The 134,456-nt window shown below is 36.9% G+C and overlaps 8 protein-coding genes, 2 non-coding genes and 4 pseudogenes across 13 annotated transcripts; 8 read left to right on the top strand and 6 right to left on the bottom strand.

Moving 5' to 3' along the window:
• The first annotated feature begins 26,744 nt into the window (after positions 1-26,744).
• Positions 26,745-27,819, top strand: LOC143589344 (SNW/SKI-interacting protein pseudogene; annotated as a pseudogene).
• A 9,680-nt stretch (positions 27,820-37,499) lies between these two features.
• Positions 37,500-38,275, top strand: LOC143589339 (glutaredoxin-C1-like). The gene has a single exon (XM_077070131.1). It carries the CDS (start codon positions 37,710-37,712, stop codon positions 38,118-38,120), a length of 411 nt encoding a protein of 136 aa, XP_076926246.1. The 5' UTR covers positions 37,500-37,709; the 3' UTR covers positions 38,121-38,275.
• A 4,029-nt stretch (positions 38,276-42,304) lies between these two features.
• LOC143589343 (auxin-induced protein X10A-like) lies at positions 42,305-42,688 on the top strand. The gene has a single exon (XM_077070134.1). It carries the CDS (start codon positions 42,305-42,307, stop codon positions 42,686-42,688), a length of 384 nt encoding a protein of 127 aa, XP_076926249.1.
• A 6,012-nt stretch (positions 42,689-48,700) lies between these two features.
• LOC143589338 (photosynthetic NDH subunit of lumenal location 5, chloroplastic-like) lies at positions 48,701-61,608 on the top strand. Of its 2 annotated transcripts, XM_077070130.1 has the most exons (8): positions 48,701-48,788; positions 48,876-49,061; positions 50,072-50,222; positions 50,316-50,404; positions 50,572-50,626; positions 51,041-51,126; positions 51,217-51,377; positions 61,535-61,608. In XM_077070130.1, exons 1-7 carry the CDS (start codon positions 48,765-48,767, stop codon positions 51,367-51,369), a joined length of 744 nt encoding a protein of 247 aa, XP_076926245.1. In that variant the 5' UTR covers positions 48,701-48,764; the 3' UTR covers positions 51,370-51,377; positions 61,535-61,608. The 2 variants fall into 2 exon arrangements, with proteins under 2 accessions (XP_076926245.1, XP_076926244.1); XM_077070129.1 differs by lacking the exon at positions 61,535-61,608 and having other exon boundaries at positions 48,702-48,788; positions 51,217-51,575.
• LOC143589337 (subtilisin-like protease pseudogene) lies at positions 52,201-54,541 on the bottom strand (annotated as a pseudogene).
• Positions 61,609-61,873: 265 nt separating the features above from the next.
• On the bottom strand, positions 61,874-64,369 carry LOC143589336 (subtilisin-like protease pseudogene; annotated as a pseudogene).
• A 1,758-nt stretch (positions 64,370-66,127) lies between these two features.
• Positions 66,128-69,328, bottom strand: LOC143589335 (ubiquitin-conjugating enzyme E2 27-like). Of its 2 annotated transcripts, none has more exons than XM_077070127.1 (5): positions 68,997-69,328; positions 66,733-66,781; positions 66,483-66,642; positions 66,311-66,400; positions 66,128-66,235 (listed from the first exon to the last, which is right to left on the bottom strand). In XM_077070127.1, the coding sequence occupies exons 1-5, from the start codon at positions 69,172-69,174 to the stop codon at positions 66,134-66,136; spliced, it is 579 nt and encodes a 192-aa protein (XP_076926242.1). In that variant the 5' UTR covers positions 69,175-69,328; the 3' UTR covers positions 66,128-66,133. The 2 variants fall into 2 exon arrangements, with proteins under 2 accessions (XP_076926242.1, XP_076926243.1); XM_077070128.1 differs by having other exon boundaries at positions 66,128-66,216; positions 68,997-69,307.
• A 2,182-nt stretch (positions 69,329-71,510) lies between these two features.
• Positions 71,511-75,102, bottom strand: LOC143589334 (tubulin-folding cofactor A-like). 2 transcript variants are annotated; one of them, XM_077070125.1, is made up of 4 exons: positions 75,013-75,102; positions 72,551-72,729; positions 72,213-72,299; positions 71,511-71,810 (listed from the first exon to the last, which is right to left on the bottom strand). In XM_077070125.1, exons 2-4 carry the CDS (start codon positions 72,701-72,703, stop codon positions 71,709-71,711), a joined length of 342 nt encoding a protein of 113 aa, XP_076926240.1. In that variant the 5' UTR covers positions 72,704-72,729; positions 75,013-75,102; the 3' UTR covers positions 71,511-71,708. The 2 variants fall into 2 exon arrangements, with proteins under 2 accessions (XP_076926240.1, XP_076926239.1); XM_077070124.1 differs by lacking the exon at positions 75,013-75,102 and having other exon boundaries at positions 72,551-72,768.
• Positions 75,103-75,643: 541 nt separating this feature from the next.
• LOC143589328 (GSH-induced LITAF domain protein-like) lies at positions 75,644-83,261 on the bottom strand. The gene is made up of 3 exons (XM_077070120.1): positions 82,908-83,261; positions 76,039-76,165; positions 75,644-75,953 (listed from the first exon to the last, which is right to left on the bottom strand). The coding sequence occupies exons 1-3, from the start codon at positions 83,174-83,176 to the stop codon at positions 75,870-75,872; spliced, it is 480 nt and encodes a 159-aa protein (XP_076926235.1). The 5' UTR covers positions 83,177-83,261; the 3' UTR covers positions 75,644-75,869.
• A 9,857-nt stretch (positions 83,262-93,118) lies between these two features.
• On the top strand, positions 93,119-95,054 carry LOC143589333 (uncharacterized; annotated as a pseudogene).
• Positions 95,055-99,448: 4,394 nt separating this feature from the next.
• Positions 99,449-100,857, top strand: LOC143589342 (uncharacterized). The gene is made up of 4 exons (XM_077070133.1): positions 99,449-99,640; positions 99,727-99,955; positions 100,185-100,236; positions 100,329-100,857. Exons 1-4 carry the CDS (start codon positions 99,449-99,451, stop codon positions 100,855-100,857), a joined length of 1,002 nt encoding a protein of 333 aa, XP_076926248.1.
• An 18,883-nt stretch (positions 100,858-119,740) lies between these two features.
• LOC143589331 (protein TIFY 9-like) lies at positions 119,741-120,962 on the top strand. The gene is made up of 4 exons (XM_077070123.1): positions 119,741-119,927; positions 120,012-120,350; positions 120,454-120,511; positions 120,758-120,962. The coding sequence occupies exons 1-4, from the start codon at positions 119,858-119,860 to the stop codon at positions 120,810-120,812; spliced, it is 522 nt and encodes a 173-aa protein (XP_076926238.1). The 5' UTR covers positions 119,741-119,857; the 3' UTR covers positions 120,813-120,962.
• A 7,286-nt stretch (positions 120,963-128,248) lies between these two features.
• TRNAI-UAU (transfer RNA isoleucine (anticodon UAU)) lies at positions 128,249-128,337 on the top strand. The gene is given in 2 exon segments: positions 128,249-128,286; positions 128,302-128,337. It is a non-coding gene; the product is annotated as a tRNA-Ile (tRNA).
• A 68-nt stretch (positions 128,338-128,405) lies between these two features.
• TRNAE-CUC (transfer RNA glutamic acid (anticodon CUC)) lies at positions 128,406-128,478 on the bottom strand. The gene has a single exon. It is a non-coding gene; the product is annotated as a tRNA-Glu (tRNA).
• Positions 128,479-134,456: the final 5,978 nt, after the last annotated feature.

Raw genomic sequence — 134,456 nt, 5'->3', positions numbered from 1 at the left:
TAAACTTGGGAGGCTCTACCGGGTCAACAGGCGTTTCCACCATCCTAACCATTCTTTGCATTGCGCCTGCACCCGAGTGTTTATACTTTATAAACTTTGAAGAATCTCGAGATTGACTTGCTAGCATGATGCCCGCAAGAGCTTTAGTTATTATTAATGAAACCTTAATTAGATACCCTAATACGATGAGATGATGATATTTCGATTATGGAAATCGTGCGTAGTGTTTGTGGATAATGATATGGATCACTAATAATATTGTAGGTATTTATATACAGAATAACATGCTTGTTCAACAAGTAAATACTATAACCGACTAATTGGCTTTAATTGAATATAACCGACTTGGTTTTAAACTTTAATGGCATGGGACTATTTTGGGTTTAAATAATTACATTTTCTTTCAAACAATATTGATGATAAATGATCATATACTCTTTAAACAAAATGTGAAAAAAGATTGGCGTCATGCGAACCCGACACCATAAGGTAGACGCCAAAGCTATTTGCATACACCATACACCATTAACAAAGTTGATGATAATAAAACCCCGCATTATTAGACCCAATAAGTACTACTCGACATACCGCAATAAAAGAACCCATTGGCGGATGGAAGTTATGTTGAGGGGGGTAAGTCACCCACTCAACCTTCAATAGTTTTATGTATTGTATAAATTTTGTAGTGTTAATTTGTTACAAAATATAATTAGTCCCCTTTTAGTGTTGTTAAAAAAATAATTAGCCCCCTTTTACCTTCTCCCAACTGGATGAACAATGTTGTATCTGGTTTTTTATTTGTGAGATTTGATTTCTTTTAAAGTAAATATTGATTTAAGTTTATATTTTTTAATTTATTCAGTTATATAAAAATGATAATGATTGAATTCATTATTGGAACAATTATTATAAATGAGACTCCGGACCTAGTCTAGCTAATTTAAATAATCCTTATTGGGATTCAGTTGATGGGAAAAGAATTTTGAATTATCATCGAGATAGATAAGCGATACGGAGAAAGTATTGTCTTAATGGACTCTGCCAAGCACGTAAGCATAACTTCTCAAAATGAAAGATGGGGAGTAACCACGTTGGTTGAAAGATGCTCCGTCGCGTTTGAAGATTGTAAAAACAAATTTGCATTATCTTTACATTTTTACATGGTTTATTTTTTACCCCCACTAAGTTAATGTTCTAGATCCGCCACTGAAAGAACCGCAAGTGTTCCATGAGAGTGTGATGATTGTGGTAAGTCAACGGTCAACCTTGCTCGTTATTGCTCAACAATTGACTGATTTTAGTAGTAAAGTAATGATTTTGGGATTATGGTCTGTTTCGGTTACAAGCCAAACAGAAGAACTCAACCCAAAAGACTAGTCTGATAGGTGAGGGAACCCATTTGGCTTATAAACCGCACATCAGTTGCCCATACAACCGATGTGGGACAAGTCCCATACAACCATTAAAATCAACGACGAAATCTTTTTATCAAGAATCTCTTTCAAAAATCAATTCTTTAATCAACACAAAAAAAAATTGAAATTACGTCATGAAGGATAGAAAGTCGGCGTTGGATGTCGAATTAATTGCCATACAGATGTGAGGAAATTTAGTATTCGGTAAAGAAATAAATTAAACAAAAAAAAGTTTAATCAGGACTCACGCCTCTTATTTGCAATGTTAAAACATGTCAAGAATTTTAATTTTCTTCCTATAAGCATCAGTTTGCTATAAGTTTTTTCCACCGTCAATGATGAACTTCCAGGAAGAAGTTTGAATAAATGAGGTTAATTAGGGGTAATTTTATCATTTTGGTTTTTAGCAATTCAATTTCCTTTTATAAAATTACCAACCAAACATGTCTAAAATTTGAGATGGAATTAATTCCAATTCCTTTAAATTAACAAAAACATTCAAATTTCTTCATAAACATTATGCGAACCAAACGGCCCCTTAGGGTATTCACATCAGCCGCTATTTCTAAAATTATAATTTAACTATAAATCACATCTCTGATATCTCTAGTCGACAACATCTCCTGACCACCACTTCACCTCGCATGTATGTATTTTAATAAGCTTTGAATCTTGACATTGTGTTTGGACATTTACAATCTTTTCAAGAGCTTTTATTGTTTCCTTGAGAAAATTTGATGAAAGAGAAAGAGAAGGCGTGGATAGACTTATTGATAAACACGTTAGTAAATGAAACCTTAGGCTGACACGTGTCCCAAATGAATGTGGGGGTGACACGTGTCAGAACATTTTTTCTTTTGTTATATATAGAGATGTTTGATGGATTTTTCTTTTTTTTTTCTTTTTCTTTTTGAAAGTGTATACTGATTGATTATATGTGTTTTGGGGATTTAGATGTCAAACATAGATGGTATGGTAATTATTTTAATCATTTATACTACTTTGATAGGCCTGGCGGGTTTGCTTTGGTGACTCAAGTTCAGTCAGAAATTTGTTTTTTAGTACTAGTCAAAGCATGCTGGTTAAAATAGATTTCTCAAGTTTGGCCCGCCGCCAAGTTGAATGGACCAATTCTGGAGTGTTATTCAAGAATAAATAGTAGGGGCGTTCACGGTCCGGTCTTGATGTATTTAAAAGTTTGCATTCTAAGTGCAAATTCTTAACTTAGAAGTGTTTAGTTTATATTTTGCACTTTAATTTAAATCTTACAGTCTTAAATTTATGGTTTATAAATTTACCAAAGATTTATGTTTGCTTCCTATAATCTGACTTTTGGTTTGACCTGCAGTTGCCACTTTTGATTAAAAATGAATTTATATTTGATGAAACCACTTTGGATTAACTGTTGTCAGAAAACACTTGCCCTCATCATTTGAGTTTTATTGGAGAGCCTATTGACTATAAAGGTGAAATTAGTAAGTTTATCTTTTTCTACTATTGAGAACGGCTGACAATATGGGTGGGTCGGTTGTGTCTTGTCACAAGTTGAAGCGGGTTTTAAGTCATAACCGGCCGGCTGACAATATGGGTGGGTCGGTTGTGTCAAACTGGTTTTGAGTCATAACCGGCCGATTAAAGCACGTATCAAGATGCTTTCCCCTCTTTGTGTGAGAAATAGAGCAAATAAATTGTCGTGAGATATGGATTTTTTTTATTTTGCAATTTAAGTTATTTTTATCTAACAATACTTTTTAACTATAAACCATTCAGTAACTAGGCTAACGCACAAAAATGTTGGTGGAAATCGCCTTCTTGGACTGTTGGAATCGCCTTCTTAGTCGTCAAAATGGAGTTAGGGTTTCATATGATGAAAAAGATGATATAAACTAAAAATCCCGTCTGCACCTCCCGTCGCGGTACGTGACGGGGTCTTCCATGGTCAATCGCGTACCACGATTGACCAAAAGTCAACATATTTTAATCTCCCATCGCGGTACGCTATGGGGCCCTCAGCAAGCCCATCGTGTACCGCGATGGGACTCTGTTACAGCAAACTCCAATCATTTCATTGGTTTGCAGCTGGACATCCCGGGTATTCATTCCGTGTCACAACAGGTCCATATAAAGTACTTTAACGCCTATGACCTGAAATCCATTAATACATGCATGGTGGATACGCCGCTGGTACATCCTATATATAAGTACCTTTATCGTGTTTCTCATTTGTAGCGTTTTTCGAGTCATGCTAGGATTTGACGTTATTCTTTTGCTTAAAATTTGTTCATGCAATTATCTTACTAAAGACAATATTCGTTAATAATTATTTTTTTTCTTTAAGTTTATTTTAATTTCGGGACGAAATTTATAAAAAGTTGGGGATACTGTGACATTCGTCAAACTTGAGTCTCGATTTATATTCGTTTTGTAAACTTTCATATTGTAAACCCGACACAATACTTTTAAAAGCTTATATAATTATTGTATAACATTATTATATACCTCGACCATAAAACGATGTTTGTCATATTATAGTGTCGTTAAGAAAACATAGAGGGTTTAAAATGATTTTCGTAAACTAGTTATAAGCTTTAGAAGCCTTTTAACTCGTTTTAAACATGATTAAAACTTGAGGGGCCTTTTGTGAAAAATATGCATACATATATAAACCAAACTAAACCTAACCCTACCATATTATTCAAACAAACTACCAGCCGCCACCCCACCTTTGTAGCCGTTTTCTGGCGGCCGGAATCAATTCCGGTGACGCCAACCTCAGACGCACCACCACCGACCTCCGACGCACCATCACAAACCCTAACTCTAACTCATCTAACCCAGCCGCCACAACCTAGCTCTGCTCCAGCAGCCCCTCTCTCCCTCCGCTCATTTTCCGGCGAGCAAACCACCACAAAACCCCCACCATCATTCCTTCCCCTCTGTTTCGCTTTTTCCGGCAACCGGTACCCCTTCCCGTCGGTTTCGTTTTTCCGGAGACCGGAATTCCGGCCGCCGTGGTCTCTCTCCGCCTCCGTTCTCTCTCTCCCCGTCTCTCTCTTTATCGCTCTCTATCTCACCGTCTATCTCTATATCTCCCGGCTCTCCCTATCTCTCTCCGTCTCTCTCTCCGTCACTCCGTCTCTTTCCCGTCACTCTCTCTCTCGTTCTCTTTCTCTCTCTCTCTGGCAGCAGCTCGTCTCCGGCGGCCCTTTCCTCACCTCCGACTTCGAATAAGCTTTCAAGTTGGATTCGTTCGTTTCGTTCGCAAGCTTTCTACATTTCGATCATTTATTATCTCTCGATTCGTCAATCGAGGTGAGTACATTTCATTCCCGTTTTCCCTTTTGTGTTTTGGGGGTAAAATGCATACTTATTCAAAACAAGAATGATTTATTATACACTTTTCTCAAACCACAAACTTTAGGGTATATGATACTTGGAATACTTACTTTTTTGTGTGTTATATGCCTCATATGCTTTACGTTCGCGAGTGTTTATTTTTATGTTTTTGTTGAGCCTCGTTAAGTATGATCATACGCTCCCCTAACTACTTAGCCTTGTGCTAGTAGAATAGGGCCTCATTATCCGAGTATGTCGGTTGTTACCGAGTAGAAAGGATCCTCATTTACATATGTTTTATATGCCACGATTGATGCTTTTATTTATAGTCTCATATACCTTTGTGGATTTCGCTCATATTATATATACTCAACTATGAAATTGCTCACCAACATACGTGTTGACAAAATATTATTTTATGCATTGTTACAGGTTTGACTTTTATCGACTTGAGGACTTGTCGGAAAACGTTACCAAGACTATTAGGATTTAGTAAAACGAACAATATATTTGTTTACTTGATTGTTCAATTTGTTTGTATGACCAAGATGTGTTGTTTATTGATTTGTGACATAAATGAGTTGATTAAATATTTTCACTTTAATAGTGTCTTGTGTATTTGTCCAATCACGTTGCACCCCGACATGTTCCGCCTTTGGTCGGGGTGTGACAGATTGGTATCAGAGCCACAAGACTATAGGATAGGTGGTTAGACGTAACGACCTAGTATAGTCTTTACTTTAGGGTCCTTATACATGTTTGCCTATACATGTTTACCCTACTTGATTGTTCAATACACTTGTTTATTTATATACTTATTTATTTCATCAAATTGTATATATACACAAATACTCGAAACTACTAAGGTATCCTTACCTTACTTTTGTTTAATTTTATTTATACACATAAACACACTTTATAGTACTCCATTGTATCATTGCCTTAATACGCAAAAACGTTAGTTTTTATTGTGTTTTATGGATCACGAGCTTAACTTGGATCCCGTTGTTTCAAATATCCTTAAAGATCGTCTTATATGAGATGACCACTTTAAGTAGTCTAATGCGAGCGTTCCGCCCGCCATCCTAATTTTCGGTGTTAAGACAATAGAACTACGGTGCTTTCGTGGACTAGTGTTTTGGCATGACGCTGTATTTTAATTTATTATTTTTGCTACACGTTTAGACTCCAACATGGTATTTTTGTAATAAAGGTTTTTAGTGTCGGAATATCAAGTCATGGTGGTTCATGCACGATTTTTCCGCATTTAAATCTTAAAACATTATTATTACATTTCGAGAATTTAAACCATTTTCCCTTTATTTTGTTATAAATCCTTATCACAAGCTTACATTTATAAATGTTATATTTTTTTTATTTATTGTTATTAATTCTTTTATATCTCGATTTTATATAGTAAAGTTTTACACCAATTTTCTCATTTTGATATCACAATGATTTTATTACAAGTTTCGTTCATTATGATCTATTTGATATAAGTTAAAAATATATGTTTGTATATATAAAGCTAGTTCGATCTATTCATAATGATTTTTTAATATGCTATTTATTTTCATTAAGTTTATTTACATACAAAATCTTTATTATATAAATTTCATCATATTAAGAAAGTTTTATAATAAATTTCACCTTAAATTTTCAAGTAAATTTTCCTATTGTATAAACTTTAAATTGTCTTTAAAGTCCTTGTATAAAAATTTTATAAAATTTTATTTTTATAACTATTCTGTTAATTTTGGACGATCACTTCATAATTTTAATTATTTAAACTTCTCACGACATTTTTAATTATACTACGTTATATAATACACGTGGTAAAAAAAATTCGCTACCCAAATTTATTTTCATAACAACTTTCATCATGCAATATTTGGTTCGTTATAAATTTTCGCAAATAAAAATTTAAATCATACGATTTTTCGCGTTTTAAAATTTTTATGATAGTTTTGTCATGATCTTCCAAGAAAGTCACAAACTTATAGCTTGTAATCTTCTTGGAACTCTCATGCAAAACTTCATATAAATTTTACTTTAAAGATAAAAATAGTTTGCTCGGGATATCTCGATTTATAATGCCGGTCATTTTAACTTACTATAATATTTTTGTTACACCATATTAAATAATGAACTTGGTAAAAGAAAATTTTTATTTCGCAACTTTGTATTCACAAAAACGACATTCATCATTTAATATTGAGACCTCATAACCAATTTTGACGTTCAATTTACGTATCTTAAATTCCTCATAAGTAAAAAAAAAATTCTAATTATATAATATATATATATTAACTTGTAATTTTAATTATCAAAATTTTCATGGACATTTCAAACATCATTTATAAATTATGATATTTTCAATTTAATACCTACTACTAATCGAAAATCTCCCTATACACAACCACAAGTTCTCAAACACCTGTATCCCACCTCAAACTACCGCCTTAAATCAAACCACCCTCCCACTTCAAAAATTTCCCGAGCACTTAAACCTTTCCTCAATATGAACGAAACCTAACACATCAACGTTATATCCTCACCTACCCAAGCCCCATGCAAAATCCAAGATGTACAACACTAACCCAACAAAATGCCTTAAATACCGACACTCCCACGCCACGAAAACCTATCAAACTCACTATTCTAATACTTCAAAGACACCGAAAAACACACTCACAAATGCCTTGAACATATACAAACCAAAGTTTACCCACTATGACTCAAAACCCTTTGACCCACGCTACGTCGAGTCACAAACCATATCGCCACACCGTTCCCATCCAACATGGAATTTGATATCAAATAGCAACCTAAACGCTCTTTACAAAATACATGTATAACCAAACCTCCACCCAAACTAGCCAAGATCAAACTATCCAACTTATCAACTTAACCCGAGCTCAAATAAGCAAAAACCTCACCCATTAGCCCAACCACTACTCACACAAATCATCCAAGCCTAACTCACTCAAAAGACCTAGACTCAACAAACCTCATTGACTCAACTCAAGAAAAAAACTCAACTATCCAAACGGACCTAAACACTCACACTTACCACAAAAAAAAAAAAAATCCAAACCATTCACCATACGAAGCTTAAAACCTCTCCCTACACATGCAAGCTTCGTTTTTCTCAGATTTTTTTTATTTATATATATACAACTAATGTATTTATAACAGCCTCATGTGTTTAAATAATCACTTTTAAATTATAAACTCTAAAAATATATATATGGTATTGTCATGACAACAAAATTTTAATATGAGGAATTGTTTTCAAAAAGATTATTAAACGATTATATGCGTGATTTCAAGGTTTTAAATATTGTCACTTAAGGTGATAAATCTCTTAGTAATTTTTTTAAATACGAGGTTTCATTTTGATTGTTGAATGCGAGATTTATTCAATAACAAATTTCAACTCTCATCATTTTGCAAAAACTCAATGATCATGACTCTACAAATCTTTGGGGACATGTTTATAAATATTTTACATTGTTACACAAATTTTGTCCAATAACGACTTATGCGAATTATAACATCTTATTAACGCAAGCATCAATTCTTCATAAATTATTTTCATCACAACCGCTTTATGCATACAAATTCCTTTTAACAAATTTGACTTACAAGATTTACACTTGATAATGATCAAAACGTTTCTCTAGCGACGCGATACAGCGATATATTGATATTATTATATTCATTTTCTTGGAAACAATAAAACGACTTTACTTGAGATTTCATTTTCGATGTTATTCTTATATTTTCAATGAGTATATAAAACGCGATTTACATATTTAGTCATTAATTCGAGTCACACAATTATTGCGATTTTTCTTCATTGATAAGATGTTTCGACGACAATATTATGCACATGAGATTTCATTTTGGTGTTTTGATTTTGACCGAATTCAAGTTATTCTATGACAATTTGTGTGATACTTTTGAAACCTCAAGTTCGCTAAAAAAAAATTTTTGTTTATTTTTCAAACGATATTTCATAAATTTTGTTAGTCATATTTGAGCATTTATGCTTTTCAAGCAAGACAAGATTCTATGCATTATTTTACATCATTTCATCTAATCCATTAACGACCTATGTGTGGCTGTCTACAAATTTTGGCGCTATTAGAAACCGTTATTATAATGACGATTATATAAATAGTTTCACAATAGTCGTCGTATTCATGTTTTATCACATTTCATTGATTGTTTTGGTTGTTAATCAAATACTATTTTATTTATATTGATACACGTATGCGTCACCCCAAAGAAACTCACCTCATTCTCGTGATTTCACGCAATCGTATTCTAAATAACTTATAACCCCAAGATTTTTATTATTTTTTTTTCACGTGTGAAACTCATCGTACGACGTTATTGCAAGTTGTATAATCGTTTATCCCAACCTTATGTGATCATTTATTGGACTTTTCATTCCTATTTATCGGGTTTCATCTTATCAATTTTATTTAGTACCTCGATTTATAGACTTTGGTAATTATCTTGATGACTTCTGACTTCGAATCTTATTCCATATTGTTTACCCTAAATTTTATTTATTTTTATTTATTTGATCATGTTTACTTAATTTAAGCCGAATTGTTATTTTCGCCTTGGTTTATATTCTAAGACTTTAAACTGTTTCATTTATGTATCCCATTTTCCTACTTATTAAAAAGTCAATCCCGAAATTCTCAACCGCTAGTACTGTTTTGTCAATATTGGAAAAATTCAACAAATTTATTTACACTTCTATTATTTAAAGATTTCAAAATAAATATGTCTCTTAAACCACACAATGGAAGGAACCATGTGGAGCATACGACGATCGAAATAATTATGGGTGCACACTTAATTATCGAAATCCCATATGGAAGCCGTAGTAAGTACGCTTGTGTGCGATAACTCAGACCCGAGAATGATAGCGGAAAAACGATGGAAATGCGAATCGTGATAAAGGCATGGTGGATACGCCGTTGGTACATTCTATATATAAGTGCCTTTATCGTGTTTCTCATTTGTAGCGTTTTTCGAGTCATGCTAGGATTTGACGTTATTCTTTTGCTTAAAATTTGTTCATGCAATTATCTTACTAAAAACAATATTCGTTAATAATTATTTTTTTTTCTTTAAGTTTATTTTAATTTCGGGACGAAATTTCTAAAAAGTTGGGGATACTGTGACATTCGTCAAACTTGAGTCTCGATGTATATTCGTTTTGTAAACTTTCATATTGTAAACCCGACACAATACTTTTAAAAGCTTATATAATTATTGTATAACATTATTATATACCTCGACCATAAAACGATGTTTGTCATATTATAGTGTCGTTAAGAAAACATAGAGGGTTTAAAATGATTTTCGTAAACTAGTTATAAGCTTTAGAAACCTTTTAACTCGTTTTAAACATGATTGAAACTTGAGGGGACTTTTGTGAAAAATATGCATACATATATAAACCAAACTAAACCTAACCCTACCATATTATTCAAACAAACTACCAGCCGCCACCCCACCTTTGTAGCCGTTTTCCGGCGGCCGGAATCAATTCCGGTGACGCCAACCTCAGATGCACCACCACCGACCTCCGACGCACCATCACAAACCCTAACTCTAACTCATCTAACCCAGCCGCCAAAACCTAGGTCTGCTCCAGCAGCCCCTCTCTCCCTCCGCTCGTTTTCCGGTGAGCAAACCACCACAAAACCCCCACCATCATCCCTTCCCCTCTGTTTCGCTTTTTCCGGCAACCGGTACCCCTTCCCGTCGGTTTTCATTTTTCCGGAGACCGGAATTCCGGCCGCCGTGGTCTCTCTCCGCCTCCGTTCTCTCTCTCCCCGTCTCTCTCTTTATCGCTCTCTATCTCACCGTCTATCTCTATCTCTCTCGGCTCTCCCTATCTCTCTCCGTCACTCCGTCTCTCTCCCGTCACTCTCTCTCTCGTTCTCTTTCTCTCTCTCTCTCTGGCAGCAGCTCGTCTCCGGCGGCCCTTTCCTTACCTCCGACTTCGAATAAGCTTTCAAGTTGGATTCGTTCGTTTCGTTCGCAAGCTTTCTACATTTCGATCATTTATTATCTCTCGATTCGTCAATCGAGGTGAGTACATTTCATCCCCGTTTTCCCTTTTGTGTTTTGGGGGTAACATGCATACTTATTCAAAACAAAAATGATTTATTATACACTTTTCTCAAACCACAAACTTTAGGGTATATGATACTTGGAATACTTGCTCTTTTGTGTGTTATATGCCTCATATGCTTTACGTGCGCGAGTGTTTATTTTTATGTTTTTGTTGAGCCTCGTTAAGTATGATCATACGCTCCCCTAAATACTTAACCTTGTGCTAGTAGAATAGGGCCTCATTATCCGAGTATGTCGGTTGTTACCGAGAAGAAAGGATACTCATTTACATATGTTTTATATGCCACGATTGATGCTTTTATTTATAGTCTCATATACCTTTGTGGATTTCGCTCATATTATATATACTCAACTATGAAATTGCTCACCAACATACGTTTTGACAAAATATTATTTTATGCATTGTTGCAGATTTGACTTTTATCGACTTGAGGACTTGTCGGAAAACGTTACCAAGACTATTAGGATATTAGTAAAACGAACAATATATTTGTTTACTTGATTGTTCAATTTGTTTGTATGACCAAGATGTGTTGTTTATTGATTTATGACATAAATGAGTTGATTAAATATTTTCACTTTAATAGTGTCTTATGTATTTGTCCAATCACGTTGCACCCCAGCATGTTCCGCCTTTGGTCGGGGTGTGACATTAATCAACACAAAAAAAAATTGAAATTACGTCATGAAGGATAGAAAGTCGGCGTTGGATGTCGAATTAATTGCCATACAGATGTGAGGAAATTTAGTATTCGGTAAAGAAATAAATTAAACAAAAAAAAGTTTAATCAGGACTCACGCCTCTTATTTGCAATGTTAAAACATGTCAAGAATTTTAATTTTCTTCCTATAAGCATCAGTTTGCTATAAGTTTTTTCCACCGTCAATGATGAACTTCCAGGAAGAAGTTTGAATAAATGAGGTTAATTAGGGGTAATTTTATCATTTTGGTTTTTAGCAATTCAATTTCCTTTTATAAAATTACCAACCAAACATGTTTAAAATTTGAGATGGAATTAATTCCAATTCCTTTAAATTAACAAAAACATTCAAATTTCTTCATAAACATTATGCGAACCAAACGGCCCCTTAGGGTATTCACATCTCATCCGCTATTTCTAAAATTATAATTTAACTATAAATCACATCTTTGATATCTCTAGTCGACAACATCATCTGACCACCACTTCACCTCGCATGTATGTATTTTAATAAGCTTTGAATCTTGACATTGTGTTTGGACATTTACAATCTTTTCAAGAGCTTTTATTGTTTCCTTGAGAAGATTTGATGAAAGAGAAAGAGAAGGCGTGGATAGACTTATTGATAAACACGTTAGTAAATGAAACCTTAGGCTGACACGTGTCCCAAATGAATGTGGGGGTGACACGTGTCAGAACCTTTTTTCTTTTGTTATATATAGAGATGTTTGATGGATTTTTCTTTTTTTTTCTTTTTCTTTTTTGAAAGTGTATACTGATTGATTATATGTGTTTTGGGGATTTAGATGTCAAACATAGATGGTATGGTAATTATTTTAATCATTTATACTACTTTGATAGGCCTGGCGGGTTTGCTTTGGTGACTCAAGTTCAGTCAGAAATTTGTTTTTTAGTACTAGTCAAAGCATGCTGGTTAAAATAGATTTCTCAAGTTTGGCCCGTCGCCAAGTCGAATGGACCAATTCCGGAGTGTTATTCAAGCATTAAATAGTAGGGGTGTTCACGGTCCGGTCTTGATATATTTAAAAGTTTGCATTCAAGTGAAAATTCTTAACTTAGAAGTGTTTAGTTTATATTTTGCACTTTAAATTAACAAAAACATTCAAATTTCTTCATAAACGTTATGCGAACCAAACGGCCCCTTATGGTATTCACATCTCATCCTCTATTTCTAACATTATAATTTAACTATAAATCACATCTCTGATATCTCCTGACCACCACTTCACCTCGCATGTATGTATTTTAATAAGCTTTGAATCTTGACATTGCGTTTGGACATTTACAATCTTTTCAAGAGCTTTTATTGTTTCTTGTGTGGTTTCTTCAATATCTTATTGTTTGTGATCATCTTCGTATCCTTCTATATCATCTTTTACGATCTTTTCAAAAGCTTCTTTTGTTTGTTGCGTGGGTTCTTCACTATCTTATCGTTTGTGATCATATTCATATTTTCTACATCATCCTTTATTACCTTATCAAAAGCTTATTTTGTTTGTTGTGTGGTTTCTTCAATCTCTTTTTGTTTCTCATAATCTTGTATTCTTTTACATCATCTTTCATAATCTTGATAAAATTTGTCATCTCTTTAAATTTGGTATTCAAATCTTTCATAATCTTGATAAAATTTGCCATCTCTTTAAATTTGGTATTCAAATTATTATCATAACGAGTATTGATATACAAGATATTGACCTAATTATTAGATGACCACCAACCATGATTCTTTCAGATTCACCCTTGTTTTTCTCGATACGGTGATTCGTTATTCTAGCAAAGAGGTGTGGCGGAGATGATGATGGATGTGACGGCGAGAAAGGATGTATAAACCAGTTTGGGGTTCTTGGTCGTTTCCTAGCGAGTGGTGGAGGCAATAAGGGCTCTTTCTAAAAACCTCTCTCATCTTATTCCCAATTTTTATCTTTATAGAACTCAAAAACCTTTTTTTTTGCTAAAATCCGCGCTTTTATAGCCTCACCATAATTTGATGAAGAATGAATAATAGCTTTTCAAGTATAAAAAATTACTGTAACATTTATAAATTTTTTAAAAAATATATAGAGTTAGGATAGAGAATGGTGGTTTGGATGTAATCTGTTTTTAGAAGATTGTTTTACAAATGTGGAAGGGCATTATGGATGGGTTGTGAATGCTTTTACGCTCTGTACCCGAGTTTACATAATGAAATAATAGAAGAGAAGTGAACGGAAAGAAAGTGAAAGGAATAGAAGATAAAGGGATGGAAGTTTTGGGGCTAAATTCCATCCTTTCAAATTGAAAAGGGAAAGAAGATAAGAGGAGAGTAGAAAAAATGAATGGAAAAAGAAAATGAGTCTTTCTATATCCTTCTTTCTTAAGTATAAGTAAGAGAATCACTTGAGAATTGATAACTTTGGGAAACAAGCCCTAATTTTACACATGGACCGATACAAGTTGTTGGGCCCAACTGCTTTGAACTTGCTTGGACAAAACGAGACTTTACAGCCAATTTTGCTTGTTACTTTGTTTTTAATTTGATTATTATTGAAAAGAGGAAAAGAAATTGAAAAGAAAAATAGTTATTAATTATTATTTATTAGGTCTACCATCATTTGGTGTATTATGTGCTCTACTATTCTTGAAAGTTAAATGTAAAATGTTTAAGGTTTAGTTTAAAACCATAAAAGTTATCAGTTTGGTTCACTGCTAATATTTTTTTTTTAAGTTTTTAGTTTATCGGTTTTAAAAATTTTAACCCCGGTAAATGGTTTGATTCACATTCAATATATATATATATATATATATATATATATATATACATACTAGTTTTTATCCCCCGTATTACGGGGGTTGTTTTATATTGTTTGTTCTAATATTTATTTATTTTTTGAATTTATATTTTTTTATTGTATAAAAGTTAATAATATACTTATGGTTTGATGATAAATTGTTTAACAAATAAATGAGATGTTATAACCCGGTTTAAAAGATATATGGTTTTGATGAGACTCAAGTCCCGTTTATTTTTTTTACTATAAAATTGGTTTTTTAATTATAAATAATATTTATGAAAGTTAATAAATATACTTATGGTTTGATGATATCCAAGACCCGTTTAATTTTTTTACTATCAAATTGGTTTTTTTAATTTAAATAATATATATATCTTTTTTAAAATAAATAAAATATCAATTTTTATTATATCCTATTTTATAGGATTTTTACATCAATAATTTGGTGAGAATAATTTTTAATTTAATGAGATGATATAATTCGTTTAAGAAATATCTGGGTTTGTAAGACCCACACCCATGAATCCGGGTTAAATGCATGAGAAGCCTCCATTTAAAAATCAAGCAAATCTGGTGACTCCAAAAAAATGGGGGCGACCATATCGCGACACGTAGGATTTTTATGTTTTCGTTTATATATATATATATATATATATATATATATAGAAGAGGATTCATATAAAAACAATTGTTTTGTGAGAAGTGTGAGAATGTTTTAAAATAAAGCAAACCATCTAAATAGGAAACTATACCATATAAATAGGAAACTATATGGTTTTTAAAAACTACTAATCTCAACTGCTAGATCTTAGATCCAAAGGTCTAGATCTCTTCTTATTCTTCTCACAAAATTATTGTTTTTTACATTAACCCTGCCATATATATATATATATATATATATGTTCAAGTTTAAGAAAAAAATTAAATTATTGCAAGAAATGAGAGAAATAAATATGAGTCACTAGTTTTATTTTAAGTTTGAAATATTTAAAAATAAATAAAAAAGATGTAAATGAAACAATAAATGCACTCCCTCTCTCCAATTAATACAACTAATATAACCATAATAAATATCTCTAATTAATATATCTTACTCATTTAACTATAATAATTAAAAAGATAAAAACATTACTTTAGTTTTATTTTTATTTACGCATTCTTCATTTTATTCAACATAAATACAATTTATTCATATAATACTATTCCTTTATATTAAAAAAATAATTTCCGCTCAATATATTAGCATATATCAACGTTTTAAGTTCAATAAATATACAACCTACACAAAGTTATATAACCTACACTTGTTTTGAGCAATAAAAACGTACAATATACAAAAAGAATATAACTTACATATGTAATTCGACATCAACAGTTATATAAACTACACAAAGATACACATACCCTACACATGCGTAGGTCATATGTTTTTCGTATGTAAGCTATATGTGTTTTTATTCTTAGAACAAGTGTAGGTTATATGTTTTTGTGTAGGTTGTATATTTTTTATTGACATTTAATACAATCATGTGTAAGATAGTTTTTTGTATTATTCATCATAATGTAACTACGTGTTGATGGATATTGATATGTTGAATTTAAAGAAATTGGTTTTGTAAAGAAATTAATGTATGAATAAATTGTATTTGTGTAAGATAAAATTTTCGTGTGTAGGTTATATGTTTTCGTGTGCGTGTGTATATTGATGATGAATTTTGTGTGTAGGTTAAATGTTTTTCGTGTGTAGGTTATATGTTGTCTTATTCTTAGAACAAGTGTAGATTATACGATTTTGTGTAGGTTGTATGTTTTTTGTTGATATCTAATGCAAACACATGTAAAATTGTTTTTTGGTATTATTCATCATAGTGTAAGTATGTGTTGATGGATATTAATATATTGAGTTGGAAGAAATTAGTTTTGGATAGAAAGAATTTTTAATGTATGAATAAATTATACTTGTGTAGGATAAAAGTTCAAGAAACAAAAAGTAAGTTATAAAAATAAATGAATTCTTAATATTTTCTAATTATAATAATTTAATTAGTTATATTAATTAAATAAATAAGTATTATGATTTATTAGTTATATTAATTGAAGAAAGAGAATAATTAATAGTTTCTTTATTTAGCTTTAAAAAATTAAAACTTAAAACAAAATTAGTGGTTCATATTCATTTCTTACATTTCTTGCAATAATATCATTTCTCTCTTGAACCATTCCCTATGTATATATATATATATATATATATATATATATATATATATATATCAATTTTTTTAAATATAGTACATTAAATATATTTTGTTATTTTTTGGCGATTTTAATGAAAAAATAACCAAGTTAATGACCACTTAGGATACAAAACCAGTCTCTTTTGTCTAGAAATGAGACCAATACTGGTATCGGGCCGATACAAAATTTCTGTAAAAATAGATACTGAATATTGTAAGAGTTTTACAGTATTGGTGCTGATACTAGTACTCGGTACCAAATGTTTTATCTCTATATGGTATTAGGGCTGTCCAAACTGCTCGTCGCTCGCCGCTCATTCATCGTTCGATTTCGGCTCGGTTTGCAAGTGAGCCGTTCGGCTCGGTTCGGTTTAAAAGCAATCCAAGCACGAGCAAAGCCTCGCTCGGTTTGGTTCGGTTCGTTTTGCTCGAATTAATTTTTATATATTAGTTTTATATATAAACTCTATGTATATATATAAAAGTATACTATTTTTTTAAGTTTTTAAAATTTCTCTCTTTTGTGTTGAATTCAAAGTTCAAATTTAAACCATAGTCACTCGTTTTATATATATGTTTTATTGTTAACTATGAGTTTTATACATTTTAAAGGTGAAAGTTTAGCCAATTTAGAGTTGAAGGTCTTGAATTAATGATATTTTGAAGTTTTAGAAATTTAAAATTGGAAACTTTGTACGAAATCAAGCAAATCCAAACCGAACCAAGCCGCTCGGTTTCAAAACCAAACCAAGTTCAAGCGTAAAGATTTCGCTCGTTTCTTTAAATTCAATCCGCTCGGTTCGGCTCGCTTTCAAACCAAACCAAGTATGAGCATGCCGCGTTCGGTTCGGTTCGGTTCGTGAACAGCCCTACTCAAGATGGTATGGGTGTCGTATGGATGCCAAAATTTCGGGAAACTGGGTATCGAATAATGTACTTTATTCAGTGATCCCATATTCCATGTCGCTATCCAGGTGATCTCTGTTGGTATGATTTTGAGGGGTCCACGCGATAATTGCCGTTACATGTCTTTTTCGAAACCGCGTTTTGTCTTTATATGTGATCCCTCTCACGCGATAATTGCCGTTACATGTCTTTTTTGAAACCACGTTTTGTCTTTATATGTGATCCCTCTCGTTGTTGGACTGTTATTTCGAGGTATTATATCTATATCTATAACTAATAACTATTAGTTTATGAACGTTGAGCTCTAATACTATACATATAAATGCAACTTTAGAAGTTTGATTTTTTAGAGTTTTGTGATATAAGTTTTAAATATTTTTCTTTTGGCCCACAGCTTTATTTAAAACTTTGATTCACTTAACCTTTTGCCACAAAAGTAAAACTTAAATAATTTATAATGGCAGGTGGAGAAAATAAGGAAGGAAAAAAATGGTTTCAAAACTATTGTTAGAGCTTTTTGTCAGAAACTATTATTTTCAGAAGTCATGGAATATTAAAATTAATGTTTTCAATATTAACTAAGACGGACCGGTTGAATTAATCTGAAAAACAATGTCTTAAAACTATTTACCAAAAAAAAAAAGGATTGAAACTTTAGGCAGCTGAGTTTTACGTTACCCTTGTAGGTTGTAGCGTAAATCATAAATTTCAATTTAAAATATATAGTGTTAAGCGCCAAGATCTCCATAGGACAGTTCGCTATAGGCGCCTTATTGGGCTCACTTGGGGCGTGGAGGGTGCGGAACACCGCTGAGGGGCACGGTTTAGGGGGGTGCCGAAGGTGGGGCGGAACACCGCTGAGGGGCACGGCTCAAAGGTGATGGGCTAATTTGCTCTCAAATAACAATGACCTTAACAACCCTTTCTTTGCCAACCAACATCGACCCGTAATGCCTCCAACCCATGCAACCGTTTACCACCGATATGTTCTTTCGACAACCAATATCGTATATGTCTTCGCAAGTACCCGAAACCCAAACACCCGAAACACAAATACCCGAAACCCAAGTATCCGAACCGCAAGTTCATCGTAAACAAAATAATAAAAAGAAACATGTTGCGGTCAAACAACTAACGAAAAAGCCGAAAGACAAAAGTGGGAAACGGGTGAAAAAATGGCATTGGCGCGTGTGTGGATTGACTCATCCGAATACTCAATTGAAGGTAAATTATAAAAATATTTATATGTATTTAATGTTTTATTTTTTTGTTGACTAATACTAAGTTTTTATTTGTATCGAAGGTGACGACAAACATACCACTGAGTTTTGGGAAGAAATATGTAATAAGTTCTTTGCTACAATGTGTCAGGTTTCTACCGCGGGGAGGATTCCGTCTCCAACAAAGGGAAGGCAATGCGCAAAAAAATGACCAATCTCTCCCACATTTACACCCGTGTTTGAAACAATGAGAGAAAAAACGGCATGAGCGATGCCAACGTGATGGAGTGTTGCTTAAAACAATACAAGACCCTTTTTATTGTGCCTGCACCCGAGTGTTTATACTTTATAAACTTTGAAGAATGTTGGGATTGTGCAACATGACTAGCTAGCATAATGTTTACAAGAGCTTTAGTTGTTTCTGTTTGGTTTTCTCAATCATATCCTTTTGTTTTAAAGAATCTTGATATTCATCTAATTTCAGAATCTTGGGAATAAGATCTCGGTGCTGTGAATAAACAACCCTTGTAGCGTTTTCGTCTTGTTTCACGATAGCATCAAATGCTAAATTGCCACGCTCATTGACACCAACCGCTAGTGTTGTTCTTTTCCCAGGCAGTAGCGGGTCCTTGGATCTTTCTGGCAACGGTACCGGATTGGTTTTAACAGCAACACCTCCACCATATCTTTGCTTAAACCATGGATCACTTGAGTGATCATACCAGATCGCTGCAGACGACGATTTCGCATGTGGAAAAACATCCTTCAAAGCAGCAGACATATCTTGGGAATAAGATCTCGGTGCTGTGAATAAACAATCCTTGTAGCGTTTTCGTCTTGTTTCACGATAGCATCAAATGTTAAATTGCCACGCTCACCGAGATATTCATCTAATTTCGTCTTGTTTTGATGAATCTTGATATTCATCTAATTTCAGAATCTTGGGAATGAGATCTCAGTGCTGTGAATAAACAATCCTTGTAGCGTTTTCGTCTTGTTTCACGATAGCATCAAATGCTAAATTGCCACGCTCATCGACACCAACCGCCAGTGTTGTTCTTTTCCCAGGCAGCAGCGGGTCCTTGGATCTTTCTGGCAATGCTACCGTATTGGTTTTAATAGCAACACCGCCACCATATCTTTGCTTAAACCATGGATCACTTGAGTGATCATACCATATCGCTGCAGACGACGATTTCGCATGCGGAAAAACATCCTTCAAAGTAGCAGACATATCTTGATATTATTTTAATTGACTGGGGGTATTTATACGATCTCTACAAGTGCCTTGCCTTGCACGCCAAGGCAAGTAACTTCATAAGCAAGTTATTAAAACTGTTATTAATTTATAGATTATAGATAATTCATATATTATAGATATAGATGCAAGGTAAGGGACCAAAATTCATTTAATCCCCTTTCAAGATAAATTTATATTAGTCGACTCGTATACTTTCTTTGATCAAAATCTCTAAAATATCGGTTTGAAATTCAGAAAAACACTTAACGACGCTAAGTGTTTTTTAACGGAGGTTCATTGAGAGAAAAAATAGTTGAAAGGTTGGACCATTGGCAAGGATTTTTAAATGTAAGATTATCATCGACCAATACACAAAATGTGGGATTATCCACAGGATCGGCCAAAGAGGTGCGGGAGCCGCACCCTCGGCCGGGGCACAACTTTTTATATGTTTTTATATATCTATACTAGCTTATATCCCGTGTTACACACGGGTTGAAAAAAAATTATTTTAACACATTAATACTAATAAATATAATATATGAAAATTTAAAAATCAAAATAACATATAACCAAGTAACTTAAATGTGGACACAATTAAAGATAAATAATAAGTGCATAAAGTTATGTTTTAAAGTGTTACAAAATGTTCAAATGAGAGTCAACTTCTAGTGTGAACAATACAGATTTTTGTCGGTCATACTCACAAATGAAACAATGCTAAATTGGCATTAGAAGTGATCATAATGTTTTCCCATAAAAGTTTACAAACTTGACAATTCACATTACTAAAAAGGGACTTAAAAAAGAGCGTCTTTCGGGAACCCGTGATTCAATACAACTTTAGCAATTGACTTATTCCTAATATCAGGATTTAACATCATCTGTATTTAATCAGGATAAAAATAAATAACAATAACATAATCTTGACGTGACAAATAAGCACCAAAATTCATTAAAAAAAAGAGAGAATTTTTTTTTAACAAAGTGGACTTCTTACTATTGAATAAAGAAATTTTTTTTAATTAAAGTAGAAACATAGATATTACATCAACATAGCAGGTAGGCGGACAACAAGCTGCGCCGCCACCCCTTTCTGAATTGCAGACCATAACACGTTAAAGCTTTCCCTCATAGCTTATTACCTACTAGTTTGAGCCCCGTGTATTACACGGGAAATTGATAAAAATTTTAAAATTTGAACGTTAATCAAAATACGACAACACAATTATCATATATTGTTAATAAAATTACAATTTATATTAAAATTATAGGAATTACTAAAGAAACATTACGTAAATATTTACTAATAAGAAAAATTTTCCTGTACACTACGTTTGCGGTTGTGTCGGTCAATATACCTAGTTTATCAATATCGAAATTTTTAGTCAATACCTGCTGTAAATCTTGACAAAGCGACGTATTGATGTCCGTGTGAAAACACGGGTTCTTTCAAGTACAAGCTAACCATAAATAATAAAACAAGATTATGTATTAAATCTTAATCTTAAATATATATAAGCGAAACCTCCTTAAATTCTCTCAAGCCACCAGATTGCTGATGGTTGGTTAATTTGTATATGTTTTAGTTAGTTTATTGCTTAGTTTTAACTGTTTATTCTAGAACTATCGATACTTCATACGTGTATTAATGGATTTCAGTTCATAGGCATTAAAGTACTTTATATGGACCTGTTGTGACACGGAATGAATACCCGGGATGTCCAGCATGCAAACCAATGAAATGATTGGAGTTTGTTGTAACAGAGTCCCATTGCGGTACGCGATGGGCTTGCTGAGGGCCCATCGCGGTACGCGATGGGAGATTAAAATATGTTGACTTTTGGTCAATCGCGGTACGCGATTGACCATGGAAGACCCCGTCACGTACCGCGACGGGAGGTGCAGACGGGATTTTTAGTTTATATCATCTTTTTCATCATATGAAACACTAACTCCATTTTGACGACCAAGAGGCGATTCCAACAGTCCAAGAAGGCGATTTCCACCATCATAGCTCGTGCCAAGACCCTCCACATGATTCATATTACCCGTATCGAAGATTTGATGATGTCTAGGCTCGGCTAATCTCCTAGAATCGTACCCGGGATGTATAGTTTGTAACCTTTTACAGTTTCTCTCATGTGATTAAGAATATTTGTGTATTATTATTGATGATTGATTTATGATTATTGATGTTTGGTATTTCTGTGTGTTCAGTCGGTTTAGGTTTACGTTGGTCTGAACGATAATTAGTCATATAACTGTTTGGTTAGATTGAATACGATAAAACATACAATTGCCCTTAACTGAGTTACACTGGCAAGGATTGTTTGATAACCAGTGCCGTGTGTAAAGTAATTGTTGATGTCTAAGGTTTTGTCTGATTGATCAGTTTTCAGTTGATCGTTAATAATTAATTTGTTAGGTTGCATGAGATACTGTTGGTTGCTTACTTGAATTCCCGGGTGTGATTTGCTTTGTTAACTGATTACAACTCGTTTATTTGTTCGTTGCTTAGTTCTCTAAATTTACTAAAATTGCTTGTGTGATCAGCACTAAAAACCAGTCACTTCATAATTAGAAATCTGTTACACGAATACATTGACCACATACTCCTTGTGATACGATACCCTACTTGCTCTAACTATTTAGAATAATTAGGTTTTTGATTGAATAAAACGACGGTCATCAATTACTTTATTTGTAAATGAATGTTTCTCATGCATTCAAACCGAATTCACGGGTATGGGTATCACCAAACCCAGATAGCATTTTAAACAGGTTATAACATCTCATTATATTATAAATTAATCTCATCAAATTATTTGATATGAAAATCCTCTAAAATAGAGATATATTAAAAATTAGTATCCGTTTTTTTAAGATATTATTTATAATTAAGAAACAATTTTATAGTAAAAAAATGGGTCATGGGTCTCACCAAACCGATATAGCTTTTAACCAGGTTATAACATCTCATTTATTTATGAACTCTTTCATCATAAAATTCTAAGTATATTAATAACTTCCTTACAATAAATAATATTAAAATCCAAAAAAATATATTAATATTAGAAATGAATAATATAAAACAACCCCATATTACAGAGAATAAAGCTAGTTATATATATATATATATATATATTTATATATATATGATAGCTAAGAAAAGAACTTCATGATTCTAGCTTTCCAAAATAAACCAAAAGAATAAATTTAAATGGTTAGTATATGGATAAACAAATTTATAAGAGCGTAGTCAATGTATATAATGAAAATTTTAAATGAAGAAAGTATTTTAATTGTCTTTTATTTTATATTCCTGAAAATATTAAAAAAAATAATAATAAAGCAATCTTCCGACCACTTTTATCTCATTTGGCATGTTCTTTTTCTATAGCTAAATTGTTTCATTTTATTACGTTAAAATATAAAAAAAGGAAAAAAGAAATACATAAATAAACATTAACGCACTTGCTTTATACATACATAAGAATAAAGCTATTTTGGGTTGGGTAATGATCCACATGAGATTCAAATAATAAAATGGGTTTAAAAAAGTGAGGATGATTGAGAGAGTAACAAGTGACACATGGTGGTTTTCTTTTATTAGAGTAGTAGATGTTTTTTTATACCGGACTTTAAAACCTGTAGATAATCATTTTTGTGCGTTAGCCTAGTTACTGAATGGTTTATAGTTAAAAGGTATTGTTAGATAAAAATAACTTAAATTGCAAAATAAAAAAAAAATCCATATCTCATGACAATTTATTTGCTCTATGTCTCACACAAAGAGGAGAAAGCATCTTGATACGTGCTTTAAATCGGCCGGTTATGACTCAAAACCAGTTTGACACAACCGACCCACCCATATTGTCAGCCGGTCGGTTATGACTTAAAACCCGCTTCAACTTGTGACAAGACACAACCGACCCACCCATATTGTCAGCCGTTCTCAATAGTAGAAAAAGATAAACTTACTAATTTCACCTTTATAGTCAATAGGCTCTCCAATAAAACACAAATGATGAGGGCAAGTGTTTTCTGACAACAGTTAATCCAAAGTGGTTTCATCAAATATAAAATCATTTTTAATCAAAAGTGGCAACTGCAAGTCAAACCAAAAGTCAGATTATAAGAAGCAAACATAAATCTTTGGTAAATTTATAAACCATAAATTTAAGACTGTAAGATTTAAATTAAAGTGCAAAATATAAACTAAACACTTAAAGTTAAGAATTTGCACTTAGAATGCAAACTTTTAAATATATCAAGACCGGACCGTGAACGCCCCTACTATTTAATGCTTGAATAACACTCCGGAATTGGTCCATTCGACTTGGCGGCGGGCCAAACTTGAGAAATCTATTTTAACCAGCATGCTTTGACTAGTACTAAAAAACAAATTTCTGACTGAACTTGAGTCACCAAAGCAAACCCGCCAGGCCTATCAAAGTAATATAAATGATTAAAATAATTACCATACCATCTATGTTTGACATCTAAATCCCCAAAACACATATAATCAATCAGTATACACTTTCAAAAAAGAAAAATCCATCAAACATCTCTATATATAACCAAAAAAAAAAGGTTCTGACACGTGTCACCCCCACGCTCATTTGGGACACGTGTCAGCCTAAGGTTTCATTTACTAACGTGTTTATCAATAAGTCTATCCACGCCTTCTCTTTCTCTTTCATCAAATCTTCTCAAGGAAACAATAAAAGCTCTTGAAAAGATTGTAAATGTCCAAACACAATGTCAAGATTCAAAGCTTATTAAAATACATACATGCGAGGTGAAGTGGTGGTCAGATGATGTTGTCGACTAGAGATATCAGAGATGTGATTTATAGTTAAATTATAATTTTAGAAATAGCGGATGAGATGTGAATACCCTAAGGGGCCGTTTGGTTCGCATAATGTTTATGAAGAAATTTGAATGTTTTTGTTAATTTAAAGGAATTGGAATTAATTCCATCTCAAATTTTAAACATGTTTGGTTGGTAATTTTATAAAAGGAAATTGAATTGCTAAAAACCAAAATGATAAAATTACCCCTAATTAACCTCATTTATTCAAACTTCTTCCTGGAAGTTCATCATTGACGGTGGAAAAAACTTATAGCAAACTGATGCTTATAGGAAGAAAATTAAAATTCTTGACATGTTTTAACATTGCAAATAAGAGGCGTGAGTCCTGATTAAACTTTTTTTTGTTTAATTTATTTCTTTACCGAATACTAAATTTCCTCACATCTGTATGGCAATTAATTCGACATCCAACGCCGACTTTCTATCCTTCATGACGTAATTTCAATTTTTTTTTGTGTTGATTAAAGAATTGATTTTTGAAAGAGATTCTTGATAAAAAGATTTCGGCGTTGATTTTAATGGTTGTATGGGACTTGTCCCACATCGGTTGTATGGGCAACTGATGTGCGGTTTATAAGCCAAATGGGTTCCCTCACCTATCAGACTAGTCTTTTGGGTTGAGTTCTTCTGTTTGGCTTGTAACCGAAACAGACCATAATCCCAAAATCATTACTTTACTACTAAAATCAGTCAATTGTTGAGCAATAACGAGCAAGGTTGACCGTTGACTTACCACAATCATCACACTCTCATGGAACACTTGCGGTTCTTTCAGTGGCGGATCTAGAACATTAACTTAGTGGGGGTAAAAAATAAACCATGTAAAAATGTAAAGATAATGCAAATTTGTTTTTACAATCTTCAAACGCGACGGAGCATCTTTCAACCAACGTGGTTACTCCCCATCTTTCATTTTGAGAAGTTATGCTTACGTGCTTGGCAGAGTCCATTAAGACAATACTTTCTCCGTATCGCTTATCTATCTTGATGATAATTCAAAATTCTTTTCCCATCAACTGAATCCCAATAAGGATTATTTAAATAAGCTAGACTAGGTCCGGAGTCTCATTTATAATAATTGTTCCAATAATGAATTCAATCATTATCATTTTTATATAACTGAATAAATTAAAAAATATAAACTTAAATCAATATTTACTTTAAAAGAAATCAAATCTCACAAATAAAAAACTAGATACAACATTGTTCATCCAGTTGGGAGAAGGTAAAAGGGGGCTAATTATTTTTTTAACAACACTAAAAGGGGACTAATTATATTTTGTAACAAATTAACACTACAAAATTTATACAATACATAAAACTATTGAAGGTTAAGTGGGTGACTTACCCCCTCAACATAACTTCCATCCGCCAATGGGTTCTTTTATTGCGGTATGTCTAGGAGTACTTATTGGGTCTAATAATGCGGGGTTTTATTATCATCAACTTTGTTAATGGTGTATGGTGTATGCAAATAGCTTTGGCGTCTACCTTATGGTGTCGGGTTCGCATGACGCCAATCTTTTTTCACATTTTGTTTAAAGAGTATATGATCATTTATCATCAATATTGTTTGAAAGAAAATGTAATTATTTAAACCCAAAATAGTCCCATGCCATTAAAGTTTAAAACCAAGTCGGTTATATTCAATTAAAGCCAATTAGTCGGTTATAGTATTTACTTGTTGAACAAGCATGTTATTCTGTATATAAATACCTACAATATTATTAGTGATCCATATCATTATCCACAAACACTACGCACGATTTCCATAATCGAAATATCATCATCTCATCGTATTAGGGTATCTAATTAAGGTTTCATTAATAATAACTAAAGCTCTTGCGGGCATCATGCTAGCAAGTCAATCTCGAGATTCTTCAAAGTTTATAAAGTATAAACACTCGGGTGCAGGCGCAATGCAAAGAATGGTTAGGATGGTGGAAACGCCTGTTGACCCGGTAGAGCCTCCCAAGTTTAAACACAAGCGCGTCCCCAGAGGCAACCACTCCCCGCCTGTGCCGGTCATGCACTCCCCGCCACGACCGGTGACGGTTCAAGACCAAAAAGATTGGAAAGTCCCGCCTTGCGTTTCCAACTGGAAAAACCCTCAAGGGTACACGATCCCACTCGATAAACGCTTAGCTGCTGCAGATGGTGCAGGCAGGGGGCTTCAAAAAGTCCAAGTTAATGACGGGTTTGCACGGTTTTCAGAAGCTTTATACGTAGCTGAACGGCATGCCCGCGAAGAACTTTGTATAAGGTCCAAAGTGCTAGAGGAGATGATGTTGAAAGAAAAAGATAAGAAAGAGCAAGAGTTACGTGCGTTGGCTCAAAAAGCACGGTCTGAAAGAAATAATCATGAGATGAAAGAGGTGAAACAAGAGCGGGTCCAAAGAGAGAAAATCCGGGAAGAAAGACGTAAAGAACGGGAGAGGGAAAGGCGGCTGGAGGCTAAAGATGGACCCGCCAAGGGGAAAAAGCGTAAGATCACCCGAGAATGGGACCGTGTCATCAGTGAAAAAGTGGCTTTGGGTATGGCCTCTTTGGCTGCCGGTGCAGGCTGCGAAGTTATGTATGACCAGCGCGTGTTCAATCAAGAAAAGGGTATGGACTCCGGGTTTGGTTATGCAACCGATGATCGGTACAGTGTGTATGACAAGGGCTTGTTTACCGCCCAGCCTACTACTTTGTCCGCTTTATACAGACCAGTCAAGGATAGCACTATCGCTGACGACGAGATCAAGTATGATGAGAATAAGACTGGCCGCTTCACAGGTGCTGCTGCTGCGGTTGAGTTTGAGAGGGAAGATGCTGATCCGTTTGGTCTGGACCAGTTTATAACACGGGTTAAGGGATCAAGAAACCGACCGGGAGCGAGTGGATTAAGTGTTGGTTGCTAGTTTTGAATTGTTTTGTTTTGATGTTGGTTGAATGTATATTCAAGACAGACTTGTTACTTTTAAATAATATTGTATCAATTAATAAACTGCTTCTCCATACTCGATTTTGTGCTTATTTTGTTTCTGATTTATTTTAATTGTTTTTATTGTTTATGGGAATGTTTTAATTCTCTGCAGTCTCTAGCATTGTTAGTTTTGACCTCCAGTTGTGGTTTATTTTGATTGATCATGGAACTAAATTAAGTTAATATCTATATCTATACTACATATAAAAGATTTAGGATGGACAAAATTGTCTTTTGCTTATTTTCAGACGTTGTTAAACTTTTAAGAAAGAGACGCCGCTATATTTAATACGTTCATTCTCAGGCGTCTTTCCACTTGCTCTCCGGCGTCCTTCCGCCTACGTTAGTTTAAGTCTCCTGCCGGGGAAACGTTCCCTCTCCTTCTCCTTCAATTGGTGTCTGTTTCATGTTCAATTACGCATTTAAACTCTTTCATCCCCCCATCCAATTGGGAACACCTACATAAATTAATAGTGGGTCATTTTAATGATTTTCTGGAAGCCGACAATAATGGGTCAGTTATGGTTAACAAGGTTTCCATACCCACCAAAACCAAACCGAACCGACTATATGTACTTTTTTTACTATTATTGATTAGATGTAACTCTTAAGTGATATACATTATCCAATATAGTAATACATACAAATGTGTCATAACAATTTATTCCATGGCCAAAAAATTTCAAGCCAAACCTTTTAAACCGAAATAAAGTCCAATTATATTGTTTTGAGCTATTTGTTAACTAGGTCCAAATTCAGGGTTAACCGGCCCAGAACTGACCCGCCATAACCGAGTGGTTATGGTTTTGAGCCAAAACCGACCCATGCGCACCCATACCGGCACTTACAACAACATCGCCCTCCTCGCCCATTGCAACAGCAGATCGTACAGCTACTCTTCTAATATCATGAAGGAAGAGTCGGTGACCGTTTGCAAGTGGCGGATGGTAATCGTCTGCTTGATGCTTGAAGTAATCTTGCATTGTCATCCCTATGCCCGCCAACATTTTTTATTATATTACATCTGTTGTATTTCAATCTTCATACCTGTGATAATAATCCTTTTTGGATCGAGTTCGCGAACGTTATCGAGAAGTCTTGATAGCCCAGCCCAGCCCAGCAGGGGTATTTGCGTACGTTTGCTCCTCGTCTATCAACTCGCATCTACCGGGGACCACATCGACCTCTTCAATCCCTCTAACAATATCTTCCAACAGCCACAGCTGCAAGAATATTGTAGTAAATATTTTGCCTCCCGAGTAACCCAGATGAATTCTCCAAAATACCCTTGTCCCTTGGGCGTATCTACCAAAACTTGGGTCTCAAACAAAGAAAGATCAAACTGCAACGGGTGCACATCGGCTTTCTTTCTTATCCTCCAACGCAAACGTGACTACCAAACAACTTAAGTTGAGCATTTTTCTGACCTGTGGATGTCCAAATGGTCCCTACTTAGGCTCGTGAAAACCGCGATATCGAAATCAACCTCATCACATTTTCCCGATTCAAGCTCGTGAGAAGAAGCTTCCGCCCGTTATGGACCATTTTTGCCATCAACTTTTGGCGGGAAACTGCATCATCAGGGACCGTCCGTGTTTATTGTTTCCAATTGGTTTTCTCCATGAGCAACATTAGTTATCATCAGTGGCGGATCTACTATGGTGGCATCCTGTGAAAAAAAATATATTTAGTACTAATACGTGTTAAAATCATTTCCGACTCCTGTGAAATTTTGACACCTACCCCTGTAAACTTCTGGGATAGTAAGATGAAAAGAAAAAAAATGCATATGGATTTGCCGGAAAATTTCCTGTGAACATGCGACTTATGCTGGCAGAGTGTGAACTAAAAGAGGAACAAGAGGGTTAATATTTAAAAGTGAGTATTAAAGAAAATGGAGAGTATGTAAAAGGTAGGTCTAGTATACACGGTAAATGTCAGAGTGACCATTATTCGTTTTTTCTTTTTCTTTTTTTATACAGCCATCAAAATTTAGATAGATAAACAAACTTTCTCTTTTTCCTATATTCAATACTAGCTTATGTGTCCGATACATGAGTTGAAAAAATTATTGTTAAAACATATTAATATATAATAATCTATGAATTATAAAAAAACAAATTAACATGAAACCAAGTAGGAACCGGAACCAGGTAGGAACTGATATCATAAATAAATGGTAGAACAAGGGTAGGGATTTCTAGTTACAATCAATTCAAAGCAAGGTACTCCGGAACCGGGTTTTTTTCACCTCTACCAAGTACATTTATTTGTAGTCTTGACAAAACATACAACAACCAAATAAGATGAATAAGTAATAACTTTATAAATAATGTAAATAAGCATCAAACATTAACAATTTAAACATATATTAATAATGTAAATAAGCATCAAACATTAACAATTTATACATATTCATAACGTTTAGTTGGCCAAAATATAGATAGAACATATTTGTGACAACATTAAACCATAGATAGTCTAATTATACATGCCCCAAAACAACAAATAAATGTAAAATCCACTAACAAAATATACAAAGAAAACTGTAGACAGAAGGTGAATTGGGCTAGCAACCTATTGTTCATTATAGTTGTACAAAAACATTATAAGTTAGCAACTATTAATTTATTGCCCAACAAACTCATTTTGCCGCTTAAAGAGCAAAGATACAATAGCTTAGCTCACCGCCACTGGACTAAGACTTTTATAAGCAAACTGATTCTTGAGAGGTTTGTAAAAATATTCGTCTCTGACCGGGTTTTCCAAATAATAACAATAGTCTTTCAACAACAAATAGCATACAAAGATCGACCTTGAAGAGTAATTGGTTCCAAATATTTTTGGTGCAGGTGGCTTGCTTTCAGCTACCTGTTGGAAAAAAGGCATTAGATTATTTGGGGTTTTGAGAGGATCTTCACAAATATAGGAGGCTAGTGGAATTTACCTTCGCATCCTCATCCAAACAAAATGCCATTGTTGTATAAGCAACATACCAGACCAGTTAGCTCATGTCTTGTGCATCCAAGTATATATTTGGACTTTATCTTTAGGCTACTTGCTTTTGACTGCAAAGTCTACCCGAGTGTCCACCGTCCACCAACCTGTTTTGATTTTTTAAATCAAAAGCACTTCAAAATCATTATTAAAAGAGCAGTAACCATAATACCTTTTTCATTTTACACCAATAATAATCTTGAATAGGTTTTAAGAGGGAAAAATAAGTTCCACTGTGTAACATTCTTACCTTAGTAAAACTTATGGGCCCCTGTAAGGGAGTGGGCCTTGGGCTTGAGCCCTCCCTGCCCTCCCCATGGGCCGGGCCTGCTTAGTATCCTTTTCTCATTCTTATTTTATTTTATGGTGACTTGCGTTCAAAAAAGTAAGCAAACGATTTAGGCTTCTTGAAAAACACAAGGACTGTGTTTTCTGAGCAAAGGGCTTCGATAAAAAGGAATATTACTTTCAAGTAAAACTTTTTAGGTAATACACATTCATTTAATATTGGATTTTTCTAAAAGACAAAAACTATGAACCTAACTTTATTAACAAAATATAAAAGAAAAGGCAGCACTTAGGAATCCAGACGAGTACTTATATTCGAAAGTGGGCGAAATGGGCCACAGGCAGTTTGGGTTGACCTTCTAAGTGCGTACATCTTTTTGTCTGAGTTTTTGAACATTTTTATATATAAATGATGCATTAGTAGAATGATTACTCTGTAGAACTACGGGCTGTTTAGCCTACTTTGATTATGCTCTCAACGCTAAGTTGTCAGTAACAGGTTGCAAGAAAAGTGTTAGTTATGTGCATCATAAGGAAATTCATTTAAACGAAACTAAGAAACAATGTGTTATATGAATACTAATTGGTTTTCTAATATATATATATATATAATGGTTTACAATTGCACATTTAGTATACACAGATTGAAGTTTTTTACCTGCATGTTAACCTATATGTTTTTTAGGCTTTAATTGTAAAACTTCTTATTATGATTCTTGTGCTTAGTTGGTTACTTATATTGTGTGGGATTTTCATTTAGTACTCTTTCATTTGTTAGGTTACCAAAAACATCATGTTATTAGCATGAGCAGCAGATACAATTTTTTGGCAGCCTACTGATACAACTACGAAGCGTGACCACTCTAAAACGAAGGTGACAAAAGATTGAAACAATCAGTATACACTTTTGTTATTCTTATCTCTATGGCTTATGTTTAAAACCGATGTGTAAATTTTGATGTTATATAAAGTATGTTTTATATGATCATGCTTAGTGCTTTATACATGTGTATAACTTATTGCTTTATAAATACTGCAACTAAACCAAAATATATATTAATTTAATTTAATACTTTAATTACTATTAGACGTCGTTAAACAAATCACTCATACTTTGTATGTTAACGTGTGATGTGTTTTGTACAGAGAGAACATGATGATTAACCATTTGTTGTATATCCTGAATGATAGTGTAACACTAACACGACCTCACGTCGCATCACTCGGGTAAAAAAAAATTTATTTACTTAAATTTCAAATTTGCTATTATTATATTTATTATCACATGTTTTACAACCCGTATGTCACACAGGTATATAGGCTAGTATATACATATACAAAAAAGGGTACATATGTTAAATTATTATTAATTTTTCTTGTGTATGAAAGACACCTAATTTAAATAAAGCTGACACGTTTCACGACTTAATTGATCTAAATATCTAACTTCTAAAACGTTTTAAGATTGAAAGTTAATTCTTGTAGCTTGAGCTTGACTCAACTTAAACTGTGCCGATCTCAAATAATATTAGAGTTGGTTTAACTAGCTCATTAGTTAGTCAATTCGATTAGACCTTGGTTGATGACCCAAGAATAAATAACGTGTTTCTATTACAAGTTTACAACATAAAATTTCTTTGAACAAATACTATTGATAGTGTTGCAAAAATCCCGACTAGTCACCGATTAATCCCTGATTAATCGCTAGTCCCCACTTCACTGATTAATTTCGGGCTAGTCGGCCAATTAATCGGTCAATGGTAAAATCCGGCCAAAATCGGCGGATTCCGGTCAAATTAGGCCAAAATTGGTGGCTTCCGGCAAGATTCCGACAAAAACAACGGTTTCTGGTGTGATTCCGACCAAAATCAGCCGTTTTCCGTGGGAGATTTCAGCAAAAACCTATGGTTTCAAGCGAAATTCCAACTAAAATACGTTTGTGTATGTATAAAACTGAAAACCACACATAAAAATGTGTGCGTGTATATATAAAACTGAAAATTACACATTAAAGTCCGATCCGATTAATCCCGATTAATCTCAACTAATCCTGATTAATCGCTAGTCCCCACCCCACTGCCCGACTAGCGACTATCAATTTTTACAAGACTGACTATTGGACACTGGGACATTGTCTAGGCCCGAACCCAATAGACTTATAGTTAAAGAAGGCCAATATAAGTCACCAAAGTCCAACCAAGACTAGACCTCACCGACCCAAGCCTACATATGGTGCTAAAGTTAAGGACGGTGGGTGACTGGCTGGGCAAGAGTGCGTTTACGCCGCCTGATGGTCGCGAAACACCACATATGCTGCACACATGTCGTCACTTTAGGTGAACAGTCAACACACTCTGCACCTTTTTTATTCCTTCTTATATCCACCAGATTTATACCATCTCTCCTTAAAAAACAATTTTCAAAAAAGATTTTATAAAATTTGTTATTAATCAGTTTATAAATACAAATATGTTACCCGTGTATTTTGAATTAATTAAACTAGTTACGTTGTTTTTTTAATCCTATGCACATTAATTAACATATCTCGTACACAACAATATTGATGGTTCATGTGTATAGACTAGAGTATATACTAGTATATTATTTGACATGAAAATTCACTTGATATTAACCAATTAAGATTATTAAAAATACTTAAACTTTGATATAATGCGATGTGTTCCAATTTTATGAATATATTGATATACATTGGAGTTATGAGATCGCGAATATGATGACATGCGGCAACTTTTTTTTCTTAACATTGAAAAGAAAATTAATCAACACAAAAATATGATAAACCAGGTTACTATCATCTATGTATAGCTGCTATCTTTACATTTTACATCTTGCAACTTGGGTTGACACCAGGGGCATAGCCACTAACACCCCAGGGGTGTCCTTCGTCCCCTGTGAAAATATTTTTTAGTGTTAATATGCCGAAAAATTCCCGACCGACCCGTCTAAAATTTTGGCACCGACCCCTGTGAAACTTTGAAGCCGTACCATGTATAATTTCGAGACGACCCCATGAGATTTTGAGACTAACCCTAACAAAAAATACAATGACAATTTTATAAATATAATTACATAAACGTTATATAAACAATTTTTTCTATTAAATTTGAATTTAATATTAACAAGTCCATTAGTCCAATATCCAATCCAATTTTTAAGCCCAAAACCCAATTCAAACCCTACTCAATTTTTAGTCCAAAACCCAAAATCCCATTCTAACTTCTAAAATTTATCTTTTTGACCGCCTCTACTGCCTCACTTCGTCCTTTCGATGGATGATGACTACATTAACATACTAACGCCAAGAAAAAAAACAAACATGAAAAATCGCCAATATTATGAATATGATTGCTTCAATGCGGTTCTAGATTTGCAAATCCAAGAGTTTGGGGATCGTTTTAACGAGGTAACATCCGACTTACTTGTTTCGTTGAGTTGTTTGACTCCTTGTGATAATTTTCGGGCATTTTCTATTCCAAAAATATTACGATTAGTCGAGTTGTACCCATACGATTTTGATGAAAGTGATAAAAGAAGACTCTCGGTTGAACTCGCGACATACATCGATAATTTGAAAGGAGATAAACGATTAAAAACTTGAATGGTTTAGCAAGTCTTGTTCAATTGATGGTTCAAACAAAGAAACACCATTCCTTTGCATTAGTATATCGTTTATTAAAGTTGGTTGGCTCTCGTATTACCCGTCGCAACCGCAACCGTTGAAAGATTATTTTCGGCTATGAAGTATGTGAAGTCCGATTTGCGTAATCAAATGGATTATGAAAATTTAAGCGACAACTGTATTTGTTATATTGAGAAAGACTTGCTTGTCAATGTTAAAGTATATGATGTAATGGTTAGATTTCAAAAAATGAAAACTCTTAGAGAACAACTTTAATATATTTGTTTTCTAATATTTTGTTTGGTAATCTTTTTTTTATATATATGACCCGACTCGACCCGATTCGACCCGACCCGACAGTTGTATTAGTGTCGACCATAAAAATTTCCGACCCCTGTGAGAAAATTTTCTGAATCCACCACTGGTTGACACTGCTTCAAAGTTTAAACCAAGCAACTCAACACATGCTGACATGCATGGTGACCGGTGAGAATGTGAGATCATAGCGTATGACACCAAGTTCTATATGAATTTCTTAATATGATCACAATCATCTTTATTTACATTTTATATATATTTCTTTCTACCTTAAACTATTAAAGTGATAAATCTCATAAGAGTATCAATATATGAATAATTTTTAATTTAAACTCATTATACTTAAAAGCAAGAATATATCTTTCAAAATTGCATGCAATCAACCAAGTTTGATTCAAGTTTAATATACTAATTACCAAATTAACACATAATTAAATGAAGAAATATAGTACTTATTTTATGAAAAATAATAGGGAAAATTCCCAAAATAGCCCATTTATAGTTAGTGTTTCCAAGTTTATCCCTCAAAATTCAAGTTTTCAATTTTATCCTTTTGGTATCTCGTCGTCGACGACATGATATCGAACATCGACGATGCGTTACCGAAACAAATAGGATGATGACACGTGGCTGGAATCTGGCCGGAATAGGTCGCCGCGACATGTTATATAACATGACTCCGGGACCCTACGTTAGTGTTAACATGACGCCAGGACCCTATGTTAGTGATAACGCTAAAACGGCATGTTAGGTTATATAACATGACGTCGGGACCCTACATTAGTGATAACGCATCGCTGTTACCCTTAGTTAGCAACATAACGCATCGTCAACCCTATGTTATACCCAACAAACCTATGTTTCGGTAACGCATCGTCGGTGTTCGCTATCATTTCGTCGGTGTTCGATATCATGTCGTCGGTGATGAGATACCAAAGGGACAAAATTGAAAACTTGAATTATGGGGGATAAACTTGGAAACACTAAGTATAAGTATAAATGAGTTATTTTATGAATTCCCAAAATAATAACCTCATGAACAAGGAAAATAAAAGGAACAGAAAATGAGGCCTTACACATGCAAAATAGTACACATAAAAGTTGAGCCTTCGACAGCAATGACATACGGGGCCTCATGCATATCTAATATTTGTATCTATACTGTTGTACGTATATATTTGTAACATGCGTGTGCTTGTCTCTTAAACGTGCAAAAAATAACGGAGCCGCCAACATGGTACAGTCTAAACTAGTTTGCCTCCTTGATATCATACAATCAAACATTTGTGAATATTCATAAACTTTACCCCTATAATCTTGTTTGCTTGTCCCTCTTCCTCCTACATAAATTTCAAACCCTAACATACCCCTATCATTTTATCATATTCTAATGTGTCAACATTGACACTTTACTCTTAAATTACACATTTTCTTTTATGATAACATGACTTGAACTCCCATCTTTTAGAAAGAAAATAAACAAATTTTTTTATATTAGAATTAATATTTATTATATTTTATATTGAAGATGAAATGAAAAGATGTTTTATCGATTATTTGGTACAATATTTAGATGCAAGTATATAATGGAAGACTACGATAAAAAAAATTATTTGTTTGGTAATTCGGTCTTATACTTGGTAATAAAAATTCTGTTATAAACCCAATAGTAGCCCTTATATATGGTCTCATGTTATTAAAATTTGTTCACATGATGCCTTTTACCCAAAATAAGATCTTAAGTTCTACTTAAGTTTTAAGTACTCCATTGCATATCTAACAGATTCACATCATTTTCTTTTATCTTCAAATCTAAAATTACACTAAATATTACTATATTTTCTTTTTCTTTTTCAATTAAATATTATATTTTTTTTTCATGCCTTTATCATTATATATCATCTCTTATCTACTTACAACCACTTTAAACAAATATTAAAAACTTAATTGGGTAAAATAGTAATTTTTACAAATATATAGAAAATCATTAATTTTTACAAATACATTATAAAACCCCTCTCACATAAAATGAGAGATAAAATGTGAATACTCTAATGATCCTATAATTATAATAATTTGAAGTTTCTAATAAAAATCAACACAATATCAATTGTTTTTCTAATTTGTTTTGACGCGGGTAAACACGTTTAAATAGCATGAGCTTACAAGAATCACATAATCAAATACAATAATTATACACTCATTTCAAACTCGTAGAAAACTAATCCTTACCCAAATACACTCATGTTTTAAAACATTATTAACATTGATATTAGAGTAGCTAAAAAGTAGTCTTTGAACAATTAAAAATTAAAAATTAAAAATAAGAAATACAATGTTCAAAAGATGTGATTTGACAACAAGGGTAGAAGCTTGTTACACAACACATGTCACATGAAACATCCCTAGGATTAAAGAATTATTTTGATTCTTGTATTGAAGCACGACATTTATGTCCCCCACCACCTTTTGTGATCTCTACAAACATGCTAGTCAATCCCTATATAAACACCACCACCATCAACACATATACTCCCATATTATCATAATCATATACTCATCATTTCTTAACAAGTAAAACAATAACAATAATAATAAAACACCACAATGCAATATCAAGCAGCATCTGCCACGGGTTACTACTACAACTGCATACCGGTAACTCGACACCACTACTACCCCACGGTGCAAGCAGTTGATCCACTAGAGAGAATAGCAAAGCTAGTGTCACAAAATGCGGTTGTAATATTCAGTTTAAGCACATGCTGCATGTGCTATGCCGTCAAGAGTCTCTTTAGCGGCATGGGTGTGAGCCCGACTGTTTACGAACTCGATGAGGATCCGGTTAGAGGTAGAGAGATTGAGAGGGCTTTGGTTAGACTTATGGGCAACTCTGCGGTGGTTCCGGTGGTGTTTATTGGTGGTGAGTTGGTGGGGTCGATGGATAGAGTGATGGGTTCACATATTAATGGGACATTGGTTCCACTTCTTAAGAAGGCTGGAGCTCTTTGGCTTTGAGTGATTAGTTTATGGATATGTTTGATTAGTAATGGTTATTGATTACTTGATAATTATGTAATGCGGATTTTAGAAAAGAAATGATATATTTTGATTGGATTTAAGAACTATGGTGAAAATTTTATGGTTGCATAATGTGACAATGTCACTATTAAAAGTAGATGTTACTAAAATGTCACCGACATTGGTTGCTCTAACATTAACGTTAATCAGGGGCAGCCCAAAGGGGGGTAAGGTGGTTGACCACCTCGAGCCTCTCTAGGCCCGAAATTTTTTTAAAAATATATTTTTTTTATGTAAACAAATATGTAATTTAAATGTTTAAACTAAATTTACCAAACTACTAGTTTGGTGTAGGGGCCGGGAAAATGTGTATGGCTCTTAATTTGAAGGTTGAGAGTTTTAGTTTCACCTTAAACAAAAATTCATTTAATCTCATTGTCAATAAGTTCTGAGCCATACTATTATATTAATTGCTATGACAATCACCAAGTAACCGTGTGTGTTAACCGGTCAAAGAAAAACGAAGCAGCTATACCAATACTAGACAAGTAACACGGGTGTTCTTTGAGCCTAATAGTAGACATTAGAAAAAATGAATGATGCTCCTTGTTCACTCATGGATAATATAAAGGATCCTTGGTACTAACATATGTAATAAAATCTATTATGTCGGGCGGTTCACAAGACATGGCCGACATGCCATCTCTATGAGGGGAGGTTCGTTGAAAGGAGTAGAAATCGTTGCGGTTCATGGGGGCCAATAAACCAGTGCAAATGTGGAAGAGAAAGGGCATATGAGCCTCCATAATTGATGCTTTTAGGCTTTAGAATATAAACTTTTAAGCGTTAGTCCATTGGCTTAAGGGATGACCGGATGATAATGAGATTTATGGGCACGAGTTTATGAGCCTTATGTTACGGATCCATCTTTTGAGGCCAAGTGTGGCAACCTGAGTTACCCATTGTCAGCTAGTCTATTTCACTTATGATCAGGGTACACTTGTTTTGTGCTACCTTCTTCAGGTGAGCGACAACAACTCGTAACCAATGATGCGTCGTTGTGCAAGTACAACAAGGCATGTTCACATTCTTTCCCGCTGAGGGGTGTGCCCGATAAAGTCTGGTACTAGCTAGCAAACCCAAACGTTCAAGCACAATCTTAGCATAACGATAATCAAACAGTTGGTCCGTGACACTATCCCACCACCATAACCATGCACGTCCACGTGCATTTGTCTCAAATTCGTGTCGAGCACAACGAGAACAATGTTGGCAACACACATAAATAACACTATACCTTGAGGAGATGGGCGTAACATGTCTTGTGACTAATTGCGTTCTGAACTCTTTGTAAACACGTTTAAGAAACCCCCCCAAAATGCTAATTTATGTTAACTAGTTGAAAACAATAAATCTAGAATTCGGGAACTTTTAGTTCAAAAACAACAATTCTTACAGATGGATTACTGACTAATAATAGAACATGTCCAACAATCTATACTTTATCACCACATTTAGTTTTGATCAAGGAATTTTTGGCCTTTTGGATGATGATAAATTGTTGTTTCGTTCATATTCTAGTGTGTGTTGAATTCATTTCTACTGGTATTATTTGATAAATTGTTGTTTTCGTTCATTTTCTAGCGTGGAGGTTTACTTTTAGTTTGTTGTTTGGCTGAAGGTTGAAAAAACGTCTAGGATTGTCTGGTCTTCATGGCTGCAACAAAGGATTACAAGGCCGTCGTCACTATGGCATCCATGACACTTGGGAAACGGATTATTGCTGAGTTGGTCTTTACTGGTACTACTGAAAGAATGAAAAGTTTTCTCCGAAAGCAATAGAGAGATTGACTAAAATATTAAATGCTTACATTATTCTTCCTACTTTATTAGTTCTCCCTCGCTACTTGACTGAGTTTTCTACTATTATTTAAATCTACAATCAAATCGCCATATCAACATAATATTTTATCGTAAACAAAGTTGTTTGATGTGACTTTCATTCAATATGCTTTTTTTTGTTCGAAAGAGGGGACCGACCCTAGTAAACTTTATTAAACATGAATAAAATCTACAAAACAAAGGTAACCTTAACTCAAAATACCTAAGAAAAGCCACCCAAAAATAAACCTCAAAAGACAAAGCACTTGGGCTATGAAAACAACCCGCCGTTAGATGTTTATTTTGGGCCCTAAACAATTGATCAAAGTGACCAAGAAGTTGTATTTTAAGAAGAAAAAAATACTATTTTATGCCGAAAAAAATAAGGTGAATTTGATGACTATTATGAGTTATGTTTAATGTTCTCTAGCTAAACGAAAAGTAAATAGTCATAGACACTATTATAGAAATTCATGTTTACAAATTACAATACAAGATATAAAATATACTACATGAAATCACGTGTGAACATTTTAAATGATCAAACATTGCTATATCCACCATACTTTGGTGTTTCCTTCGTCTTCTTTTGCAAATAACATGGTTGGAAGTAGGGTGTCTAAGGTTTAAGCGACCCGTGCTTTTTGGAGATTTGTATGTTACGTATATTACCAAAATTTAATTTTTATCTCAAACGTTTTCAGACACTAGAGCATATAAATAACTTGTGACTAATAAAAACAAAGTTTTATCAAATAGCTTATAGCATAACGGTATAAAGGTGTGCAATAAATGTGTTCATAAACGTGTTCATCTTAAAGTGGGTGATGGTTTTCAATCTCATGGTTGACATTGATGTAGATTTAGGAACTTGTTTTAGAAAGTGTGTGTTGGCGATTTTAGTAAAATCATGTCATTTTAGCAAATTGGGACGCACTTAAGACCAAAAGGGAAAATATAATATAGATTCGTCTAATATAGATGTAATATAGAGGTGTGGAGTGCATGGTTGATCAGGACTGTTTCTGGTTTCTAATGTTAGTACACCATGATAATTCAAGTTGCAACGGGGTTTCAGGGGGCAGCGCCTTTGGTTAGAAGGAACCTAAGGACGGTAGCTTCTAGTGGGTCTTAGGGGCAAAGTTCTAAAAGTTGCTCCAGAACTATAAAGTTGTTTAAAGTTTCTTAATGTTGCTTAAAATTCTCTGGTACCAAAAATGATATACTCTTTAAAATTGGACTTGTTATTTAGTACCAAAAGTGATGAACATAACTAATAGTGGTCTTTGGGGAAAGGTTGATGATCAAAACTAACTTTGTTCTTTAGAATCAAAGTTGTTGATAAGAATCAAAGAAAGTTGTTTTGACTGGAGCGCTAATACATGACGTTTCATGAAGAGTTGTAATGGTATTAGCATTTGTTAAACCCCATTATACATAAGCTATTTGGCTTGATTCCATCATATAATTTTACATAAAAGAACCTATCGTTTTTTGAGATACTTTTCGTCTTATCTGATTATGTGTGTTAGACGAAATACTTTAATTTGAAAACGAATGTGTGATTCAAAAACATATTGCGTTAGAAAAAAAAAACATTAAAATGTTTTGAGTTATCCATACTAAACAATTAATCAGACCCACTTTGAGCATTTCTTTAATTCGTCTTTTAAAAAAAAAATTATACTCTCAATTAAAGTAACTTATGCTATTGATTTTTCTAGTTTTAGCTTCATTATTTTTCCTTCGAAATTCTACCATGCAAGTCATGTTTAAATTGCTAACAAGTATACATGGTCTTAAAATGTATAGAAACGATTTTTTTAAACATGATTACATCGGTTTAGTCAAACATTACAACTAAACAACTTTTTAGATATTTAATAGATATTTATATTTAAAGCCATGAAATAAAGTGTCATATATTGAGAGGTACATCCACAATCCATCTCTCGGAACATCTTTTTCTTTCCTCCCTTTTTATCAACAAAAATCGTTGGTTGATTTAGCCCTCCTCACTCACTATTGCTCTAGACTTTCTCCAGTATTCTTTTCCACTCGAGTCAACGACGAATTCCTTGATGAATATTCACGAAAGTTGGAACGATAAGAAGAAGGACTAGTAAAACGAGACCTTATAATGGAGATTATGCTATATCTGTCTTACGATAGAGGTTAACACATGTCTCGTTCTCTCTTTTAGCTGATCCCTTGTATATTTCGTTATATGTTATATATTTGTGTTTGATACACGTGTTAAGAGTTGTTTGTTTGAGCTTGACTTTTATATGATAACAAAAATGGATGTGGTTAAAGACAAAGACAAGAAAGGGCTTGTTTATAAAGCATGGGAACGTTGCAAATTGCTTCGTGGCATAGGAGCAAAGAAACGAGCTCTTGTCCAACGAAGTGTATCATGGCCTCGAGTAGATGCAAACAAAGGAAAACCGCTTAATATTGCTCCTAAGGGTTGTTTCTCGGTCTATGTTGGGCCTCAAAGGCAAAGGTTTGTGATTAAAGCCGAGCATGCAAATCATCCGTTCTTCAAAGTGTTTCTTATTGAAGCCGAATGTGAATACGGGTATGAACACGAGGGCCCACTCGAGCTTCCTTGTGATGTTGATGATTTTGTAAAGGTTTTGCTACAAATGGATGATTGCTACAAGGGTATGTGTTCTCATTGATGTATCTTGAAGATCAATAATGATGCTATCCTCTTCTAGCTTAAATTTATGTGTATAATAATACTATAACTAATAGTCTTGTGTGTTTATTTGAAAAAAAAATAGCCTTTTGTTTTTATTTTGATTGGCCTTTTCTTGTTGTATATCGAATTTTGTGTTGGTTGTATGTGATTTAAGAAACATTTTAAGAATATTTTTAGTTTCACGTGAGTTTGTTTTTAAAACAATTGAAAACCATGATTGTACGGGCAATATTTTTTATATAAGCTATAAGCAGAGGCAGACCTAGTAGGAAACTAAAGGGGGTTGTCGCCCACCTTATATTTTATTTTTTAATGTTATTTGTATGTGAAAATCCTGATCGTCCCCCTTAAAATTAGTGTTAGATCACGATGTCGCCCCCCAAGAAAATAATTCCTGGGTCCGCCCACTGGATATAAGCTCAAACTAAAATCATGTATGTTTAACACTGCACTCGAACTATTTGATAAAAGCTCAACTCTTTAATTGAATTTGAACAAACATGACCGCGAAGTCTTGATTGTTAAATATAATATCAAAGTCACTGTTCATTTGTATAGTTGTACTGCTGTACGCATATATATACTTAAGAGGTTTGTTAGGGAACCTCTGCGTCAGTAAGTGTTGAACCAGTAAGAGATATGGCTAGGTAAGAGACTTTGAGCCAATAAGGAGTCTGAGGGCCCGTTTGTTTTTTTTAGAGATTTAAGTCTGAATCTGAATACCACATCTGAATGTTAAGAAGTGGTTTAAATGTCTGAAATCTGATTCATTAAGAGGTGGAGGCTAGAGACGAACCTCTAGTCGTCGGAGATGGAGCCTAGTCTCCGGGTTAGAAGTTAATGGAGGCCGGAGACAAACGTATTTTTTTTGGGTTAAGAGGTTTTCAGACCCACTAAAAGCTCTTACTGGTTCATATGCTATTAAGACGCTGAATCTCTTAATGCCAGAAAAAAAACAAACAGCCCCACATCTGATTACATCTGACCGAATCAGACGTTTTCCTCTATCCAGAGAAAAGAGGCAAAAACAAACAGGGCCTGACTTTGCTTGGCCTCCAATATTATTTTTAAACTTAGTGGTTAAGAGATTTGCTAAGCAATTCATAAGTGTCATTCTGGTGAATTAAACACATATTAATGAGATTATGCTGATTGATTTAGAGGTGACGTATTAATGAAATAAATAAAAGGTTACCAAACATTCCCTTATACATTTGCTAGATTTATCGTACTAGTTACGCATTTGAAGATCTCGTAGGGCCCAAATATACTCAAACTGTTATTTAAGTTCCAAATTAAGGGGCATTGTGGTCTTGAAACAACTGAACCTGTGCATTATTGCCTTGAATAAAAGTTGAAATGGGCCACTCGAGAAATCAAATCAGAAAATTATGGTATGATTCCAAATTTTCGGCTGTGCAAATTGTTGTCCTTTCTGTCATATTTTTTACATGACCTTTCGATCACAAATTAAAAATGGCTCCGTCTATTAGGACACCCTATTTTTTCTATTTTGACACCTGATATGGTCTATATTGATCAATAATTCAATATGATGCATATTGGTCTATCAAACAGAAAAAAAACTGGCCATTGTCAGTTCTGTCCGGTGGCTTCGCCAATATGTACCATATTGGTGGATATCGAACATGTGAACCACAGTGTGATAATTTTTTGTCAATGTTGAAGTTGCTTATATGATGAGAAGTACTATACGCTCTTACAGGAAAGATGCAATATGATGCATATACCACTTATATGTAGGGGTGTTAAAAAAAATCCGAATCTATATTCGAAATATCCGAATCTGAAGTATCCGAAAATTCGGATATCCGAATCTTAGATATCGAATTTTCGGATTCGGATTCGGATAGTGATTTTGAACATTTTCGGATAGTTCGGATATCCGAACTATCTAAACTTTAAATTTGATTATTTATTATCTATAAATCAATACCCCAAATCCCTTTTAAGTCATGCCGGTTGTTCACAGTTTCAACAGATTTTGCTTTGAAAAGCTTCTCAATCTTGCTCAGCCTTTCGTTGGTTCCTCTCTTCCTCAAGAGTGTTTGTTTTAATTTAGTGATTTTGGAAGAAAGAGTGTTACGTTTGTTGTTACTGTGTAAATCAAACTAATCTATTTCCAATTTATTGGCGAAACTCCAAGAAACCAAATCGGCAGTTCTAATTCATTAAGCCATGGAATTCATTTATGATGGTAGGTTCAAACTAATTTCCTTGGCCCCAATACTTGCCCAGATCTGCAGGAAAAATCTTATTTTGTTTTGTTTTTAAATTTTGGATATCCGCTTGAGTATCCTTCAGATATCCGAAATTTTGGATACGGATTCGGATAGTGAAATCCACTATTCGAAATTTTCGGATATCCGAAACTCCGGGTATCCGGTTTCGAACACCCCTACTTGTATGGACACTTAATATGCCAAATATTACCCATTATGACCTATATAGTTTTATAATTATTATTTTTATTTTTTAATATTAATTTTTATTTGAACGATGGGAATATGCAATATGAAGAGGGTGATTCTTATATGCATATAATCAATATAGTTTCTTTTTATACTTTTTTAAATATAAATTTTATTAAAGGGAATAGACAATATGATGCATATGATCTTTATATGGACAACCGATATGCATCTTATTGCCCAATATGATCCATACAGTTTTTTATTTTAATTTTCTTTTTAAATATCCATTTTATTTTAACTATATGAAAAAGCCAATATGATGCATATAATCCTTATATGGAGACTTGATATGCATCATATTGACAAATATGAACAATATATAGAATTTTTTTTAAATACCAATTTTATTAAAAAGAAAAGGGTGTTACATATAAGCCTTGTATGATCCATCCTTTTTAGCAAAACATTTCTTGTTGCTCCTTAAGATGTTTTGTTCAATGTGGAACCTGCAAAGATACTTGTACACGTTCGGGAAACACGTTCATGAGTGCTAGGTCCCTGTGTTATAATGACACATGGTTCCATACACTCTTCCAACATAGACTTGATCATCTCCAAGACCCATATGTAGTTTTCTTCCTTTTCTTCCGAAACAAATGCATGAGCGACAACTTTTCATACAACCACGCAACACATCAACGTGTTAAGGATACCAAGGCAACTACGGATGCGGTTGCGGGTGAGGCGGCAGCGACATATCATGATCAATCGGAATGTCATCATGAGCCCCGCCTGCACTCGGAAGTACTTTGTGATAAACCGAGATCACTACCGGCAATGGCATGGGAACTAAAATTCGGTGGTCCCTAGAGCAAAAATGAAGGGGCTCGCTGAACATGCATGTACAACACATGCTCAGCACCGATTTTCAATCAAACATTCAAACCTCTTCGCCTTGATCTGTGAAGACAACTTTGAGTCCCCCCCCCCTCTCCGGAAAGAGAGCCAAAGAGTGGGGATAATGGTGACGTACCCCCCCCCCCCCTCCGCCGTACAACGGCTCTCGCCGATGCCGGTGAAAGGCGCTCGCAAAGTAATCTGCCAAACACCTCTAGAGGATGCACGACCTCCAGTGGAGGAGACAGTTTAAGAAAAAACATATCACAGTCGTGCATAACTAACGACTAAAGTCTTGTGGTGCAATGGATGTAGTAATGTGGTTGTGTAAGTATCGATATAGGAGTTCTGTAATGGCGCTGACCTTCTCAGTGAATTTACCATAATGAGTCTCAAACAATCACCATCCAAAAACTAACGAGGGTCTGTCTATGTGGATCATATAGTCCAATGTGATGCATATCAAAGGTGCATATAAGGTTGATATGCATCAGCCTCTTCCTTATATGAAACCAAATATATATAATTGATAGTTATATAAAAAAAGCCCCCTATATGCATCATATTGCCCAATACGATGAATAGCAATAGTCCATTTAAGGTTTATATGTATCATATTGCCTCGCCATTTGGTTAAATCCAACATTGTCCAATTGATGGCCATATGGTCCATATTGACCATATAGCCTAAGCCGCCAAATCAACTCTGATATTTGCTAGTTTTATCTGTTTGGTATGGACCAACATGCTCCATACTGACAAATATGAAGCATATGAAGATGTCTAAATAAATAGAAGGGTGTGCCAATATCATGACCTTTAAAAATATCTTTTGTGTAACACTTAACTCCTCGTCTTGTGTTTAGTTATTTAGATTTGTTGTTTATGTTTTATGTTAACACCTCAATTCACCGCCTTTCTCATGCAAATCACTCTACCAAAAATTTAAGTGTTGGTCTTTGATTCTATAAACAGTATTTGTGTATAGATGCCACAATGCATGTCACCCTGTTCAAAACTTCAAATAACTATCCCTCTGTTTATTGAGCTCTATGCTATTATTAGCGTCTCATTTCAGGAGTCGGGTTATCAATTCAAGTACTAGAATCGAACCACATAAACTTAAGAATATTATGAATCAAGAAGATGTCTGACCAAGAATAGTTGATTATTATATAATTGGGTTAAACTATTTATTAGATTATTATAAACTACTTAGATTTCAAAAAAAAAAAAAATTAAAATATGTAAGTTTGGTTGGGTAATTATTTACCGTCGGCTTTTTTTGTTTTGATAATGTTATATTAGTTCGGTTTTTCTCGGATATTTCGGTCTTTATGATTTCATTTACACGGTACACCCCTACAAAAAAAAAATATAAAAAATAGTTAATTCAGTCACATAAACTAGTGTAAATAGCAAAAATGTTGGTGTAAATAGATTCACCCACATATTTAACCTACTTTCGTAATTTTAACCAAGCAACCAAGTCTTTCATAGTTTCCTTGAGCTGTCGATGTTATTAGCATAACGGCTATAAAATCGACCCTAATGGCCATATAGTCGTTACCCAACGACCAGTATTCAAAAGTAGGCCTGTGCAACGATTCAGAACCGCGAGAACCGAACCGGAAACGAAAATGAGTGAAAAATTGAACCGTAACCGGAACCTATTATAGTAAACAGGTTCGGTTCCAAAACCGCTAAAGCCGGTTCTCGCTAATCGGTTATGGCTAGAATCGGTTGGATCATTTATTTATCAAATGAGTTATGCAAACTTTGCAAATTGCAAAACAAATTTGTACAATTGTATGTCTTCTTTTACAATAAAACTAATTTAGATTACAACATGAACATCCGTTATATATTTTATTAAAACCTAAGTGTTGAAATTAAATAAATCATTAGCAACGATAGATTAATGGAAGATCATATCATTTTATATTAAATTACCTTGATTGTTTAAATCAAAATTGATCATGGTTGCTAGTTTTTGAACGTAAAGAAAGAAGATTTGAATTAAAAAATTATTAAATGGATGCTGGTTAATAAGTTACTCCATAAAAAATGGGGATTGGTAAATTTATTTAAAACGTTTTGAATATTCCGATTCTTCAGTTCCAAGTCTAGAACCGCCGGTTTTACCCGGAACCGAACCCGAAACCGTTTAATGCAAATTCTGAGAACCGAGAACCGAACAGGTACACACATTAGCGGTTCTGAGGCACCGGTTCGGTTCTGGTTCCTCGGTTCTGACGGTTCCGAACCATTTTTTGCTCACCCCTACTCAAAAGAAGGAAAATAACAAAAAAACTCATGTAGGAACAGGGTACAACCAGGTTGTGTCCGGAAATGGTCCGAATAGAAACCAGGTACTACTTGATGATTGGGAAAGCAGAAACGAGTATGAATCTACATGTTTTTTAAGGAATTGGCGCTGCCAAGTTTTTTTTACAAGTCTACTGTACCCCACACCTATGGGTACAAAAGAGCCGAGCTACTCGAGAGCTCGTGAAAAAGCTCAATCGAGCCCGAGCCATCCAGATAAATATTTTGAAAACCCAAGGGTCTCACAAGTAAACATCCAAAAACTCAACCGCTTATTCTGTAAATTGATTGGCGAATATACCAATAAACCATCCACTAGTCATCTCCGTCAATATCCATCCGCCTACTCAAAACCCTCACAATTATCCACAATAATAACAATAACAATAAACCATGGCTCTCTCATTTACATCTCTAGTAAGCTTCTTCATATTTTGTGAATTGTATAATATTATTAATTCAACCAATTTTGTTGCTTTAATTTGATTCATTTTCGTCTTTCAGTCAAATGCTGTTTCACTCTCACTTCCACGTACTTCATCACCGGTCAAACCTTCGTGTTTGACCACTAATAACCTCGCTAAATCCACGTCATCGAGCTTTCTATCAGGCTCGCTTCGGATGACGTCATCATCAAACCCTAGCTTTCAGCTTAAGCCACTTGGCTTTTCTGTTAGGGCTAGTGCTCAGGTATATGGCTAGTTTATATGCATTTGTGGAATTAGACTAGTAATGAATCTGTTTGTGGTTGCTTTATTAATGAATTATTATACATTAAGTTGTTTGTAACGTTATCGGTATATTTAAGGTTGTAGATAGTGATTTGCATATTAGAATTTGGTAAGCATTGGGAAAAAAGAGTTCAATTGGTGCAATATACGTTGTGTCTGTGTACAGTTTTGTAGAACTCGCTAGGCGCTAGTTGGACGGTGGGATACTGACTAGCGATGGATAGGGATTGATCGAATTGGAATTTTAGAGTGAACTGCGTTAGTTCAAATATGCGGTTTTAGTCCAATTTGTTCAAATTTTTGTCCCTGTGGTTTCATTTCACTTGAAATTAAACCCGAATTCACTAATCCCGTTAAGTCTGGTCGTTAAACCCATCAGTGTGCCCTTCACGTGAGGGGCAGTTTTGTCCTTTTTTACCCCAAATAGACCCCATCCCCTCACGTGAGGGGCTTGCGAATTAGGATTGGGGTTTATTTGGGGGAAAAAAGGACAAAACTGCACCTCACGTGAGGGGTACGTTGATGGGTTTAATGACCAGACTTAACGGGGTTAATGAATTTGGGTTTAATTGCAAGTGAAATGAAACCATAGGGACGAAAATCGCAAATTTGAAACTAGTGGACTAAAACCGCAGATTTGAACAAACCATAGTTTACTTAGAATTTTATATGTAAATTTTCAAAGTTGTATATAAGATTATGTATACACATACAAAATTTTATATGCATAATTTTTCAAACTTATTAATTGGATTAGTAAGTATTGTTTTCACAAATACTTAAAGATTTTGACCGAAATTTGACAGATTTTGAACGATTTGGACCGACTTTGACCGAAAACTGATTTGTTGGTTCGATTAGGTGAATAGTGATTAATTGGTGACCAATCGTGATTTTTACAACACTGTCTTTGTGTATGTCAAATTATTTATATTAGCTTATAATCATGTGTTTTTATTCTAAATTCAGGAAGTAGCTACACAGGCTAAAGTAACCAGCAAAGTTTTCTTTGAAATAAGTATTGGAAACCCTGTAGGGAAATCTGTAGGAAGAATTGTGATTGGGCTCTTTGGTGATGATGTGCCTCAAACGGCTGAAAATTTCCGTGCTTTGTGTACAGGTTTCTTTCATATAATTTGTTTGTTGGTTTTTTTAGTTAACTCTAGATAGACATTTGAAGTGAACTTATGGGTTATGCGTTTACTTTTTTCAGGAGAGAAAGGTTTTGGTTACAAGGGTTCTGCATTTCATCGTGTCATCAAGGATTTCATGATTCAAGGAGGGGACTTTGACAAGGGAAATGTATGACTTGCTGACCTTGTCTTACTGCAAAATCAAGATACCGTCTTAATTTATACATCTTAATTGTTTTTAAAATATCTTAATTTATATATCGTCTACACATATTTAAACATGGTATATACTTGCACATTGTCCCAGTGTATTTAGCCATGATCTTTATTATGCAGGGCACTGGTGGCAAGAGCATATATGGCAGGACATTTAAGGACGAAAACTTTAACCGTGAGTTAGTCTATACTTTACTAGGATTTCTGTGATCAAATCGAGTCCATTGACACTGTCTTTTTAGAAAGCAAATAAACTAAACACATTTTGGGAAAGCCATGTAGGTGAAACTTGTACTGGATGATTTTTGTCCATCTAGCTTTTATTTATATAGTAACTGCATATGTATAAAAAAGTAGGCAACTTGGGTAAAATTTTTCAGATAGCGTTCTTATTTAAGATAGAGCAAATAATCAATGCTTGTTTTTTATTAATTTAAGGTACCCCAACTTAAAAAAATATTGATATGAGGTAATTTAAGCGATTATCGGTTTTATGGTAGTTGGTAGGGTTCGATTCAGTTGTCTTGTTCCCGGGCTCTTTTTAATATTTGTCACATACTCGCATCCTATATATGCTCAAACGTTGCAGTAATTCATACTGGACCTGGAATTGTTAGCATGGCTAATGCAGGACCCAATACTAATGGAAGTCAATTCTTCATATGTACAGTCAAGGTAACCACTATCTACTTGAAATTATCTGATAACATGATCACAGTTTTAAAGCGTTTATCTAATTGGTGATAATTGTGATGTGGTGATCAGACACCATGGTTGGATCAGAGGCATGTTGTGTTTGGCCAAGTTCTCGAGGGCATGGATGTAGTCAAGCTGATTGAGTCACAAGACACAGACAGAGGTGACCGCCCGACAAAGAGAGTTGTTATCAGTGATTGTGGCGAGCTTCCATTGGTCTAGCCAACTAAGTCCGGTCGTTTGTGAGTGTATGAGTTATTGTAGCTTTTTTGAGCATAGTTAGGACATGAAGAGGTGGCCGGGCATTGAGGCTCGGTTCATTTGACAACCGAGATTTGGTGCGGAAAGCACCCATTCACTGTCTATTGGTACTGTTTCATAAACAGGTTTTCTTTATTGAAATAATGAGTGGCTTGTTTCGGTTTTAAGGTGTCTTTGGATTGACGCATAAATGTCTATTTTACGAAGCAGTTTTTATAAATGGCTGTTTGACTAAATTTTGAAACAATCAAACTGTTGGAACATTTAAAGGACAACTTATCTGTCTGCGCCGATTAATTTAATGTTTTACCAGCTTCACGCCTTAGTTCTTTAAACAACAATTTAAAAATAAAATAAAATTGTACAAATGAATTTCTTTGAATCCCAGGTTGAGTGCAGCTGTGGGATATGTATAATGTAAATGAAAAAAAAAGGTTGAGTGCAGCTGGGATATGTATAATGTAAATTAAAAAAAAAGTCATGATCGGAAAACAAAAAATTAAAATAGTTTAGATGGCTGTTTCGTTTTACATAGCCAGTTTTAGGTTCCAAACCGAAGCAAACTGCCAAAACTGAATCTTTTGAGTCTCAAACTGGCCAAGCATGCTGACTTGGTTCGGTTCGAATGGCTTCATGATTTATATGATTTATCAACAGTATTATCTGAATCAGTGAACTAATCTATTTCCTATGTTGAAAACCTAGGAACTTGTTTTTTAACATATAAATTAAACATCAGTATCGAAAAATCGTAATGCTATGGAAAAGTCATAGGTTTCTTTAATCTTTTTGTATCCCATATTGTATCACATCATATTACTTATATGTATAAAAAGGCTACAATCGGAAGACCTCTTTATTCAAACTTGAAAGAAAATGGTGTCCTTACGGTGTATTTACCAGATACCCAAGTCATATGTCCTTGGCCATATGTACCTTTCACCTCATCCTTGATGTTTCGAGTAAACGTTACTTTGTAGGTTACCTTTTGGTTAGCCCCTGTGAAGCTGAGCTGTTGAGAATGGCTGCCAATCACACCAATACTTATACCCTGCGGGACAGAAATATCCCTGATGGTGTAACTCGAGTTTGCCATGCCAACATTAGTAACCGTCCTTGTGTATGTCTTGCTATCACCTCTTTTCAGAGACACCGCAAAAGAAGGATAATTCAGCTGGGCCTCGGGTATGCTTATTGAGCAGTTAACCGACTTTTTAACGATGACTTGAATTCGTTCAGGCGTATAGCCTAATCCACAAAGATACGGAATGTAGTCGTCTGGTTGGATATCAAAAACAAGCCCTGGCTCGTGGGCTTTCTGTGGGTTCACGTGACCTGACCCGATGGCAAACACGTCTGCAGGGAGCCCTCTTTCGTCTATAATTGCATGACCGTTTCTCCTCGACTCGCGGTCGTCATGATTGCAGACTTAATAGCATCAGGAGACCATTCTGGGTGGGCAGCTTTCAGAAGTGCTGCTATGCCTGCAAGATGAGGACACGCCATTGATGTGCCCCAATCGACGTTAAATGTTGCTGTGGTTCCCGTCTGGTTGTCGACCGACTTATACCAAGCTGCTAGAATGTCAACACCCGGTCCAACAATGTCAGGCTTCAGGATTCCGGGACTTGCAAAGCTAGGCCCCCTTGAAGTGAAATAGGGTACCTCTGGATCAGTTTTCGTCCCGTGCACTGTCCCACGGAATAGGATAGTTGCAATTGGGGACGAAGTCGAATTTATATACTTTTTAATCTCGACCCCTTCCTTGTAACCGACATAGGACGCGGGTAGAACATGAGCCTCCGCCGCTATACTCTCACCCCATGTAATATTATTAGCAAGAACTATGGCAACTCCTCCGGCATCCTTCACTATCTGGCCCTTTTCAATATTTTCGTTATACTCGTTTTTACCCACGTCACACAGGACTACCTTCCCTTTAACATCAATATGGTCCAATGATCCTTTCTTGCACCGTCGTGCAGGCTCATCAACGGGGTAAACAAGAGGCTGAAGCTTATGATCAAAATCTTTTGGTTGGTATAACGACTCACCATCAAGTACCTTATTGTTTCCCAGAAGAACACTGGTCCTTATTCTTCTATCAATGGTACTAGCCCCAACTGTAAGGTACCATGGGGCCTCATTTGCTAACGATTGTTCCCAAGGCCCATCGTTACCTGCCGAGATACTCACGAAGATACCTTTCTGTATGGCAATGAATGAGGTGATTGCGAGAGGATCATCGGGTAATTCATGTTTAGTGCTGTTACCAAGTGAAAGTGACATCACGTCAACACCGTCTTCAATGGCTGCATCCATACCTGCTAAGATCGCACTCATTTCGCAGCCGTTGATTTTGTGGGAACATGCATTATACATGGCTACATGGGCTAGTGGTTCCATCCCGGTCGCGGTGCCTTTTGCCATGCCAAATACATCTGCATTGTGTACTGAGTTCCCTGCTGCAGTACTTGCAGTGTGTGTCCCGTGGCCCATGCCATCTATAGGAGAACTTCCCTTATAAAAGTTCCGCATCCCGATCAGTTTATTATTACATCCCGAAACCTCACATCTACCCTTCCATGTTGATGGTGGAGCAGGGACGCCGTTGTCGTTAAATGAAGGGTGTCCGGGAGTAATCCCAGTGTCTATAAGACCAATAATTATTCCCTTTCCTTTGTTCGAGTCTTTCCACAAACCGGAATCTTGGCGTAAGCCAAGAAACTGAGATGAGCGTGTTGTTAGTAGCTGATACACGGCTTCAGGCTTCACAGATACAACTCCAGTAGAATTCTTGATTGCCTTTGCTTGATCTATGGACAATCTAGCAGCAAATCCCGTAATCACATGACGGTACATGAAAACCATCTCTGGCTTCTCGTTTGAGTGGGAGGGTATTTTGGACAAAAACGAGTTGTACCATTCTTCAATCTCGTGCGGCTGAGAAAAGGCTCCGTCTTGACGTAAAGCTAAGTGAACAATGTAGGTTTTGAGGTCATCGGCTTTGGTTGGAAATGCATTGAAAATGGTGGTGCAGGTGAAAAGAAGCACGAAACCAATTGTTGGTGACATTTTCAATATATGGTAAGAGGATTTTGAGCTGATCATATGTGTATCTCAAGAGCTACTCCTGATGTGGGATTAATATATCATTGAGGGGGCGATCTGGTGGTCGATTAAGACATTGGTTACTGATATGATACGCAGTTACGCACATTAGAGTGTATTGGATATATGTATTATGCTCACTCAATCGCATTGAAACAGTAAGTTAATTTGTACAGTTCCTATATAGGATATATGCTTGCATTGGTTGATCCATTTCTACAAGTTTTCTTCATTATAAGACAAGTTTCCGTGCATAGTGCTATAGACTCGGAATATTGGTTAATTTATCATTAACTGCAATTCTAGACTCCTACATTTCTTGTTAGTTGCGCTAATTCTTCTTTCTGAATTTAGATAAGAATATACTCAAGTTTTTCATATCGGCTAAAAATGGCAGTGTCCATTCTGTAAACAAGTGTGAGATCACTTTGTGGGCCGACCTCGAGTGTTTTATGGCAGCGGACACATATGGATATTTCCATTGGTGAAGGGTTTCTTTGTTTATCAGAAAACAAAATGGGCTAAAAACTTGGTAATATAGTAGATGGCTGAACTGTATATTATTTGTATAATTTGGAGTTAAATTAGTTTGCTGAACTCTTATTAACTGCAAGAATCTTTTGGTGGTGCATTGCTATTTATTGCATTGTGACAACTTTCTTGCTTCAAGTTTTCGATGTACATGATGACAAACTAAGCTATGTTTCTTTGTTATATTGCAGTGTGTATCTTCTTCTCCCATCTCGTACTCTCATATTTCTGAATTCCCATCCCCTTCTCGTATCTTTGTCTTGTATTACTTTCGGTTCTATATTGTAAGCATTCACAAAATTTATAAAAAAAACAATTAAGATTCTTTCCCTATTTGTTGTTGATTGAGTTGTGTTAATATAACTTCACAACACATTTAAACTGTCTAAACCGTTTAAACCATGCAAAATTAGCTAGGTTAAAAAGGTTATGAGTGAACCAATTTGGTGGCGGCCAAAAATCAACAGCACCATATACTAAAAAAAATATTTTTTTTTCTCTTTAATATAAAATACATTAATTTATTCACTAATACTAACCTAAAAATTATAATACATATAAATATATTGTTGGGCTTTAGTGTCAACTTGTAATTTTAGTAGGTTCGTTCAATGGTTCGGAACTGCGAGAACTGATCCGAAATCCAAACCGGAAATAATTGAAAAATAGAACCGGAACCAAACTTATTATAGTAAACCGGATCGGTTCTAGAAACGGTAAAGGCGATTCTTGTTAATCGGTTCTATGTTAGAACCTATTTGGTCATTTATTTATAAAATGCGTTGTGCAAACTTAGCAAATTGCAAAACAAGTTTATATAATTGTTTGTCGTCTTTCACGATAAAATTAATTTATATTAAAACATGAACATCCGTTTTAGTTTTTACTAAAACTTGATTTTTGAAGTTAGATAAATCATTAGTGGCGATAGAGTAAAGGAAGATTAAATCGTTTTATATTGTATTACCTTGAAAGCTTGAATTAAAATTTATCTTTGCTGCTAGGTATTAAACGCAAAGAAAGAAATTTGAATCAATGAATAATTGAATGGATTCGGCCTTATCTGAATGACTATGTGGGCTTGTAATTAATTGTTCCAATTCCAACAATAAGAAATCAGTCTTATCCGTAGTACCAGGGATCGGACCCGAATAAAAAACCCGGAACCGGGTTTTTATAATCCGATCCTACCCGTGGGGTACGGATAGGGTATGTATTTAAGTACCAAAATCCATAACCCTATTTGTACCCGAAAACCGGATCCGGTTCCATACCCGAATTCATCACCAAGTAAGCGCATAATTTGCAACAAAATTCCTTGTTTATGTCCGTTCGTTTATTAAACAAACTTCCTGCTGAACAGTTTGCCAAAGTATGGTTCGTTTACAGCCTAGATATTGAATATTTTCAGGTGTCTTACATTTACAGATTTGAAATTTATAAACATTCAGAAAAAAACAAGTCCAGCTATTATGTCTGTCTGCATGTTCAAGGGAATTGTATGACTTATTGATCATGTCTTGTATATCCCAACTTATATATTGTCTATACATATTTAAGCATGACATATACTTACACATTGTCCTGGTGTATTTAGCCATGATCTTTATTGCGTTTATTAATACACCTGCGTTATATTACGCAGGGCACTGGTGGCAAGAGCATATATGGGCAGACATTTAAGGACGTGAACTTTAATCATGAGTTAGTCTATCCACTATTTCGTAATCTAATCGAGTCAACTGACATTGTCTTTTTAGAAAGCAAATAAACTAAACTTATTCTGAGATCATGTTCATATTTGTCACATACTCACATCCTGATATATGCTCAAACTTTGCAGTAACTCATACTGGACCCGGAATTGTTAGCATGGCTAATTCAGGACCTAATACTAATGGAAGTTAGTAAAAGCAATAGAATTCTCTCTTCCTCTATTGATAAAACAATGTCCCTATATATAGGGAAGAATACAATCTAAAAATAAGGAAAAGATATCTACAAGAAAATACAATGATTATCTCTAAATAAGTAATTATAATCTATTCCTAAATTAATGCATAATCGGCTTGGCTAAGACACCCCCTCAGTTTGAGCAGGAGGAGGACAGACGCTCAAGCTGGACCGAAATGATTGGAATAGTTCACGAGATAATCCCTTAGTAAAAATATCCGCATACTGCATAGACGATGGGACATGTAGAACTTTAATGTGTCCAAGACGAACCTTTTCTCGTACGAAGTGTATATCAATCTCTATGTGTTTAGTCCGTTGGTGTTGAACCGGATTATTGGACAAATAAACTGCGGAAATATTGTCACAAAACACTACCGATGCTCGCGTTAAAGGTCTGTGCAGTTCGAACAACAGATTTCGAATCCAAGTCGTTTCTGCAACTGCATTAGCAACACCTTTGTACTCGGCCTCTGCACTGGATCGCGAGACAGTCGGCTGGCGTTTAGCAGACCATGAGATAAGATTGTCACCGAGGAAAACACAATAACCCGACGTGGAGCGTCGTGAATCTGGGCAACCGCCCCAATCAGCATCCGAATAAGCAACCAATTCATGAGAGGCCGAACGTAGGATCCGTATACCGTAGTTAGTCGTACCTTGCAAGTAACGGATGATCCGTTTCAGGAAGGCAAAATGAGGATCTCGAGGCTCATGCATGAAGAGACACACCTGCTGAACTGCATAAGACAAATCTGGACGAGTAAAAGTTAAATATTGCAAAGCACCCGCCAGACTTCGATATAATGTTGGATCCGAGAAGAGGGCCCCATCAGTAGCACTCAATTTGGCAGAAAGATCAACCGGTGTAGAGCAAGGTTTACACGAGGTCATAGAAGCTCGGGCTATGATGTCCTTAGCATATTGATCCTGTGACAAGAAAAGACCGTTCTTCTGCTGAGTAACCTTTATCCCCAAAAAATGATGCAACCGACCCAAATCAGTCATGGCAAACTCCCGGGAGAGCGTGCTAATAATGTTGTGTAAGAGACGATCATTAGATGCCGTGAGAACAATATCATCAACATATAACAATAAATATGCAATATTGGATGGGTCATGTTGATAAACAAATAAGGACTGATCACTTGTGCTGCTACTAAACCCCTTGGAGGTGATAAAATTAGCAAAACGAGTGTACCATGCCCTGGGTGCCTGTTTAAGACCATAGAGTGACTTCTTCAAACGACAAACATGGTTAGGAAAGCGTTGATCATAAAAATCTGGTGGTTGATGCATAAATACCGTCTCATGTAGTTCCCCGTGTAAAAAGGCATTCTTAACATCAAGTTGATGAATAGACCAAGCCCGTGATACAGCAAGAGACAAAACCGTGCGAATGGTGGCCGGTTTGACCACAGGACTAAATGTCTCGTCACAATCGATACCAACTGTTTGTGAATTTCCATTAACCACCAACCTAGCCTTATAACGTTCCAATGAACCGTCTGATTTAAATTTATGCCTAAATAACCACATGCAACGGATAACGGGATGGTCACGCGGGCGGGGAACAAGCTCCCATGTTTCATTATCCTAAATTAACTGGGTAACAGGCCGATGAAATGTGAAGCCTGGTGGGATAGCGTCGTCCAAAAAATTGTAGGAGGTGGGATGATGAGGGAGTGTAAAAGGGAAGACGTGCTCATCAAAAGTCACATGTCGGGAGATGTGCACCTTGCCTGTGGTAGGATCCAAGCAACGGTATCCACGAAAGTCAAGTGGATACCCAAGAAAGATACATCGGATGGACCGATGGTGAAGTTTATGAGGCTGGGTAGCAGATGTGTTAGGGTAACACGCACATCCGAATACTCGTAAGTGTTCGTAATCTGGATGACGAAGGTAAAGGGCAAAGGTTGGTGTGTAAAAATTTAGGCGTTTTGTGGGTAAGATATTGTGAAGGTAAGTGGCAGTGTGAAGGGCTTCAACCCAAAAGGAAGGAGGTAGATTCGCATGATTTAAGAGAGGTCGAATAATGTCATTGAGACGGCGAATCATACGTTCGGCCCTTCCATTCTGAGAGGAGGTTTGGGGGCAAGAAAAACGAAATAGCAAACCGTTTTGTTGGGCGAAGGTTTTAAATGCTAAATTGTCAAATTCACCCCCTAAGTCGCATTGAAAAGTTTTTATTTTGCGGTGAAATTGGGTAAGGATTAATTGATGGAATTTTGCGAAAGTCGGAAAGGTTTCGGATTTATATTTTAGGGGGTAAACCCACACAAAATGTGAGAAATTGTCAATGAGCACCATGTAATATTTATATCCTGTTTTACTCGTGATTGGCGAAGTCCATAAATCGCAGTGAATGATATCAAATGGAGCAAAAGTAAATGTATTAGACGAATAAAAAGGCAATCTTTTACTATTCGAAATTTGACAAGAATGGCAAAGATTATGACTTTTGTCCTTATTACATTGAAAATTAAAATTGCGATTTAAAATATCGAGAACTTGCGCCCCAGGATGTCCCAAACGATCATGCCAAGGTAGGTGGTGGGAAGTAATGAAGGTGGCTTGAGGCGGCAGTTGTGGTGGCGTGAACGTATAAAGAGTCCCGGTGCTATTGTGGCGAGATAGTGTCTTCTTAGTTTTGAGGTCCTTCAAAGAAAAACCAAACGGGTCAAATTCGACAGACACTTGATTATCACGAGTAAAACGTCTAACGGAAATAAGATTTTTAATTATTTGAGGGCTATAAAGGATTTGTGGGAGGATATAAGTTCGGTTTGGTAAAGGGTGAAAGCCCGTACCAGATCCTTTAATTGGTAAAAACATGCCATTACCTACCAAAATATTACGACACAAAGGATAAGAGTCAGGGATAACAATTTTACCTGGGTCCCTAGTGACGTGGGACTCAGCACCAGTATCCATAACATCCGAGTTCCAAGCCATAGTGGGACTGTTGACCTGCATATTAGCCATGGCAGCACTCAAGTCGGTTGGGCAGAGGGGGTTGTAAGCTGGCTGGTTGAAACCAGGCGGTGCAAAGTTAGCCGGGGAGTAACCGGCATACTGAACCTGTGGAGCGGAGGTCGGGTCAGACTGTTTATTGCCTGACCACTGCTGCTGGGTCGGGTAGGGACATGGTGGAGGTGTCCACCAAGCCCATGGGGGATAAGATGTCGGCTGCTGATAACCGGTCCATGGGAACTGTTGCTGTGGGCGTCCCCTGCCCCTGCCCCGGCGGTTTGAAGCTCCACCCCGTCCTCTGCTGCCTCGCCGATTGGTGGAAGGATAGGATGGTTCGGGTGGCTGATTATTGTTGGAAGAACCGCCCGAAGCCGGTACTGTGGTGGCAGCCAAAACAGTGTTCTGCGAGCCCTTCTGTGCCTCGATCCGGATGACTTCATCGTTAAGCATGGCAATGGCCTGGTCCCAATCAACACCCTGCTGATTAATGAGAGATGCAGTGGTGTTAAATTCGACCGGGAGGCCGCGAACAAGCTGAAGAACAAGGCGGGAGTCAGACACAGGCTGATCAACATCTGCCAATTGGTTTGCTAAATCTGACAGCTGTTGACAGTAGTCGTCAACCGATGAACAAGCAGTCAGATTGAGATTACAAAATCTTGTCTCAAGCGCCGCAGCGCGAGCCTTTTTGTTGCTCAAGAAAATCTTCTCGAGCTTCGTCCAAGCCGCTCTAGCAACCGTCGTATCCATAAGACGTTTCAGAAGATCATCTGAAACGGTGCTGTAGATCCACTGAAGGACCAAGGCATCGAGTTCTTTCCATTGGTCGTAATCGGGTGATGTAGCGGGTGGAGGAGCTGAGTCATCGATGTGGTTGGATACCTTATAAGCAACAGCTTGAAGGCGGAAAAGTTTTACCCATGCCGAATAAGTAACCTTCGTTCCGTCCAAAGTCCGGATCTTGGATTGAATATTCGACACAGAGTAGGCAGGATGAAAGGAGGTGAGTTTGGTCGATGATTCAGCGATGTCTTCTTTCGTCATGGTGACGAGGCCGGACGTATCCGGCGGGTAGGAGGTCGGGATCGGAAAAAAAAAAAAAAAGAAAGGCAAAGATATCAAGAGCCGATTATGGCTCTGACACCATAAAAGCAATAGAATTCTCTCTTCCTCTATTGATAAAACAATGTCCCTATATATAGGGAAGAATACAATCTAAAAATAAGGAAAAGATATCTACAAGAAAATACAATGATTATCTCTAAATAAGTAATTATAATCTATTCCTAAATTAATGCATAATCGGCTTGGCTAAGAGTTAGTTCTTTATATGTACAGTCAAGGTAACCACTATCTACTTGAGATTATCTGATAACATGATCACAGTTTTAAAGCGTTTATCTAATTAGTGATAATTGTGGTGTGGTGAGCAGACACCATGGTTGGATCAGAGGCATGTTGTGTTTGGCCAAGTTCTCGAGGGCATGGATGTACCCCGACGAAGAGAGTTGTTATCAGTGATTGCGGTAAGCTTCCATTGGTCTAGCCAACTAAGTCCGGTCGTTTGTGAGTGTACGAGTTATTGTAGTTTTTTTAGCAGAGTAGTTAGGACATTAAGCGGGGGGTGGGGGGGGGGGGGGTCGACCATTGAGGCTCAAGTCATTTGACTACGGAGATTTAATTTCATAAACAGGTTTTCTTTATTGAAATAATGAGTGGTTTATTGAGGCATAAATGTTCATTTATACAATCTTCATGAGCTCGGTAAATATAACTAATTTTTTTTAAAAGATTGTATAAATAAATTTCTTATAATCATAGGTTAAGTTCTCTATCCCACAGCTTGTTTGAAAACATATAAAATAAACGTCAACAATCGAACAAACATATACGTTTACATAATAGATTAGAAATGTGAAAGCATTCTTTGATCTTTATTGTATCACGTATCGTATCACATCATGTTACTTGTATGTATAAAAATGCTACAATCGGAAGACCTCTTTATTCAAACATGAAAGAAAATGGTGTCCTTACGGTGTATTTACCAGATACCCAAGTCATATGTCCTTGGCCATATGTACCTTTCACCTCATCCTTAATGTCTCGAGTAAACGTTACTTTGTAGGTTACCTGTTGGTTAGCCTCTGTGAAGCTGAGCTGTTGAGGATGGCTGCCAATCACATCAATACTTATACCCTGCGGGACAGAAATATCCCTAATGGTATAACTCGAGTTTGCCATACCAACATTAGTAACCGTCCTTGTGTATGTCTTGCTATCACCTCTTTTCAGAGACACCGCAAAAGAAGGATAGTTCAGCTGGGCCTCGGGTATGCTTATTGAACAGTTAACTGACTTTTTAACGATGACTTGAATTCGACCAGGCGTATAGCCTAATCCACAAAGATATGGAATGTAGTCGTCAGGTTGGATATCAAAAACAAGCCCTGGCTTGTGGGCTTTCTGTGGGTTCACATGACCTGACCCGATGGCAAACACATCTGCAGGGAGCCCTCTTTCGTCAACAATAGCATGTCCGTTTTGTCCCACTTGACTCGCAGTCGTCATGATTGCAGACTTGATAGAAGCAGGGGACCAGTCTGGATGGGCCGCTTTGAGCAATGCTGCTACGCCTGCAAGATGAGGACACGCCATTGATGTGCCACCTATGATGTTAAATGTTGCTTTGGTTCCCGTCTGGTGGTCGACAGACTCGTTCCAAGCTGCAAGAATGTCAACACCTGGTCCAATAATGTCGGGCTTCAGGATTCCAGGAGTTGCAAAGCTAGGCCCCCTTGAACTGAAACGGGACACCTCTGGATCGGTTTTCGTCCCACACACGGTCCCACGGAACAGGATAGTCGCAACCGGGGACGAAGTCGAATTTAAATACTTTTTAATCTCGACCCCTTCCTCATAACCGATATAGGATGCGGGTAGAACATGAGCCTGTGCAATTATACTCTCACCCCAGGTTATATTATTAGCAATAACCATGGCAACTCCTCCGGCATCCTTCACTACCTTGCCTTTTTCACTAATGCCAGCCCAAAAAATTTCGTTTTTACTCACGTCACACAGTACTACCTTCCCTTTAACATCAATGTGGTCCAATGATCCTTACTTGCACCCTCGTGCAACTTCATCAATGGGGTAAACAAGAGGCCGAAGCTTATGATCAAAATCTTTCGGTTGGTATAACGACTCGCCATCAAGTACCTTATTGTTTCCCAAAAGAACACTGGTCCTTATTCTTCTGTCAATGGTACTAGCCCCTACTGTAAGGTACCATGGGGCCTCATTTGCTAATGATTGTTCCCCAGGCCCATCGTTACCTGCTGAGAAACTCACGAATATACCTTTCTGTATGGCACTGAATGAGGCTATTGCGAGAGCGTCATGGGGTAATTTATCTTTACGGTTGTAACCTAGTGAAATTGACATCACGTTAACGCCATCTTCAATGGCTGCATCCATGCCTGCTAAGATTGCGCTCAACGGACATACTTCCAGTTCCTTGTGGGAACATACTTTATACATGGCTACATGTGCTTGTGGTGCCATCCCGGTCGCGGTGCCTTTTGCCATGCCAAATACATTTGCATTGTCTACTGAATTCCCTGCTGCAATACTTGCAGTGTGTGTGCCATGGCCCATGTCATCTATCAGAGGACTTTCGCTAAGAAAGTTTCGTATTCCGATCAGTTTATTATTACATCCCGGTACCTCACATCTACCCTTCCATGATGACGGCGGAGCGGGGACGCCATTGTCATTAAACGAAGGGTGTCCGGGAGTAATCCCAGTGTCTATAAGACCAATGATTATTCCCTTTCCTTTGTTTGAGTCTTTCCACAAACCAGAATCTTGGCATAAGCCAAGAAACTGTGATGAACGGGTCGTTAGTAACTGATACACAACTTCAGGATTCACAGATACAACTCCAGTAAAATTCTTGATTGCCTTTGCTTGATCTGTGGACAATCTAGCAGCAAATCCCGTAATCACATGGCGGTACATGAAAACCATCTCTGGCTTCTCGTTTGAGTGGGAGGGTATTTTGGACAAAAACGAGTTGTACCATTCTTCAATCTCGTGCGGCTGAGAAAAGGCTCCGTCTTGACGTAAAGCTAAGTGAACAATGTAGGTTTTGAGGTCATTGGCTTTGGTTGGAAATGCATTGAAAATGGTGGTGCAAGTGAGAAGTAACACTAAACCAATTCTTGGTGACATTTTCGATATATGATGGAAGATTTTGAGCTCAGGATATGTCTATTTATATATAATTGATGGGGTGATCAAGTGGTCGACTAAGACACTCGCTACTGATACGATACGCACATAAGATTGAATATTATCCTTAATCGCCTAGAAATAGAAAATTAGTTTGTACAGTGTATTTATGTTTACATTAGTTTATCCATTACTACAAGTTATCTACATTCTAAGACACATATTCATGCATAGTGCTACAGACTAGGAATATTGATTAATTTATCATTAACTGCAATTTTTTACTAATACATTTCTTGTTAGTTTCTATAATTTTCGTTTCTGGTTTAGCTAAGAATATGCTCAGGTTTTGCTTATCGATTAAAAACGGCAGTGGCCATTCTGTAAACGCACATGAGATCACATTGTGGGCCAGCCTCGAGTGTTTTGTGGCATCAATTAATCATGGCCTGACTGTACATGATTTGTATAAGTAGAAGGTTAAAATTAGCTTGTTGAACTCTTCTTAACTGCAAGAATCTTTTGGTGGTGCATTGCTATTTATTGCATTGTGACAACTTTCTTGCTTCAAGTTTTGGATAACTAAGTACATGATGACAAACTAGGCATTTACCCTTCTTTCTTAAAAAAAAAAAAAACTTTTTTTTCTTCAAGTCGAGAATATGATCCATTATGGTCCGATAGGACTCGTATAATCCATTATCGACCACCATGATCTACTATGATCAATACAATCTGATCTAACATGGTTCATTAAGAGCTATAAAGACCATTAGTTGGGGCCAATGATGTTCATTTAGGGCCTATGAAGGTCGGTTAGAGTTTTTGACAGTTAATTTGAGTTGTTGATGGCCAATTAGGGTCATTCATGGTCAATGTGGCTCAATTGGGGTCATTGATGGTCCACAATAGTTAAAACGGGTCGTTGATGCTCAAGTGGTAGAATAAGACTTTGGCTACTGATACGAGGCTAAATGTGTGATCAATACAGCAATATGACATAAGGTTTTCTAAATCTACAAGTTTGTTTGATTTCTTCAGCGAATGCACATGAACACATAACTCATTTGTTCAGATCATTTAAGTTCGTGAACATTCATTTACGTTTATTCAATTACGTTCATGAATGACCATTCTTTTCAATTTGTTTATATTCGTTCATTACGCTCATCAATGAGCTTAGTTTGCGTTCGTTTAAGAATTTATTCGTGTTAGTTTACCTTTGTTTAACACTCATTTATGCTTGTTATCACATCTGTTTTAGTTCTTTCGTTTATGTTTGTATATATATTTTATTTAAATACTTTAGGCAGATTAGAATTTGGTCAAGCTTTAGTAACTTCATAGACCCTGCACCTTAACATTTACTCAGTTTATTTTAGCTCAGTTATGATCATTCATGAAACATTTGTCTACATTGTTAGCAGACAAACAAAAACTAACACAAACACGAATGCTTTATAACAAATAAACACCACCAAGAACCCCCCCCCCCCCCCCCAACAAACTTTTTTTGCCCCATCAATTGCTTGACTAAAGTCAAAACAAACACGAACACGTTTCGTTAATTTGCAGGCCTTACCGGAATTGAAAGCGGTCACTAAGTACTAATAGACTGCTATGGAAAAAAAGGGAGCCTTCATCAGGTTTTGTGGCTGTTTAAACTTTCAGTAATTTGGAAAAAAAAATCAATATGAAAACAACTTGACCAAAATTATAAAACTTGTCAATATAAGAATCGACAAACATTTCCAAATATACGCGAATACATCATGACAATGAATCCATTCCGCGTTAAAAGTTTCAATTCATCCATACCTAGAGATTATCTGTCCCTCTAATAAGATAACAGAGAGAACTGACTATACATAAATAATAATAATAATAATAATAATAATAATAATAATAATAAATACTTCTATTTGGGACACAACCTTTCAAGTGCCATTTTTTCATCACCACCAAAAGCTTCTAGTGTCTTCTTTACTAACCCTTCTGCACCTGCAGTCAAATTCATAAGCTGCTATCGAATATATATATTGTTTACAAGTTTTTAACATAAGTATGTTACCTATTATGCATCAATATTTAATACCTTCCCATTGTACCCACTGGATGAAGCCTTGGCAAAGTCCTCTGTCCAACGCCGAGCTGTAGCAACATAGGTAGCATAATCACTAAGATACTGCACGAAAAGAAAATGTAATTACAGTCCGGTCGAAAGTAAAAAAAAAAGTTTAAAAAAAATTAACAGGGTAATGTGAAACCTGTTTGGCAACAACGGCGTCTTGGGGATCGTTTGGTTCTGGGGTTGATAACAGAGCTTGTAAGGAGATCAGAGCGGTTTTCAGGTTTAGAGCTGGACTCCAGTTGTTCTTTAGGATATCAAGACATATAGCTCCAGTTTGGCTACTGATATTTGGATGCCTTGAATTTAAACAAAGTTTACATATTAGAATGTAAGTTTTAAAGTTCTTTTTATCATTTTATTATCAAATAGAGTTATAATGTGCTTACCAAACTTTTGTAGTAAACTTCATTTTAGGAGGCACAAAGGGATACCCATCTGCAAAACATCAAAATTGGACATTTTTGAACTAATGTTATCTCAAAACCTAATATGAACAAAGACAGTAACATCGATACATCTTGGACCTCTTAAAAGAACAGTTTAGATTGATACTTTATGTTAAAAGAACAGTTTAGATTGATACTTTATGTCTTTCTAAAGCATTACTTAACTTGACTGAGTTTACTCTAAACAAACCTTTGCCAAACATACCCATGGTCTCCTTAAACTCTTTTAACAATTAAAACTTAATTGTCAAATAAAATGACAAAGCTTGCCAAATTCGAGACTGGCCATTATCACAGGATGTAACATATAAATATCTTCCCTCTGACCAAATTCGAGACCCCAATGTCGAGAAAATATTTATGGTATTACTACCATTTTTGGTTTCAATCAATTAAAAAACCTCACTTTTAATACATACAAAATTCTCCTTAATGAGTTACAAGCGGAAGCAGCCTACAAAATTGGAGCAGTATTTTGATGTGTGTGACTGTGTGAAATTTTATTCTCTATTCAATTTTGATCTTTTATCACCAACTAATGCTACACATGTAATGCTGTTATGACCATGATCATGGCTAAACATTATTAGTAGCTTAATTCCGTTAGTTGACCTAGTTCTTACTATCAACTAGTGTTTTACCCGGCGCAAAGATAGCGTGTCGGGGTAGGTCGGATTTGTTTATGTACCCATCGCTTTGCAGTGGTGCACTAATGTGGGTCCGGTTGCTTAACATATAAAAAATTAAAGTATTTAAAAAGACATTTATTCGGTAGAAAAAACCCGAGCCATAGACATAAAACGTTAACGAATATAATTATTACTACTGGGTATACCTAATAACAAAGCAAATACACACGTAATACTAACTGAAGTTAAAAAAAAGTCCACCCCTGCTTGAAAACGGACTCTAGCCTGCGACAATTCCCACAAGCGTCTTAACAAATAGAACCTCAACCACCATACCAACACATTATATTGGTTAACCTCCCAAATAATTTATCTAAAACCTAAAACAGAAAGCTAACATTTGTGGCACCGACCACCAATTTTACTCTATATAGATAATGTGCCTATAAATCTTAACTTCTCATTTGACCAGTTTTACCTTCTCTTCCCAAATTTCACCAGGGTGCACAACTTTTTGCTTATTAAGTAATTAAATCCAACTACTTAAACCATAATTTTCATCATCTACTAAGGAACATAATCTGTTTGTGCTACTCTGTGGTTGAGCCCTTGCATATAAGCACACATGCTCAACCAAGAAGCTAAAGCAATTTAACACATATAATCAAGTGATCAGACGAAGTTATGATCATAACCAGTGAAACTAGAACCTAGTCACCTACACGTCCGATTAAGGTTCACAAAATTAGTTGTTTTACAACAAATTCAATCAACAGTTACAGGTCATAAATTGAAGCAACAAATCAACAGTCAACCTCAAACACACCATCACGCATCGACAAATAGCATAATCCGTATAAAATCACACAAATCTGTAGAAACAGATACAAATTAATGCCGACACCGAATGTAAGTTCATTTATAAACCATTCTTAAATTTCATATACAATTTCACACATGCTCAACTAATAAGCTAGAGCTATACGACAGAGTAATCAGATAAAGTTATCATCATATAAGTTCGATCAACAGTTTCAGGCAGTGTTGTAGAAATCGCTAGGCCCTAGCCTGGCGGTGGGGTCTGGATTAATAATCAAATACAAATGATATTTATCGTGAGAAGTGTACAAATAAAATTAACTAGAGTAATTATGTTAACAATAGAGTAATAATTGGGAGGGGGAGGGCAGTATTTGACACGTGGCGCTACGTCAGCAGGGGCCAATGTGGAGGGCGATTTTCACCCAAAATCGCCGGCTTGTCGCCTCACTACGCTTAACCTTATGACTATAACTTTTAACTAGAGTAATTATTACACTATTTTGTTTTCTATAACATAATTACTCTAGTTCAAAACTGTAATTTGTAATTACTCTAGTTATTTGCATGTTTGGTTAATTTTATTTGCACCGGATCCCACTCCTATACACATATATACGAAATTTTATATATAAAACTTTCAATTTTGACTGATCTCGGCAAATAGCGATTAATCGGTGAGGTACGGACTAGCTCCTAGCCTCAATTACGCAATCACATAACAATCAACAGCATAATAATAATAATATGTAGTACCTGGCAAAGTTATATCAACACCGAATAATCCGCCTTCGTAGGGAGTGGAAAGAGGGCCAGGGATGGTGGCGGTGAGGCGGCGAATGTCTTTCTCGTCAGGCGTTAAAGTCATTCCGACGATGCTTCGATCTTTGTTGAAATGCGTTAATTCTCTCTGGATCCGAGTTGCGTCACCCATGAAAACCCTAACAGCTTTTGATACTGTATGTGTATGGTATGGCTGCTGTGGGTTTTGTAAATGTTATGAACCCTATAAATAATGTATATATGGGTTAATCAGCCAACTCATTGGGTTTCGCTAATTGTATTTTACCCCAAGGGTGTTTGTATTTGAGAATGACACGTATGACGTAGGCGTATTTGTATGAAGTTAAGTCATCTTTCATATGAGTATTATATATTTATGGTGTTCCCGATGAAACTATACCGTCTGTCATGCCGCAACAAGAGCAGAGCTTTTTGGCGTAACACATGCTGAAACGGAGACTCGTGTGAGCTCAGAATTCAAACTGATAATCTCGCAACATCTATCTCAAATTCTTTATTATTAATTTACAAACCCAAAATGATACAAGTGAAAATCGAACTTTGGTATTCAATATAAAACTCAAGCATTTCTACTACTAGGCAACAAGTGGGAAATTATATGATATTATTATATAATTTATATTATAAAGAATACTTTTTTTAAAAAGTTTAATTTCATAAAAATAAAAGAAAGAACACCTTAAAAGAAGCGGGTTTAAAAGTATAAAGAAAAAACATAATAACAACCGAACCAAGCCTACAAAACATGCATATTACAAAGAAAAATTAATACAAATTTACATCATTTTTTCCCTACTCAAGGTTGCCCATTTGCTTAGATGTTTCACAATTCACACATAAGAATAGCATGACCTTAATGTCATTTTTCACTTTGATCATTGGAAAAAGGCTTCTTGTTGAAGATCATATCATTTATAAAATTCCGCTTTATCAAACATTTAATCCCCGATATAGCTAGAATGGCTTGACATTCCTCTGAATTACTTTTGTTTTTTCTTGAGAACTCAATAATTTCTCATACTGAATCAACTTGTCCAAAATTTGGTAGATGCTGAATATGCCAGCAGTTATATTAGATAAATTAAAATATATAAGATGATTTTTTTTGGTAGAAAATAGAAATTATAAAATGCAAAACAAGTGATTAAATGGATAAAGTTATAAAATACTTGATTAGATCCGATATGAACCCTTTAGAGCATCTGTTATGAAAGCGCACAAAAGGCAGCATCTAAAAGAGGCATCCCATTGAAGGGGTTGTCTGATTTGGGATAGACCTTCACTCATATGGAATTGTCGGTGAAAGGGGGCAATGATGCTAGGGTGTGACACTGAAGATAAAATCAACAACATAAGGATATTTCAAGAGTTAATTCTCTCATATTTTTAAAACGTAAATATTTTCATACGACGTTATTTTTTTTAAATTACTTCATAAGTCCGAACACTTTATATAACTTTTTATAAAACCGAACACTTTGTAACTATAATTTGAGTATAGTATTGTTGTATTCTTTCCCGATATTGTGTTATTCATAACGTTGTTGTTTTACGGTTATAGCAAAAACTATGTTACTTATCATTTATAATGTTCAATTTTAATAGTTATAATTGTGTTGGTGCCATTATAATGGGAAATCAATAGAATTTTTGCTATAAGGGTGGAGAGTATCCCTCTTTCTTATCCCACGACAATCCCTCCCCAATATCAACGACAAATCACATTTTTCTCATCCTATCATGTTCATCTCAAAACCATGAAAATGTATATCTTTTTTATACCACTCATCCTTAAACCATTTTCCAAATACTTAATTTATATAAATATAAATGCAATATTAAAGTTACTATTTTAATTTTTAATTAAGTAATATATAAACATAATTTTTAATATCAAATAATAACATATAGATTAATAAATGCAAGAGATGGTAGTAATATAGAACTCAAAGATGGTAAAGAATAGTGGTTTAGTATGGGCTTGTGAGAATATGCTGAAGGCTACAGAATATGCTAATTAAACACAAGTGCACATCTGTAAATAATGCTATTATCAATTGTAACAATAAATTTTGAAAAAGGTTCCTTTAAGACCATACGTAGTGGAAAAACCCCGAACCGTTTTGTACACAACGCTGGAAGAGTTTTTCAAAGGCCATAACGCCCCCAAAAGGCCCCGGGGCGGTGTTCCCAAGCGTTTTGGAGAAAAACACCCCATAGACAATGCCCACTACGTTTTGTCGCATTAATATATTATACATACTTGTATATTTTTTTGCTCTGACAAAAATATGAGATACATGGGTTTTGACCTGTTCCGGATTGAACCAGCCGATTTTCACAACCATAAGATTATCCAATTGCAACCTAGTTATGTCTGAAAACCAGCAACATATCTGTGTTATTATAGGCATCGCTAATCGCTTATTTGTATGATACACGGTTTCCACCACATCTAACAGGCAATTTCGTTATGCAAACAGCAAAAAGTTAATATCACAACTTTTAAACATTGCAAATTTCTCCACGCACCCGACCATAGACAAGTAAAGATGTCGGGAGCAAAAAGTAAATACGGGTCAACAAAACAAATACAGAATAAGAATCTGAGCATAGTACTAGGATTTGTAAAGCATAAAAGACATGCTATATTTTGGGCACATACTAAGATTCGGTTGATTCAAATAACTTCTCGATGTCAGCAACAGTGCTTTCAGCTTCGGTGACTTCTGGTCCTTCCTTTTGGTTTGCTTCTTCCAGCTCAGCCTGAAATCGCACGGCTTATCTCATATTTATCCCGTTAATATAAACATAAATAACAATAGTGGCAAATTTAACCTGCTTAGTTACAAATGGGCCAATTTGGGTTATGTTTTAGTGTTTTATCATTAATGGGTCAAAATCAGAAAAGGTAGCTTAAAAGGCGACTGGTTAAAAGTCACCCGAAGTATACCTTCAATGCATACGAGTATACGACCTCTTAAATCACCTTGTTTCATAACATTAGATTACTAATTTACAATTGTAATAATATAGTTTTATTATCATACTTGACATATATATTATTTACTTTCAAAATGACTCACATACCACTATTCCTATTAGGTAGTGAGTATTTACCATACATTCATACCAAAATAAATTTAAATAAAAAAATAAACCACATACCAATATTCCTTTTAGGTCAGCGAGCGAGGACTCAAGGCGTTTGCAACAATCAGGAATCATCATCCTTGATTCAGCCAGCACATTTTCCTATTCAAATAAACAAAAAATATATCTTTAATAAATAAAACATCTCAATTACAACTTCAGCTAATCATCGTTGTTGCAAGCACACCAAATGAACAAACATTCATAATAAAAAAAACAGGAACAAAGCTGCAATTATTATTACCCCAGTGACTCTTTTACACCACCGAAACAAAAAAGGCCATAATACAGACAGCATAGTTTAAACACATTTTAGGAGTTTATTTAATGAGCAAGATGCATATGAAATTTACCTGTTGCTTAAGATCATAAGGATCAGCACCCTTTTCCTTCATGTCAGCTGTCTTGGCCGCTTCCCTCTCAACCTCTTTCTCATAAGAGTGAAGCTCCTTCACTATGCGTTTGCATGATGCTGTCTTGATTTTCAGATTTCTAATTGTTGCCATATTTCCTACTGGCAAATGTTGCCTACCTGAAAAAAAAGTAAATACAAAACATTCACTTTAAGTAGAAAACTACATAAACACTTGTACCTATGCTTTAACTATGATACATTAGACGGTTCTTCTCTCCTACTATAGCAGTAAGTAGGGGTGTTCAAAACCGGATATCCGGACCTTTCGGATAGTGGATTTCACTATCCGAATCCGAATCCGGAAATTCGGATATCCGGACGGATAGTGAATCAGATATCCGAGAAAAAAACAAAAACAAAACCTACTTTAAAAAGAAACAACATCTCAAGAATTTAAGTTTTCCATCCAACAAAGTAAACACAAATTGCTCAAAGTACAAACAAACAATCAAATAACACACAATTGACGAGGGTTGTGGTGATGACGGTGAGACGAGGGCTGTGGTGTATGGGCGGCGTGCGGGACGCCGGAGAATGGTGAGAGTGTGAGAAGACGGGGAGGTGGAGGCGAGCTGCTGCGTCGTTGCCTGCTGGGCTGAATTGATCTGATGTTGTGAGAGAGTTGGTGTTTGGTCTTTGACTTCTAGCATAAGTGGAAGAAAAGAAAAAAACACAGATGGAGGCTGGGTAACTTTAAATTAGGAATTAGGGTTTGAGTTGGATATAAAATAAAATAAAAAACATATATAATTTAATATATCGGATAGTTCGGATATCCGAACTATCCGAAATATCTCAGAATAGCTATCCGAATCCGAATTTCCGGATATCCAGTTTTCGGATATCCGAACTTTCGAATATTTCGGATTCGGTTTCGAATTCGGATATTTTTGAACGCCCCTAATACCTATGCTTTAACTGTGATACATAAGGCGGTTCCTCTCTCTTACTACATCAGTAAGCGCAAGTGTTTATGTTACACAAGAAACAAAACGAGTGATCACTGCAGAAAGATGGTGATGGAACCAATAAAAGTCGACGACAACAAAGATCCTTTGATATATGTTCAATTCTCTTACACATACAAGGTGTCAACCATTAAATAAATAAAAAAAGGATAAGTTGATTTCCCACAAACAAGATTGAGAGTAGCCACCATTGAATTAAGGGAGGGTGTTGAAGATGTAATTCAAAATCAAAATACGAGTTGTTTGAAGTATTAGTTCAGGTTGTTACGAGAGAACCATTGCGTCAAGAAAGAAGGGCGGGTCATGACATGGTGAATTATAGGTCAAGCGGAATTGCAAGTCTTTATGGATGTCCCGTAATTTACGTGGTAGTTTGTTAGCTATTTTTGGTTTGGTTTCCGATTCATGTGTAACTGTTATATAATTTTAAGCCATCATCAATAAGAACGTATATAGTAAACCAAAATGTAGTCGTTTGTGTGTCTTCTGATCCTCATATCTCTAACAATTTGTGGCTATGATACCACAATGTTGGAGCTATGAGGATCTCGATGCACACAAACGAGTACATTTTGGTTTACTAAATATACATCTCATTGATAATGAGCTACCACTTATATAAAATTACACATGAATAGGAAAACAAAACCAAAAAAATAGAAACAAGACTAACAAGCTACTATGTAGATTGTGGAACACCCCTGAAGACTTGCAACTGACCCATAATTTCTCATGACTCGGCCTTCTTTCTAGACTTAACAGTTCTCTCATAAGTCATAGCACCCGCAACAAATACTTCAAACAATTCGCATTTTAACAATTTGAATTATTACATCTTCAACAGTTCTCTCGTTTCTCTACTTAAAATCGGTTAAACTTATCTGATGAACGCGCCCTGCATCTCAAATCATTTAGTTTTGTAGTTTCAACATCTAACGCTCGTATACAACTTAACATGTGTCTATTCTTCTAATGCATATAACAATTTCTTCTCGATTCCGAAGTATCAAAATACAAAAAAACAATTCTCCATAATTTCGGCTCATTCAAATGTTTTCCAAGGTAGCTACGACACTCGTCCCGCATATTAGTTTGAAAGAGAACTAATCACAGGTGTGAGTTACTGAAATCTATATAACAGCACACAGTATACATCAGCAGGCAATTCTTCAGCTATAAGTTCATATCAGGTGAAACTACTAACTAATTAATATTATAATAAGCTGTCATACATTTGTGAATAGCTTACAAATAATGAAGGTCAGATCAATTAGAATGGTACGCGTTTGAGATCAATAGATATCAGAAAACCTAATTTTGACGGACACGGGGCATAATAATAATAATAAAGCAATTTCAACATTATGCAGCATAATCATATAATGTTTGTTATAGGCGTAAACTAAATGATCGGAGACTGGAGGATATGTACCTGCAAAGATGAATTGTGTGATGTTTGGCTGCAAATACCAGATGGCTGGTAGTGCTCTCGGTATACAAATAAATAAGGGCTAAAATGCTCAAGTACCTACTCGTTTTTAATTGTAGTGAAAATAAATGAATTAAAATGTTTGAGATCTGACTTTAAAAAATGATTATTGTTTTTTTTTTAAGTTAAAATGTGTTTGGAAATCTCGAAAATCTTTTTTATTTTAGTTTTTTGAAATGGTTAAAAAGCAGTATTCAAAAGCCTTAAATTCTGACTTTTTAAAATGGCTTTGAAGCGGTTATTATTAGGAAATTTGCAGTTTATGATAATCGCACTTATGGTTGTTCACAAGCCAAGCCGAACTGAGCAAAGGCTTACTCGTTTCTTGGCTCGTTTACAACCGAAACGAACCGAACAATTTAAATTCAAACCAAGTGAGAATTGAAACGATACTTCAATTTGGTAAATTCTAATCGACAAAAATCTAGTTGTTTGGATGTATTAAGAGAAAAAACAGTGGGACCTTTTAATTTGCATGTATACATTTAAGTTATCTTTGATTACTTAACGAGTTTATCAAAGATTTGTGTTACAAGTTATTTCTTCCTTCAAATATCATAACGGATAGATCATAAATCAAATTATGGAGAGTATTCGCTTCATACAAATATACACAGCCACAAGAAAGCTATACAGTATGCAAGTTCTAATAATGCTAAGCATGTTCATTCTTGCAGAATGCCAGAACCCACATGCTATAACATACAACATCTATCAACATCATGTCTTTATGTTCAAACACTTGCCTTCACTCAAAGTTATAATACAATAAAAAGTTCAACATCAATGTCATTCCATGATTATGCAGGCAACGCAAAACTCGGCTCAGACCATCTTGGTGGATCCATCACCAAACACGCATCATTTTTCTCAAAATCAGCAAGCTGCATTAAAACATTTATTATAATTCATTCTTTGAATGAAAATGCAGAAAATTTTAGCTAAAAGAAAGTCAAAAGGAGCGCATACCTTCTCGTTACAGTGGGGGCAATAGTGATACTTGTGCCAAAGGCAATCCATTGAAGGACAAAGAAAGCATACTCCAAGCATAAATGGCATCATGCAACCAACAGCAGCAGCGAGACTTGGTTTTGATCTATAAGACGTGATTCAATATATGATCAATCAAACTTTGCACTAGTGAATTATGTTTAGTAACATTTGGTTCCCATTATTTTCATGATTACAAATTACAACCCATTAAAGAAGAGATCTTTTATCATGTTTAAAAACGATTAAAATGTTAAAACACCCTACAACAGCGCTTCTTGAGGGAAAAAAAAGACATTTGTTAATGAAACCAAGTCAATATTTCACAAGTCGCAAAAGTAGATACAACATGATTCACACAACATTTATTGTAATCATAGTTATCAAATACGTTAGGTGCAAAGGCCTCGCCTAGGGCCTAGGCGCAAAAAAAACAAGGGTCTGAGGAAAAATAAGCGCACTTAAATAAAAAGTTAAATATTTATTATGTGTATGTAAAATAATACTATTCTTCAAAAAAAAAGAAAAAAAAAAGCTATTATGTAACATTTTATATCATCTAATTAGTACCAAAAGTTCTAAATAGACAAAGATTCAAATGTAATTCCACAATTTGAATAACAAAATGTATCAATATAATGCCTTTGACTTCTCCTAGGTCTAAGCTTCAATGGCACCCCTTGCGTTTCTTACTCGGCTTTTATGTTATTATGTGCTTGGCATAGACAATGCCGAAGCGGTCACCTAGGTTTTAGAAGCGCATTTATTGAGCCTCATCTGAAAAATGGTCCTAGGCGCAAGAAACGAGGGCTTTTAATAACTATGATTGTAATACGTTTTTTGCATTATTATGTGATGTAGTGGCCGATATATGAGTAGAAGTAGTCAAGTAGATATGCGGCTAAAATTTCGTGTATGTCATGGCTATGTGCGTCAAATTATTCCGAGATAACACACTCACAAATAGGGGTGTTCAAAAAAATCCGGATCCGAAACCGAACCCGAAATATCCGAAAATCCGTATCCGAATTATCCGAAATTTCGGATATCCGAATTTTCGGATACCCGAAAACCGGATAATCTGAATTTTTGGATTCGGATGTCAATTTCTAAAGAAATCGGATAATTGGATTATCCGATACCCGAAAACTAAAAAAAAGTTAAAAATAATTAATATATTATAAGTTATAACTTAAGTTTAGGGTTTTCCATCTGTTATAAATTCTCCATTTTCACGTCGCACCCTCCCATCACCTGCAAAACACCTTCCCCGCTGCTCTTCGTCGCTACTTTGCTATATCACTTTGCTTTCGAATTATCCATGTAACTTTCTTGTTAACAGTTAATGAAAATTATGATTTGGCTTATTAGTTTTGGAATTTATCTTAGAATTTGTTTGGATGTTTTTGGCTGTTTAAATTGTTTAAGTTTGAATTTATCCATGAAATTTTTGAATTTTTTTTTATCTCAATGTTGGAAACTTGAACATAGGTTTAATTTTTATTATATGCATAAACAATTTTTTTTTGGATAATCCATTTCAATAATCGAATCCGTATCCGAAATTTCGGATAGTGAATATTGATATCCAAATCCGTATCCGAAATTTCGGATATCCGAAAACCGAAATTCAGTAAGCAGCTAGAGTTTTATAATATTGTTAGTTTCAGTATCCACAAATATTACATATACACATATTACATCTAGGCACCAACAAAGCGGCCCCTGAAATCCCGTTAATGCCTAGCAAGTTCTACAACATTTATTAAACAGAGAAAAAGAAAGAAGGTTAATTTGATCATAAGAACTAGAAATTCTTTTATTGAACTCCAAAACCAACGCTTATAAGATCATGTTAAGTAAAAAAAAAAAACATTTTGCATAACATATCAATTAGAAACTAGGGTTCTACAGATTTGTTAATTACAATATTCAAATCATATCACAGATTATGTACTGAGAAATATAATTACCTAAAAAGGATTCACTTTTATGTATATAAAGAAATAATAATAACAGGAGTTGTTGATTAATAACTGAGTACACACCAGAGTTCATGGAAGACAGACATGACCGCAGATAGAAATGACTTGCAGATCTTCATAGTAAATTGAACATATAGCTTTGCCGTCGAATGAATCCATAATCATCATCGTTCTATAAAACAAAACCCTAATTCTCGCTTGATTGATTTTACATTGAGTTGAGTCGGTTTTATGTGTGTATGTGTTAGGGTTTGAAGTGTAACTGATGGAAGATTTAGGTAATCGGTAATTGATCGAAGAGGCTATAATAATAATAAAAACCCTTATTTATTATAATAATATGCTGAATCAATCAGCCTCATACATACATGATAGATTTCACACCAAATCATCTCAACATCAACATAATAAAACCCCACAAGAAAAGAAAATAAAAAAGTAAAACATAATGACCTCACCGGTCACCTTTAGTCCTTCGCCATCACCTTGTTCTTCACATCCCCACACACCACCACGTTGTCAGTTCAGCGCAATAACATCGTCACCGGCCCAGCATAACTGGAACTTCAGATCACTCATTACTCCACTGCGACCTTCCACCGGAGCTAACACCAGCTTGCATGTGAAATGGGCACTCGACCGCCTGGTTGGACCAGGTAGGGAATAGGCCTTTTGCTCGGTCACAAACTTGCCATGGAGGTTAACCCACATTCCGCTGCTGACTTTCCTTAGTGTCAGCACGGCGGTCTGTTGCTTGGTCAAAGCTATCTGAGGGCCGGAGAGTTGGATTCTGAGGGACTGAGTTTGCCCAAGACGGAAGGTGACGTGGCTGGAACTGGCCACCGTCACCTCCTTTGTGCCGTTAAGCCGCATGTCGACGGTGGCTAGTTCCAGCCACCGTCACCTCCTTTGTTTTGAACTGTTGCATTCTAATGTATGGGGTCCTTGCCCTATCAAATCTACGTTGGGTTTTGAATATTTTATTACCTTTATTGATGACTATTCTCGCACTACTTGGGTTTATTTGTTGAAATCTCGTAGTGAGGTATTTTCCATATTTCGAGAATTTAATGCTTATGTTCAAAACCAATTTAACACCACCATTAAAACTTTACAATCTGATAATGCTAAAGAATATTTTTCCACCGACTTTTCTTCATACTTAAAAACCAACGGCACTATTCATGAATCATCGTGTGCTTATACATCTCAACAAAATGGTGTGTCCGAACGCAAAAATCGTCACATATTGGATGTTGCTCGCACAATCATGATCCAATCACGTGTTCCTCATCGTTTTTGGGGAGATGCCGTTCTCACTGCCACATATCTGATTAACCGCAAGCCCTCAACCGTTCTTCAGGGTAAAACACCGTTTTCTGTACTATTTCCCAACGATGATCCATTTCCTCTCGCACCTAAAGTATTTGGTTGTGTCGCCTATGTTCATGACCATAGTCCGAAAACCATCAAACTTGATCCCCGAGCCATTCGTTGTGTCTTTCTTGGTTACTCACGGGTTCAAAAAGGGTATCGATGCTATAGCCCATCACTTCACCGATACTTTACTAGTGCCGATGTCACTTTTCACGAGTCTCTTTACTTTCCCGAGTGTTCCACTCCTGTTTCTGACCCGTTTCCCGACCTCGATATACCCACATCTCCCTTCCTCCCCACCATTCCTGTGTCGATTCCCTCTACCGATCCAATCTCTGCTGATTCTGACCCACCGACAGAACCTCCGCCACTGCTTTTCACATATGCTAGGCGAGGTAAGGGTCAAATATCAGAGACACTTGATTCACATTCAGGCCACAACCCCGAAATACCCTCAGATCCTCCGTCTGCATCCGAACAATCTACACCTCTTACTGATACATCCTTACACGATCTGACACCTTTACCAGAAGCTACCCCTGATACACCCATTTATGATCCTCCTGGTGCACCACTACCCGATATACCTATTTCTTTTCGCAAAGAACCCAGGAAATGCACTCGTTACCCAATTCAGGACTATGTTGCCTACACCCACCTATCTCCTGAATCTCATGCGTACACCACTACTCTTGATTCCTACCCGATTCCCAAAAATGTGACGAGCGCTCTAGCTCACCCTGGATGGCGAAAGGCTATGGAAGACGAAATTGGGGCTCTAAAATCCAATCATACATGGGATCTTGAAACACTTCCTAAAGGGAAGCGTATTGTTGGTTGTCGTTGGGTGCTTACGGTTAAACTACACCCGGACGGCTCCTTACACCGCTTGAAGGCTCGGTTGGTCGCAAAAGGGTATTCCCGGGCATATGGCATTGATTATGATGAAACCTTCTCGCCAGTTGCTAAAATGCCATCTGTCCGTATTTGTATTGCTCTTGCTGCCATTAATCATTGGCCGCTCCACCAGCTTGATGTCAAGAACGCCTTTCTTAATGGTGTTCTTGAGGAGGAGGTATATATGGAGCAGTCACCAAGGTTCGTTGTTGAAGAGGAGACCTCGAAAGTTTGCAGACTACGTCGTTCTCTATATGGTCTTAAACAGTCTCCCAGGGCATGGTTTGGTCGATTCTCTAGTGTTATGGGACAGTTTGGGATGACTCGGAGTGCCTACGATCACTCTGTCTTTTTTAGACACCAGAAAGGAAAGAGGATTATCGTAGTTGTTTATGTGGATGACATTATAATCACAGGTGATGACGAGGTCGGGATCACCGAACTCAAGCAGTTTCTTCAGTCTCAGTTTCAGGTCAGCGACTTTGGTCGATTGAGGTATTTCCTTGGCATAGAAGTTTCTCGCTCTCCACAAGGAATACTTCTCTCCCAACGAAAGTATGTCCTTGATATGTTGACTGAATGTGGCTTACTGGGTTGTAAACCTGTTGATACCCCAATGCTTCCTACAAAGAAACTCCTCCCAAAGGAAGGAGATCCAATGAAAGATCCTGAGCGATACAGACGGTTGGTTGGTAAACTTAATTATTTAACCGTCACACGACCGGATATCTCCTTTACTGTTAGTGTTCTGAGCCAATTTATGGCTGCGCCATACACCGGTCACTGGGATGCTGCCATTCGTGTCTTAAGATATCTTAAGACCTCACCTGGGTTGGGTATATTATACTCTGATCAGGGTCATTGTCGTGTGGGTGCCTTCACAGAAGAAGGAGATGGTCGGATATCAGGGTTCTCAGATGCAGATTGGGCAGGTTGTCCGATTTCTCGACGATCTACCACCGGATATTGTGTGTTTGTTGGAGGAAATCTTGTATCATGGAAGAGTAAGAAGCAACACACGGTTTCCCGGTCGAGTGCCGAATCGGAGTATAGAGCCATGGCAGATGTAACATCAGAGATGACATGGGTACGTCGTCTTCACATAGAACTCGGGGTTGTTTCTAATGACTTGATGCGGTTATACTGTGATAGTCAATCAGCCATTCACATAGCCAAGAATCAAGTATTTCATGAGAGGACAAAACATATTGAGGTCGACTGCCACCTTATCAGAGATCGAGTAGTAGGCACACAAACTGATCCTCCATCCATTCAACCAGTTCATGTGACAACAAATTTTCAGCTAGCAGACATTCTAACTAAACCGCTCCGGAAAGCTCATATAGATTTTATTTGTAACAAGTTGGGCATGATTAACATCTATGCTCCAACTTGAGGAGGAGTGTTAGTTGTATTTAGTTATAATTAGGGTTTTAGCCCATGTAGTTGGTTAAAGCCCATGGGCCTTTTATGGGTTGAAAGCTAGGGTTTGTTTGTGTATAAATAGATGTAGTTGTCTTTGTATTATTCACACCTTCAAGTAATAAACATTACTTTCACTACAACCATCTTCTTTACACTAGGCATTAACCGGGATTTCAGGGGCCGCTTTGTTGGTGCCTAGATGTAATCTGTGTATATGTAATATTAGTGGATACTGAAACTAACAATATTATAAAACTGTTTTTTTGCGCCTTGCACCTAGGCCCCAGGCGAGGCCTTTGCACCTAACGCATTTGATAACTATGATTACAATAAATGTTGTGTGAATCATGTTGCATCTACTTTTGCGACTCGTGAAATCCATGTTGTATGTACTCTAAACCTATCTCATGGCTATAAATGTGATATCCAGTACCCATAATGCATCCTTTTAACCTAGGGATAAGATTGGTATCATACCGATACCGAAAATACAAAACTTTCTGAAAAAGTGTGTACTAGGGGTGTGCAAGAAACCGAAAAACCCGATCTGAAACCGGAAAAACCGAAAAAACTGAACCGAAACAAAAACCGACAGTTAGGATTTATGTTTTTGTAAAACCGCACTAACGGTTCGGTTTTAGTTTTGCATGTAAAAAAACCGAACCGAACCGAACCGAATTCCTAAATTTTTATTTTTTATATTTTATATTGAGTAATTTGAAAGACTTTAATAAATATGTACCTCCAATATTTTTGATCAAATGTATAATACTATAATAGGCTATTATTTTACAATTAACAAAATTATTTATACCTAAATTTATTATTTTTTGCCAACTTTTTTTTCGGGGCTAAAATTTTAAAGCTCAAATGGCAAAAACCGTAAAAACCGAATCGAAACCAAAACCGAAAAAACCGAAACCGAACGGTTTCAAAAACTCTAAAAACCGAAGTTTTGGTTTTCGGTTTGGTTTTAGCCAAAAACCGCACCGAACCGTACCACGCCACACCCCTAGTGGGTACCTAATATAAGATAAAACCCCAGTCGGATAACCTAATTCTCGCCCAATTGCAAATCAATTACACCAATCCGACAAGAAGACTATAAAATTCACAAATTTTCTATATAAAAACAAATCAATTGAATAATAATAATAATAATACCTGACGGTGGTGAGACCAGAGCTACCGCAAAACGCACAGTTAACCGGAGCAGGGGTATCTCGGTAAATAGTTTGTTGAATAGGAATACCTTTGGGATCTCCAAAGACGGCGTTAGGTGGGATTTGACCGGACTGATAAGGGTTATGTCCAACGTAGTATTGCGGCTGTGGTTGTTGTGGTGCGTACATAGACGGCTGCTGCTGGTAGTTGGGGTTGTACGGAATCCCCATCACGGGCTCATCGGGCTTCTTCTCCGTCGTTGATGACATCACTCCGATTGATTAATTGACTGATTGATTGATTAAAGTTTACACAACGCGTTTTTTAGGGTTTATTGAAATGAAATGATGGGAATTTGGGTGTACGGATTGGATTTTATATGAATGTCGGCGATGAAGAAAGTCGTGAATGACGGGTTTTCACAAGTCAAGTCTAAAGAAATTTCAAGAAAAACAAAAATAATAATCAAAAGGTTCTCGAATATATAATTAACAAAGGACATGGGTGGGTTAATAAAGAAAAACTTGGATCTTTATAATCTCCGGTTCATTCATTGGAGTGGTCGGGTTTTATTATCATTGGGTCATTTTCTCTTAAAGTGTAGATAACTTGGATGCGCTTAAAGGCTCCGTACAGCTGGTTTAGGCCAGCTGACAGTGATCTTTTGTCATTGGGTCACTCGTATGGAGTACCTAGACATTTTATATTCGTTTGGTCGTTCAAAAAAACCATGAAATTCTTTTCTTTGGAATTTAACATTATACGATCTAGAACATTTAATAAGATGATGTCTTGAAGCAAAAATAAATAGAATTCTAAAAAAGGTGGTCTTTGAAAGAAGGAATATCCCGGTAGAGATAGCGGTTATTCTTAGTGTTCTTAGTTGTTTATAAAAGTTTACAGTTCAAAAAAAGAATAAGATCATGAAATGTTGTATTTAGTTCTTGTGGAAGTGAAGGTTGTCTGGGTCGGGCTTCGGTTTTGCATGATTTGGGTCTCGTCTTTCATAGTTATTACATAAACTCCAAAACAAAGGAAACTGGAAACTAATGAAAAGGGATCAAAGATCGTGGTCTTTGAATTACCCTCCAATGGTCAAGTTAATATGGGTATATATTTATTGTATAAGAACGTATGTATGTGTGCATATGTATATAGAGAGAATAGAGAAGAGTAGTGGAGTGGATTGATCTTCCTTGTTTAGAAGAGGGTGTGGGCTATACTTGGGGCCAATGGGCTACGTCGTGTTTGGGATCTAGTCAAAGTTTCTTATAATTTATATCTATATCTATACTAATATATAAAGCATGAGTGAATGATCTCTTAAATTTTAAAAAGGTACCAAATTCAATGTTTTATGTATAACACACAATGCATTAAAAATATACAAATTAAGGGTAATAAAGTCTTTTCATTCCTTTACAATATACTTATAACTTTGGTCCTTCAACTTCAATACTTTTTTTGTAAATTTAGATAATAGTACACATATGCCCCTTAATTCAAAACCAACCACCCTTCGATTTTTTAACAGCCATATCTTTTCACACGTTAATATTTTTCATAAAATAACTACATCATAAAAACAAGTATTATATTCTCTTTAATTTGAGTATGGTATTGCTATAGTTTTTTAGTTTTAAAAAGTTAACATGTTGCGCGATTACCGTGTAGAACTGGTAACACGTCGAGTCGGGTGAGCTTGAGTCATTTGTAAAAGTGGATTAGGGTCAAAACAAGTCGATACCAGAAAAATGGTTAATTTGGTTCAGGTTCGAGTAGATAGGGTCAGGTCAGACCGATGTCGAGTCGGAACAGGTTTAGGGTTTGCTTCTTGATTTTCGTCACCGGTTACGCAGATGTCGTTGTTTACATGTACGGGGGCCGATAAACACGTGTTCAGCACCACATAACGCACATAACCAAATCTTGGTAAGCGCTCAACATAGCGCCCTGCACCGGTAAACGTTATGAATTACACGCGTGGTGTTGGTTAAGCATGTTTTAATGTCAGTAACGTGCATTCTGGGCCGGTTATGCGTGTTCAATCTTCGATTACACGCAACTGACTTTGCACGAGTTACGCGTCAAATTTCGGGCTACGTGCACACTGTCATTAGATGACGTATGTACTGACACATACTATACGTTCAATGTCGAGTTCGTGCACGCCCCGCTGCATTGCGCGGGCACTCAGCTAGTAATACCATAATGTGTGTGTTTTCAACCCTTTAACATTTCAAAATGTATAAACGTCTCGGACATTCTTGTGTTTGGATGGACAGGGTGAACACGTTTGCTTGTGTAATCCTTACGTCCTGTTCTTGAGTTTTTTTAAATGAAGGAAAGGAAAGAAAAACTAATGATAGTTAAAAATGGGCGTTCTTGAGTTTTTTTTAGGATGAAAAGGAAAGGAGTAGGAGGAGTTAGAAGGGATTAAATTGATGTTTTTTCCCAATAAGTTATCATCCCAAAAATGGGATGATTACTAAGGATAACATAGTTATCCTTTCTTTTCCTCTAATTTCCTTCAAACTCAAGAACACACCTAATTAAAAAAAAATTCCTTCCCTTCTCTTCCCTTTCTTATCCTTCCCTCTTTTTTCCTTCGTTAAAAAACTCAGGAAGACCGTGTATATGATGAGAATCAACATGTCTTCATTCATTTTGTCTTTGATACATCTGAGTCCCTACACCCGAATGTGCTACATTTTTAAAAATAGTTCAGCGGGTAATGCACGTTAACTTAGTGAGTTATTGATACTTGGTTTTTAGTATGATCAATTTTGATATTCAAAAGTGGGTGAATGCTGCTTGTTGCCCGTTTATCTGTCTCTCTTGTCTAGTATTATGTGAAGGGGCAATTTAATAGGATATTAATCAAGTTTTAAAAATATTTTATTAGGTCACTCAATTTTAGGAAGTGTCTTAATTAGGTCACTCGAGTTTTATGTTTTATTAAATTAAAAATTTTAACATGTTTTTTTAGCCTTTTTCTTTTTTATTTCTCATAAGAAATTTGTTTATCTTTATTTTGATGTTAACCTTGACTGGTGACGTGGATTTTTTATTTTTTATTTTTGAATTTTAACATAATTAACGTTTTTTTTTAATTAAACTACATTTCGGCATCCACATTTTATCATCCATTTCTTTCTTGACACACAAAAAAATTGGTGAGACTCGATTTGAAGATTTAATGGTCCGATTTGAAGAAAATATGTATGAGTGTCTGAATTGAAACACTTTTGAACTTAGTTACTATTTTATGAAATATTTTCTATCGTGAAATCAAAATTTCAATATGATTTTACTTCACATTTCTTGTATTTGTTCATTTCTTGTATTTGTTACGTAAACTATATAAATTATTTCAGAAAAATATAAAGAAGTTTTAGTCACCTCATAGTTGAGATGTCAATAAACATAACTTGTAGATGCATCTAGCTCACCTTAATTTGTTTTATGTGATAACAAATGGAATTCCTAATTCAGTATTCTCTTCTTTTATAGCCATGACCCGTACATATACGTTTAGATTAAATATATTAATTATGTACAAACTTTTTAATAGTAAGTTAAGATATTGAAAAGAAAATATGTATACTAAAATAAATTAAAGAAAAGTAGGCTTCTTTTTCCATACTGTTAGGCTACGTGTAGTGAAGGGGCTACAATTGGGGGTGAATTGTGACACGTGACGCCCAGCCAGCATGAAATGAAAATTTGTTTTTGGGGTGTAATGGTGTAGGGGCTACAAGTTGGGCCCACAATGTCTTTTTTTATTAGTTTCTTTTTATAATTAAACTAATTAAATAAAAACCAATTTATTTAAATAATTAAATAAAAATGCATTAAAATTAAAATGAAATAAAAAAAACATAACTAAAAAAAATACATAACTTAAAATATTAAAAAACATAACTAAAGAAAAAAATTAAAAAAAAACATAACTAAAAAAGAAACTAATATCCGTAATATTCGCGCATTTTTTCACGTCGGCGTTGAAACAATAATGCGGCATCCTCGTGAAACCCCTCCACATCGAGGGATTCGTAGTCGTCTTTCATTTGTTTTAATTCGAATGTCTGGTTCAGCTTTTCTTGTTGTTTGTTGGATGCTCGAAGGTCGGCTCCAATTACGGTGGCATTTGTTTCCGAACGACCGGCCAACTCGTTTATTTCAACGGGCTCCGTAATGAATCGTGTTGACGACGAACCTTCCCCCTTATTTTTCCTTGATCTCCCGCGTGGTTGAGGCAACTCCTCTACCTCATCGTCGTCGGGTATATTAAAATCTTCGGCCAAATTAACCATGTCGTCCAGAAAGAAGCTACGAGCATCGGAGAGTGTGTTTGGTGTGCTCAGATTTGTCGACGACGATGTCTTCGACCTTTTTGAGGGTCGGGATGAGCCGGCTCGTCGGGCGACGGGAACGGTTGGTGCCCGGCCCATTTCGCGCAACCGCGTAGTTTTTTCCAACAATTCAAATACTTGAACGGTTTCCCGGGGCGCTCAAAAGTTTGTCCCTGAGCTCGAAAGTCGCTCAAGGCTTGAGTTATAATGTCGCCGTTGTTATGCCCGCTACGCCAGCCGGGCCCCTGCAACCGATTAAATATGCCGGCAATTTTTTGACAATCGGCGTTAAGCCCCTTCCAGTGGGCTTGAACCGCTTCTTTTCCCCGGTAGTCTTCGGGTTTATTGGTTATCTCGAGCCAAGCTTCAAATATTTTCTTCCAAAACACCCCGGTGACTTGAAAGTTAGCTACAAATTAAAATTATTTGTCACAATTAGTATACATTTTAATAAACACTAAATACTTTTTTAATAAATACTTAATATTAAAAAACCTATTGAAGTTGGGATCCTCCGAAATGACGATCCAAGCCCTTGCAAGGGCCATCTCCTCCTCCTCGCTCCAATGCTTGTATGGATCACGTTGCGCCATCGACTCCCCCGGTTGTTTTTTTTTTTGTGTTTACGGGTTGGCTTTTTGCTTGAACCGGAGGCCCATGACGTTTGCGTATCCGGTACCGTCACCGGCTCCGACTCCGGTGGTGTAGACCCGAACACCGGCATTGTGTTTTGGGGGCTGAGATAGTTGGCGTACATGTTTAGGTTCGGGTCGGAAAATTGATACGGATAGCTCGGTTGGTTCAGGTTCCTCGGGTTCCATTGTAAGTTTGGTTGGTTCGGTTGGTTCGATTGCGAGCCATACGTTTGACCAAAACCAGGGAATTGGTAGTTCGGTTGGCTCGATTGCGAACCGTACGCTTGACCGAAACCAGAGAATTGGTAGTTCGGTTGGTTCGGGTTGTTTCTAGGATTCATTTTGTTTATTTTTTGTAAGAATGTGGGTAAGATTTGTGTATAAAATGGATATAAAATGGAGAAGAAGGGTGTATGTTTATATATATATATATATATATATATATATATATATATATATATATTGTTTAATTTTTTTTTTTAAATTTGACCGTTTCACAACGGTCATTTAATTATAATATTATTATTTTTCTTCTCCATCGGCGACAAGTTAATCCTGCCCCCCGCCCCTTTTCGCCCAATTATTGCCGCGGGGGGGGGGGGGGGTGTTCTTCCCCTTTATCGCCCCAATCCGGCGCCCACTACACTTGGTCTTAGAGTGTTAGAAAGAAAATTACGTAAATGAATACACACCTTGAGAGAAAGCTTTTTCATATGTATAAGGCTCAGTTCCCCTTTTTATTGTTAGATCCATCGAGTTCCCTTGCAAAGAGTATTTTATGGGTTAATAAGTAATAACTTAATACTAATAGAAACGACACAATTAAAGGAGAGAATTTTTGTGATTTTGTGTTCCATTTTATTAATTTGAGCATGAAACACAAGACCATTGTTTGGGAGTAACAACTGGCTTAGTGGCTTGAGGACAAAAACTACCCACATCTTGAAACCAGCCCAACCATTTTTAATTTGTATCTAATCAAGCAGTTAGCCCAATTCTAGAACTTTTATAAGCCCTTAAAGCATGTTACCTAAGTGAAATTATTCCATCATGTACAATTTATAGCGAAGGGTATTTGATGATAGAAATATAAATTGGTAACAACTTTCAATGTTATTTTAATAACAAGAATCAAGAGATCACCTGTAAACCAACTAACATGCAATCACCAACAACCAAAAGAACATTTAGCGCCCGTTGCTTTTTCGAAAACTTGCTCCTATGTCGATCATAAGCCCTAGACACAGTCTTTGCAGATGGATTCACCAACTTGGAATGACAGACACTGCATTCTATCATCCCTTGTTTCATCATCCAAATCCTCCCCGCTTCACTCACTTCCTCTAAATATCAAATCTACAACATCAATTCACAATCAATACAAATCAGCACAAATTAACAATCCATAACATAAATTAACAATTATAAATATTCCGAACTGCTAAAATATAAAAATTAAAAAAAATTATAATAATAATATTAATAATAATTTGTGAATAAATCAGCATAAATTAATAATCTATAACCTAAATTAACAACTATAAATCTTCTAAACTGCTGAAAAAAAATGATAATGATAGTAATAATAATTTGTGAATAAATCAGCATACATTAATAATCCATAACCTAAATTAACAGCTATAAATCTTCTAAACTACTGGAAAAAAATTTGTTAATAATCTAATAATAATAATAATAATAATTTGTGAATAAATCAACAAAAATTAATAATCCAGAACCTAAGCGCAGTATGCATCTATTAATCACCTGAACTGTAAAATCAATTCTGATTGATAACAACATCACAAGTAAGTGAAGTAATGGAGTATAATATATGCAAAAACCTAATTCAATCAAATCTTAACACATAACCGTAACGAATTACAAACCAAACGATAAACTAAGCTCATCCGATATCAGATCTTACAAACTGACATTAACAAAACCTAAATTGTGAGATCAATGAAGAAGTAAATGAATTGTGAAATTAAAAGTGAATTAGACCTTGATGATAATGATTAGTCTGAGATCTGGCAGCTTAACAGGGATTGAAGTGTAAGCGGTTGAAGAATAAGGCGCGAAATAAACCCTAGAAGATGATGTTACAATAATAATAATATTATTGATGTGGAGAATATGGTGAGAGGTTGCTGTTGTTGTTGTGTAGATCGATTTGAATTGAATTGAATAGTTTGGTTTTTTTGCTTTAGAATTACAACACTATTATTATCAGCACGGTTGACGCGTTGCTGTGATCTACGAAAACGTCACCGACAAATATATACAGCTTATATGTATGTTTGTAATGTAATTGTGTAATGATGGAATTTGTATTTTTAGTCAAATTATTGTCTTGACTTGTAATGTAGTAATGACGTAATGTGCACATGTTTTAAATTATATAGTGGTTTTGAATACTGCCATTAAATAATTGATGAGATGATTAGAATTTAGAAGTACATTCGTTTCATTCTAATATGAATTAGGTAGCAAACCACCGCATTGTGGCGGCGGATACGAATTCAGTTGGTATCGGTTAGGTTCGTATTGTTATAGACATTAAACTCAAAACACAAATTAGTGAATACTCGTAAAACATTTTTAAAATAACGTTTATTCTATCGGTAAAACACGGTTGTTGTAGCGCCGAGTCAACACGGATTTTGTCAGTATCAGCTACGTTTGTGCTACGTTTGTTATGGTTCAGAACTAAACCTAAAAAATAGTTCCGTCAAGTTAACATATTTAGAACAAAAATACCGACACGAATTCGATCGTGTCAGTTAGGTTAATTACAGGTACAAGAACCAAAGATAAAAGGTAAATTCATCATATTATGATAGTTAAAAACAATAATCAATAAAACATACCATATAGAACTAAAAAATAAACCTAAATACAACACACACAATGTATCCTAATTGACATTAATAACAACAAAATAATATAAAAATGAAACTTTCTGCCTTGGAGGCTCGAACTCAGGAAGAAGGCAGAACCCAGGTGGTTTGAAAAGGTAGTCATACTATAGAGGTAGGGTACCAAAAAGACCAAATACCCTTAAGTGATACCCGCGGGTTAATCAAAAGCCCCCTCATAAGACACCCGCGGGACATATAAATCATCCGCATAATCATTTGAGAAAGAAACACCCTCATAGCACATGCGGAAGCGCCAAAGCACCCTCAGAAGTCATCCGCGCAAAGGAACATCCTTCCGCATAAATGACCACAAGGTAATGCTCCGGGACAGCTGTTAATAACCTATTACCTTCGAGAAGATTTGCCTAGATGCTTTCTTGGGCAATACGTGATCCTCTGGCCAATCAGCTAATGACACCTAGCAAGGCCGTTACAACCATGCACATGGTTAATATTCTCCCTTTAACCAATACTTGGGAGACACGTGTCTAGGCTGTCATGCATGCACATGCAACGTATGAACTAAACCTATCGTATGAAGGCACGTGTCCAAACGATTAGAGGGCATCTTCTAAAAGGACAGCTGACCCAATCACCTTCTCACACCCTTTGGCTATAAATACCTTCTCAATCATCATAAGGTATTCATTCACTCCCACTGTACTCTCTCAATTTACTTAAGTGCTTATCTTCTACAGAACAGTACTTATTCTCACGCCGGAGGATGGTTACGGGAAGACCCCCCCCCTCTTGTCATTCCCGTAACGAGCTCACGGTATCTGTTTTGCAGGTGCTTGTCATTGGACTTTAGGCAATTGGGTTCATATCGTGTTAGCAGTTAACCGTATCCTACCTTGTTGACTCATTGGATCTAAGACCCATACCCGGGGAGTAGATCCGTGTTTCTTCACATACCCATTGAACCAAGTAAGCAGAGGATGTTAACTTTAAAAGTAATTTTATAAAAGGTCCTAATAATAGCCTTAAAAGAATATCTATAAAGGTGCATTTGTGGCACCGACTTTTTGATTTTAATCTATATAGATAATAGATTGTCACTTTTCTTATTTGCAGTTCTCTCACGTCATGTTATAGTTACAAAATAACTAATTAAGTTTCTTATTTGTTTATTATGCTATATAACTTTAAGCATTTTCAAAATATTGAAAATTTAGGTTTTTATTAATGTTTTAAAAACCGGTATTTTACTTGTACCGGATTCGGCTAAAAAAATGGTACAACCAGTTGAACCGGGTATACCTGGAGGTTCAACCGGTTATATCTTATAATTTCCTATAAATGCAACTTCAATTCTAAAAATAACTCAAAAGTAAATGATCTCATAACAAAAAATAATTTAAAAGTTAATCAATATTAAAAAAAAATAATACAAAAGCACTCAATTTTAAAAAAATAGTTCTAAAGTTAACATGTTTGAATGTTAATTGTTGGGTTTAAAGTAATTTTGGAAAAATATGGGCTGTAAATATAAAAAAATTATCGTACTTAAAACCAATATGCCGGTAAAAACCGGTATTTTAGATAAAAACCGCCGATACGATAAACTGACCAAAAATACCTGGCTTAAAATACCGGCCTGCTATGTGAAATCCGATTTAACCGGTTCAACTGGCCGATTTAAATCGGTTTTTAAAACACTGGTTTTTATAGTATAAAACATGATACAAACGACCTAAATAAAACAATTAATAAACTTATGTTTGACAATCGAGCCAAGCCTCGTATATTGTTTAGAACAAAAATATATAATGCATACTAATAATAATACTACCTCCGTCCCATTAAAAGTGTCATATTTTGAATTTTCAAAGTTTTTATTTATAAACTTTGACCGTAATTATATACTTTTTGTGTTATATAAAACTTGATAAAAATTATACCGATAAAAACATTTTTTAAAACATACTCAAATCATATAACTTTCATCAAGTGTTATCTAACGCAAACAAAATTATTTAAGGTCAAAGTTTATAAATAAAGACGTTGAAAATTCTAAACATGACACTTTTAATGGGACGGAGGGAGTATAATACAACCAAATATATATTAGTCATTGTATATATAATTATCTTAATCGTGCTGCCCAAGCATATCCTATAATAACAAAGCTTAAATATAGAACTAAATATTATTCTTATTCGTGTTGCCAAGTCATATTCCGTATAGTTCGACATGCGTGATGCCCAAGGATCAAAACTCCTATATAAACACAAACACAACATGCATAAAATTAAACAAAAACCAAAACACCTTACAATACAAAACATATATATAACAATATGGCTCCCACATCCACCTCCCTCCTTGGCCCACCGGAGATCCACCGTCCCCACCGTCTCACCACCGTCTCACCACCATCCACCACCACCACCCACCCATTCATGGACGCCATGATCTCCAACTTCAACACCACTAGAGTAACCCAAACTCCACCCATGGGCTACACCGAAAACATGTCACCAACCTTTCTATCCACCGGCAACCCATGCCTTGATTTCTTCTTCCACATTGTCCCCGACTCACCACCCGAAACCGTCACACACCACTTACAACAAGCGTGGCAACACGAGCCCTTGACAACCCTAAAACTAATATGCAACCTAAGAGGCGTCCGAGGCACGGGTAAATCAGATAAAGAAGGGTTTTATACATCCGCATTATGGCTCCATAAAAACCACCCCAAAACCATGGCTTCTAACCTCTCGTCCTTGGCCGAATTCGGCTACTTTAAGGACTTGCCCGAGTTACTATACCGTCTCCTTCAAGGACCTGAAGTTCGTAAAATAGCTAAAGCTGAGCATTTGAAAAACAAAAAACACAGGTCTTTGCAAAGTCGTAAGACCATGTATAGGCGCTTTAATCACTCAAGAAAAAGCTCTAAGCAAATCCGAGCTGCGAGAAAGAGTGTGCCTAGAGAGCAAAGGCTTTCGGCCGAGTTAAAGAGAGTGGAAATGGAAAAGATGAATGCTAGTAACAAAAGAAAAGATAAAAGGATTATTATGGCTATAAAAGCCTTAGAACGATACAACCGTGACCCAGATTACAAGTTGTTACATGATTGTGTGTCGAATTTGTTCGCTGAGTGCTTGCGGTCGGATATCAAGTTATTAAGTTATGGGGACTCTAGGAGAATCAGCCTGGCTGCTAAATGGTGTCCATCTTTGGATTCATCATTCGATAGAGCGACTTTGTTATGCGAAAGCATAGCGAAGAAAGTGTACCCTTGTGAAGTGTATAACGAATACGAGGGTATAAAAGAAGCTTGTTATGCGTACCGGGTTAGGGATCGTTTAAGGAAGGAAGTGCTGGTGCCGCTAAGGAAGGCCCTGGAGCTACCCGAGGTTTACATCGGGCGGAATCAATGGAATTTGATACCGTACGGTAGAGTGGCTTCGCTATGAAGCTTTATAAGGAGAAGTTTTTGAAGCATGATAGGTTAAGGTTTGAAGAGTATTTGGAGAGTGTAAAGTGTGGTAAAGCGAAAGTGGCTGCGGGTGCACTTCTTCCACACGAGATTGTAAACAGTTTGGAGGACGACGATGGTGGTCAGGTGGCCGAGCTTCAATGGAAGCGAATGGTGGATGATATGTTAAAGAAAGGGAAGTTAAACAATTGTTTAGCGATCTGTGGTGTATCGGGTAGTATGTCCGGGACTCCAATGGATGTTTGTGTGGCTCTGGGAGTACTGGTTTCCGAATTAAGCGAGGAGCCATGGAAAGGGAAGGTTATTACTTTTAGTGCAAACCCGAAGCTGCATTATGTTCAAGGGGACGATTTGAGATCAAAGATCGAATTTGTGAGACGAATGGAATGGGGGATGAACACTAATTTTCAAAAAGTGTTTGATTTGATACTTGAAGTGGCGACAAAAGTGAGGTTGAGTGAAGATAAAATGATCAAGAGGGTGTTTGTGTTTAGTGACATGGAGTTTGACCAAGCGTCGGTGCGCCCGTGGGGACTGATTATAAGGTGATCAAGAGGAAGTTTGTGGAGAGAGGGTATGGAGGGGCGGTTCCGGAGATGGTGTTTTGGAATTTGAGGGACTCGTTTGCGACGCCGGTGGCTGGGAAGGAGAATGGGGTGGCGCTGGTTAGCGGGTTTTCGAAGAATTTGATGACATTGTTTATGGAAGATGGAGGGAGTATGAGCCCTGAGGGTGTCATGGAGAGTGCCATTTCTGGTGAGGAGTATAAGAAACTGGTGGTGGTTGATTAATATTAATGTAAATTTCGTGTTATTTATATGTAATTTTAACTTTCTAATGCAAGAATTACATGCATCTTTTAACAAGTCTTTAGTCTTTACAATATTGTCATAGCTAAATAAACACAACTGAACTATCATAGACCTTGTCAAGGCTTCATTTTAACAGTGGCCCAACTTAGTTAACTAGTTTTTTTATACGTGGGCTTGGAGAAAGTTCCACATACTGGGCTGCCAAGAACCCAATAAACTTAATGGATTAAATTAGCAATTTAAGTCCATATTAACATCTAAACTACTATTAACCAATGTTGTAATTAAATAATTACTAGTTATGATTGAAATATCTAGTCATATAAATAATTTTTTAAGTATGTGTTTTAATGTAATTATATTTGACATAGTCACCATCTATTACTCTAGTTAATACATGTGTACAAGTGTAAAACTTTATCCTATTCAAAATAAATGATTTCATACTTACTCTTGTCATGATTCAAAATTATGTTCATAATATAGGTATATCCTTTATAAAAATTACTCTAGTTATACAAATAATTATGCTAGTTATACAAATACATACACAAAACTTTATTATAATCAAAATAAGTCATTAATAAATACTCTAGTTATGTGAATTATGAAGTAATTGAATTTAGACAATTGATATTACACAATAGCCACCGCGTGAATTCATAATCTCAATCACTTTGTATGTTTTGCATGTTAAGTTTTTTCTTTAATGGCTAACTAACGTACTCTTAAATCATATATACCTGTACCCTGTTGAATCTGAACCATCCACCTACAAAATAGAAGGAAGGCACCGCCACCTCTCTAGGATTTGTATGTGTGTATGTGCGTGCGCTCGTGTGTCGACGAAATAATGAAATAACATTAAAAGTTGACAAGGTGCCAGAATTACATATTTACAATAATTCCAATTAGACTTGTACAACTTAGAAAGACAAGTATCTCTTATTTTGGCATTCACGTTAGAATTTTCATCTTTAATTCTTCATCTCAATCTTTATAATGTAACAACAAATCATCATTCTCTAAATTTATCTTTATATTTTGTTAACATGCCCCTTCAAATGCGTTAGTCACCTCTTTTTCACTCATAAACACTTACTTTTATTACTTTTTTTTAAATACTAGCCAACATTTATAAAGAATGAATAGTGATCTCTTTATTTGGATACTCAATGTTTATAAAACTCTAGATTTTTTAGATAGAGATAAAAGATGAATATTCTGGTCACGATACAAAATAAAGAGTCTAATTTTAAAGGGGACAAAGATGGAAATGCTACTCTTATTGCCCTTTTAGTTGTGGTTTTAAAAACTTTGACGTGATAAAAGTTGGTTTTTATATAATTATGATTTCATATGGAACATAACACTCAAAATTGATATCCTAGTGGTCTTTAAAGTTTTTTGTTTGGGTGACTAAATGATAATTTCTGAACATTTGGATGATTAATACATAGATTACTCTTAGGCATGTAAATAAACTGAAAGAACACGAATAAGGGCATGTTTGTGTTCATTCATTTAACTTTAAACAAACATGAAATCAAACAAATATTTGTATTAATGTTCGTTTGTTTAAAAAATGAGCATGTTCGGGTTCGTTTATGTTCCTTTGTTTAACATATAAAAGAAACTGTTCACGATCATATTTTGATAATTATAAACGACTATAAATGAAATATATATGAACAAACGTAATTAAACACAAACAAACATAAACTAACATAAATGAACACATGCAAACATTAAACAAAAACCGAACATAAATGAACAAACAAAATATATGTTCATATTCTTTTGTTTATTAAATATCCACAAATTTTATGCTCGTGTTTGTTCGTTTATTAAATAAATTAACATAAACTAATTTTCCGTCGAACTGTTCATGAACAGTTCATCGGACGTTTGAATCGTTTACAAGCCTAATTACTTCCATGTAAGAGGATCTTAAATTTCTTTTTTCAAAATGAGCCTTTTATAAAGTTATAAGAGCATTCACATCCCATCCCCTAAATTTATGTGAGGAAAGTATGTCAATTATAGGGTGAGGTTTTAGTGGTTGTGAGTGTAAATTATAGGGTGGAGAGAAAAATGTAGTGATTTTTTTGTAAATTTGGGGAAACTTTTGGGGAACATTGTTTGCCCCTATTTATTTTTTAATATTTGTTGGATTGGTTGTGAGTAGAGGAGAAAGAAAACTGCAATGATAAAGGTATAAAAAATATTATTTAATTGAACATGAGAGAGAAAAGTAGTGTTTATTAGTGTAATTATAGGGATAAGGATGAGGAATGTGATGAGAATGCTCTAATATACATGTAACATAGAATATATACCACGAGTCGTTTATAATATTAGACCGAGTAAACTGCGGTTTTCGTCCCTGTGGTTTGTCCAAATTTGCGATTTTAGTCCAATAGTTTCTGATTGTCTTTTTTTCGTCCCTGTGGTTTCATTTTGCTTTCAATTATATCCTAACCAACTTACCCCGTTAAATCCACCTGGTTATGTCCATCATCTTGAGGGGCAGTTGGTAATTGTACTCCCAAAAGAAACACCAACCAACCCTAAATCCCTGATTAAAAAACCATCCAGTTGTCTTTTTCAATTGTTTTGTTCGACACCACGATTCCAAACCCTAGAAGAACAATGAACCACAATTCCAAACTCTAGACGAACAAACAACGATGATTCACCACTAATATTTGATCATGGCGCTTAGTCTCTAGTGGCTTCGATCTCCACATGAAAAGTTTGACCCCGATGAATAATATCGTAAGTACCGATCTCTGTTTAACTGGTTTCTTTAAACTTTTTCCCATGATTGTCTGGATCAACAATAGTTATTAAATCTTTACTGATATTGTTTATTAAACAGGGGGTCACCCAAAGGTTTTCTCCATGAAGTTTAACTATGGTGGGAGATTCACAAAGCCTCCATGCAGAACCTATGTTAACGGAAAGGTAGGGTTTTTTGATATGGTTGACTCTTTCGAGTTTGGGTTCCACGAACTAGAATCTATGACAGATTGCTTAGATCTTCATGTAGGAGATGAAATACTTTATTACTATTTTAAGGTTTCAAACAGTGATCTTGATTATGGTTTAAGGGCTTTAACAAATGACACTGATTTTGATGAGTTGTTTAAGTATGTTGAGGAGTTTAAGGTTATTGAGGTATACACTGAGCTTGGATGCCAGGAAATAGGCACTACAGAAACTATCAATGAAAGTCAAGTAAGCCAAGTAGATAATGAGGTTAGGACTAAGGATCACATTGATGAAGATGAAAATGGGGATGGTGAGGGTGGTGACGAAGATAACACTAGGGATGGTGAGAGTGGTGACGAAGATAACAATGGGGATGGCGAGAGTAGCGATGAAGATGATTCTGAGGATTCTGATTTCTTTGTTGACAGTGATAATAGCTGTGATGATTTAGAAGTAGACATGAATGAATTTAGACCTGTGGTGGATATACCTGTTAATGAAGAACATCAACACTTCGCTAGTGAAGATCATAACAGTGATTTTGAAGTTGACATAGATGATTTTGATAGCATGGATGAAGATGAAACACCTTTAAGCAAGGCTAGGAAGAAGAATAGAAAGGGCAAAGATCCAGTGTTTGCACCTTTTTATGTTGGACAACAGTTTTCAAATATGGATGAAGTTAGGGATCTAGTAAAGAAGTTTTGCATTGAGAGTAGAAGGCAACTTTACTTTAAAAGGAATGATAAAGAAAGAGTAAGGGTGTTATGTGCTGGAGTTACACATGTTGTTGGTGGGTCCAAAGAGGTAGTTGTGAAGAGTAAAGTTGGTGGGTCTCAAAAGGTGGATAAGTAAAAAAAAACAATGAAAGAACCAATGGAAGAGAAACTGATTCCCACTTGTCCTTTTGTCTTACATATCTCCAACCACAATAAATTATCCTCTTGGGTTGTGAAGACCTTTACTAATGAGCATACATGCCTTAATATAAGAAATGTCAAGTTGTGTACTGTGAGTTGGATTGCTAAAGAAGCTGAACAAATTGTTGCTTCGAACTACAACATACCAGTTAAAGCACTACAAGATCAATTCCAGAGGAAATATCAAATACAACTCTCAGAGACTAAAGTTTTCCGGGCGAGGGCCATGGCTAGGCAGAAGATTGATGGTAATTTCACTACTCAGTATGCACTTCTAAAGGACTATTGTAAGGAGCTAGTTAGAGCTAATCCGGGAACCTCTGTGGAGATTGAGGTAGAGAAAGAGTTTAACCCATCTAGTTTAACAAGGCAGTTCAAGAGGGTTTACATTTGTTTAGCTCCATTGAGGGAAGGGTTAAAGCTTGTGGTAGGAACCTATTGGGATTGGATGGCTACTTCATGAAAGGGCCTTTTCCTGGACAGATTCTAACTGCAGTGGGAGTAGACTCAAATAATTGCATATATCCCGTGGCATATGCTTTAGTCGAAGCTGAAACAACTGAATCATGGACTTGGTTCTTGGAGTGCCTAGGTCGTGATCTTGATCTTTATGCAAATTCCAATTTCACTTACATTAGTGATCGACAAAAGGTACATCCAAGTTTTAACTGTTCACGTATTGTGTTTACTATTTTTGTCATCACTTATTGTGTTTACTTGGGTTTATTATTAATCAGGGTATTATACCAGCTTTAAAGAAGACATATCCAAGTGCTGAACACAGATTTTGCTTGAGACACATTCATGAGAATATGAAGTCTAAGTGGAGGGGTCATGTGTTTAAAGATCTACTTTGGAAGTGTGCTACAGCAACTACTATTCCACAGTTTGAGAAGGCAATGACAGAAGTGAGGGTCCAAGATCAGGCTTTACATGATTGGCTACGTGATATCCACCAAAGCACTGGTCTAAAGCATACTTTAGTGGTACGATTCTTTAAAATTAAAAATATTACGTGTTCAGTGGTACGATTCTGGTTATTTTTTCGGGTTTCGGGTCGTTCGGGTCGGGTTATTCGGGTTTTGGGTTAAATGATTCTGGTAAATTAGGATCGGTATTCGGGTTAAAAAAGTTAAAATCTAAACTTATATTGAAAAACACACCCCTAATTATGTTATATATTGTGTCTTTGCAGGAAGGTCAACAAGTGATGTTCTCTTAAATAATCTATGCGAGGTGTACAACAGGCAACTGGTTGGCGGAAGAGACAAGCCCATTATAACCTGCGTGGAGTTTATTAGGGAATATTTGATGAAGAGAATTGTTTTAGTTCGTAAAGCATTTCCAAGTGTGACGGTCCTCTGACTCCGAAAGCAACAACACTGTTTGAAGGAATTAAAAAAGATGCATTATTGTACAAAGTCATATGGAATGGGATGAACAAGTACCAAGTAAGTGGGCCTTCACAAGATCAATGTGTAGTCGATGTTGACAAGAAGACTTGCTCATGCGGAATGTGGGAGTTGATTGCCATGCCATGCAAGCATGCAGTGGCAGTCAATTATAATATGGCCCAAAATGGCATGGATGTTGACATTCCAGAGGCTTGGATCTCTAAAGTCTACTTGCTTGATACATGGAAGAAGGTGTACGATCATACCATTGACCCAATCAACGGTGTTCAAATGTGGACGCCTTCAGAATGCCCAACAACTCTTAAGCCTCCAAAGCACCACAAACAAATTGGAAGGCCAAAGAAGAAACGAAAGAAAATTGCTGAGGAGTTGAGCGAACTTGCTAGGGAAGGGAAAATGCCAAGGTCTAGTAACACGGTCACGTGCAGGAATTGCAAAACACAGGGGGCATAATATAAGGTCTTGTACCGCGCCAAAGTTTTCATCACATCCTGAAAAGAAAAAGGGCACAGCCAAAGGGGGAAAAAGTTGTCACAAGTGGAAGGTTCAAAAAAGAAGGGCATCACCAAAGGGAAAGAAAAAGTGTCACAGGTGGGAGGTTCAAAAAAGAAAGGCACCACCAAAGGTCTTTGATTGAATGGTGTTTGTGTTGATTGTCTTTTGAAACTGTTAATATGTTTGATGGTTATCATGTTTTGGCATGTTTGACTTTTTAGTCGAACTTGCAATACTTTCCCAAACATAATCTAGTATTTATGTTTGATGGTTATCATGTTTTGTATATCAAGGCTTTGACTCTAGATGTTGCATGTTAGTTTTTATGTAATGAATGCTATGTTTTGGTTGAAGTATGGATGTTTTAGTATGCTTGTGATTATATGGTTGTTATTTGTTGGTATGTTTGACTTTATTGACAAATATGAGTTTTTCAAGGTAATTGTCTTTTTAAAATTCAGATTTTGACAAGTTGCATATTTTAGTATCTGATTGTCTTTTTAAAATCCAAGTACTTGTCTTTAGCATTTCCAAGTGATATCATGCTAACAGGTCACTGCAGTAAATATCTTTAATTAACAAGATAAGGTGTCAAATGACCTCTATTATTTGCTTAAAAAACGAAGAGCTGGTACATAAAATATTAGGTAAACTTTTCATACCCTAAACTAGTTGCAAGAATCCATTGAATTATACATTCTAGTGTCGGTAATTGACAAAAATGGTGGTCTTTGACCAACTCAGTTTTGACAAACAATGTTTCGTTTGTAACCTATTGTTATAATGCATAAGGTAATTAGGGGGTGCAAACGAGCCGAGCCAAGCCCAAGCTCGACTAGGCACAAGCTCGGCTCGTTTAACTTATACATAGCTCGAGCTCGAGCTTGGCTCGTTTCGAGCTCTATTAAACGAGCTTATTTTTAGGCTCGCGAGCTGGCTCGAGCTCGTAAGTAAAGCTCGGGCTCGGGCTCGTTTATTGAATGAGCTTGTTTTTAGGCTTGATCTCGGCTCATTTGCACCCCTAACGTTAATAAACCAAACTTATCGTATGGTAGCCAAAATACGAAATTTCATTAATAGTGATCATCAACAAAATTTGCAACATAGTGCATTTAATCACATCCTATAGTTAAGAGTACAACATAAAAACATAAAGCCAGTGACCTTTACAAGTTTCAGGTCATTTAAAAATCAAATACAACAAAAAAAACATCCAACTTAAACCTAAATAAATCTTCAGCCTTTTGTTTTGAATTGCATTAGCTCTTGCCATGGCTTCGTGATTATTGGCGGATCTCAATAGACCAGGAATGATTTCTTGAGCTCTTTGGCACAACGGGGAATCAACCCAATCAACAAAACCACATCTTGATGCCTGGTAAGATTTTGAAGTAATTAGGAAAAAAAACAAAATATAGTTTCAATATAAAAAAAACTTACACTCGTGTAACAGTGAAATCGTCTACCAGGATTGGCATCGGTCCAAGACGTGCGAATGGTTGTAACTGAACCACATGAGCAAAACACCATTCGATTGTTGGCTCGGCGACGAAGTGATTGTGTGTTAGAGGAGCTCGACGTTGTATATTCAAATGTTGTCTATCTTGGGATGAAGAAGATAATACAGACAACAAAAAGAATGAAAAAGAGGTCCGGGAATTAGGGATTTAGGGTTGGTTGGTGGATTTAACGGGGTTAGTTGGTTAGGATATAATTGAAAGCAAAATGAAACCACATGGATGAAAAAAGACAATCAGAAACTATTGGACTAAAATCACAAATTTGGACAAACCACAGGGACGAAAACCGCAGTTTACTCTATTAGACCTAACAATTCTAGAAAATACGGCGTTGATTGTTTTTATATAGCCACTAAAAGAAATCCAAAGATTTACATTTCAATGAAATTTCATATAGTTTTCTTTCTCACGTTTACACTACTTTTTTTTTTCATGTAGAGTTTATGTACTAAATATAATGTGCATATTAATGTACACGGTTTATTTAATTATGTTAAATCGTCGGTTCAAGCTATCAATTAAACAAACCACGTGATATTGGGTGCAAATGTTATAAATTGATAATAGAACAGGTAAGAACAGAAAGTATAATAGAAGAGAGACAAATGAATAATACAGCTACTAAGTAAATAATCCATAATCTGTGATTAATGTGTCGCTACACCATCTGTCATAATTTAGTCAGTTAAAGCGTCAAAAAATTGTCACGTAGACAGTGAGCTTTAACTAACCAACCATTTAACAAGGGTGTTGTGGTTTGTTTAATTATTAAAAAACAAGAAAAAAAATGATTGGCTTAAATGGAGGATAGAACGATCCTTTTAAGCATTTTGGTGTTACCTGGTTGGCGAAAGAAGAGGATGGAGAGTGGCGCATGTAGAGTATTATGGTTTTCAGAGCATGGTTAAAGATTGAGGTGGGGCGTAGGTGGGTCCCTCCAAATTCACAACACATGATCTTATAGAATAAGGTGTTATATGCCGGGTATTATTTATTTAGAATTTTATTGGCATTTAAAAATTGTGTGGCTAATGAATGAAATCAACTAATTATTATAACAACTAAGGCTGAGGGGTGCGGAGCGCGAGAAAGGGCGCAAGTGGCGAGGCGGTCGCGCCCCGGGGCGCGAGGACCACACCACCAAGGCGCTATAGGGGCGCGAGAGGGGCGCGAGCGCGGAAAAAGAGGCAGGCGCGGGTGGGCTAGCGGCTGGGGGGAGCGTGAATGAGGCTTGGGATGCGTGAAAAGAGCCGTTGGGTGGGTTTTTTATTAAAAAAAAAAATTTTCCTACTCTATATAAACATACCAATATCAACACAAAATCAAACACGATTTTTCTCTCTATTCAACCTATATCAAACCCAAACCAACACCAATATCACATACCAATATCACATACCACACCCAAAACCCAAAATCACCCCATCTTCCAAACCTTTTTTTAAAAACATGGCTGGAAATTGGTACCCAAACCTAGAATCAGATTACAGTTACGACGATTTATGGTCGGCACCGGACCAAGCGATGTTTTATTCGGGGTTGCAACAACCATCCGGCTTTCAACCATCCAACATACAACCGTCTCCTAACTTTGTAGTTCCAGAGACACAAGAACCAGAAGGTGAAGCTGCGGGACAAAGAAGACGCGTCCACCGGAAAAAACAAATTGCAACGGACGGGTCGGGTTCGGCTTCGACCGGAAGGACGAAACGGAAAATCACTCCGTGGTCATCGGATGAGAAGGAAGCCCTGTGTCGGGCTTGGATAGTCACTTCTGAGGATCGGCGTTGCGGTAATTGTTTTAACGTTTTTAAAAATGATTTTTAATAAAAAAGTTAAATAAAAAAGTTAAATGACTTACAAATTTATTTATGCATTTTGCAGCGGACTACCAAAAGAGCAAGGTCTTTTGGACAAAGGTTAGGGAGACGTTCTATTCGCTCGTTGGGAGTACAGAGCGGACCGCCGATATGATTTCGGGTCGGTGGACCGAAATCAGAAAATTTGTCGGCTTGTTTACTAATCTGTTCAACAGGAACGCCGGTCGTATGAGACCAAGTGGCAGTGACGATTTGGCGGTTTATAATTTCACTGTCGAAGAGTGGAGGCAGGAGTGCCTGCGGAGGTATGGGACGGTGAAGACGTGGGACGATGTAAAGGTGTGGGAGAGGTTGAGAAGGTGTTCTAAGTGGGTTGAGCTGGTGGCGCCGGACGTTGATGCGGAAGTAGGGCCGAAACGGACTAAAACTAGTTCGTCTGGAGCGTACAGCACTTCCGCCGGGTCGGATTGCCGGGTTGGATTCGACCTAAACGTTGCGGGGGAGGAAACGTCTTCACCGCCGAGGAGGCGGCCATTGGGAAGGGACGCCAGGGGCAAAAAACCGGCTGAGGGGGAAGCCGTAAACATCAACGATCTTGTTGAATCCCTCAATAAATTCAACAAAACCATGGAGGTGGTCTCTAATGACAAAAAGGAAAAAAAAAGAATGAGAGATTTGGACTTCCTTGCAAGAGACTTCAGCCACCTAAATCCGGTCGACCAAATGCTGATGGAAAAACAAAAGGAACGTATCCGGAAGAGGTTGATCGAAGAAGACCAAGCCGAAGAATAAGAATAATGTTTTTTTTTAGTACTTTAATTTTTTTTTTAGATATTAATGTGTTTTTTTAATTAATGTGTGTTTTTTTAAATAATTTATGAGTTTTTTTAATAATACGTTTTTTAATACATTTATAAAAAAATAAAAAAATAAACCGCTCGCGCCCCCTCTCGCGCCCCTCCACACCATGGCCCGGGGCGCTATCACCACTACCAACACCCATCTTATCAAGTTTCTCTCTCTACCACACGTCACAATATTATTGGCTGGCGCCCCCACTCACGCCCCCTCTCGCGCCCCCCACACCCCTCAGCCTAATAGTTAAATGATTAATTATTAATAAAATAAACCATGTTTTTCTATTTGTAAACGAGCTGCTCCCTGTATAGCGGCGGATGTCGGCAACAATGACGGATGGCTAACAAGTGGCAAACTATGGAGAGTTTGATTTGACTTTCATTCAATATTTTATGTTTTTTTAATCTTTTTAATTTGGTGTCGGTCGTTATCTCATAATATGTGGTGTTGGATTGGAGCAGACGACATGTTGTGACTTGTGGTTCAGATGTTTATCAACTTCTAGCGGCAAGTTGTGGATGTGTGAAGGTGATTTAAGTGGCACGAGTTATTTTTTAATTACTTTAGAGCCAAACACTTTCACGCGTTTTGTACTTTTAACAAGCAAACATTTCACACTTGAATTCAGTTGCTCTTTCTAAACAATTTTTACTTGCAAGTTGTGACTAATCACTAGCACACCATATTTAGTTTGTGTACCTAGAAATTAGCATCCTGTTTATAATAATATGGCACATAGAGTCTGAAGAAACACTAGGCGACCCAGGGCAGATTACGGATAATCTGGGGGTTAAGTAATGTTTTCCACGAGAATGAGGTCCAGCAGAGAAGGTTGTTCTTCAGGTGACCTGCAAAACAGACACCGTAAGCTCATCACTGAGAAGGGGGGGTTCCTCCTTGTGACCACCATCCGGTGTTAGAATCAGACTAGATTGCTCTGAATATAAGTGTATATTAAGAGATTGCTAGATAAGATAAGATAATGAGGTATCAGATGATGTCCTTACCATTCCAAGGTGTTGGAGTATTTATAGCCGAAGGTAGGTTTCCTAGAAGGTACAGCCGGCCGAATAGTATTCCTGTTCTACCAACAGTGGGCTACGCACAAGCCATGCTGGTTGGTGGATAGGCTGCGGCCGACAGTGACAAGGTCGGCTGTATACTGTTCCTTTACTGCCGGCTATGCACTGTTCCACCAACTGTAGGCTGCGCACGTCCCACAGTAAGGGTTGGTGAGTAGGCTGCGCACGTCCCACAGTAAGGGTTGGTGAGTAGGCAGCGGCTAATAGAGACAAACAGTACTAGAGGGTGCTCCTCCTCGTACTGTTGTCGGTGAGCTGTCACCCTGTGATTGGTTCATGGGCTGCTCTGGTCAGATCGTCTGTTTTGCCCATACCTTGGTAGGTATAGTACAAAAGATCTTCCAGAAGCATACGGACTGGCTCATTTGGGCGGAGTATTCCCGCCTTGCTCATTCCTTCAGGTGACTACTGAAGTAGCTAGTGCCTTGTGCGTGTAGCCTTGCTATCAGTGCGGGTAGCCTTCCCTGATGGCTTGTATCCGCAACTGCGGGAACAAGCGGGGTACTTCACCATTGGGAGGCTTTCCCTGCGGGTACAGCTGGCGTACTGCGCGTAAGGTCTTCTCTGAGCATGGTGGGTCCTGCGGAAGCAGTTGGTCGTTGCGCAGACGTCCCTGTTCAAGGTGAGTCTTGCGGGTCCAACTGGGCTCTGCTGGGACCTACCTCTTCAAGTCCCCCCAGTCCAATGTTCTTCTCATGAATTATTAATAAGTGAGGTGAACTTTTGGACTAGCAAGGGGTTTTGAAAAGGGTTTTTAGTTTTAAGGTTTTCCGTGGGGATTCTTCCCGCGGTTTTCCTAATGTCACGCAGAAATTCCCGACTTTTCTGCTTGATCTTTGGGTATGAAGCGGGTAGGTCTGTAACCTCCTCGCAAGTCAGGAGCGTTGAGTCCCACTTGTGTGGATTCTCCATGGGGTTTTGGTAGTTTTCAACATAGTGATCAATTATGTTAAAACCACCAATTCCATCTTGGAGTTTCAAACAATATAGTTCTCGACGTTCCCGCCATGCGGGGATGTTATTCCCGTTTCCGCAAGCATGGCCCAGAAGATCCTTCCTGGTTTGAATTCCCTGCGGAGTGCTAAGTATGTGAAGGGTTTTGCCTTGACACTGTACCCGCACTCGTCTTACGGTTATTTTACTTCCAAGGTATTCCTGGCGTCAATTCCCTGCGGGTGCTTAGTATGTGAAGGGTTTTGCCTTAACACTTTACTCGCACCTGTCTTATAGTTACTTGGTTGCCAAGGTAAGGGGTATTTTCCCGCTTTTGAATCTTTTTAAAATTTTGAAATTCGAAGAGTTGGTGAAAGGATAAGAACAGTCCAAACTATTGAAACGTCATCCGACGGTTTCTTCTGACAGTGTCAGGACGTGCAGGAAGTTATGGCGACGTGACAGTATATGGTCATTCCAGGCGCTTTTTCAGGCGCGTGGGCGCGAATTTTCGGGCGCGTGGCCGCGAAATTACTTGCACGCGTCCTTTCAACAGCTGTTGCCAGCTTGCTTTTTGCCACGTGTCATAGTTTCATTGCACCTGCGATTTCTCTCTCTTCCGCATTAAATTCACCGCATTAATTGCGATTAGTATATAAAGGGGGAGAGGGTCCTTTGTAATCCACACTTTCACTTTTCTCTTCATCTTCAAAACGATTTCCGGCGAATACTCACCTTTTCAGTCGAGCATTCTCCTGAAATCGTTCTCTTTTTCATACCTGCAAGATGTCTTCTGCTTACGATCTTGAGGGTACAGCCCAGGAGGCTGGGGTGCACGCCGAGCACCCGTCATCCACGTCCGACAAGAATGACAATAGTACTGCTGGCGAGTGCCAGTGTGCTCTGCCTGTCGATCTATATCAGTACATCGTCAGGAAATTCATGCTCGAGTCTCTCGAGCCTGAGTTTCCTGAACCTCATCAGACGGTGTATGATGCCCCCAGAGGCAAGATCGGGGTATATGCCGCATTCTTTGTCTATGGGAATCTTAGGTTCCCATTGACAAAGTTTGTGTACCGTGTCCTAGAGAGGCACGGTGTACACCTGACCGAGGTGCACCCGAGTGGGTGTGCCGGATTCTGGGCATTGAGCCCTTCGTCGACCGCCTGATGACCTTCTACTCTTGGAGGTGCATCCAGGGGTGGTATACTCTGATAACCCGTATAAAGGGTTTGAAGAATTGCGCAACCGAGCGCAGTCTTCGTTCGTGGAAGCGGGAGTTCTTTTTTATCTCCGCTCGCGCCATCCCCCTTGCCATGAAGTTCAAGAATGGGCAAGCACTCCCCAGCCTTCACGCCTCAAACTATCAGGAGGCGGAATGGTTCTCGAAGATATCCAGAGTCCAATCTCCGGTATACCGCTTTGCGGAGTCCGGGATGGTGATGCTCGGGATGTGCCGGGTGTGGAAGGATGCGGATGCGCAAAAGATCCCGATCGTCCTTGAATACGGTTTGAACTCTGTCCCTTACGGTACGGTCTGTCTTCATTGTTTATATTTGTTTGTCTTCTAACTGTTTGTCTTTTATTTCAGAGGGGAACGACTTGCAGTCGCTCCTGTATCCGCGGGAGGCTGATAGTCCCGCTCGGATGGGTACTCGTGCTCTAGATGAGAACGAGTTGCCCATCCTTGCACAGACGGCGGATCGGTTCGTGGAGGTCTACTCGCCAGGCCACGAGATCCTGAGCGCCAGGCGGCCAGGTAAGGCGTTATTCAACCCTCGACCCCTCAATGTTGAAACCTCTGCTTGAATTCCTCTAATCCTGTGTTCTGATGAGGAATCCGCAGATGGTCCTTCGTTGGTGCAGAAGAAGAAGGCTGCCGGCGGGAAGGGGAAGGCGAAGGTGGCCTCCACTGCCGATCCGGTGCCTCGGTCTGACTCAGAGACCGAGAGCGAGGAGTTGGCGGGGAACCCCGGTGGTGATAAGACCACTGCTCCGGAGGCTGCGACTGTCACCTCCGGAGAGCCCAGGATGACGACGGTGAGCGGCGCAAAGAGGCCGGCTCCATCGGGTTCGTCCCCGCCTGTCCGCACTTTTAGGCTCAAGAAAACCCGTAAGTGCAAACTTCCTTTATTTTTAACTTCATAGCTTTCCATCATTAATACTTATCTTCCTTGTGCAGGCGTGGATGCTACCGCATTCCAGGGTGGAGCGGGGAGGAGTACCTCCCCGCCCATGACGGTAGGTTTGGTCAACCTACCTGAGGCGACAACCCAGGCGGCTGCGCCTACGCCTGCTTCCGCTGGTTCAGTTGCTCACTCCGTTGAGCCAACTGTTCCAGCTGCGATGACATCACCGCCGGCTGTCAGTGCCATATTTACCGCATCTTTCACTGAGCCGGCGGTTACTTCTGCTGCGGACTCCGCAGCGGCGACCGCGGCGGCCTTCACCATGCCTCCTCCGTCATCGGCAACGACGGCCGATCCTTCAGGTATGCATAGGGCTTCTCGCCAACCTCTGCCTCCTTCCCATCTACCTGACCTCTTGGACGGATTTCCCTTGGGTTCAGGTGATGGGTTTGGCGGCTATCGGCCTGTTATTGACCCTACAGGTGCGTAGGGTTCTTTTGGCCTATATTTTTTTATTTTATTTTTTTTTATATATCATCTTTTCCTAACTGCTTTTTGTTTTTTGCAGTGTCGGATTCCAATGAAGTGTATGTTCCACGATGGAACATCCGCCGAGGAACAACCCTTCGCACACCTGTGGAGTGCGTGGAGTGGGCTCGTCACGCAGCTCCCAGTGGTGCGTTGGGGGAAGCCATGGCTAGCTACCAGGAGGGTAGGCTAACCAATGAGCTTCGGGTTCTCCTGGCCCGGATGCAGCCGCGCGTCGAGCTGCTTTGTCGTGAAAACGACAAGTTAAAAGCAGCTCGCATTCAAGAAGTAGCTCAGGCGCGGGCTGTCCGGGAGGAGAATAGGAGGCTCTCCGCCGCGGCTGCAGAGAAGGAGAAGGCGTTCAATGCCCTTGAAGTTGAGGTTCAGGCCCGTCTCGAGGCCCGTTCCAAGGCTGCCCAAGCTGTTAACGAACAGCTTCGGCTGGCTAAGGAAACTGCTAGGAACGCAACTGAAAGGGCCACCAAGGCTGAAGCTGTTGCTGAGCCTCTACGCCTCGAGAATGAGGAACTTAAAGCTAAATTAGAGGCGCTCCAACAGGCTCATGATGCCTTGGCGATGGAAGACGCGAAGAAGCTCCAAGAGATCCTGGACCAGAGGGGCGTGCTAGACCACACTGAGCGGAAGCTAAAGGGCGTCGAAGAGGCTGCTGCAAAGGAAGTGTTGCTTGCCAACCTCAATAAAAGTGAAGCCGAACGCGCCTGTAACCAAGCTCAAGCCGCCCTCCAAGAAGCTCTGGTTGCCAAGGAATGGCTTCTTCGAGAAGCGTTGTCTCAGGTAAGCTTTTCATGTCTTTACGCTTTTCTTTGTAAATAGAAAAGGTTTTGATACTTGTATTTTTTTCTTTTTGTAGGTTGTGCATCGGGTCTTCACGGAGACGTCTTATGACGATGCTATGAGCACAGCCCTCAACGCTTCTCATGAGGATGGGGATAAGGCCGGCTTCCTGCATGGTCTAGGGTTTGTTGAGAAAGGCATCCCGCCTTCCAACTTCCCTTTGTATGATGTGGATACTGAAGCTGTTTATGACCAAGCAGTGAATCAGTATGCCGCCTTCCCGCATCCGGTGGTGGAGAAGGTAAACGAAGTCGCTGCTGCTGAGGATGGGCTAGCTATCCTTAAAGCTTTCCTTGAACCGCCACACTCTACTGATGGTGCGGGTCCAAGTGGAAGTGGTCCTGAAGCATGATCCTGAAGATCCCTTTCCACCATTAGCGTAGATTTTTGTTTTTGTATAGCTTCTTTTGTATGCGGGTATGCACCCAGCAATCTTTGTAATATTTGAATTTTGATGGAATAAAGATTGTGTTAATTCCTTGCCTTGTTTATTTTACGCATGTTTTGATTTAACTTAGAAATTTCTTTAGTACTTAGATAAGTTAATCTTTTTAACGTGGCAAATTATAAGTTTGTTTCGCTTCCTCTTTCATGATTGTGCGGGTATGACCGTCACTTACACTTAGTAGGATGGCTAAACTTTACTTATATCTGACCTGCGTGGAAGTTTTCCTCATCTTTTCCTTTGAAATTTTCTAAGTGTTCAGAATAAGTTAACCTTTGAACGTGGTAGATAATAGGTTGAAGTTTTGCCTCCTTGTTCGTGATTGTGCGGGTAAGACCGTCACTTGCACTTAGTAGGATGGCTTAACTTTGCCTACATCTGACCTGCGTGGAGGTTTTCCTTAAAACTTGAAATTTTTACCGTTGTGTTTATGCGGGTTTTGCCGCCTTCCACACGTAACGACTTACTTCTTCCCCTATTTATGCGGTGAATACCGGCACATCAGTGTGGGAAGTTCATAAGTATTAAGGTAAGGCTATTAACACATTGTGAAAGGAGAATCATTTCCATTAGAAGTGGCTCTAGGCCTTTTCTTTACAAGTTTGGAATTGATCTACATATAACATTTGCGTAATTGAGCTCCATTCCATGTTCTTGGGATGGGAGTGCCATCGAGCCTTTCGAGCCGGTATGCGCCCTTTCCCAGAACTTCTTTGATAATGTATAGCCCTTCCCAGACCGGGGCCAGTTTTCCTAGGCGTTGTTGGTTCGAAGCCTCGTTGTTACGCAGTATGTAGTCTCCTACATTGAAGTTGCAGAGTTTTACCCGCGTGTTGTAGTACTTTTGCATTTGTCGCTTGTAGTTCTCTTCGCGCACTGCGGCTAAGTCTCTGCGTTCCTCGGTTAGCATAAGGTCTAACCGTCTTTCCACATCGTTGTCTTCTGGCTGAATCAAGACCCTTGGTGAGGGTAAACCAATTTCGACCGGGACCATGGCTTCAGTGCCATAAGTGAGACTGAACGGGGTTTCTCCCGTACTGGCCTTTTTCAGCGTTCTGTTTGCCCAAAGGACGTGCGGAAGCTCGTCCACCCAGCCGGATCTGTGTTCCAAGAGTCTTTTCTTTATGCCTTCGACGATGCTCTTATTTGCTCTTTCCACCTCACCATTACCTTGTGGGTGTGCCACTGAGGTAAAGGTGTGGGTGATTTGAAGTTCTTTCAGCCACTGTTGTAGCTTTTTGTCAGCAAAGTTGGTGCCGTTATCGCTCACCAAATTCTGTGGAAGTCTAAAACGACAAATAATAAATTCCCAAATAAATTTTTTGATATGTTTCGCGGTTGTTTGGGCTAAGGGTTTTGCTTCTATCCACTTGGTGAAGTAGTCGATGGCTACCACTAGGAACTGAACATTTCCTGCTGCTGTAGAAAATGGGCCTGTCACATCGATGGCCCACTTCTGAAATGGCCATGAAGAGGTGACAGGAACAAGTTCATTCTTCGGGCGGTGCGTGTTGGGTGCGTAGAGCTGACAGGACCTGCATTTTCTGATATATGCCAACGCATCCGTATGCATCCCCGGCCAAAAGTATCCCGCGTTGTTTAGCTTAGCTACAACAGCGCGTGGACCTGCGTGTACTCCACATATGCCTTCGTGTACTTCCCTTAGGAGGTAGTCAGCATCTTGGTTGTCCACGCATCTTAAGAGTGGGCCGAGAAAGTTACGTCTGTAAAGGATGTCATCGATGAGTTGATAATTCAGTGCTTTACAGCGTAGTTTTCTTGCCTGTGTTTTTGACTCTGGTAGTGTACCTGCCGCGAGGTATTTTGTTATTGGTGTCATCCACGTTTCTGTGCCGGTTTGGATGACACAAATTTCCTTGTGCGGGACCGAAGGTGCCTCTAGGAGTTCAATGCGGATGTCCTTTCCCAAGTGGGTGAAGGCTAATGATGCAAGCTTGCTTAACGCATCCACAGATTTGTTTTCACTACGCTTGACGTGTATGACTTTGCAATCGTTAAAATCGCGCATAAGGGTTTTTGCTTGTGCGAGGTACAGGGCCATTGTGTCGTTCACGGCCGTGTACGTCCCGTTGATTTGATTGGCTACTAACATGGAATCCACGTGAGCTTCCAAGTGTTTCACTCCCATCTTACGCGCAATTCTCAGCCCGGCCAAGAATGCTTCATACTCGGCTTCGTTATTCGTACTTGGAAAATCCAGTCGAATAGCGTAAGTGTATTCTTGGCCTGCTGGGTTGGTTAGTTTCAGCCCTGCGCCTGAACCCTCGTTACTGGCTGCTCCATCAGTGTAGAGTCGCCAGACATCATTGATGTCTTGTGCTGGAGAGGGTTGAGCCTCTTCCTGGCACTCTTTTTCCCGCGATGCAGGCACTTCCGCAATAAAGTCAGCCAATACCTGGCCTTTTATGGCTGGTCTTGGCTTATACTTTATCGCGTATTCCCCCAACTCAATTGCCCATTTGGCTAGGCGTCCCGATAACTCGGGTTTGCGTAGAACGTTTGCAAGTTTGAAGTTGGAGAGAATGGTGATTGGGTGACCCTGGAAATATCGTCTTAACCTGCGTGAAGCGTGTATAAGTGCTAAGACTAATTTTTCGAGGGTAGAGTACCGGGTTTCTACGTCTGTTAAGATACGGCTGACATAATAGATTGGCATCTGGATGCCTTTCCGCTCTACTAGCAGGACTGCCCCGGTTGCTCTATCTGTTGCGGAAAGGTATAGGATTAACTCCTCTCCCGCTTTTGGTGCTGTGAGCGTTGGGAGTTCGATCAAGCGTGATCGAATCTCCTGAAAAGCTGCTTCCGCTTCTGGTGTCCAGCGGAAGTGCGTTTTCTTTAAACAGTTTCTCAACGTTGACACGAAAGGAAACGACTTATCCGCGTGGTTTGCCAAAAAGCGATTAAGTGCCACTAGTCGTCCATTCAGTGTCTGAGCCTGTTTGATGGTAGTAGGTGATTCCATTTTGATAATGGCTTCGACCTTTTCAGGGTTCGCTCTGAAGCCATCTTTAGTGACGATGACCCCCAAGAACTTCCCTTCTTCCATTCCAAAGGCACACTTGCTCGGGTTGAGTTTCATGTTTATCTTCCTAAGCGTGTTGAAAGTTTCTTCGATGTCTTTCAACATCGCTTCTGCGTCAGGGCTTTTGATGACTAAGTCATCCATGTAGACTTCCAAGTTCCTCCCGATTTGGGCATGAAACTGGTTGTCCATCAGGCGTTGGTATGTGGACCCGGCATTCTTAAGTCCAAATGGCATCATTTGGTAACAAAATGTGCCATCGGGCGTCCGAAAAGCGGTTTTGTCCTGATCATCAACGGCCATGTGGATTTGATGGTACCCCTTATACGCATCCAGGAAGCATTTAAGGCGAAACGGTGCTAACGAATCCACCTTAAGATCAATTTCGGGTAACGGATAACAATCTTTGGGGCATGCTTTGTTCAAGTCCTTGAAATCTATGCACATGTGCCATTGTTTGTTATTCTTCGGTACCATAACGGGATTTGCAACCCATGTTTGATATTTGCTAACGCGTACGATGCCTGCGTCAAGGAGTTCCTTGACTTGGGTTCTACACGCGTTAGTTTGTTCTGGCCCCATTACTCTGCGCTTTTGTACGACTGGCGTAACAGCCGGATCGCACTTGAGCTTATGCTCTGCCTTACTTCGGGGTACACCAGTCATGTCAGCTGGTGTCCACGCGAAGATGCCAGCGTTTTTCTGTAATAAGCGTTTGAGTAAGGTGCGTGTGGGATCGACAACTGTTGGGCCAATAGTAACGGCCTGGTCCGGGTATTTGCCGTTGAAGGCCCATCTTTCCGGTTCGGTGATGGTTGGTTTAACCATCTTTGGTTTGGGTTTAGATGAGACAGATGCGATGCATACCTGGGGAATGCCGGTGATCATCGCTACACCCTCAGCTGTTGGCCATCCCATCATGCCGTGGACTGAAGATACCACGGCGTTGAATCTTGCCATCCCGTCTCTTCCGAAGAGAATGTCGTATGTGTGGTGTGGCTTCCTCATCACGACAAAATCCACGTCTTCCGTGCGTGAGTGATTCCCGTCCGTAAGAGTGACGGGGAAAGATAGGATACCCAGGGGGGTGTTTGTGCTGCCATCGAACCCTTCCATCGAGGCGTAGATCGTTTCCAGGCGTTCCTTGTCTTCGTCATCCAGCTTGTCGAAGAACTTCCTGTACATCACCGTTGACGAGGCGCCGTTGTCAGCAAGAGTGCGAGAAGTGATGTAGTGCCCCAGCTGGCTTTTGATGATGATAGGGTTTTCTTTGCTGGGTCCTCCTGGCACTCGCGGGAAGCGCACCTCAGCTTCCTTCCACGCGCATGGTTCTGTCGCTCGCCTTTTTCTTCCTCTGATCTTACCATGGACCATGTTGATGCTGATGTCAACGGGCTTCCGTCCGTTGCCTCTGTACCGGTTATCATTCCTTCCTCCCTTCTTGATTGATGCCACAAGGTGTGCAAGTCTTCCATCCTTGACGAATGTTTCAACAATATCCTCCAAGGATGTACACTCTTCCGTACTATGACCTTTTGTCCCGTGGAAGTCACAGGATTTGCTCTGATCCGCATTAGGTCGCTGCCGGATCATTGGAGCTTTTGGCCATGGTAGTTTTTCGGTGGCAAATATTTCCGTGACGCTTTTGGTGAGTGGCGTCCACCGGTGTTTTCGACTTGAAGGGTGTGTGTTATCTCTTCCGCCAACAAGAGGGTGAGAGCTGGATGAGGTGTCAAAGTTTACCCTTGACTGCCAAATACCTAGCTTCCTCTTTTTGTTCTGCCGGGCGATCCGAACATTGTTTTCTCTAGTCCTTTGCGTGTAGAGGTGTGTACTCTGGGGAAGATCCCTTCCCAGTTGCTTCTCCGTCTCGGCAAAGCGCTTGGCCGCCGTCATGATGGCATCCCATGTGGATGGCATGCCGTCCTTACCCGTCAATGTGCGGATAAGCTCTGGGTATTCGGCGCCCTGGATGAAAGCTGCGCGAACAAGATCTTCATTTATGTTGCCCAGACTTAGCTTTTTGGAGTTGAAGCGAGTGATGAAGTCTAGTAAAGATTCATCCTCCTCTCTCACGCAGTTGAGGATCGTCCACTGTTCTTCAGTATATTTCCTTTGTTGGCTGAAGTGTTGGCTGAACTTGTTTTGAAAGTCCGCCCAATCATAGATGTAGTGGACTGGTAAACGATCGAACCATGCCCTGGCCGCTCCAACCAGAGTCATCTGGAACATATAACACCACGTGGGTTCCGTCCAATTACTGACGGTTGCCCCCGCAATGAATCTGTTCAAGTGGTCGTCTGGGTCGGATAGACCATCATAAGTGCCGATGTTGGACATTTGTTTGGCACTTCTCGGGGCGATTGCTTCCGCAATGTCCCTTGCAAACTTTGACTTTCCTGCATTCGCAGCAGTTGGTCTAAAGGTTTCGGAGAAGTCACGCGGGTTTCTCTCCGCATTCGTTGGTTTAAAGGTTTCTCCAAAATTCCTTGTCGGTTGGAAGTTCGTTTCCTTACGCTTCCCTTTTGCCTTATGGCGAGGGTTTGCGTCGGTATCGGATTCTTCCCGCTCATCGTCTGAGTACTCGCACTCACTGTTCATATTGAGATGTTGGCGAGTACTGCCGAATTCGTCAGCCTGTTGAAGTGAACGCAAGCGTTCATCCAACTCAGCTTGGAACTCTTTCTGACGTGCTTCGGCCCACGCCTTAACTTGATCTAGTGTTTGGCGAGGGACCCTCGTCCGTTTCTACAACTGGGCATCAGTGAACCCCAGTGAAATATTGTTTACTGCACTTGTCCCGGCTTGGGTAACCGGGGTAGTGTTCGTAAAATTTGTATAACCGCCGGTGTTCCCAGTTGCTGGGGTTGTGGTCACCGGGGTTTCTTGGTCACTTACTGGCCTTGGGACCGGAGTAACGTTAACCATTTCTTCAGAAATTTTGAAAAAACTAAGAATTAGTTCTAGCTTTTATGCACGGATGGCGCCAATGAAGAAACACTAGGCGACCCAGGGCAGATTACGGATAATCTGGGGGTTAAGTAATGTTTCCCACGAGGATGAGGTCCAGCAGAGAAGGTTGTTCTTCAGGTGACCTGCAAAACAGACACCGTAAGCTCGTCACTGAGAAGGGGGGGGGTTCCTCCTTGTGACCACCCTCCGGTGTGAGAATCAGACTACATTGCTCTGAATATAAGTGTATATTAAGAGATTGCTAGATAAGATAAGATAATGAGGTATCAGATGATGTCCTTACCATTCCAATGTGTTGGAGTATTTATAGCCGAAGGTAGGTTTCCTAGAAGGTACAGCCGGCCGAATAGTATTCCTGTTCTACCAACAGTGGGCTACGCACAAGCCATGCTGGTTGGTGGATAGGCTGCGGCCGACAGTGACAAGGTCGGCTGTATACTGTTCCTTTACTGCAGTACTAGACCACCTCGGCTGTATACTGTTCCTTTACTGCAGTCACTGAGAAGGGGGGGGGGGTTCCTCCTTGTGACCACCCTCCGGCTGTATACTGTTCCTTTACTGCAGTAGTATTCCTGTTCCTTTACTGCAGTACTAGAGGGTGCTCCTCCTCGTACTGTTGTCGGTGAGCTGTCACCCTGTGATTGGTTCATGGGCTGCTCTGGTTAGATCGTCTGTTTTGCCCATACCTTGGTAGGTATAGTACAAAAGATCTTCAAGAAGCATACGGACTGGCTCATTTGGGCGGGAGTATTCCCGCCTTGCTCATTCCTTCAGGTGACTACTGAAGTAGCTAGTGCCTTGTGCGTGTAGCCTTGCTATCAGTGCGGGTAGCCTTCCCTGATGGCTTGTATCCGCAACTGCGGGAACAAGCGGGGTACTTCACCATTGGGAGGCTTTCCCTGCGGGTACAGCTGGCATACTGCGCGTAAGGTCTTCTCTGAGCATGGTGGGTCCTGCGGAAGCAGTTGGTCGTTGCGCAGACGTCCCTGTTCAAGGTGAGTCTTGCGGGTCCAACTGGGCTCTGCTGGGACCTACCTCTTCAGAGTCTAACCACAAGTCATGGTGATGCTCCAACAACCTAACACTAGAAACTAAAACATGGCTATCTTACTATTTGGAAACCATAATTAACTTTAAATCAAGTTGGGAGGTGTGGAACACATATTTGTTCAATTTTTTTATGGGTTTGGTAACTTAAAGGGGTTCCGATGGGCATCACCCCTAGTGAGTCACGGACAGTCCCTAACAGGGCGAGGGGTAACCACTTGTGAGGTCAGAGGAGCAACACCCCTGCTTGTGGTCCGCAAAGAAAGTTGGCTAGAAGTTTACATTAATGATGCTTCATTGGGAACGCTTTGTATTGGTATGGATAGCTAAAAGTTGCATGAAAATGATATTTGAAAATTACTGGACTTAAGTAACGAGATGCTACTACTTGGTAGCAATTTAGTTATTGAAGTCCGGTAGCAGCTTTGAAGTTCGACAGTAAGCGATACTAAATATAAACAATTTTTTTGACATACAATATCAACTTAATTTAAGAGTGACAATTGAACTAAGTAGCAACTAAGAGCATCTACAACAATAAACTTTTATAAACCGTCACATCAGCTCCACGTCATATTTCAAACTTTTCTCAAAAACCATCATTTATTCCACAACAACAAACCTCTACAAACCTCATTAAAATAATATATAATTATGTATATAATATATTGATATGTGTATGTGAGAGCAAAAGAGAGAAAGTTGCCACTAGTTTGCATAAACTTTGGTCCAAGGACTTTGCTCCACAACAAGGAAGTTTGTAGCCACCTCGTCTTTCGTACGCCACGTAGATCCAGATCTTGGGTATCATACGACCATACCCCGTTGCGGATGCTCTTAGATGCAATAGCAAGTAGCAACTTGTAATTCATTAGGATCTTAGAACTTATGTAACTATACTGAGTTTGCAACCAGATTGAGTTAGCATAGAACATTTTATGTCATGTCTGATTATTAATGATACGCTAAATGCAACATTGAAGATCCATTGATTAGAAGTATGGTCTACGGTTCTTGAACTTAGCTTCACTGTAATGTAATCAGAATTTACTGTGTTTGCATCCAGCTTACAATTCTAATACCATGATAAGAAGAAAAAAAACAGATTCTATAAAAAATATAAAGATGATTTATTTTCTACTTTTTTAAATTCCTTGAACATAAGATGATGTCATCCTCTATACGTTACCCTAATGAAACTGATACCACTTATTTACGTAACATTTACATATTCCTAACTTAACCCAAAAACCCGGATACTATGATCCAGATCCAGTTCATGTATAGCGACAGATAAATATATTTTTAAAATAAAATAAAACAATATTGGCTGTTTGTCCCTACACCTAACATTTAATAATATCCTTAAATTATATCACCATGTGCATATATCTTATTTTGATTACTTGCAAACCAACCTCATTATTCAGACCGAATCAAACACGTGTTCTGCTCTTTCTTTAACTTTTCCTTTTTTTAATTTATTATTATTATTTATTATTATTATTACAAAATAATTAAAAGAATGCGTGTTTGAAAGTGTGTAAGGTAGGCAGCTTGAAACAAACACTCACGGCAACACATTTAACGCGTGCATAATAATATACTTTATTAGTAACCTATTAACACATCAATTATCCTCACAAGTCACAAACATCACAACAACAATATTTTCATATTCTCTCTAAATCAAATCAAGAGCTTCATCATATTATTCGAATAATCATGTCGGAATCATCCACTGTCGAAATCGATTTCTTTCGTCTCGAAGACCGAAAGCTTTCGGATCGTCGAGGTACGTTTATTTGATCAATTTGTTAAGTTAACATTTTGTATGTGATAATAATATTTATGTAACCTTTATTTAATGAATATGTAGATATTCAAGGGGTGATATCGAAAATAAACCCGGAGATTCTGAAAACTGCGATTGCTTCAGCGTCTGCTAACACGAGTTTCGTGACGGATAACTCGTTTTCGTATTCTCTCCAACTTCAAACACCAGCGGTTAACACGGTTGAAGCAACAGCAACTGTTGCTCCAATGACTATTTTCTACAACGGTTCAGTTTCTGTTTTTGACGTGACACTTGACCAGGCGGAGAGTATTATAAAACTTGCTGAAAGTGTGAACTCGGGTTCTAAAAGTGGTGAATCAACATTACTTGTGAAGTCTGAAAGCAATCAAAACCAAGGCATGTGTCGAGTTCTTGGCAATGGTACGTGGTACAATATGTGCAAAAACTTTTGATTATGATATTTTTTTGTCGGTTTTAATAGAGTTATACCGATTGTTAATGTTTATTTGTTCATCTTGCTCAGATCTACCATTGTCGAGGAAGAAATCGTTGAAGAGGTTCTTGGAGAAGCGTAAAGAAAGGTTAGTATACGATAACTAAATCGTCGTCTCATTCATATCCATTCGTTTTAAATACGTACAAGTATTTACTGGGTTCTTGTAGTTATTTACTGTTTTGGATTCAACGCTCTTTTGTAATAAACCGTTAAAATATAGAAAATATGGTTTAAACTTTTTAACTTTTAAGAAACATTTTTTTACTATATCTGGGAAAAGGTACTTAAAAAATATTTATTAAAATTAATAATAATTTATATATTTTTGCAGGCACGTAGCAATTTCTCCATACGCGTGTTCACAAGGAAGCACATCTTCACATTGAAGAAAAGTTGAGACATAAAAGTGGAACTAGAAGAAGATATTAATGTAGTCAATACTTTGATCTAAAGACATGTTTTTATTTTACTTTTGATTTTGTTTTGTTATTGGTGGTGTTAGGCATGATACAGAAATTATTTTTTATTTTGTACTATATAGTTGGTCGACATATGACCAAATTGTTTTGTTTATTATTCAAAAGGTGACCTAAATTGACTAATTTATATTTAGTGTATGCTTAGCTGTAAACATTTTTTTGTTGTTAATTAAACATTTTTGTAGCTGGGCAAGCAATGAAAAGGGTTGAAACGAAGAAGTTGGAGAAACATGCTAAAGCCTAGAGATGATCAAAAAAACCGGTTCCGGAACCGGAACCGGACCCGAACCGGTTCCTACCCGATTTTTGTAGGAACCGGACCCTATCTGATTCAACCCGATGATCCGTGACCGGTTCTTGCATTTCTGAGTGGGGGCGGGTAGGAACCGGAACCGGTTAAGAACCGGTTCCATCCGGAACCGGTTAGGAACCGGTTCTAGCCGTTGGAAATCGTTTTTTTGGCCATTTTTTGACCGTTGGGGTCAAAAATAGCCGTTTTTGGCTCCCCCAAGCACCCCACTACTAGTATAAATAGGTATTTGGTGTCATGGGTTCATCACAACACTCAAAACGCAAACCCGAACGCAAAAAAATACAAAAAAACGCTATTACAACGTTTTGAGTTCTCTAATCTCTTGTTTTCTCTTCTTCTATATTCATATTTGTTGTTATGGCTGCCTCACAATCATCGGTTGGTCAAGGTTCCAACGCCGAACCAAGTTTCGTTCGTATTGTACCTCATAATCGTAATCAAGAGATTTGGTGCAATTGGGATTTGGTTGAATTGAGTGACCATTCATTGAAGGCTCGGTGCAAGTTTTGTGGGGTTTATTTAAACCCACTTTCGAATTCAAATTTGAAGAAACACATCGAAAAACCGTATTGCAAGGCGTTGAAAAAGAACGTCGATTCGCAACAAACGCAAATGGATAGTGAAGGCGGAATATTTACATACCAAATTGATCGAGTTCAAGATCGTATGGCGAAGTTTGTGATTCAAGAAGCTTTGCCGTTTAGCCACTTCGACAACCCTCGCTTAACCGCCATGATTCGAGATACGCTTCAACCACAATACACTCACGTAAGTCGTCATACTCTTAAACGTTATTGTTTAAAATTGTGGAAGAAGGCCAAAGAGGTACTAATTGCATATTTTGAAAATATAAATACGGGAATAAACTTAACTAGTGATGTTTGGTCGGCTCCACATGGTCTACCCGAATCTTATCTTTGTGTCACCGCTCATTGGGTAGACCCGTCATCGTGGGAAATGATGAAACGCACCATTGCTTTCGAACTCTTTGAGTATCCACATACGGAGATAATTTGTTTGAAATTTTAGATCATGTTATAAAAACTTATAAACTAGAAAATAAAATATTTTCAATGGCATTTGATAACGCGTCGAATAATACATCGGCGGTTGATAAATTAAAATTAAAATATATGCCGAGTTGCAATGGTGTATTTTTTCACTCAAGGTGTGTTGCACATATCATTAATTTAATCGTGCAAGACGGACTTGCTTCGGATGAGGTTACATCGGTTATAAACGATTTTAGACTAATGATACATGAAGTTTTTAAGAAAAGTAAAAAAAGACAAATGGATTATAGAAAATTTTGTAAAGATACGGGAAGAAAAGCTTTGGGAACTAATTGGGATGTACCTCATCGATGGAATTCCACTTGCATAATGTTTCAAAGTGCTTTGGAACAAAGAGAAACTTTACAAATGTTTCATTCTAGTCTTGCCGAGAATGATTTGGCAATCCCCTTTTCAAATGAGAAATGGGAAATTATCAATGACTTATCGACTTTTCTTGAAGTTTTTAAAACATCAACTACGAAACTATCGGGAACGTATTATCCGACAAGTCCCTTGGTTCTTTCGGAGTTATTTTTAATGGTTAACAATCTTAAAGAATTTGAAAATAAAAGTCCAATATTTTCAAACATCATATTACCAATGAAGTTTAAATTAAAAAAATACTTTCTTGAATTGCCACCGGTTTTTACTTGCGCCGCCGCTTTAAACCCAATGTTAAATGTTACGGGGGTTGAATGTGTGATAGACGAAATTTTTTCAGCCATAGATATGCATGAAATTGACCCAAACTTTTCAACAGAGGCAAAAAATTATTTTAACTTGAATTTTAAATTCATGTATGACTTTTATTTAAATAAATATGGGTCAAACATACACATGCCTATGCCGGGGGGGTCTTCATCAAGTTCAAGTGCTACTAGAGTACGAGATCCCATGATTAGCCTTATGAACACCGTTCGCAACGTAACGGCTAAAAAACAAAGGGGTAACACCCCTTCAAGCGAACTAGGAAGGTATAGTGCAAATGATTACTCTACCGGTTTATCCGAAGAGGAATATGTCACTTTTGATGTTTTGGCTTGGTGGAAGGTAAAGGAAACCGAGTTTCCGATTCTTGCCACCATGGCCCGTGATTTACTAACCGTCCAAGCTTCTACGGTAGCTTCGGAATCCGCTTTTTCTCTTAGTGGCAGGGTAATATCGGTGAGAAGAACAAGACTAAATTCGGAGTCGGTGGAGATGTGCATTTGCTTAAAGGATCACTTTGACTCAATCGATCGTATTCAACACTTAACCACTCTCGAAGATGAAACACCACTTGATGTTCGAGTGCACGACGAACAAGAAGGCATTTCTACAAGTAATTCCGAGGAAGAAGTCGCCGCTCAATGATTACGACGAACAAGAAGGCTTTACTAGAAACAATATGTCACAACTTTATATTTATAAGTTTAATGTTTTGTTAGTTTGTTTTTGAAGATTTTAAAACATGTAACCTTTTTTTTTTGAACTTCTTAAAGTAAATAAAATGAATTTTATGTTAATTGTTTTGTTTATTTTTCATGCTATACAAATACGAATCGTAGTTTAGAATCCAATTCACAAACGAAAAACGAAAAAAATAATAATATTTTTTTATACTGTAACCGGTTGGAACCGGTAAGAACCGGTTCCATAGGTTAGGGGTCCGAGGGTGGGAGAACCGGTTCGGTTCCCTAACCGGTTCGAGCCTAGAACCGGTTTCAAAGGGGGTTTTGAATATAGGAACCGGTTAGGAACCGGTTCCGGTTCCTAGTCCCAAACCGTTTTGAACATCTCTACTAAAGCCTGCGAAGAGAACCAACATGTTTTTGTCCCTCTGGCTTTTGATACCTTTGGCTCCTTGGCACCGGAAGCTATCCGTTTCCTAACCAGGGTCCAACGGGTTGTGCATAACCATGTGTTGACTCCAAAGGGGAAGGGGTATGTCTTTAGCAGGTTAGGGTTTGCAATTCAGAAATGGGTGGCGGCGCAGCTTGTTGCCCGCTTATCTGCTATGTTGATGTAATATCTATGTTTTTAAATGATATGAATTTTGGTTAAAAAAAAAATAATATTTCTTGTTAGAATGAAAAATTATACAAACTCTGACCATAAATATTTTGCATAAATTTTAAATCCTTTTGTTAATTACTATATCTCTTTGTAGTTTAATTTTAATATAGATGTACAGTCAAACTTATAAGTGTATCTATAAACTTAATTAATTTTTATTTAATAGTTAATAACACCTAAAGTATCTGAACTGTAAAGTAATTGCACAAAGCATGCCATCTAATGCTATTAACAAAACTAACATTCTGGACTTTCTATCACAAAACCTTATAATCATTAGCTATGACACATGTAGTTTTGTTATTCTGGATCATCGAGCCGATCCATGAGACCCGATAAACATGCATGCTCGTCAAGTATGAGTCGTGGAATGGATATAGTCGAGTAACGTGATGATGGAGGTGCATTCATTAGGTTTGAGCCATTAAGCATGTCCATGAAGAAGCTTGAAATTAGTTGTGAAACTTGAAACTTTAGTGAGTTTAGATATGTACTTCAGTACTTGTTCTTGATTTTAACTTTACTTTACTGAAGATTTAGTTGTTCGTTCTTAAATATATTGTTATAAGTTGAACATATGGATTATCGAACGATTTATAAAAAGAAAACTACCAATATTTGATTCAGCATTCAAAGAGTATACTGTATACATGGAATCATTCATACAGAAACCGATCTCTTCCTATCATTCTAATAAGAAAATGTAACTAAATAAACATATTTGATTAACGGTCATGTCAACTGAAAAAAGATTTCTTTGCGAATGTTTCGGTCAAAGATCTAATAGATCATTTTAAAATACGAATACGAAAACACGTGGGAAAAAACGATACTTGGCAATGTTTTTTTTTTCATTTACAAATGAAGTGCATTTTTGTTACGTATTTCTAAAATAAAATATATTTTAATTCATATAAATTTATTTATTATGTAATCCAACGCGACCGAAAATTCTAAGATAGAGTTAATTTCTATCCGACACTAAAAGTCTAAACGCGTGCCGATAAAAGAGGAATCATCATCAGTCTTGCATGGCGGGCTTGCAGGTAGAGGTGCACAAATCGGTTTTTTAAAAAAACCGGTTCGGTTAATAACCGGACCGGTTTTTCTTGGCCTGGAAAAAAACCGGTTTTTAAATAACCGGACCGGTTTATTAACCGGTTTTTTTGGTGCAAAACTCGGACCGGTCTAACCGGTTAGGACCGGTTTAGAAACCGGTTAGAACCGGTTAATAACCGGTTTTTTTAATTAACCGGTTTTTTTTTTAAATAACCGGTTAATAACCGGTTTTTTTCATAATAACCGGTTTTAAAATTAACCGGTTTTTTCCATAACCGGTTCAGTAACCGGTTTTTTCTCTAGAACTTGTAACCGATATACGAACCTGCGGTTACTAAACCGGTCAAACCGGTTTTTAAATAACCGGTTTTTGTAAAAACCGGTTTTCGGTTTAAACCGTTGAACCGGTTCACCAACCGGTTTTTTTGCCCATCTCTACTTGCAGGTGAAGACTTAGGACGTGGTCCATTGCACCCTTTAAGAGTTTTAAGTCCTACCAAGTTGTTTCATTTTATGATATTTATGAATATGAAAAAAGGTGTCACTGAATTGCCCCGAATATAGTTAGTTGTCCCTACCAAATTATCATTGAATTGGACTCTTAATTCATTTGATCCGTTACTCAATAAGACTCAATTCATTTTTGACAAACCAAATATAGTGGAATTCTTAAAGGAAGCAAATTTAGGTGGGATTTCTTTTATGCACGTTTTATAGTGTACGTTTTATCTTTAACAGTTTATGAATTCGAATGGCATTATTATGGTAGTTTATCCCAAAATAAAAAATAAAAATAAAAAACTATGTGTTGGAAAAATTATGAGTTTAGCATCATAAATGGTATTACATCAAGCCTGACCACAAATTCGGGTCAAAAGGCCCGCTTGTCAAGTCCGGTCGTGAAATGAATCGTGCTTGGCTAGACTTGTTTTGACTTGTGGGAGCTCGAGCTTGGTTTATGAATTATTTGAATCTAGGCTTGGTTAGTTACTATTATTAATTACTTTATATACATTTTTAATTATTTTTATATATTTTGAGAAAAACCTTAATCGATCCTAATGTCAAATAGTAATCTCTCTAACTCGTGTGCGGCTCTTAGAATCCTTCTGAGATCAGCCTCTTACCTAACACTTGTAACCAGTGGCGGAACTTGGACATTTATAATGAGGGGGCCGAACAACATATTGACAAAAATTATTCGTGATAAAATTATAAATAAATAATTTATAGTAATATATATATTTAGATTTTTTATAATAAAATATCCTAAATATTGAAAATACTTTTGTCTAATGGTGTTTCATGAGTGCACTTCAATAACTTCTTATACACATCCTATATAGCTCTATTTAAAAAAATAGGTTGTAGACTAGCTTTTGACTTTTGAATGTGTGTATAATAATTAATATTATATATATATATATATATTACATTCATCTTCTTCATCTAAAAGACCATAGTGACAATCAGAGCATGCCTGAGTTATTCAAATAATAGAAAAAAATTAGCTATAATGCAATCTATATTCATTTTTTTGCTACTTATAAGCCCGAAAACAGGAGGGGCCACAACCCCTCCCCGCCCCAAAAGGATCCGCTCGTGCTTGTAACGATTATAACAACTTATGTGAAATGTGCGAGGCTTTTAGTATAGTTACAAGTATGTATAGCTCATTAGCTTGTAAGTGTTTGGGTCATCACAAATAAGTGCCATGATCACCTATTTGCTATTTCACATAATTCATAATTAAGAGATTTCTACTTACAATATCTATAATATTTTATAGAATCCTTCTAGCCCTTTCATACTTAACTAGAAGTTTTCTCCAAGTTCATCTTTAATAACGATCTTAAATTACGCATATTAGAAGCTTCCATCTAGGCTTATTCTGGGCTAGAATGAGCTTGTACTCGTTTTTATTCCCACCTATTTGGCTGAAAGTAAGGCCGACACATCGGCTGAGCAAGGGTCCCAACACGTGAGATAGGTGGTTTTGGCCGGCCCAAGTGGCTTTATTAAGTTGGTTGTGGTTGTGGGCTTAATGGGTTTTTAAGAGTTTTTCTTAACGATCAAGTTAGAGTTAATGAGATTACTTGTTGCATAATCGAGTCTAGGGTCATGTAGGAGAGTTTAAACTTGTATCAAGGTTTCAGGAGTTATATTATCTTGACAATAATATTGGGAGTTAACCAGTTTCTTGTTTATTTGATTTTTTTGGTTTTCATATTCTTATTTGTTTATTCTTTAGACAATCACAAATGTTTAAACATCAAAATGCCAAATGTTTGATTAAACTGGTTCATTGTGCATAAGCCCATTTTCAATGTGGACGATTCTTTTTTTTTCAATAAAGATCACATCATCAATATAATTTTGACCCAAAATTTGAATCTTGTAGCCTCATAACAATAAACATCAGATTCTGAACTAATCTACCGAAATAAGCATTCATATGACCAGTAAGCAAATGGTATCACTGTAGTGAATCTACACCGGCTAAACAAGTCAGTTCTAACTTTTAAATAAGATATCATGTTCAGTTTTGTTGCGTGATCATTTGACTTGAGCATGAAGATCTGAACTTCAATCTGGTATAATACTTTCAAAAACAGAAAACTTCACGTATAGCGTACCAAACCAAGTTTTCGCTCATGAACCATAGCTCGAATGAACAAAAAGAAAGGTATGCTTGTAATGTTGATTAATTTTCCCAATCTCCTGCATCCCCATGTCTCCTCTACTGCTTTTGAAGCTTTATTCAGACCTGAAAACATAATTTTTCGATCATCCCGGTCGCATTTTCAACGTGGATACCCTCTACCTTATATTTGTTTTCTGACAAAACGTTGGCATCACTTAGGGTGGTGGCGCAGTTGGCTAGCGCGTAGGTCTTATAGCAAAATGTTGAGTGATCCTGAGGTCGAGAGTTCGAGCCTCTCTCACCCCATATCTTTTTTTTTATAAATTTTTTGGCAGCTCAACAAAATATAAAATGATTAAAAATTAAAAAATATGTTCCGTTGCCGGGACTTGAACCCGGGTCTCTCGGGTGAGAGCCGAGTATCCTAACCAACTAGACTACAACGGAGGATGTAATATGTTTGTAAAATAGTTTTCTCAAATCTTCAAAGTAACATTTATGAATAAAAAATGAGCTATTTAAAAGTTATTAATTGTTGAATACCTCATGATATAAACAACCATATCCGATGAATCTTAAAACTGATACAATGAGTAAGCTGTATCCATAAATCCTGGTCAAACGATTAATCTCGTAGCGATTTGTACACACCTGGCTTGCTTTTACCGCTAGAGGGTCAAAACTTAAAAGTCAAAATGAGTTATAAGCGGATCAATGTAGATTAACTATTGAAAAATGTTACAGTTAACTAATTTTGAATAGTTAAACTAGTAAACGTCTTCGCGCGCTGCAACGAAAGCGTTGATACATGTAGACTTGCACGTCACGATGGAGATGTTAATAAATATAATGTAAATAAAGTTCGTTCTAGTAAACATCCCCATGCATTGCACCGCGAGCAACCGTTGATACATGTAAACCCGCACATCACAATGAGGACGATAATAAAACATAAAGTTAATAAAGTCTGTCAGTGTGTTACAACTACTCTATTTTGAAGAAAGTTAATGTAGTTAAAGTACATATGAAAAATGAATCGAAAATTACTACTAAGAGATATTTAAGTCAAATATTAGTTATAGTCGTATAATAATCAATCTATAATATATATAAACGAAAACACAAAAATCTTAGGTGTCACGATGTGGTCGCTTCCCCTTTTTTAGAGTCACCAGATTTGCTTGGTTTTTAATTGGTGACCTGTCATTGATTTAACCCCGGTTTATGCTTTAATTACCATCTTTCAACTCCCTCACATCCCCACTCCAAAAGCATTTTCCATCTGCCGAACTACAGCTGGAGTTCCCCCTTTTCATGCTCCGTCTCTGTTTTCAAGGGTTTTGTTTGTTTTTGTTTCTATAAATTAAATATCTCGTGATTCAACTGGCTCTACAATTTATATATGGTTTAGATTGATTTTCAATTTTGTGATTTGGGTATTACATGAATTTGAATTTTGATGAAATGCAATTATTTACTTTGTGCACAACAACTGTTTGATGAAATGCCTAGCAAAGGTGATTTTGGAGTGATTAACGAAGAATGAGATGACGATGTTTTTGAATTTTCTTGATATGTGATTGTTACTGATTTGAATAGTAATTAGATTAATTAATTAATTAAGTTTAGATTCCATTTTGTTTATGTATTCATGAACAAGGAGATGATGATGATGATGTTTTTCCCAATTTCCTTGAACTCTTGCAAGATGCATATTTGTTATTAAAGTGGCCACATGGATTTAGTACATGTATATGATCTTATGTTATGGGTTTGGGTCGGGTCAAAACAGATTATGTCACACTTCTTCGTTGTAATTTCACTTTTAAGTTTGTTATGTATAACTTGTAATGTATTTTTAATTGATAGATGGTGAAGAGGAATTGAAATCAGTATCTAGGAGCAATCTTCCATAGTTATATACTGCTATATTATTGTATTAATTTCTTCAAAGTTTACTAGATTTGATTTAGAAAATAAAATGGTAAATATTTCTAAATTATGTTTATTATATTGATCATAGTATTTTTAATTCTTAAACTTGTCCTAAATCATGTTATTCAATTACTTATATTATAACTGAAGTTAATATAAAAGAAACTCACAATTCATGTATTGTCAGGTATTTTAATTGGATTTTATGAGGGAGTGTGGGATGTAAGTAATTAGGTTATTTCTACAGATTAGGCAGTTTTGAATTTGTTTCATATGGTTGTAGATTATGAGCACAACTTCATTCCCATCCAACAAGACATGCAATTGAATCAGAAAGGAGGCTTTTAGTTTTGATAACTTTTTAAGTTTGATTTAATAATTATTTGAATGGATTGCTATGATGAAGCCCTAGCTTTTTTCACTTTGGTGGGTTAGTTGTGATTACACTGATTATCTTTCTATCTAACGGAGTTGGAGAAACCCACAAACTAAGCATACTTCAGGAAAAGAAAAGCATCAGCATTGGATTAGATCAATGGTTTCATAAAGAAGTCGCCAATCAACGGGGATATTTAAGCAGGAGTGGATTTGTATATTTGCTATGAATGTGTTTTGAGAGGTTAAGCTTAAGTATTTATATTATAATTAGATGCAGTTTTCTTTTCTTAAGATTTTGTATGACCTTTTAGGTATAACTTTTTGTGCCTATGTACGAAAGTCTAAATTTAATGATTATTAGTGAAACTATATAACTTATTACTACTTATTTGTGTATGTGTTAATTTCTATAATTAACTTTTACATTAGTAACTATTGATAAGACTCTTAACAACAATTAAAGCAATGGTCTAAATTTTAATGCTATTCAACTAGGATCCATTCATAAGGTTGCCTCTCCACGGGTATACTGATGGGTTTGGATCGGGTCAATGGATTATATCACATCGGCTATAATCATTCTTGAAAAACCTAATCTCCCCTGTGAATACGAAATCCGCCACCACACTTCCGTCCTAATCTGGCCGACGTTCTCTTCACGACTGCTCTTTTGAGACAACATCGTTTTAAAAGTTATCCTATTCGGTTCTCCCAATCTATATGTCCAGTCTGATCGGCCCAGTTCGTTCAGTTTCGTGTGAATTGAGGTTGAGGATGTCGTAATTATGAATCGGTGAGATTTTCTACTTTGAACTGACCTAAAAGCCTTCACAAACAGTTGGAGATTTTCAGGTTAATTTGATTGATTCATAATGAAGTGTGAATGATTTGATTTGGTGTTCGTTAATTAAGATTAAAATTGGTTAATTGCATCACTGAATTGGGAGTTTGTGTGTTTGTAGGGCAAATTATTGCTGGTTTTAGGTTATTAATTTGTTCAGAGTGAATGCAGAAAGAATCCATATGATATTACACCCTAACCATCCTAAGTTATATGTTAATTATAATTGTTCATGTTATTTTGCGAGTTGAAAAAAATAAATAAATAAATTTTTGTTTCATGTTTAAATTATTGGTATACATGTGTTGTATAAAACTTAATTTATCGGATCGTTCAAAGTCAATCAGTATCCGAACTTGCAATATGCCCTTATGCATCTTGAAGAAAATAGTATCATAATTTAGGTTCAGTATAAGCACTTTCAGTTAGTCGTATTTTATTTTCAATTAGTTTGTGTATTAACTTCATTAGTGGTATTATGTAATGATTAACAATTGTTGATTGATGATGAATCTATTATTTTCCCTAGACACAACATCCTTCATTGGTGAAATATCATGTGATACTATGGTCACCTACAAAGAAACAAATAAAATGTTTGAACCTAAGTTGTCAAAAGCCCTTCGTGCGTACCCCTTTTGGTTGCTCTTATTAAGAACTTTCTTTTGGGCTTGCTTTCGTTTCCATTTTTTTAGGTTCCGTGTTTAGGGTAGGATTTGAAAATGATTGTGTGATACTATTACTAAATGATGAATGATAAGATGCAAATAAGCAGCAATGGCTAAATAGTAAAGAATCTATTAAAGACAAATTGAATAGCTTCTTTCTAATAAAAATCTAGCTACAAGCCTACAAGACAAGTTGAAATTTGTATTACAATTTGTGAGTCTTCTTGTATATACGAGCATTATCTTTAAAAGAGTGATTTTAAAAATATACGTCCATCAAATTTGTACATGTAACATGTAGCAGCTTCGAAGATTGGCGGGATCACACAAGGAATTGGGTTGTATAAGGTTCAACTGCCTATTGGCGGTACAATGCGACTATGTGTTTTTCTTGACACTCTTGGACATGAGGTAATACATTGGATTCTTATGGATTTAGGTACAATCAAAGTCCCTACATGTATTTCTAATACAGGTCAGAAGTCAAAAAATGTATTTTGAGTCAACTAAAAAAATGCCATTTTGACCCATTGAAACAGGTTATGATTTTAGAGTAATTTAACCTTGATATGTAACTCTCACTTAGCCATAACAAATACTTATGAATGAAACAAAACTAAAAAGTGTTCCCATATGAAATATTTGCAAGAAGCAAATATGTTTTAGCCGTTTGTCGTGTAACTGAATAACATGACTTTTCGAAATAGTTTAACTCGCTTTGATCATCATAATTTTGGTATAGATGAGACTGTTGTGGGCTCAAGAGAGTCAAAATATGAGAGACTAATTCCCTAGAAAATGCAGGATTCGGGAACACAAGTCAATGCATTACATTAAAAAGACAAGAGCAAGTAAAGTTGATCAAAGAAACAAGTGACATAGCCTAGCTGGTATTCTTATTGTTCATTCGTTAAACGAATATTACTATTTTATCTCCATGTTTTATTTTGGACTTACGTTTGTCAAAATATTAACCAAGCCCTAAAATTTTGTTTATATATTAACGTGAATCAATTAATTAAAGATTTTTCTTTTTTCATTCCAAACAAATTATAAGGTTATTAAGTCTCCTTATTTTTAATTATTGTGTAGGTTAAAACTTAAAAAGGTACTAAGAGACGAAACCCCATCACCAATAATTGGCAATGAGTAACACTTGGTGTTTTATTTGCTATTTGCCAAAATAATAATAATACTAAGATATGGATGAGGATGCAAATTGTTCTAAGTCTTTCATTTTTTTTGTTCATCTACTTACGATTTTTGTTGCTAGCAATCGCCTTCCATGCCTGTACACGTATTTAGTGGTGTATTAAAAACCACATTTTTTACAAAAGAAAATTTGATGGACAATTATAAGAAAATCAAAACACATATAATACAAATATGTGTTTTTGTTAATATGAAGCAAAATCAAACCTAATAACACAAAAGATCTTCAAATTTAAAAAATAAATGTGTTTCCTTAAACAATGCAGTGTGGTTCCGCCAAGCCAAGGGAAGGGTCCGACGTGGCACACCGTTCATGCAAAGAGTTCCTTGAAACACCACGCGTGGCCCTTTTCCTTTCACGTGTGACGGGACCGTCATGCTCGTCCTTCACCTCCTTTTTGACCGTTGGAGCCCGACGACACTATTTAAAAGATTATTAATTTATTTATTATTATTATTATAAATACACATATATAAACAAACACTTCTCAAATCATTTTAACAAACCCATTTCAATAAAAACTAAAATACAATGAAACTTTAAAATTATCAATACCTCAAAACTCATTTAAAAATTATAATCTTGATAGTTGATAAAATGAAAAATAGACAAACAAAAACAACAAACATTAAACAGTTACTTATACATGAAATTAAACTCCACCCTAACAACAAATCCCATCTCGATCGGTAGGAAAAAATTACAACCAAAATGACAATAAAAATGACAGTCATAATCCATGTAAATTAATTAAATAAATATAACAAATTATATATTAAAAAATATTAAATAAGCCTTAAATAAACCCGCATGTCTAAAAACTAGTAGAATAATAAAAATAATAAAATCATATTCAAGATAATCTTGTAAATCATTAAATGCATCAACATAGCACCACACAATTAATTGATTGCAATACCCAAATAACTAAATTGGCACACATGTTTAAAGCTAAATGGTTAATCTCATGAATAATAGTTTTTGTGAGATAACCAGTACTTGGTTTTTAATATATATATAATATCTTGGATATTCAGCAAGTATTTTTGTCATATCCTTTTGACCATATATGTCCATATTCCAACAACTTTTCAGTCATTTCATTGTTATTCTAGAGTGCACCACTCCGTAGCGACACAAACTATCCAGCTCTTAACTATGTTTTCATGCAAATTCCAATAGCTACAAGGGCATTTGTAGCAGTGGCGAAGCCGGAGGACTCAAAATGTATAAAAAAATTATAAAGGAGGAGGGGGCTCAAATTTTCGGTCAAAACTGGTAAATTCACGTCACGTATAAAAATTTACAGACGAAAAAACGGCTAAATTTACCACTACTGCACGAAAAAACTGGGGGCCGTTAATGTTTGATGTGCAATGTGAAATTTACA

The sequence above is a fragment of the Bidens hawaiensis genome, unplaced genomic scaffold, assembly GCF_021521415.1.
Source record: "Bidens hawaiensis isolate Kalapana, Puna unplaced genomic scaffold, B.hawaiensis_p1.1 tig00037353_1, whole genome shotgun sequence".
Taxonomy (NCBI): Eukaryota; Viridiplantae; Streptophyta; class Magnoliopsida; order Asterales; family Asteraceae; genus Bidens; species Bidens hawaiensis.
The sequence above is the reverse complement of the archived record's forward strand: the minus strand, read 5'-3'. Positions and strand labels throughout refer to the sequence as shown.

Coding starts and splice junctions, on each gene's coding strand:
- LOC143589339 (XM_077070131.1), top strand. CDS start 37,710: ATGCAATATCAAGCAGCATCTGCCACGGGTTACTACTACAACTGCATA.
- LOC143589328 (XM_077070120.1), bottom strand. CDS start 83,176: ATGTCATCAACGACGGAGAAGAAGCCCGATGAGCCCGTGATGGGGATT. Junction 76,166..82,907: donor TCTGGTCTCACCACCGTCAG/GTATTATTATTA, acceptor CACGTCTTATAG/ATCAAAACCAAGTCTCGCTG. Junction 75,954..76,038: donor GCCCCCACTGTAACGAGAAG/GTATGCGCTCCT, acceptor GTTTTAATGCAG/CTTGCTGATTTTGAGAAAAA.
- LOC143589334 (XM_077070125.1), bottom strand. CDS start 72,703: ATGGCAACAATTAGAAATCTGAAAATCAAGACAGCATCATGCAAACGC. Junction 72,300..72,550: donor CTTATGATCTTAAGCAACAG/GTAAATTTCATA, acceptor TTATTTGAATAG/GAAAATGTGCTGGCTGAATC. Junction 71,811..72,212: donor CTGACCTAAAAGGAATATTG/GTATGTGGTTTA, acceptor GTGCGATTTCAG/GCTGAGCTGGAAGAAGCAAA.
- LOC143589331 (XM_077070123.1), top strand. CDS start 119,858: ATGTCGGAATCATCCACTGTCGAAATCGATTTCTTTCGTCTCGAAGAC. Junction 119,928..120,011: donor AAAGCTTTCGGATCGTCGAG/GTACGTTTATTT, acceptor ATGAATATGTAG/ATATTCAAGGGGTGATATCG. Junction 120,351..120,453: donor GTGTCGAGTTCTTGGCAATG/GTACGTGGTACA, acceptor CATCTTGCTCAG/ATCTACCATTGTCGAGGAAG.
- LOC143589343 (XM_077070134.1), top strand. CDS start 42,305: ATGGATGTGGTTAAAGACAAAGACAAGAAAGGGCTTGTTTATAAAGCA.
- LOC143589338 (XM_077070130.1), top strand. CDS start 48,765: ATGGCTCTCTCATTTACATCTCTA. Junction 50,223..50,315: donor TTTCCGTGCTTTGTGTACAG/GTTTCTTTCATA, acceptor TACTTTTTTCAG/GAGAGAAAGGTTTTGGTTAC. Junction 51,127..51,216: donor TCTTCATATGTACAGTCAAG/GTAACCACTATC, acceptor TGTGGTGATCAG/ACACCATGGTTGGATCAGAG.
- LOC143589335 (XM_077070127.1), bottom strand. CDS start 69,174: ATGGGTGACGCAACTCGGATCCAGAGAGAATTAACGCATTTCAACAAA. Junction 66,782..68,996: donor TGTTGATATAACTTTGCCAG/GTACTACATATT, acceptor GATGTTTTGCAG/ATGGGTATCCCTTTGTGCCT. Junction 66,401..66,482: donor ACGCCGTTGTTGCCAAACAG/GTTTCACATTAC, acceptor CTTTTCGTGCAG/TATCTTAGTGATTATGCTAC.
- LOC143589342 (XM_077070133.1), top strand. CDS start 99,449: ATGAAAGGGCCTTTTCCTGGACAGATTCTAACTGCAGTGGGAGTAGAC. Junction 99,641..99,726: donor ACATTAGTGATCGACAAAAG/GTACATCCAAGT, acceptor ATTATTAATCAG/GGTATTATACCAGCTTTAAA. Junction 100,237..100,328: donor CTATGCGAGGTGTACAACAG/GCAACTGGTTGG, acceptor TAGTTCGTAAAG/CATTTCCAAGTGTGACGGTC.